At 48.7% G+C, this 142,117-nt stretch overlaps 4 protein-coding genes across 6 annotated transcripts; 1 reads left to right on the forward strand and 3 right to left on the reverse strand.

The window, feature by feature from the left end:
• The first annotated feature begins 19,690 nt into the window (after nucleotides 1-19,690).
• On the forward strand, nucleotides 19,691-87,099 carry RIMS4 (regulating synaptic membrane exocytosis 4). Of its 2 annotated transcripts, none has more exons than XM_059037861.2 (6): nucleotides 19,691-19,952; nucleotides 60,989-61,130; nucleotides 75,686-75,798; nucleotides 76,092-76,193; nucleotides 76,813-76,952; nucleotides 82,503-87,099. In XM_059037861.2, the coding sequence occupies exons 1-6, from the start codon at nucleotides 19,856-19,858 to the stop codon at nucleotides 82,719-82,721; spliced, it is 813 nt and encodes a 270-aa protein (XP_058893844.1). In that variant the 5' UTR covers nucleotides 19,691-19,855; the 3' UTR covers nucleotides 82,722-87,099. The 2 variants fall into 2 exon arrangements, with proteins under 2 accessions (XP_058893844.1, XP_058893845.1); XM_059037862.2 differs by having other exon boundaries at nucleotides 19,781-19,952; nucleotides 60,992-61,130.
• LOC131741222 (small integral membrane protein 30) lies at nucleotides 80,263-81,213 on the reverse strand. The gene has a single exon (XM_059037901.2). The coding sequence runs from the start codon at nucleotides 81,073-81,075 to the stop codon at nucleotides 80,899-80,901; it is 177 nt and encodes a 58-aa protein (XP_058893884.1). The 5' UTR covers nucleotides 81,076-81,213; the 3' UTR covers nucleotides 80,263-80,898.
• A 947-nt stretch (nucleotides 87,100-88,046) lies between the features above and the next one.
• KCNK15 (potassium two pore domain channel subfamily K member 15) lies at nucleotides 88,047-93,563 on the reverse strand. Its single transcript, XM_059037841.1, has 2 exons — nucleotides 93,281-93,563; nucleotides 88,047-88,759 (listed from the first exon to the last, which is right to left on the reverse strand). Exons 1-2 carry the CDS (start codon nucleotides 93,561-93,563, stop codon nucleotides 88,047-88,049), a joined length of 996 nt encoding a protein of 331 aa, XP_058893824.1.
• Nucleotides 93,564-113,256: 19,693 nt separating this feature from the next.
• Nucleotides 113,257-126,179, reverse strand: CCN5 (cellular communication network factor 5). Of its 2 annotated transcripts, none has more exons than XM_059037858.2 (5): nucleotides 125,805-126,179; nucleotides 125,547-125,638; nucleotides 121,336-121,552; nucleotides 116,012-116,266; nucleotides 113,257-114,223 (listed from the first exon to the last, which is right to left on the reverse strand). In XM_059037858.2, the coding sequence occupies exons 2-5, from the start codon at nucleotides 125,604-125,606 to the stop codon at nucleotides 114,003-114,005; spliced, it is 753 nt and encodes a 250-aa protein (XP_058893841.1). In that variant the 5' UTR covers nucleotides 125,607-125,638; nucleotides 125,805-126,179; the 3' UTR covers nucleotides 113,257-114,002. The 2 variants fall into 2 exon arrangements, with proteins under 2 accessions (XP_058893841.1, XP_066868128.1); XM_067012027.1 differs by lacking the exon at nucleotides 113,257-114,223 and adding an exon at nucleotides 115,275-115,382.
• Nucleotides 126,180-142,117: the final 15,938 nt, after the last annotated feature.

Raw genomic sequence — 142,117 nt, forward strand, 5'->3', positions numbered from 1 at the left:
TGTTTTGCTTTCTAGTGAAGTCGAACATTTTCTTTTTTTATATTAGCCATTTGTTTTTCTTCATTTGGAAATTTGCCTGGTTGGGTCTTTTGCCATTTTTTTCTCTCGGGGAATATGCTGGTGTTTCAACAACAGGGCCACTATTCAATTCAAGAGGTCTCTGTTCCATCCTGCACGGGCTGCAGTCCCTGTAAGAGGGCTTTGGCCTTGGTCCCTGTTCCTAAGTTTCCATCTGGGTGGTCTACCTAATCTCCTGGTTCTTCTCTGCTTAGGCTTCTGTTTCGTGCTTGCTAGGATCCTGGGATATCGACTATTCTTTTTCCCCACCCCTTGCCAGCCTGCAATGTGTAGGTGCCCAGAGCAACTAATAATTCAGTGTCTGTTTTTTCCTTTAAAATGTTCGCTCAATGTTTGTTTAGAACAGAGGCTGGGTGATGCATGAAGGAAGAGCTGAGAAGGAAGACTCCTTGTGGCAACAAGCAAGTCCGCTCTGTCTCGGAACTTGCACATCTGCTTAATGAAACTAGCTCCCTGCAGTTAAGCAGACCCATCTTCCTTAGAAGGCAGTTTAATAGTCCAAAGCATCTCCTCTCTCCCCCAACACCCCAAGTAGTTTTTGAAAGTATCACCTTCAAATAGGTACAGCGATACCCCTGAGAGGAATTCAGGTCATTATAATTCTCGCCGTCTCATTTCATATCTAGAGTTGTTTTAGAGCCCCAAGGATGCTCAGCGCCTTCTGTAGATTGATACTCTTGGCAACTTCCCATTTCACTAGCGTGTTACTGGTTTTGCTTGGTTCTCGCAGGGCCCTGGGTTTCTGAGATCTTTCACCTTGCCAACGAGGTGATCCAGGAAACACGGTCATAAAGGGAAGTATGTAGAAAAACTTGGCTGTCCTGAAAGAAGATACCATTCCCATCTATTAAACTGGAGAATTTTTTTTGGAAAAAGAAAAAGAGAAAAAAAGAAAATGAATTATCTAGAAATTAACTTGGCCAAGCATGCCAGAGAGAATGTACTAAAGGAGATTTTTACCTCCTGGATAAATGGAGAAATATGCTATGTTTGTGGAAGGAAAGGCATAGCATTGTAATGGTGTCAATTCATGTAATTCTCACTAATATTTGGGGGAGAGGAATTGGATAAGCCAATTCGAAAATTTGTGTGGAAGGATAGGTTTCCACAAGTAGCTAAGACAAGTCGTCTCCAAAATAAAAGCAAAGGTGGGAAACTTACCCTACCAGACATTAAAACATAAAGTTTAATTTTTCAAAGTGTGCTATTAATGCTAGACCAATGGAACAGAAGAAAAGAATCCAGAAACAGACTCATGTATGTGGATATTTGGTATGTGATGGAGGTGGCAACAGAAATCAGTGGGAAAGGGTCGATTATTTTAATGGTGTTGGGGAAGTGAATCCACTGTATGGAATAAATAAAATTATGTACTAATCTATCTCACATCACATAAGGACAAACCTTAGATGCAGCTATAAAAAATTGAAAGGTAAATCATTATGATATGGAGTGAAGAAAGCATTTCTTAAAACACCATCAAGAAAATGACTGATGGATTTCTGTTCAATAAATGACATCACAGACAAAGTTAACAAATGATTAACATATTGGGAAAAGGTATTTGCAGCATATTTGCAACAAAATCAATAAAGAATTAAAATCTAAGTTGTACAAGAAACTCAGTAGTAAGTCAGCAAGAAAAAAAAAATCTAGCAACCCAGAGACTTTCCTGGTGGTGCAGTGGTTAAGAATCCACCTGCCAATGCAGGGGACATGGGTTCGATCCCTGGTCTGGGAAGATCCCACATGCTCCAGGGCAACTAAGCCTGTGTGCCACAACTATTGAGCCTGCACTCTAGAGCCTGCAAGCCACAACTACTGAGCCCACATGCCACAACTACTGAAGCCTGTGTGCCTAGAGCCCGTGCTCTGCAACAAGAGTGGCCCCTGCTCGCCCCAACTAGAGGAAGCCTGCTTGCAGCAACGAAGACCCAACGCAGCCAAAAAAAAAAAAAAAAAAATTCTAGCAACCCAAGAGAAAAATAGGCAAACTCACTTCTGAGGAAGTTACGTAGTAAATAAACATATGAAGAGAAACTCAATTTATTAGTAACCGGAGAAAGAAAAATTAAAACAATAATGACATACTACTTTACATTCATCAGACTGGCCCCCCAAAAAAGATAATTTCAAGTGTTGAGTAGGATGTAGAGAAAAAAGAACCTAATGCTTTGTAAATTAGCATAGCCATTCTGAAGAGTAATTTCGAAGTATGTAGTGAAACCAAATACATTTTAATCTATTATTTTTCAAATTGTGAGTCATGGCCCATTAATATGTTAAATACTCTGTTTAGTAGGTTGTGATCAACATTAAAAAAAGAAAGTTGACTTAAATAGAATAAAACACATCAGAATGCTTTTGTCATGATATGGATAAGTATTATTTTATGAAACTTTTGTTTTACTTGTATGTGTGTGGGGAATCTTACCAGATTATGATATAAAATGTTTTTCTTATCATGGCTCACAGTCAAGTAAATTTGTTTTTTGTTTTTTGGTTTTTTTGCGGTTCACGGGCCTCTCACTGTTGTGGCCTCTCTCGTTGCGCGGAGCACACGCTCCGGACGCGCAGGCGCAGCGGCCACGGCTCACGGGCCCAGCCGCTCCGCGGCATGTGGGATCTTCCCGGACCGGGGCACGGACCCGCGTCCCCTGCATCGGCAGGCGGATTCTCAACCACTGCGCCACCAGGGAAGCCCAGTCAGGTAAATTTGAAAGACACTGCCAGCCCTACCACCCAGCAATCCCTCCTCTGCTTAGGCACTCTAGCAAAGACAAAGAGATAGGTATAAAGATAACCACCACAGCACTGCTTATAATAGCAAAGTGATGGCAGCCACATCAGTCTGAAAATGAGTTTATAAAAAATGAAGACAAAAATTAAACAGTAGTGGGGGCTTCCCTGGTGGCGCAGTGGTTGAGAGTCCGCCTGCCAATGCAGGGGACGCGGGTTCGTGCCCTGGTCCGGGAAGATCCCACATGCCGCGGAGCGGCTGGGCCCATGAGCCGTGGCCGCTGAGCCTGCGCGTCCGGAGCCTGTGCTCCGCAATGGGAGAGGCCACAACAGTGAGAGGCCCGCGTACCGCAAAAAAAAAAAAAAAAAAAATTAAACAGAAGTTACATAACATAGAGCTAACAGTAATCTCAAAAACAGTATTGGTTGAACAAAAAGGGACAATAGAATAAAATACATAACACAATAGAATTTACATGAAGTTTTAAAAATGCCCTCCCAAGGCAATATTATATATTGTTTGTGGATACACATACATGTAAATAAATGTTTTGAGGGTGGATTGTCTAAGTTTATACATGTGACACATCCGAGTGAGTGGGTGTCTGGTGGTGGTGGGAGCTGTGAAATCATGGCATTGTGATGGCAAACAACAAAAAAATCACAGGAGCTAGTTTCAGAGAATGGGGAATAGTGTATCAGCTCCTGGAGAGAGTAAAGAGTGTTCCAAAATTGTTAGGGGAGATTTGTCAATAGTTATTAAAGGCCTTGAAAACATGCATCCTTTTGACCCAGTGGTTTCACTTCCAGTGAACCCACTATGGATGTGTCAGCAATTTAACTGGGAGAATATTTCTTTCTTTCTTTCTTTGGCCACGCTGCGCAGCTTGTGGGATCGAACCCAAACCCGGGCCCCTGGCAGTGAGGGCACAGAGTCCTAACTCCTGGACCATCAGGGAATTCCTGGGAGAGTATTTCTTTAAATATTAACATGAGCGTAAAAAACAGTAAGGATGAGTTAAATTATATGGAATGTTATTCAGTAATTTAAAATAGTGACATAGAGGTATTTATTGCTGTGGGAAAATGTTTATGATAGAAAGCTAAGTGGGAAAAAAACAAAACACAGACCATGAAACTACTTAGGGTGTGAGACCTTTGAAATGCACTTACATGAAAAAAAAAAATGGAAGAAAACATGTCAGGTTTAAAAATAGCAATCTCTGGGTGGTTTGATTAAGAGGATTTTCCACTTTTCCTTTGTGCTTAGTTTTTCCCTAAATTTCCTAAAGTGTGCCAAAATTATTTCATAAGAAAATTTACTTATTTTGATTTGAAAAGTGAGCAGGCTATCCAGGTGATTTGTTAAATGGAAGGAACTAGTCCGAGAAGAGAACCAGGCACAAAACTATCAGGATGGGACACCAGGAGATGGGCAAGAAGGTCAGAAGCAGGGAGGGTGAGAAGAAAGGTCTAGAGAACAGAGGGCCTTGCGGTGGTGACTTATCCAGACTCTGCAGTTTGGGGGCTTGGCTGGAAGGGAGGTGTTCAAGATGCAGAGTCTTGTCCCCGACTCCAGCCCAGCGGCTGGAACGCTACCTCCTGCAGGCTCCAGACTCCCAGTGGCTAGACAACAACTCGAGGCCTTGATTTCCCATCACTCTCCTGTTTGCCAGGCTGGAAGCAATGATTCCCCCAAGTGTGGATATTGAACTCTGTCCACCAAGTGGACCCTGAACCACTGTCAGCCTCAGCTGGGTGAAGCCAGAGGGAAGTAGGGCAGGGTTCCTTGAGGGTCAGATGCCATAGCCTCAGGTCTGCAGGGTGCGTACATGAACCAAGAAAATGGTCAGCACTGGGATGGAAAGAATGTCTTAGTATGTACAGTTGTTCCCCCTTATCCGTGGGGGATACATTCCAAGACCCCCAACGGATGCCTAAAATTGTGCAAGTACCAAACCCTGTATATAATTTTTCCTATACGTACATACATACGATAAAGTTTCATTTATAAATTAGGCACAGTAAGAGATTAACAACGATAGCTAATCATAAAATAGAACAATTACAACCGTATACTGTAATAAAAGTTATGTGAATGTGGTCTCTCTCTCTCTCAAAATATTGTACAAATTTCATGTCTTTTCCATCATAATGAAGCACTTATCATGCACTGTGGCCACAAATTGCAGTTTGAAATGTGACAGCAAAACTAGCACACATTTCTTCCCTGTGGCATGTGGGAACTTAGTTCCCCGACCGGGAATCGAACCTGTTCCCCCGGCAGTGGAAGTACAGAGTCTTAGCCACTGGACTGCCAGGGAAGTCCCTAGCATACATTTCTTTTTCCTTCTTCACAATTTCATGGATAGAAGATTCATTCTTACTGTAGATCTTAGCAACTTCAGTATATGTTTTTTTCCTTTCCTTATAAAGTCAAGACCTTTCACCTTTCCATTAAAGGAAGCACTTTATGGCATCTCTTTGGTATATCTGAATTGCCTGCGTCACTACTCTTGCGCTTTGGGGCCATTATTAAGTAAAATAAGGGTCACTTGCACACAAGTACTACAACATCGTGACAGTCCATCTGATAAACTGGACAAAGGGGTGAGATGATTCATGTCCAGAGTGGGACAGCATGAGATTTCATCACACTACTCAGAATGGCATGCAATTAAAAATTTATGAATAGTTTATTTCTGGAATTTTCCATTTAATATTCTTGGACCTACAGTTGACTACAGGTAACTGAGATTGCAGATAAGGGAGGAACTTCTGTATTGTTAAATATCAAATTACCACAAACAGTCTTGAAAATGCACATGCATACATTTCTTGTCTCACAGTTTCTGTGGGTCAAGAGTCAGGACAGGGCTCACTGCATCCTCTGCTTCAGGGTCTCTCACGAGGCTGCAATCAAGCTGTCAGCCAGGGCTGGGGTCTCATCTGAAGGCTCGAAAGGGGAAGAATCTGCCTCTGAGCTCACATGGTTTTTGGCAACATTAGGTTCCTCTGAGCTTTTGGACTGAGGGTCTTATTTCCTAGCTGGCTGTCGGCCAGAGCTTCCCTTGGGCCTCCCCAGCATGGCCACTTGCTTCAAGCATGAAAGCTGAGAAGGCAAGAGAGAGCGTATGTCAGGGATGTGGAAGTCACCATCTTACATAATCTAATTACAGGAGCGATGGACCATCACTTTGGCCAGTTTTTACTGGTTAGAAGCAAGTCACAGGTTGCACCCTCTCCCAAGGGTATTCGTGGGTGCCTTGTGTCTGGGTACGAATCCAGGAGGCAATGGTCACCTTAGAGTCAGCCCACTACAAAGGACAGCCTAGAGAAACCAAGCCTAAGCAAGATGGTCTGAGGCTAAAGAGTGGGATGGGGACCCCCAGTGGTAGGATGACCAATCATCCTGGTTTATCCAGAACTGTCCCAATTATGGAAGTACATCCTGGGAAACCCCTTAGTCCTAGGGAAACCAGAACGGTTGGTCGCCCTACCTAGAGGAACAGATGATTTTAGATCATCTCCATTTCACTGAAAAAGTCTTCATTCAGTGCTACTGTGTCTTATCACTTCTCTAGAGCGTCAATCAGCCTTTTATCAGAGAGACTGCTGACTTCAGACTCAAGCCTTCTGCAAGCCGCAGTATCTCCCTATAATTTAATATTGTTTCAGTTTTGTCCTATTTATTTATTCGGTCACCTTCTATTTATGGTAAGTGATACTGGTTCTTCATCTATAGTAGTACTATAAAATTTTCATCTCAGATAAATGTATCTAAACAAGAAGTCAATTTAAGGAATAGTAACAAAATAGTAATATTTGTGGCTTATGACTACTGCACAAATCAACAAGGCCTATACCATCTTCCCATTCCTTTCCATTATTGCCTGTCTGATTGCATGTTGTACCACCTTCCCCCTTCATTCATCCACACCAGCCACACTGGCCTCCTTTCCTTTCTCCCAACACACCAGGCATACTCCCACCTCAGGGCCTTTGCACTTGCTGTTTCCTCTGCCTCTAACACTCTCTGGTTATCTGCATGAGTTACCCCTTCAGATCTATGCTCAAATGTCACCTTCTCATGAAGCTTCCCTGGCCATCCTACATAACGTTATAAATCCTTCTCCAGACACTCTCAATTCTCCTTCTCTACTTTATATACATTTTTTTCAACATCACTTCTGACCATCTAAACACTACACAAAGTTTTTTTAACTTATTTCTCTTCTTCATTTTCTGTTTCTCATTACCAGAATATCATCTTCATGAGGACAGAAATTTTTGTCTGTTTGGGCATGGTTTTCTGCTCTTCCTGGGACCTAGAGCAGTGCCTGACTCAAAGGAAGTGTGCAGTAAATATTTATTGTCCAAGGGCTCTGTGATGTGTGAGTGAGTCTTCCCGGTTCAGAGGTACAGGGCTGGGGAGATGGCTACCATTACCTTCCTCGTCCCCCACATGTTTCTCCCACGGTCCAGGAGAAACCTGCATCCACTTTCCTCCCTCCTTCCTGCACCTTTCTTCCCTGAATCAGAAACAAAGACACCTGCCATTAAAATCCACATTTAGAGGTGTCCTGGAGAAGCTCTGGCTGAGTCTGGGGTTACTTGGTTTCAAGAAATAAGACAAGGGATTGAAGGGATGCTGGGCAATGTCAAAGACTCATTGACACAAAATATAGGCAGGTGAGTGTATCCACTGGGATGTGCTTTTTGGTGACTGAAAACAAATCAGAAAGCTCAAAGCAGTATGTATTAAACAGTAATGAAATGTACATGCTAACAATTACACTAAGCCACCTAAGTAGGGCAGCTCCAAGGTTGATTAATTCAGTGGCTCAATGCCATCATTAAGGATCTGGGTTCTTTCTTTTACCTGCTCTGCCATCCAATTTTTCAGGTTTGTCCTAATTTAGCTTCCCTCCTGGTTTCAGTAAGTATATGCCCAGCAATGGAAAAGGCAGTGTTTCTCTCTAATGTGTTTATTTTTTAACAGTGAGGGAAGCCTTCCAAGGAGCTGCTTGTCCCCAAAGTTTCACTCACATCACGTTGGTCGGAATTGAGTCATATGCATAAACTAAACGCTGGCAGGAGGAATGGCTGTGTAGTGGAGGGTGAATTACCCAGATAAAAACAGAGGAAGGGGGCTTCCCTGGTGGTGCAGTGGTTGAGAATCCGCCTGCCGATGCAGGGGACACGGGTTTGTGCCCCGGTCCGGGAAGATCCCACATGCCGCGGAGCAACTAAGCCCGTGAGCCATGGCCGCTAGGCCTGCGCGTCCGGAGCCTGTGCTCCGCAACGGGAGAGGCCACAACAGTGAGAGGCCCGCATACCGCAAAAAAAAAAAAAAAACAGAGGAAGGGGCAGGAAGATGGATTTGGGTAGGCAACCCAACATGTATGTTTCAGACAATCTCATCAAGAAATGAAATTGAGAACTGAAAAAATCACGGCACCAAGTTTGTCCTTTCCCTATTTCCACAGCTTGATTTTCTCTGTTCATCTCTACAGAGCTTTTTTTCACCCTCTTGCTTCTCTGGGAAATCTGGCTTTCCTCGCCCCACATGGCCCACGGCCCCAACAAGTTGCGGCCCATGGCCCCGCAACTCAAGTACAAGACTCAGAAGTGAATATATTAGCCAGGATAGACTAATGGCTGCAACAAAGAAGTCTAAAATCTCAGTGACTTCAGACAATAAAGTTTTATTTCTTGCTGATATTGCAGTCTAATTTACATCTGGTGTGTGCATGCTCTGCTCTATGTAGTCGTTTACTCACCCAGTTAACTTCTGTTGGCTCTGCCCTCCGCTAAGTTTTGGAACCCTCTCCATTCAGCTGGGAGATGGGGAAAGTTCCAGGGTTTTATGGGACAGGCTTGTAAGTGACATCTATCACTTCTTTCTATATTCCATTATTCAGATCTGTCACATGGGCTCCTTCTAATTACAAAGGAGGCTGTGAAGCACAGTCTAGCAGTGCCTATAAGAAAAAGTTACAGAAATCCTATGGACTCTATGAACTCTGAGAAGACTTTGCCTCAGTTAATTACTCTGTTTTATCAAGATGGTAACCTGAGCTAAGACCGGGGAAAACGTAGTCTTGGGAAGGTCAGGGTCTGGGGGATGAGATACTTTTTAATTCTGCTGTGAAATCTTTTTTTTTTTTAATTGAAGTATAGTTGATTTACAGTGTTGTTTCTCATGTACAGCAAAGTGATTCAGATAGGTAAATAGATAGATAGATTCTTTTTCATATTCTTTTCCATTATGGTTTATTACAGGATATCGAATATAGTTCCCTGTGCTATACAGTAGGACCTTGTTGTTTATCTATTTTATATATAGTAATTTATACCTGCTAATTCCAAACTCCTAATTTATCCCTCCCCTCCTTCCCCTTTGGTAACCATAAATTTGTTTTCTGTGTCTATGAGTCTGTTTCTTCTTTGTAAATAAGTTTATTTGTATCATATTTTAGAGTCCACGTATAAGTGATATCATATGATATTTGTCTTTCTATTTCTGATTTACTTCACTTAGTATGATAGTCTTTAGGTCCATCCATGTTACTGCAACTTCTACCATGAAATCTTTTTTTAAAAAATATTTATTTATTTGGCTGCACGGAGTCTTAGTTGCGGCACACAGGATCTTCGTTGTGGCGTGTGGGATCTTTTAATTGCAGCATGTGAATGCTTAGTTGCGGCATGTGGGATCTACTTCCCTGACCAGGGATTGAACCCGGACCCCCTGCACTGGTGGAGAGTCTTAGCCACTGGACCCCCAGGGAAGTCCCTGCCATGATATCTTACACACTAGTGGAGGATACAACATTTCAGATAGGCAGTTTTAGTAAGTGTCAATATGTAACACGCATATACTCCTTGAATTTACTTTGCCACTTGTAGAAATAGATTCTAAGGAATTAATAGGCCAACAGCGCAATGAGATATATGTGGGGATGCACTTCACATAATTGTTTATAATATTCTAAGTTAGATACAGCCTAATTGTCATTAACAAAGGAATGATTAAATTATAGGGACATAGAGACATCCCCATGATGGAGCACTATGCATATTTGTTGACTCTAAAATATATCCATGTAATAATGAATAATTTCTAAAAGGTGACAAAACCTGATCTTGTTTATTTAAAAGCGAATGAGTTTTTCTGCATGATGAGAGGTCTGGAAAGAAGTTCATCAAAATGTTAGTCATTTATACCCAAAAAACACACCCATATAATCCATGATTGAAGACAAAGGGGCCACAGTGGGGAAAAGATGGTATTTTCAATAAATGCTATTAGGTCAGTTGGATCTTTATGTGGAAAAAAAATAAACCTTGACTCTTTACCTTGCATTATACATTAAAACAATTTAAAATGCATCATAGATGTAAACATGAAAACTAAAACTCACTACAAAGCCACAAGAATAAGTAAAATTTAAAAAGATGAATAATACAAAGTGTTGGTAAGGATATAGAGCAACTGGAACTCATCTGTTGCTGATAAGAGTGTAAATTGGTATAACTACTTTGGAAACGGTTTAGAAGTACCCATTAAAAATAAACACATGACCACACTACATCTCAGTAATTTGATTTGTAGGTATATATCCAAGAGAGATGGGTGCATATATTATTCACCAAAAAATGTTCATCATAGTAGTTCAATTAGTAGTTCATTTATAATACAGTCATTTCTTGGTATTCAAGGGGGATTGGTTCCTGGACCCCTGTGGATACCAAAATCCATGGATGCTCAAGTCCCTTATTTAAACAATGTAGTACAGTCATTCCTCCATATCTGCGGGTTCCACACAATGTAGGAATATGCTGTATCTAACTTAGAATATTATAAACAACTCTGTGAAGAAGAGCCACAAACGATGCAGAAACTGTGGAAACAGAGGGTCGACTGTAGTCATAAACTGGAATCAACCCAAATATCCATCAATTAGTAGAATAAACAAATAAATTGTGGTGTAGTCATATAATGGAGTACTATATAGCAATAAAAGGGAATGAATTAGAATTATGTGCAACAATATGGATGAATCTCATATCCACGATGATGAGAAAAATAAATTAGAAACAAAATTAAATAATATATGATTCCATTAACATGAATGTCCAAGAACATGGGAAATGTTGCAAACAGAGGAGGAGAGAACACTTTCCAACTCATGCTGTGGAGCCAATGTTACTCTGATCCCAAGTGAATGGACTCTCACTCCTGCTATGCCTCATGTACTTTTTTTTTTTTTAATAAAATGTGTTTTTATTTTATTTTTTGACTGTGTTGGGTCTTCTTTGCTGTGCATGGGCTTTCTCTAGTTGCCGTGAGCAGGGGCTACTCTTCACTGTAGTGCACAGGCTTCTAATTGCAGTGGCTTCTCTTGCTGCAGAGCACAGGCTCTAGGCACACAGGCTTCAGTAGTTGTGGTGCATGAGCTCAGTAGTTGTGGCACACGGGCTTAGCTGCTCTGTGGCATGTGGTCTCTTCCCGGACCAGGGATCGAACCTGTGTCCCCAGCATCGGCAGGCAGATTCTTAACCACTGTGCCACCAGGGAAGTCCCCCTTATGTACTTATTTATTCAGTAATAACTGCTACAAGGATGAAGTAAAATCATGGATGGGAAAGCAGTTTGGAAACTGCCCCTTTTTTGAAGATGGGGAAGTAGAGGACTAAGAGGACATGAATGCCATGGTTAAGGAAGGGCACATGGCACAACAGTGGGAGAGGGCCCACTCTCCTGGCATCAGGATAGGATGGGTATGGGAGGATGGAGGAATATCCAGCTACTTCTCAGTAGGGACCATTGGACATGGAGGTGAAATCAGAGCTGACCCACGTAGCATAATTTGTTTGGCACCAAAAGTTTTCTTTATGCCCACTTTCCCTTAATCTTAAGAGCTTGTTACAGCATCTTGAAGGAAGAGATCACTCTTGGAAAATATATTGCAAATGAAGCTCAGATGAATTCCAAGAGGCCCCATCCCCAAATCTTTTCTGTCCACCTGCCTTTGCTGACCATCTTGGATGCTCAGCCTTTGTTAGTTAATAATAATACTCATGGGTGATTTGGACAGGGACCACGCATTAACCCTTGATTTCACATGGATTCAGCAGCAAGTGCTAGGTTTTATGCTAACTGATTCCTTTCTAGCTCAGGAGAGCTGTTAGGTGCAGAGTGGGAGGCAAGGTGGGAAAGGCCCTTAACTGGGGCTACTTCTGAGAGGGACAGGTCTAAGTGAGACTGGTGAAGAAGAAGGAGAAGAAGGGGAAGAAGGAGAAGAAAATTGATGATGGCTAATTTTTTTAATTAAAGTAAAGTGGATTTACAATGTTGGGTTAATTTCTGCTGTACAGCAAAGTGATTCAGTTATATATATACATACATTCTTTTTTATATTCTTTTCCATTATGGCTTATCACAGGATATTGAATATAGTTCCCTGTGCTATACAGTAGGACTTTGTTGTTTATCCATTCTATGTATAGTAGCTTGCATCTGCTAATCCCAAATTCCCAGTCCATCCCTCCTGCACCCCTCCTCCCCCTATGGCAACCACAAGTCTGTTCTCTATGTCTCTGTGTGAGTCTGTTTCATAGATAAGTTCATTTGTGTCATATTTTAGATTCCACATATAAGTGATATCATATGGTATTTGTCTTTCTCCTTCTGACTTACTTCACTTAGTATGATAATCTCTAGGTCCATCCACGTTGCTGCAAATGTCATTATCTCATTCTTTTTTATGGCTGAGTAATATTCCATTGTATATATGTACCGCATCTTCTTTAGATGATGGCTAATATTTATTGAGCTACTACTATTTGCCAGCTATCCTATGAGGTATATTATTAGTTTCCCTGATTTACAGATGAGCAAACTAAAGCTCAGAGAGGTGAAACAACTTGCTCAATATTACACAGCTAGTGACTTTCAGAGGCTAGTTACTTCCAGAGCTCAGTTTCAAACTCCTGACTATCCAACCCGAGGGAGTTACTCACAGAAGTGGAAAGAACATCCAAACCAACTTGGACTCTCATGTCAGAGCTGGGAGGGCATTTAGTGGTCATCGTATGCCACACCCCTTTTGACACTTGAGGCCCGGAGAGAGAGAGTGGCTTCCCCAGGGCCACACCAAGAACTTTTGACGGAGCAAATCTTAACCTTACTCTAGGCTGCTAGATCCCAGATGGCTCCTCCTTTTGATCTGGGTGCCATCAAAGGAGAGCTTCAGATGTCAAGGTTGCCTGGTGAGAGAAGGGGTACAGTCGGAAAAGGTTCTGGGTCCTGGAAAGAAGAGTCCACTGTTTACACCCAGATAGGGTCACCTTTGGCTTGGGAGAGCAGATGATGGCTTGTGAAATGGCAAGTGGTTGTTTTGGGCAGTTTAGGCTACTTGCTCACTCCCAGGAGACTGGATATTGACACATGCTCCCACTTAATCCATGTTGCTGGACTCAAGAGTTAACAGGGAGTTAGTGTGTAACCCTGGCCCAAGTAACACACTGACACTTCAACAATTTACGAATTGTTGATACTCACACCTTATTAGGTGAAAAATGTATTTAAATTTTTTTATTCAGAAAAATACATGCTTATGGTAAAAAAAAATCTATACCACAGAGAAGGGCGTAAAGCAAAATATACTGACTCCCACCTGAAAGTTTTCTTATTTCCCAGAGGAAACCATAGTTAATAGCTTCTTGTATATTGCTCCTGAAATTTGCATGTCTATTCAAAGATAAATATTTAAATATGAATATATATGTATACACATATATGCATATATATACATATGTATATAAATACATACACACAGATGGGATCATATTATATATGCTATTCAGATTTTGCTTTTTTATTTAATTGTATATCTAGGATATCAGTGCATATGGAGACCTACATTGTTCTTTAAAATGACTGTAGAATTCCCTGTATGGATGTATCATAATTTATTTAATGGGCCTATAGCTTGTTTCCAGTCTCTTGCTGTTATAACAATGCTGCAACAAACATTCTTATACATATTATACATGTGCATATATGCAGGTAAATCTGTAGAATAAATTCATAGAAGTGGAATTGCTGAGTAAAATGGTGAATTTCTAAATTAAGTGATTTGTAGATGTGAATATTTGATAGATACCAACAAATTAATCTCCAAAGAGTTTCCATCAATTAATATATACTCCCACTGACAGTGTGTGTCTGTGTCTATTTCCCTGCTCCCACTTCCATACAGTTTATTGTCAAACAATTTCTTCTTTGTTAGACTGATAAGTCAAAAACGATGTTTCACTTTTATTTTAATTGACATTCCCTTAATTGTGAGAGATACTGAATAACATTTTGCTACTTATGTCATTTACAGATTATATTTATATGTCTGTGAACTGTCTGTTCAAGTCCTTTCTCCATTTCCTATTGGAGCAATGGCCTTTCCATATTGTTTTGTAAGAGCTCTTTATATACTGAGGAAATTCATTTTTTTTTTAGCCTTTAAAAAACTTACTGTAGTTTTATAATGTTTTACTATACGATAGAGCTTATTGTCTCTCATTATTCTTCCCTACTCTCCCCAGCTCCACATTTCCTGACAATTTTTACATGTTTGGTTTTCCTTATGAACTGTAAAAATCAGCTTGTCTAGTTCCAAAGTTTCTTTTCCATTTTTTTCTCCATTATTTCTAAAACTCCTTTACAGGATTATCCCATTTAGGCTTGAAGCCACTGAATGAGGTTTGTGGGCTCATTTTCCAAATGAGAAAACTGAGACCCAAATTGTGTCTTAGCCTTGCCTAAGGTCACACAGGAGGTTTCTTATGGCAAGAATCTGCCCCTGCCTCAAGACTCCTGCCTTCTCCTCCACTCCCTGCTTGTGTGTGTGTGTGTGTGTGTGTGTGTGTGTGTGTGTGTGTGTGTGTGTGTGTGTTTGTATGTTGGTTGAGGATGACTCAGGAAGTATAGCAGCTCTTGAAACAGAGGCGGCCCAAACCAGGTGTGCAATAAAGCCTGACATAAAAAAAAATAAAAATAAAAATAAAGCCTGACTTAATTCCTTCTGTCTTCCTATGTCTAACGATCTCTCTCCCTCTCTTTTGTTCTCTGCCTCTTGTGTCTCTCTGTTATTATGTCCCTCTTTTCTAGTCTCTGACTCTTTCTACCCCTTGTTTCCTTCTTTCTCTGTCTCTTGTCCAAAGGGGTGGTTTATTGGGGCAGAAATCACCTCCCTTACCCAGTTCCTTTATTTCTTTTTCTTTTTCTTTTAAGCATAAGGTCCCTCACCAAATAGTAAGAGAAGATGCTCTTGCTGGACAAGAGGAAGGTATGTTCCCGCCCCACTTCACTCCCTGTTCCCTCACATGCTTGTTTCCTGCCATGATAACACATCAGGTTCTTCCCCAGCGGGAAAACAGAGGCTGGTAGTGATAGGAAGGAAGTGACAGGAAGCAGTGGACTAAGCCCTGCAGTGACAGTGGGTCCTGGCTTTGTGTCAAGCTCTGCTTGACCCTCCAGATGACCCAGGACCGGGCCCTGCCATTCTGAGGCTTTAGGGGATCCCCTGGCATGCTCCATAACTGTGCATAGCTCTTTGCAGTTTTTAAAGGGCAGGTACACTCAGAATCTCCATAAGGGAGGTGGGGCAAGGGTGCTTTATCCATTCTATGGGTCCAGAGCAGGCATAGGCTTTATCCAAGGTTACACAAGAAAGTGGTGGCAGAGGCACTTAATGGCCTCTGCTATACTAGGACCCTCCCACCCAGCTTCTAGCTGAGGCCTGGCCCTTAGTAAAGTGCTGATGAGAATTTGCTGAAATATAATGTCTGCCACAATGATGACGGTAATGGTTAATATAGAAAGCACTTACTATGCACTATGCAATGTGCTAAGTGTTTTATATGCAGTATCTCACTTAACTCCCCCACTTCCCCACTCCCAGCCCCATCAGGTATCATCTGCATTTTATAGATGAGAGAACAGAGACACAGAGAAATTAAGTAATTTGTCTAAGAGAGATAACTATATAGCTAGGAAATGTTAGTACAATTGAGATGAATGGGTGGGTGGGTAGATAGTTGGATGGATGGATGGAGGGAAGCATAAAGTAAGGGTTAGGATGGTTAGGTAGTAGGCTAGGGGACTTGGAGTTACTAAAAGATCTTTATGTCAATCCCCATCAGCTCAGTCATGTATTAGCTACTTAAAGGCAAAGATTAACCCAAGAAAATATGAGTCCTCTCTCAAGCTGTCAGTCCACATAGAGAAGTCCACACACAGCAGCATTCACACACAGTCAAAGATAAATTCACACTGACCAGGATGTAGGGAGCCAGATACACACACATGTGGACAAGAATATAAATCTGACATTGATACCTAAATGTAACCAACACAGCCCAGTTACATACACACACATGTAGACACTGATACACTAAGAGGAAAGGCAGACACTGAGAAGGACACACTATTAATAGGAGACACCAGCACATACCCACTCAAGCAGATACAGACCCACACAAAGATTGGGACACATGGCTCATGCACACAGAGAATGGATAAGTGCTCTCTTGTGTTTCTGTCTCCGTCTGTCTCTGTCTCTCTGTCTCTCTGTCTCTCTCTCTCACACACACACACACACACACACACACACACACACACACACACCAGTGCATACAAAGACCAGGAGGCATGTTGTATTTAAAGCCAGTCTGGATTCACTTAACACAAGGACATGCATCTTGCAAGGACATGTTTAGAGACAAGGTCATTCACAGACAAGGACACAGATATGCAGAAGTGCCCATCTGTTCAGAGACATACACACAGAGATGTTTTACACACATACACACACACACACACACACACACACATTCACACACCCCTACCCCAACAGGCAGAACACGAAGAGGATCAGTCTTTTTCTCACTGACAAAGCAGCAACCAGGGCCCTCTTGGGTTTAGCTACATTCCAGCCACCTTTTACTTCTAGAAAGGCACTCACCTGGGTCTTGCTACCCATGCAAAGTTTCGGGGCCACTTCCCTCCGTGCTTCATCTTAGAGGAGAGATGCTGAAGAGGAGGAGTTCCATCCATATGTGCTGTTTTCTCTTGATGCGGCAAACCTTGGCAGTGCCTCTGTTCCCCTTTTCCTTCCTGATCCCCACCCATCCAGCCTGTCTCTTAATTCTGCCTAAGTTATCTTAGGAACTTTCTCAGGCTCAGCCCTTCCTGCCCTCTCCTCAGCCTTGGCCCTTGTTGCCTTCCCCCCAAGGCCCACAGCCTTCCATCTGGCCTTGGTTCCCCCTCCTCCTCCACTTCACCTTCCCACGGGACATTCTTTCTCAGCCTCCCCTGCCATTCACATTTTAAAAACAATCAGTGTCTTTTTGGTTCAAATCAGGATTTATCTGAAGAGAAGGAGGGAAGCAACCCTCTAAATCACTCCTATCCATTCCTCGCAGAGCAGTCCCAGAGATGATTTAAAAATGCAAATGTGAGGGCAGTGACTTTATTTCATTTGCTGGTATATATATATCCCCAGGGCCAAGAACAGTACCAGGCACATAGCAGGTGCCATTTTCAGCTAAAATGTCACCTCTCCAAAGAAGTCTTCCTAGATCCCCTCGAGCTGGGTAAGATACACACACACACACACACACACACACACACACACACACTTGCAGGTGCACACACATGAACACACATGCACTATAAAGTACATATACATATATATCTTGTAAATGATATATATGATACATATATGATCTGTCATATATGTATCGTATATATCTCTTTAAGTGTCAAGCTATATATATATGTGTGTGTGTGTGTGTGTGTGTGTATGTATATTTTCATGTAGACTTAATCTAATCACACGAGCACTTTAAAAGCAGAGTCTTCTCAGTCCAGTAAGCAGAAGGGAAGTTAGAGGGATTCTAAGGATGACAAGTGTCTGACATCCTAATAATGACCTCGAAGATGGAGAAGGCCATATGCAAGGACCAGGGAGCCACTTCCAGGAACTGAGAGTGACTTCCGGCCAGTGGCCAGAAAGGAAATAGGGGCCTCAATCCTACAGCCACAAGGAACTGAATACTGCCAACAACCTGAATGAGCTTGGAATCCGGCCAATATCTCGTGAGGCCCTAAGCAAAGAACCCAGTTGAGCCCGTTCAGACTTCTGACCTAGAGAATGGTAAACTAATAAATTTTTTTTAAAGCCTCTTTGTTACACAACAACTGAAAGCTAACACACGTGTTATCCTGCTTAATCCTCACAACGATCCAAAAGGGAGGGTTTGCATCCCCCTTGTACAGATGAGGAAACTGGCAGGTGAGGTAAAGGACTTTGCCTTAGGCCACATGCAAGGATATCGCCACAGTCTGGATCAAAACTCTGTGCTCTTGCCATCTCAGCAGGCTGCTTCAGGAAGCAGATGTGGAAGCAGCTGGGAGAAATTAGACATCTGGGCCTAACTAGGTGGGGACAGAGGTCTTGGGTCAAGGCCAGGGAATGGAGTGCGGGTTTCCGATTGTGATTGTGTACACCTACGGGGCTCTGCATGTCTGAGCGTGTGTGTGTGTGTGTGTGTGTGTGTGTGTGTGTGTGTGTGTGTGTGTGAGAGAGAGTCCCTGGGGGTTTATATGTGGGAGTGTCTGGGTGAATGTGTGAGTCTGGTGCGGTGTGTCTGTGTCCCTGTATGAGTCTGAGGGTGTCCGTGCCTCAGAATGTATCCATCACCAGTTATGACTAAGTCTGTGCGGCTGTGTCTGGGTGTGAACCTGTGTGTGCCCACTGAGGTGTGACTGAGTGTCTCTCTTTGAGGGTCTGGGTCTGAGGGTGACTGTGTGTGAGTCTGACAGGATTTGTCAGAGTATTTCTGGGTGTATGTGAATGAGTGCTGAGGGGGTCGACGTTAGGAGGGGCACTGGTGTCTCTGTGTGCAGGTCTGAGAGTGTATCACTGAGAATGAGTGTCTGTGTGTGAATTCTGTGAGGAGTGTGGGTTCATGAGGGTGTGTGTGCCGACCTGAACTTCTCCGTGGGTTCATGTGGGATCTGAGGGTCTCCCTGTGTGGTTAAGGGTGTCCCTGTTTGTCGCTCTGAGCGTGTCTGCAGGTCTCTGGTTGTGAGTCTGGGTGCGTCCGTGAGTCTGTGTGTGTCCTGTCCACAGGACCCACCTGTGTGGGTCTCGGATGTCTGGAGTCTAAGGGGGTCTGTGGATTGGTTACTCCAAGGGTCTCTATGAGTGAGTGAGTCTGGGTGAATCTCTCTGGGTGTGTAAGAGTCTGAGGGTGTCCGTGGTGTACATTGCAGAGTGAATGCACTCCTGTGGGTGCCTGTTTGTGCTCCTCTGCGGGTTCATGTGTGAATCTGAGGATCTCGAGTGCCGGTCACTGTAACTGTGTCGCTTTCCAGCGCGTCTCTGTCCCGGGGGGAGGCCGGTCTCAGTTGAGGACTGGACGCCTGGATTCGGGGCGCGTATGGGGGCTGAGTGTGGGGGAGGGGACAACGTGGGGGGCACGGCCCCTGGACTGGGAGCGCAGCCGCCCTGCGCGCTCCTCTCTTGGGGCGCGCACACCTGGCGGCCTGGGCGGCGAGCAGGGGCCCCGCCCGCGCCCTCCGGCTCCCACGCCCGGCGCGCGGCGCCCCCTCCCTCGGGCGGTGCCGATTGGCTGCGGCGGCGGCTCGAGCCCGCCCCTCGCGTCCGGCGATGGGCGCCGCGGGCCAGAGCGAGCTGCGCCGCCACAGCTGCAGCCGCCGCCGCCGCCGCCAGCGCCGTTACCGCTGCCGCCGGGAGCACAGCGCGCCTCAGGTCCGCGGGCCGCCAGCTCCCGGCCCGTCCTCCGGCCCAGCCGCGCCCGCCAGCCTTGCCGCGGAGCCCCGGCCCGACCTCGGGCCGCCGCCACCACGCCGCGCGCCGTACTCCGCGTCAAGAATGGGGCGGCCAAGCTGCCCAAGCCGGCCGCCGCCGCCGCCGCGGCCGAGGCGCCTGGCGCCGGTGCGGGCATGGAGCGCTCGCAGAGCCGCCTCAGCCTATCTGCCTCCTTCGAGGCGCTCGCCATCTACTTCCCGTGCATGAACTCCTTCGACGACGAGGACGCGGGTAAGCGCGTGGCCCGCCCCCGATCCCCGGGGGGCGTCCCAGGAGCCAGATCCCGAGGCCCCCTCCCCGACCCGGTGCGCCCTAAGAGGTGGCCACTCTTTCCTCCCCACCCCCAATCCCAAGCACGCTCGGGGATGCGCCCCCAGGGTCTTCCTTCCCACCCACGGGACCTCAGATCTCTAGGATGTGGGGTCTCCTCGCCTCCCGCCGCCCCCAGGGACCCCTAGATCATCTGCATTCACCCCTTTTCCGCAAGTGGGCCCTTTGGGTCGCCTGGACTTAGCTTTCCCTACTCGCCTGCGCCGACAGAATGCTCCCGGTCTTGTCCCTGGATCCGAACCGCCACCCTCCCCGAGCCTCTTGTATGTGCCCACTCCTCAAACCCCGGGGCTTTGGCCGCCTCAGCCCCGGGGCTCTGACGCTCCCCCCGTCATTGGAGGTGGCGCGCAACCTTACCGCTCCATCTTTGTCTTGGCTGCATCCAGAGACTCCCTGCCCAAGACCCCCGCCCTGCGCCCAAGGCCTTGAGCGCCCCTGTTTGTCTCTCCTCCTCTTCCCCCAGTCCTTTAAGGACTGGGGCGGACCGCGAGGGGACCGGTTGGGTGACGGCCTTTCCTCTCGGTTCTTCCCGGCGGTTCCCCGAGGGAGGCGTAGGGCGGCACCGACTCTACACCTGCGCGCCCTCCGGAGTGTGCCCCTGACCCCGGCTGCTCTTGTGACGGGAGTAGCCCTTCTAGGTGGGCTGAACCGGGCCACCATACAGCGGCCCGAACCTCAGGCTCCCAGGCCTGCGCGCAACCCCAGCCAGAGCCCAAGGGGCGGGGAAATGTAGGGAAAACAGCTCTTGGGGGCCCTGGGACCAGGCAGAGGAAGCAGAAGGGCTTCAGATCTGGTTCTGCGGTGAAGAAGCAAAGCCACCAACAGGTGGGGTACCTAGAGGGCTTTGGTGAGAGTTCCCCAAAGAGTGCCAGATTGGGAGTTGGAATGAGGTTCCAGTCTTGCTTCTCTCCGTATTAGCCATGACCTTGAGCAAGTCATGCCACCCCTAGCTTCCATATCCTGATCTGTAAAATGGGATGACAGTACCTCAGACATAAAGGTAAAGTGAAAAGTGTTTTGTAAGCTGAAAATCTGAGAGTATTTTAATTCAATGAGGGGATGAAAGAGAGAGGTGGCTGTGTGGTGGGGAGGAGCAAAATGGTTTCATGGACGCTTTTGAGAACTTGATGAAAATATGGACAAGTTCTCCAAAAAATACACATAGGCACCATCCAACAATTTTTGTCCACAGTTTTAGGGAGTTCATGGGCCCTGCTTAAGACTCTCTGCCTTCAGGGACCCTTATCTGGTCAGCCCGTTATCTGCTAAGCCTTGGATGGAACGGTGGGTGATGGGTGCTTATGTCTTTCTGCTGGAGCAGGAGGCAGGTGGGGAGAAAGGGAGAAGGTTCTCCAGAAGGTGTTGGCTGAGTGAATGAATGGGGCTATGTGAGGCTGACCCCTGACAGACCAGTCTTGCTGTTGACCTGGAGATGGAGGTGGAGTAAAGATGGTTACTGCAGAGCCATTTTACAGAATCACCATTTTACAGAAAAAATAACTGAGGTTCAGAGGCTTAACTTCCCCCGTGACGCAGCTGAGGGAGGTTGTATTATTATTCTGGACAAGGCAAGGTGAGGAGGCGTGGAGGGGCTCTCCTAAACCAGTGACCTCCTCTGGAACAAAATCCGGGAGAGGAAGTCCGGCTAGCATGGGGGCTTGGGGAGGGAGCCCCACCTGCCTCGGTGAGCTGGCTCCCCCACGCCTCACTTGACGTTCAAGGACGCTCCTGAAGTTCCAACAGGCCACTTGGGTCTCAAGAGGCAAGGTGCATCAGTGGCAGGGACAGTTGGGTTTTTCTTCAAAGTCATGCTCCATGTCATGGTTCATATGCCTTGGTTATTATTGTTGGTTGCTGATGACTTGCTCTGGTTTCACGTGAGTCAGAATAGATAACTTCATGGAATATTAGAGATTTTTAAAGGTCCCTATTTTTTTTTTTTCCAGCGGGTTTCTTCAAATTCTTAAGTTTTTCACTTGGAGCACCTAGAAATCATCTTGTCCAACCCTTTTTTGCCCCCAAATAGGTGTGTGTGTGTATTTGTGTGAAGGTATGCATGTGTGTGAGATTGAAGCCCCTGTGTGTGTGTGTGTGTGTGTAACCCAAGGTCACCCAGTGAGGCAGGCACAGAGCCAAGACAAAAATGAGGTTTCTGGTTCTCTTTCCAGTAAAACACTAGCCCTCTCTCTGAAAGAGGATTTTTTAAAAAGTCAAATCTCACTGTGTAGAAAATGGTTCCCAGGTGAAGAGGTCCCAGGGAGCGGCTCACAGCCAAGAGTTTGGTTTGGGCATCTCATGCTCTCTGTCTGCTCATCTTAAGGGATGCTTCGAGTTTGGGAGGGGGAGGGAGAAAGTGAAGTTTCCTTTTGGGGAGGCTAATGAGTGTCTGGTGAAAATTGGAAGTAGGGAACGTTGTCTTCGTGCTTAATTTCTCTTGTTCTTCTCAAAGTCATTAATTTTCTCTTAAAAAAAAAAAGCCCCTTGGATTTATTCTTTTAGAACGGCACCACCCTGAACTAATTTCGAAAAGCAGTTTGAATATCTCTCAGATACTGGACATAGACTGCTCCAGTTGCAGGGCTGTCAGAACTGGCTTTGCTTTACCTTTCTCTTCTTTGCTCCCTCCCCTCACCAGTTTTGTGCCCCTCTGTCCCCATGACTCAGAAGTGTCCCTGATGGGCCTCTGGCTCATCTGGGCGCCTCCCCTTTGTTGCTGCTTCTGACTCCTGTCCAATGCACCTTTTTCATCAACCGGATTGACTCAGAGCCATCTTCAGGGCTTACATGCCACCCTTCAGCTGGTTTCCTGAGAAACTGTATGAGGAGGAGACTTTCATTAGCCTTAACTGGGCCAGAGCACTTTCCTGCCTTCGGCTTGGGAGACTTGGACATTTTGTCAGCAAAGGAAGCTGCCCCTTCCACCCCTTTCTAGCCACCCTGCGGTTCAGGATGCTGGTCATTGCAGATTCCTAGAATTCCTCCCAAGGAGCATTGTGCACTCTGAACCCATTACTTACACTGCTTTTGCCCCCTTTCACAAAGATGCGGAGGCTTTAGAGAGGCATGCTCTTGGGAGGCATTTTTTGTATCTGTGTCTTCATGGCTCAGCCTTGCTGGTACTGGCTTTATAATTGAGGAGGGGTGGGGCAGGGAGGAGTTAGACACGTGACCTCTGCTTTTTCACATCTATATTGTTGGTTGCTGGTGACTTGGAGGAAGAAAATAATAGCATGGACCACAGAGGGTCAACATTTTTTAAATGATTACCTTTCTCTAAGTATCCTCCTAGGTACTTTCAGTATTGTTTTCTTTCCTCACAGCAATTCTCTAAAATTAACATTTAACATTCCCCATTTTCAGATGAGAAAACTGAGGCACAGAGAGAATATTCTTCAAGGTCACTGAGCCGGGAAATGAGGGTGGTAGGATTTGAACTTGAGCAGTCTGACTCAGGCATCTATGCTGTTATTATGCTGTTTGTGCTACGAAAAGGGCTTAGTACAGTACCTGGCACTAGATAGTCTCTCAATACCTGTTAGCTCTTATCTTTCTTATTACCAAGCAAGACTTATTTCTGAGCATGACTGTAAAAAAGAATCTGTGGGTTTGAGGAGGGGGGGTAGCCTGGTTCTCAAAGTGTTAGCTTTTATAATTTTAATAAGCTAATTTTATTGCACTGTTATAGCTATTAAGGCAGAGTTGGGCCCTTCTTCTTGGAGGGGGTTTAAAGATGGGATTTGGGGGACTTGCATGTGGAACAAGAGGGTGGGGACCACCCAGCTCCCCATTTTCCTGTTCTCTTTAACAGTTAATTTTCATTACATCTACAGTCCCAGCCCTGCCACTGTGCCTTGGGGCACAGCTGGGGAGCAAGAGTGTCTTCAGTATCCAGCAAATGCCAAAGGGCGTTGCTATATCAGGGTCTGGAATTGAGGATGGTGTCCCCGAGTCTGACCAAGTGGTTTTGGTGTCCAGTTCTCCCCCACCCGCCTGGGAGAGGGGCGGAGAAGCTGGAGCAGCCAGCTCCGATTTGCCCATAGGATGCTTCGATCCAGCGCAAGGAGGAAGTTGCCATGGCAACACGGGCCGGCTACCGGTCCCTCTCCTAGCAGTTCGGGCCACATTTCTGGGCTGGAAAGCCCTTCGTGGTACTGCCTTCTTCCGCTCAGACCAAATCTGGTGGGTGGGGTGGCGTGGTGGATGGGTCCCACAAACTAGTGCTAAAGCCCGCTCCCCTTGTTTTTGGACGGAGGGGAAATGGAGGGGGCTGTCTGAGTTACTTCTCCTCGTGGGGTGGAGATACTCCTGTCTTGCCAGACAGATCTCAGCAGGGGTAACGAGAGCTCCAAATCCCGCCCCACCCCAGGCACCTGGAATGACCCCGCTGGAATCCCCCCTCCCTTCCCCAATTTACTCCTTTTGGCAAGGTTTTCTTTCCCAGACCAAGTGCTAACTTTTGTCCTTGAAATTTGACCTGAGCTTTTTCTGGGAAACAAAATGTCCTGCTGTCCCATCCCTTCCCCCTGAGATGGTGGGAACAGAGTACTTCAGCCCTAAAGGGGGGCTGGGTGAATAAGGGGGAGTGGTGAGTGGGGAGGCCTTAAAATACCCTTCAGGATCAGGGCCACTTGAGGGCATGAGGTGGAGGCTCTGAAGCCTCCATTCCCACCCTCATCCCCGGGGCAGGCCACTTCCTGTCCCCCCTCTGCCCCTTTCCCTCATTTACCACCAACACTGTAGTCTCCTTTATGGGCTGGGAATTGGGCAGAACTCTTCTAGTTTTAGGTAACTGAGGCATAGTAAAGAATCAAACCAGTTGTTCCCATCATTCAAGTTGTGGTGTGTGAGAGCGTGGACCCAAACTACTTTATCTTAAATTACTCTGAAAGAGGTATTTCAGAAAAAGTGGGTGATGGGGAGTCATCCCTTCCCCCATTACACAGATCACTGGCCTATGGATCTGCTCTGATGCAGTTCGAGCTCTTTCCTAAAATTCTCTCTTTCTCTGGCACCCTCTCTTACTTGTCCCCAAGCTGCCAGACTCATGGCTTCAGCTTCCTTGGCTTTTGCAGTTGCCAGAGGCCCGCCTGGTTCTGTTTGGTGGGAAGGGGAAAGGAGGGGCCCATTCCCCTTGTCTCCCTTTGAGAACTAGGCTCTGCCTTCCTCCCCACCCACCTCCATCCCGGAGGCCGAGCCTGTTCTAACTAACTGAAGGCGGAGTGAGGGCAGGGCGGAGGTGCGGAGGAGAGCAGACCGCAAGCCAGCTGACCCTCTCTCCCATCTCAGGGCCTTTCTTTTCCTCTGCCTCTTCTGACACCGCTTCATTGTGGCCTTAACAACCATCGCTTCAGCATTTCTTTCAAGAATTGTTGGAAAGGCACCAGTTTTGGAGGATGTGCTCAGAAGGGTACAGACATCTCCCCCACTGTAATCTGTGTACCGCCCCCCCCCCCACGATGTTTTCCAGTCAAGCGCACTGTCTTACTGTCAGAGCTCCAGTTCCAAACCCCACACCCAGTCCCCTGGAATGACCGACTGGAATTCTCTCCTTCTCCCACCCAGTTTACTCCATGGGGCTCGGATTTGACTCCACTTTGGTGCTAGAGCCTCAGGCAAGTCCTGGGCCTCAGTTTCCCCATCTTGAATAAGGGGTTAATTCTCCTTGTCTGAGCATCTCTTGGGGTTGTAAAAATAAAATGATCAAGAGGCTTGCTTGGCTGTGCTCAGTGCTTTCCATAATCTTACTGAATCTTATAGCAGCCAAAAGAGGTAGCAGCTGTTGCCGATGTACCCATTTTGCAGATGAGGAAAAGCCAGGCAGCTTGGTGTAGTTTAGTGACTTTTTTGGGTTTCATGGTGGTGATTCAAACCCAGGCGTGTTTGACTCCAGAGACCACCCTCTGCCTCTTGGCCTGAAATGAGATTCCTGGTGGGAACAGGCAGTGTAAGCCCCAGGGGCTGTGCTTGGGCTGTCAAAACAGCCACTGACAAAGGCCAGGGTGTGAGGGCCTGTTCACATCCAGATGCATCCCTCCAGGATCTGCCATCCCTCTGCATTCCACCCCAGCCCACTGGAGTGCCTTCCTGGCCATCAGTTCCTGGATGATCCCCATCTGAGGGCTGCCTGGCCTCCTTGAAGAATCCAGTTGTCTGCCCTGGCCCTGGGGGCTGAGCCATCACCTGCCTCTCCAGACCGATGTAGGCCAATGCTGGATTATATTTAACGCCGTGCTATTTCCACTTGACAGCTCCAGAGAGCCATCCCCCCTCCCCTTTTCTCCTTCCTCCCCCCTCCCCTTCTGATTCACTCAGAAACTGACAAGGCTGATGTCAGCGCCTTATTCTTAGCCCCCATAATTGTAACTGCATTTAGCAGTGCGCACTTCATTAACAGTTTCTGCCAGGGGGGAGTGAGATGACTGCGTGGCTGGGCAGGGACACGGGTGGGGGTGGGGAGGGGGCAGCTGCTGCAGGGACCTTGGCCAGCTGCCTCTTCTGAACGGACCAGCTGGGCAGGTTGTAGGCCTGGCTTTCCAAGACTAGCAGTCTTGGAAGGCCCCTTGGAGAACATCTAGTCCGCTCTCCTCATTGGGCAGGGAGAGAAACTGAGGCTCAGTGAGGCAAAGCAGCTTGCCAAGGTCACGTGTTAAGGATCCAGGGCTCTGGCCTTTGTGTCTAGGTTTTCTTCTTTGGTATTATTCATTCAGCTAATATTTAATTAGCTGCTCAGTGCCAAACAGCATTCTAGGTGCTGGGGCTATAGCGGGGGAACAAGGCAGACACAGTTTCTGCACTCACAGAGTTATGTTCTGAGGTGGAGGAGACAGACAATAAGCAGGAAAGCAATTAAACAATAAATAATTTCAGATTGTGTTAAGTGAAGTGAAAATAAGACAGGTTGATGGGATAGGAGATAACATTAAGTAAGGTAGTCAGGAAAGGCTCACTTGAGGAGGTGACATTTGAGTTGTGACCTAAATGACAGAGCCAGTAATGGGAATATGAGGGGATAGAGGGATCTAGGCAGAGGCAACAGCTGGTGCAAAGGCCCTGAGGTCAGCGTGAGTTTGGGTGTTTAGGGAAGAGAAAGCAGACCAGCATGGTTAGACTGCACGAGGGGAAACGAGGTCAGAGAAGTAAGCTGGGGGCAGATCACTCAGCCTGGTAGACAATGATAAGGAGTATCAGGTGAGGAAACTGAAGGTCAGATTGGGAATGGAAAAGACCCCCAGCTGGGTAAAGACAGAGAGAGGCTGAGAACTCCGGAATCCCTGTCTCTTTAGTCCCTTAGACACAGGTGGCTGTGCCTTTAAGTGCATCACGTGGCTTCCTTTCACATTGTAGCTGGTAGTGTGGAGTCTGGGAAGGGCTTTTTCTGCCCTCCCTGCCTGCCCCTCTCTCCTCCTCGACTCTCACCCGACCCAGCTGTATAGCTTCTCAGGGTGACATAGCTGTGAAACTCTGGGGAGCTTTCATGGTGGGACAGAAAGAACATGGCTTTGGAATCCAACACACCTGAATTTTTATCCTGCCTCTGCTGCTTCTAAATTGTGTGACCTTGGGCAAGTGGCTTCAACTCTCTGGGGCTCAATTTCCTCATCTGTAAAAGGGGGGCATAATAATAGCAAGTTCTTCAAAGGGTTATTGTGAGTAATAAATTGATATAATGCACAAAACACACCTACCCCAGAGCCGGGCATGTGGAACTAAGATTTCCTCAGTTATAAGGACTAATGACATCGTGGGTTTAATGCTGGGCACGTAGTAGTTGCTCAGTTAGAGGTTACTGCTGCAATTGTGGTTGTTACTGTTGGTTTTAACGGGTCAGAATCATCGAGGGGGCTTGTTAAAACATAAATTGCTGGGCCTCACCCCAGAGTTTCTCATTCAATCTGGGGCAGGGCCTGAAAATCTCATTTCTTTTTTTTCCCCCCAAATATTTATTTATTTATTTGGTGACACCAAGTCTTAGTTGTGGCTCACTGGCTCCTTAGTTGCAAGCATATGGCCTCCTTAGTTGTGGCATGTGAACTCTTAGTTGCAGCATGCGTGTGGGATCTAGTTCCCTGACCAGGGATTGAACCCGGGCCCCCTGCGTTGGGAGCACGGAGTACTATCCACTGTACCACCAGGGAGGTCCCCTGAAAATCTCATTTCTAACAAGTTCCCAGGTGATGCTGATACTGGTCCAGGGAGCCTACTTTGAGAATCACTGGGTTAGAGAAAAAGCTGGAGAGAAATGAAGCGTTCTTCTCAACTTGGGATGTCTCCTGGCTACCTGTGTCTTAGATGCTGGGGACATTGGGTACCAAATTCAGGACCCGGGTTTAGTCTTCAGGCACTCATGTTTCCATCACATGGTCTCGGATCAAATGAGCCTCAGCTGCTGCCCCGCTTTGCACTGGGTTTAATGTGAAGGACCCCATCAATCCTTTTGGAAGTCATCTGTATAAATGATAAATGAGTCGACATGAATAACACATCAGGCCATAATATCCTTTTGTGGAATATTGAGGGGCTCAGGTCTAGCTCTTTTTACCGAAGGGAACAGGACGTGGTCCCTTTCCTGCATTGGGGAAAGGCAGGACTATGTGTTAAAACCAGGAGGTTCATTTGAGGACAGGTCTCCGCTGGGAAGAAGTAAATCAAAGGGACCATCAATGTTAAGGGGCAAAATGCTGGGAAATGCTACCAAGAGACTTTACTGAGTCATTTTATTTAGATGTTTCTAAGAAAGGGGTCGCTGGTAATTTTCTAGGGAAGGTTGAGATTTTGCTTAGATTGGAGGCGTGGGGGACAAACCATATGATGTGATAAGATTCCCATCCAGTCCCTTAAAACTCAGAGTCTGAAGATACAGGCATTTACAAATACATTCCCGGTGAGACTTGTCCTCAACTGATGGGAAACACTTCTCCAAGAGGGTTGGCTCAGGATAGCACAGAGCACAGACTTCGGAGGGCCCCAAACCTGGGTTGAATCTCTGCCACCTACTAGCTGTGTCTCTTGATTATGATACGTAACTATTCTGGGCCTCAGCCTCGTGCTTTGTAAAAATGGAGTGAATAACTGTACCCTGTGAGAATTAGAGATAATGCATGTGTGAGGCATAGAAGGCATCCAGGACATGGCAGCACTGCCTTCCTGCTATTGTAGACTTCCTGGGTGCAGGAAGTGTGGGATGGTGGGAGCACATTGCCTGCGTTTGGGACTCCTGGCTCGGGTCTGGACAGCTGGTGCTTACTCTGTGCCCAGTAGGGCCTGAGAGGCTGCATTAGGAGTCAGGAGAAGAGGTCTCCGTTCAGCCGCCAAATCTCAGCATCTTCTCTGGCCGCTTCCCTTTGTCTTTTGGGCCTCAGGATCCCCATTTACACAGTGAGGTGTCTAGTGGGCTTGGTTTAGATACAACCAGAGTCTCCCAGAAAACGGGACACTTGTCCAGGCCCCCATCTCCTCCTTTGGATTTCTCCCCTGCTCCTCTGCCTCTATGGTCGTTTTCATCCCCAGAGCATCCCCTCCTGCCAAAGTTTCTAGCTGATCCTTGGCTGATTGGTCATTGAATACTTTTTAAAAGAATAAGTATTATTTGGATAAAGTAATATATGCAGTTGGTACAACATTTTAGAAGCACGAAAAGTATCCAGTTAAAAGGGCCCCAGGCACCTCTGTCTTCTGGGTCTCCTGTCCCCTCCCCAGGACAAACACTGTTTCTAGCTCTCACAACCCTTTATGCTGCTGTTACTGATAGTAACATGTTATGTGGTGAAAAGCCAAATAGCACAAAGGACACCCAAGAAAACATCAGTCTCCCTCACACCTCAGCCACCTAGTCCCACTCCCACAAACCACCAGTACGGTCTTTTAGGCTATCAGTTTTTTCTTGATTTTCCAGTTAGCAAATTCTTATTAAGCACTTGTGGTGGTGCCCAGTCCTGTGAGGATTCAAGAGTAGTCAGATTATACCAGGCAGTATAGCACAGTGGTGGTTATGATACACACTCCACAGCTAGATGGCCTGGGTTTGAATCCTGGGTTTGCCACTCATTGGCTATGTGACCTTGAGCACGTGACTTAACTTCTCTGAGCCTCAGTCTCCTCAACTGCAGAATGGGCCCAAAATAGCCCCTCCCTGCCTTGAAGGTGTCAGGAGGATTAAATGAGTAAGTATTTGTGACATGCTTTGTAGAGAGCCCGAATACAGTAGAAGTGTGTTAAGAGTATTAGCTATTACTGTCTCAGAGCCCTTAAGCCAGAAGTCTCTCTGAAGTCCTCTAGCATCTTTAGTGGAGGCCCAGAGAGGGATCTCATGGTTTGCTCAAAGCCTCACAGCAGGTCTCTGGTAAAACCAGGAGTAGAACTGATGTTTCTGGACCCCCAGTCAGGGCCTCTTTCTCTCCCAGGTGACCCAAGTGGCTACTTTGCACCCTGTTGGCACCTGAGGCTTCAAGTCCATACCCTGCATTTCCAGTACTTGGTGTCCCTGAGAAATGCCGCTTGGAGTCGCCTTGGGAGTGGGTGGGAGGATATGTCACTAATTGGGGCCTGTAATGGAAGTTAATTAGTTCCTCAGCAAATGTCGAGAAACATCTCTCATCTGCCTGGGCCCAACACAAGACTGGACCAGGTGCCTTGGGGGCCCACCCAGACCCAGGCCAACCCACCCCTGAACCATCTGGTCCCTGGAAGCTGCAGCCACTTCTGTCTAGCTTCTGCTGGGTATGCTGGGTCCTGGGAGAGGGACCCCCAAACTGGGAAGCCTGGCCCTGATGGGAATCGGGTGGGTGCTAAGAGGGAGGGAGAAATTAACATGTGTAGCATTCTTAGACGCCTCCCAGCGGTCTTCAACTTGAAAAGCATATAGAAGATGGGAGAATTCTCTCCTGTTCCCACTGTCTTAGTTTGAGACGTGGATTCTTGTGCAGGTGGTATGCTATGCAGTGCTGTCAGGTGAGACCGGGATGCAGGATGGGCAAGAAAAGAAGCAGCTAACAATGGGCACTCAGCCACGGGCTAGCCTCAGCCTGACCCAGTGGAAGGTCTAGAGGGCGGATGGCGTCACAGAGTTGGCTGGCCTTCTGGACTCCCATATCAGTCAGTCATGGGCTGTGGACAGTCCCCCCGGGGCGGCGGGAGAGCGGAGACATAACTTTTGGGACAAGGCAGCTCCCATCAGCTAAGAGCAGCTCTCCAAAGAAGGGGCAGCTGTGAGCTGGAATTGCAGAAACTCGCAGCAGCTGTGGGATGGGTGTCCTGCTTGGTAAAGGAGCTCTGGCTGGGCTGGGTCTATCCACCTGCTGTCTGGGAACTTCTGGCGACAGCGTGAGGAGAGCAGGTGTGGCCGGCTCTATGCTGGGTAGGGCCCACCCCTATTACAGATCGCCCTCTCCATGGTCCCACAAGGCGTGCGTGGTCATTACGTTAGGTGGGGCTGGAGGAATCGAGTGTCCAGACAGACTCCTGGCTTGGCCAAGGTCAAGTTGGTGAAAGGTAGGACAGGGCTGCAAACCTGGGCCTGCCTCCAACACTTGTGGTCTTTCCAGCATTCTGTGCTGCATTTAATTCTTTTCATGAATATATGTGTGTATTTTGTGCTTCCTGGTGGGTTTCTTTCCAGGTACCTCTTTTTTAAAAAAATTTATTTATTTTTGGCTGCCTTGGGTCTTCGTTGCTGCACGTGGGCGTTCTCTAGTTGCGGCAAGCGGGGTCTACTCTTCGTTGCAGGAGGCTACTTCTCGTTGCGGTGGCTTCTCGTTGCGGAGCACGGGCTCTAGAGCGCAGGCTCAGTAGTTGTGGCACACAGGCTTAGTTGCTCCGCGGCATGTGGGATCTTCCCGGACCAGGGCTCGAACCTGTGTCCCCTGCATTGGCAGGTGGATTCTTAACCACTGCGCCACAAGTCCCCTAGGTACCTTTGAAAGGTGTCTATCTTGGTTTTCTGTTTTGTACCTTGCAAACATAAAGACTTTTGGGCCTGATAGGTGTTTGCCTATTTGAGCTCACCTGATCCTCATGGATGGAAAATCGGCTTTGTTTCCAGAGAGGTGGGTAGGGGCCCTGACTGACGGACTCCTTGAGGTGAAAAGTTAAGGGGTAGCTGCTTTGTCATGGAATGAGCCCTGAATTTGTCATAAGAAAACCTGGATTTGAGACCCCATTTCTGCCCATTTGTCAGCTGAGTGACCCTGGGCATGTCTCTTCGAGCCTTGCTTTCTTCTTTAGGTGAACGAGTCCACAGCTGTAAGCCTCGGGTAGCCTGGCAGGTGTGCTAATGATACTGCATATAGCAAGGACCTGGCAAGGCTTTGACTGGATTGGGGTGGGGAGTCCAAAACCAGACCTGAGGGACTTCCCTGGCAGTCCAGTGGTCAGGACTCTGTGCTTCCACTGCCGGGGGCCCGGGTTCCATACCTGGTCGGGGAACTAAGATCCTGCAAGCCGCGTGGCGTGGCAAACAACAACAACAACAAAACAAAAAAAAACCCAGAGCTGACCTCTGTAGCGTGTGCGCGGGAACCGTGTCAGATCGGGGCCCATCTGTGAAATGGGCACAGTGACGCTTGTCTTCCTGTTCTAGCTTGGGCTCCCCACGAAACAAGGATTTGGGTACAAGTATTAGGTTGAACCACAGGAGACTGCCATTTTTAGGAGTCAGAGCAGTCAAATAGCAGTTGTACGTGGTTCATATGGTTTCCAAAGGTGATGGATGAAACTCCAGGAGGGGAATGAGAAAGTCACTTGGGGAAACAGTGGGTTATCAGCCAAGTTACCCCGGACCGAGGGCAACCGCGTTGAGTCTTCCTGGAGGCTCTGGGAAACTGTAGAACAGGGCTTGGCAAACTTCTGCAAAGGGCCAGACCCTGGATGTTTTAGTCTTTACGGGTCATAAAGTCACTTTCCCAACTGCTGGATTACACAGTTGGAGGGCAGCCACCGACAATATATAAATGGATGGGTGGTGCTGTGTTCTAACAAAACTTTATTTACAAAAATAGGCAGTGAGCTGGATTTAGCCCACGGGCCCTAGTTTGCAGACCCCCGGAGTAGAACATGTACCTCCGTTATCCCACCCAGGAGTGAGGGAGCTGGGGTGCTTATACACCAACTCCCGTCAGTCACTGGTTGAAGGCCAAGGGTGGGGATGGGGATGGAGTGGGGGCAGGGAGTTGTCTGTTGCCCTTGGCCAAGAGAAACAGTCGCTGGGCCGCAGGAGGTCAGGCGGGCAGTCAGGCAGTCACTGAAATGCTAAAGGGCGTGGGACAGGGGATGGCTTCTGCCAGCTCAGAGGCCTGACTGTGTGTGGAGAGTGTACCTGAGAGAAAGTGACAGGATGAACAGGAAAATGAGTTTGGGGTAGGGCCAGATGATCTAACTTCGCATTTCTAGCCTTTTCAGCCAGTTATTACTTCCAGGCAAAAACCGGCTCCTCCATTCTTGGCAGGCTTGTTCGAATTTTCTGCCTCCCGTACCTCTGCTTGGGCAATTTCGTCTTCTGGGATGCCCCCACCTTCCCCCTCAGGGCTCGGATGCCACTTCCTCCAGGAAGCACACCTCTCTTCTCTTGGGCGGAGTTGATTGTTCCTCCTGGACATTCACATGGCACTCTGAGCTCCTCTTCTCTCTCTCCAGCAGTTGCAAAGTCTGGCTGACATCACTTTTCACTGCCACACTGAGAGCCCCTCCAGGTCAGGGACTGTGTGATTCTCTGCTGCATCCCACCCAGGGGAGCCCTGATTTGAGAAAGGCGGAGCTGAACCCCAGACCTTCCCAGCCTCTCTCCCTCCCCCTTCTCCCCTTCCTCTCTCCCTTTCTTCTCCAGTAGCTGCTGATGACCCGAGACAAGCCCAGTCTTTGCCCTCATGGAGTTTGCAGTCTGGTGGGAGGGGGTTAGACATTCGACAACCCAAAGGAACAACTAATAATTGGATCATTACTCTGCTTAGCGCCACACAAGTCAAGTGCAGGGTGCCGGGGGAGGCTGGAGCTGGAAGAACTGACCTGGGGGAGAGGAGGGGAGGAGGAGACAGCGAAACTGAGACTTAAGGGATGAGTGGAGTTGGCCAAATGAAGGCGGGGGAGTGGCGGAGTGAGACAGGATGCCGTGACTCTGCGAGCACGGACTTGGGGTCAGTTATGGGAGTTGGGGGGTGCAAATCTTGGATTCTCTCAGTCTTTGTGGCTGTCTCCCCCTCCCCTCATCTGTCTCTCTTCTTCCTCTCTCTCTGTCTCTCATTCTCTCTCTCGCACACACACACATACATGCATGCCCACAGATGGAAATATTGACCATAATTACTTCTGCAGGGCAGAATTATGGGTAGTCTTTGTTTTCTAGTTTGCACTTCTTTGGTGTTTTCCAAACTTTCTACAGTGGACGAGTCATGGCAAAAATTGAAGTCTTCAGCATCTGGAGACCATACTCCCACTGGTAGTTGTTTGACCTTGACCACGTTGTTTAATCACTCCTGCTTCTCTCTCTGTAAGATGAGGACAGGGATGGTTAACACATGGTACCCATCACATTCTGACACTTCACCTCCCTTAACTCATCAGAGCTTCACAACTACTCCGTGGGGCAGGTGCTGTCACTATCCCTGTTTTATAGATGGGGAAACAGGCATGGAGAGGTTAAGTACATTGCTCAAGATCACACAGTAAGAGACAGAAGTAGGATTGAAACTCAGATGTCTGACTCCAGAGTCTGAGCTTACCCATTTGGCTTTACCGCCTGCCTCCCAGGGTCAGGAAGACACCTGGATGCAAAAGGGAAGAGATATGGTGGGCACATATGTATATGTATAACTGATTCACTTAGTTATAAAGCAGAAACTGACACACCATTGCAAAGCAATTATACTCTAATAAAGATGCTAAAACAAAAAATTTTTTTTTAATTTTTAAAAAATGAAGTAAGAAACTTCTACTAGTGATGAATTGATAAGCCATGAACTCAGTATCTCAAACTTGCATTATATATAGCTCAGGATATTGATTTCCTTTTTTCCTTCCTTTCCTCTCTTTTTTTTTCTTTTTTTATCTTTGGCTCAGTAAATTTAGCACAAATAAAAGTGTAGAGAAAACTTAGCTGCTTACCTATGACTGAGCAGTCAATAAAATATTAAATTTTTTGATGCACTCAAAAAAAAAAAGAGACACCTGTCAAGCCCTTAGCACAGTTCCTGGCACACAGTGCTCTATAGATATTAGTTCTTTTTATTATTAGCAGCTGTGCAAAGGCCCTGGGGTAGGAAAGGCACATGGTGTTTTGAAGGCACATGTGGTTAGTAAACCAGCAGGACTGGGTCATACTAGGTCTTTAAAGTCAAGAATCTTGGATCTGAGCTTAAGGACAGTTGAGTTGAACCCTGTTGGGTTTTTAGCAGGGAAGTGACAGACTCAGATCTGGGGTTTACAAAGACCTCTCTGGTTGTGGATGAGAAGAATGGGGCCAGGAGGCCCAGGGATGGCTCCCGTCGTTATAGTGACTCTTCCCAAATGGGTCGGACCATCCCAGCGTTGACTCCTCAGACCCTGGCAGTGATGGTGTTTTGCTGTCTAGGCTGGCTGTGTGGGCTAGAGCACAAGACACGGAAGTCAGGAGTGTGGCCCCAGGCTGGTCTGGTGGTGCGGCGAGGCTGGCAAGTGCCAGTTTGAAGGCAGGAACAAATTACTCTCCTGGAGATGAAGCCGGGCCAGTTCCTGTCATGTTACATTATTAAATTTGTAATCTTCATTCTAATACTTCCCAGCAGTGAATAAGAACCAAATTTAAAATGGTGGCTTTACATTTCTGGAATGAAACACTTTGTCAGGAACTCTTGAAACCCATAATTTCTCTCCAGAGGTGAATGTCTACATCCTTTAAAAAAAAATTAAAGTAAAAAAATAATAAAACCACTCTTTAGTTAAAGGTTGGGTTTGAAGGTTTGTCTGCAGCCTAACCCTGGCAAGAATTGAGAGTGGGGTCTGTATGTCTCCAGCCCCAGAAAAGGCTCAAAGTAGGACTGGGCCTGCAGATGCCCTGCGCCTCCCAAGATATTTAAACCCCTGAATCTGGGCCTTGCTAGGGAAGAAAGGTGGGAGAAGCCACATGCCCACCTCACCCGCAAGTCTGTTGACTTGCAGTGTTTTTCTTTTTTATTGTTTTTGGCCGCGCCAGACAGCATGCGGGATTTCAGTTCCCCGAACAGGGATCGAACCTGTGCCCCCTGCAGTGGAAGCACGAAGTCTTAACCACTGGACTGCCAGAGAAGTCCAGAATCTGTTGATTTGTGAAAGGGTTTGGTAAAAAATTAGACCGCAGTCTTTAGGAGAATTGCCCCGTGTCAGGCTGTGATGAGGTGGTCAGTAGACCCGGCTGCTGGTGGAACCATGGGCTGCGTCATTCCTGCCTTTCCACTTGGTAAGAAGGGCCCTGGTCTGGGGTCACCAGCACCACTGAGCTGGTCTCCAGCCCTCCTCACTGGGTGAAGAGTCTATGGGGCAATGGGGACATGCCCACCTGGACCCCCCTTTCTAGGCCATGTTCTGGGTACGTGGGACCCTGGAATTCCCTGTCCAAACGGCCCTGAGTCAGCATCTGGGGTCTGTCCAGACCCCTTCTCTAGGCCCCTCCTCCATCACGGGTGTCCTGATACATGGCCCCGAAGTAGCTGTTTGTGGAGGTGAGAACCGAACACACATGTACAGAGTGGGCCCCTGGATATGCCGGGGTGGGGAGGAAGGGAAAGGATGGGCCGCAGCGGAGGGCCTGTATTCAGTCCTATCTCCGTATTCAGCCATGGAACTCAGAGGATTCTAAATTTGAATCTGTCCTGGCCTCCAAGGTCATTATGAAGGCATATTTGTCAGAATGGAAGGATAGAACATGTTTTATGTAAGAGCCTGATTCATAACTTTTAAACATTTAGAATAAGTATGACGGCCTCCATTGTACTTTTGCCCCGGGCCCTCCACTGTTGGGTGGGGACTTTGCATCATCCTTTGAACTGAGAGTGAGAGCCGCCCAGGGATGGCTCTTCCCCTCCTGATCCCACATGTGGGCTCCGGTGCACACACATGGCTCGTATGGCATGTTTGTGCTAGCCTCACCCCCACCCCAGGTGATTGAATTTAAATGGTACCCCCTGTAAAAGGATGAATTAGAAAAAGGCCCGTGGGGTGTACCACCTGGCCAGTGAAAACAGGCTATGTTTCCACCCACCTCAATTGGGCACCTTTGTGCAGGTAGCAACCTCTCCAATAGTTCACAGGATCCCATGGACCTGAACCAGAGAGGGGCCCTGAGCAAGACCGCCAGGAAAAGTGCTGACACTCTGGTGTCCCAAGATAATCGTTAAAGTCATTTTACATTTTCAATAATCATCCTTATCATGACAGCAAATGTTTATTTTGTGTTTCTCACATGCCGGGTACTCTGAGCACTTTATCTGGATTATCCTATCAAAACATCAGAATACGAAGCGGGTACAACTGTCATGCCCATTGCACACATTAGGAAACTGAGGCTCAGAGAAGAGACGCTCGTCTTTGGCTCAGCGTCATTCAACAGTAAGGTCAAATGCAGGTCTGCCTGAGCCCATGAATCTATGGGCCTAACCACTGCTCCGCACTGCCCTTTCTCATTTTAAAGTGTTATTTATGCAGTCAGCGTATTTAGTGACCCCCCTACTCCAATGTACTGGATGCTGAGGTAGGTGCGGAGTAAGACGGGGGCCTCCCGCAGCCAAGGACGAGAGACAAGCAGAGCAGATAACTGGGTGACCCCATTGAGCTGGGGGTGCTGAGTACAGCCTTGAAGGGTGAGAAGCTGTTTATGAGGCTGGAGTGGAAGGAGAGAGGGAGGTGCTTCAGACCCCTGGGGGTTCTGTGTGGTCAAGGAAGAGTGTCCTGAGGTTTATTGATGCCTTGTGGGTAGGTGCATTAAGAGATGGGTGTGGGTCTACAAAACAGAAATAAGAGCTACAGATGTAGAAAACAAATTTATGGTTACCAGGGGGGATGGGGGGGAGGGATAAATTGGAAGATTGGGATTGACATATACATACTACTACATATAAAATAGGTAACTAATAAGGACCTACTGTGTAGCATAGGGAACTCTACTCAATACTCTGTAGTAATGGCCTGTATGGGAAAAGAATCTAAAAAAGAGTCCGTATATGTGTATGTATAACTGATTCACTTTGCTGTACACCTGAAGCTAACACAACACTGTAAATCAACTATCCTCCAATAAAAATTAAAAAACAACAACAACAGATGGGTGTGGGGAGGAGGTGGGGTCAGGAAAGGGGGATGGCAGGTTGGGAAAGGCTCTGGAGCTGTGTCCAGGACCTGGCTCTTCCTGAAGACCAGAGCTGTGTCAACCTCTTCAGGCATCTGCTGAGACGAGTGGTACTTACCAGTCTACCCACCAGTACCATCCTTTTCAGAGTCGGAAAGGGGAGATTGCAAGGGGAGTGAAGGGTCCTTTGGTGCATTTCCGGCCGGATTGGGTTTGGAACCCAGGCCTCTGAGCCCTCCCAGGCTGTAGTCTAGTCCCTTCACAAGCCGGGAGTGTGGGAGAGTGGGAGAGTCACTCCTTATCATTTTAGTTTCTTAAAACAATCTTGTGCTTTCACAAGTTTCAAACGCTTGTACAGTTATTCTAGCTTGCATTTTCTGAGCATCCGCCACGTTGCTGGTGCTGTGCTCAGATTCCATGTGTGTTACCTTGGATAGTCCTCAGAGTGAGCCTCGGAGGGGGGCTCCTGTTGTTGCTCTTCCCATTTTACAGATGAAGAAATGAAGGACCTCTCCCAAGGTCGCCCACACAGCAAATGGCAGAGCCAGTTTCCTTGAGCCTAACTAACCTCCTCAGGCTATGCTCTGTGTACCCAAACTTTGGGAAAATGCAGAGAAAGCACACAGAAAGAAAATTAAAATGACTCCAATTTTATATAAGCTAAGAGCAGGATGTTTAACCATTGGGGCTGTTTCTCTCCAGTTGTGTGTGTCTATATGTGTGTGTGTACAATGCATGTGTGCAGGAATGTGTGTTTAAGCCAAGGCGGGGGTCACGCTGTGATACTGTTTTGTAAACCAAAGCCACTATTTAAGAATCACCTTAAAAGGACCTTCACGGCCTGGTCTCTACAGGGGCACTGATTTCTAGGATCAGGTCTAGAACTGCATCAGACTTGCCAAGGCAGGACCAGGGACAGCACCAGGCAGCTCACTCGAATAGCCAAGGTTCATTTTTTTCCCCCTGCTTTCCGCTCCTGTTCTTGTAAAAAAAAAATAATAAAATAAATTTAAAAACTGACAGACCTACCCAGGATTTTATTCCATGCCTGGCCCAGCATTTAAATGCAAGAAGCAGAAGGCTTGCAAACTATAAATAGACCCGGCTGCTTCTGAACAGTGGCAGGGAGACTTTGTAGGTCCCGTTTCCTCCGAACCTGGTGACCTGGATTGCTTCCTTCCTGCAGCGGTTGCTTTCCTCTCTCTCTCCTCTGCCCCTCCTTTGTGGAGCAGAGCAAGTCCCTCTGTGCAAATGCTTGGTGACCGTCTACACTGGGCGTAGGTCCTGAGTGAGCCACCACCAGCCCCATTCACAGCCTGGGGTAGCTGGGGTGGACATGGACACACTTGTCCACAAGTGAAAATCTCGTCATTGGGGAAGCCCAGAGAGGGGTCCCTAGTTCTGGGAGTCAGGAGAGGCTTCCTGGAGGAGGGGACGCTGAAAGCTGGAAAAGGGAAAGAGGACACAGGGAACCCGGGGAAGGGGTGGCCTGGGAGAAGGAGTCTGTGGGGCCGTGGGTGTGTAATGCTTGGCACAGAGCAAGTTTTTGTGGTTAGTAAGTGATCACACGCTTCTTGAGGGCACATCCTGGGTTCCTTTGGCGGCTCCCATGGCTTCTAGGATCCCGCAATGCTGAGTACAGAGGCTGCTCAGCATTTCACTAGCCCAGTGATTCTTCACCTGCTCTGCCCATCTGCAACCAGGATCCTGAGCGACTCAATTAAAAACCTCAGCTGGAACCTGGAAATCTACTTCTTCACTAGCTCCCCAGCTGATTCTGATGTTCCAGCTCATTTGGGATTCGCGGTGCTGACCCAGGCTGCCACCTGGGGACCATGCCTCAGACCCCCATTCCAGTGGGGCTCCACCCTCAGATGACAGTGAAGGGAGCTCATACCCTCTCAGGGCAGTTCCTCCCATTGACAGCGAGCTCGACCGCAGAAAGGCCTTCTCCCCTTGTGCCGAGTCACCCTCACCATTAATCCTAACACAGCAATGATATGGAAAATCTAATTTGTACAGTCCTTTGTTGTCTACAGAGTACTTACATAATTCGAGAGGTGATAGATTTTAAATTCAGACAGACCTGCATTTAAACCCTGCCCTCCCCCATTTTTTGCCCTACCCTGTTGGCTGTGTCCTCAAACGAATGACTTCTCCATGTCTCAGGGCTTATGTCTTAAATGGAGATAATAATAGTACTTACCTCTCAGGTCACTGGGAGCATTGAGTGACATGCATGCTACAGGCTCAGTACAGTAGTAAAGCACTTACTCCGTAACAGTTTATTATTATCATTATTACTGCTACTACTGTTATGTAAAATATTTACATGGTAAATTCAACATCCAAGTGGTTTTTATTGAGCGCTGAATGTGTACCCTACTATAGGTGATGAGCTAGTTCGTCAAAAAGGTCTCACTAAATGACAGTCATCATTGTCAGTATTATTAGGATGATTTGAGCCTTACAGAGTTGGAGTAGGTGGTAAAATCACCCACCTTCTACGGATAGGAAGATGAAGCTCAGAGGATTAAGGGGTTTCTAAAGCCTCCTCAGCTGATAAGAGATAGGATGGGAATTTAATCCATGTCTTCCGTCTAACCCTCTTCTTTTCTCCCACCTTCAGTAGGCTTTTGGAACAGTCAATTGGGAAGGAAGGAAGGAAGGGAAGGAGGGAGACCATTATATTACAGGGTTAAGGGGCTCCTCCAGCCTTAGCCCTCGTGGTTTTCTCCATGGCAGGCAGGTCCGCAAGGTCCTTTCTCTTCTCTCCCTCCGCAATGTTCCACCAGGGAAATCCAGCTTTGTTGCGTTTGAGCATCTTGCAGGCCTAAAAGAGTCCTCGGGGAGCATTGTGTGGCTCGGCAGCTCAGCACGCTTCCCCCAGGCTGGTTTTGCAGCCGGAGTGCGGTTTAGGTCTTCTGATCTGCTCTGGCAGCTGCGGGTGCCATGGACACCTTGTGCACTGTCTGCAGCCCCCACTCCAACCTGAGTCACTGCCCGGTACCCACACCAACAGATTTGTTGGGTCCAGGGCTTGCCCTGGCTGGCTGCAGAGTGCCTCCTGCTTTCAGTCTCCTTCCTGTCCCAGGAAAGCAAGCAGGAGCTTCAGCCACTGAGTTCTCTCTCCCAGGGAACTGGCCGTTCAGCTGGATCTCTCTCCACTGGATAGAAGGCCCCGCCCCCGTTAGAGAAAGTACAGACTTCAACTAGGCAATGGGAATTGTTGTAGCTAGCAGAGGGTCCCTGTAACCAGACATACGGGCGGGCTCCTTGCCGGCGAGGTGGGTCCCAAGCCAATGGCTCTCTCGTGTCTTTTATTCTGTACAAGATGTCGACTTAAGCTTCCCTCTCACAAGCCTTTCTGAGCTTGCTCTCTCCCTTGCACAACTTCAGCTGCCCTATTTCCGTCTCCCTTTCCATTCACTTCAGTAGTCAGGCAAATCTAATTTCTAATAGCCTCTGACGGTAGGTTGAGGGTCAAGAGACCAAATTCAAGACCAGTGCTGTCCGATAGAAATTTCTGCGATGGAATGTTCTGTTTCTGCGCTGTCCAGAATGGCAGGCACTAGCCACATGTGGCTGTTCAGCACTTTCACTGTAGTTAGTGCAACAGTGGAACCAAATGCTTAATTTTTAAAAATTGTAATTAAAGTGGTCGCGTGTGGCTCGTGGCTACTCTATTGGGCAATACAGCTCTAGACCCAGCTCTAAACATATTGAGCTCTGAGACCTTGAGCACGTTTCTTGCCCTCTCTGGGAAGATGAGGGGTGCAATTCGGGAATCCAGAAGGAGGCTATCTGGAATAGAGACTGAGGTCAGGGGTCAGCTGCAACTGCAGTAGGTTCCAGTTCTGCCAGATACCAACATGTGATCTTGGGCAAGTCACTTAACCTCTCTGTGCTGCAGCGTCCCCATTTGTCAATGGGGCATAGTAACAATCACCTCACAGTGTTAAATGAAATACCACGAATCTCTTAAGTGCCTCACTCCCAGTAGGCTCTTGACAAATGGTAGAAGTAGGAACACCTGTTCTCCTCCTGCCTCTTTGGACAACTCTGACAATTCTTGCTTTAGCTACAAATGTGTATATAACGTGCTTCCTTTTGGGACCAGAAGTCATCACCTCGACCTCTTGAAATTATGTACAAGTTGTGTCATTGTGCATCTATGTTTGTTTTTTTTTTCCTGGAGAAAACCAGAATTTTTTAAAAAGAGAGATAAAACAGCTTTCAAAAGATTTGTAAAAGAGTCCAAAAGGTTTAAAAACTCAGGGAAGGAAGGAAACTGGTACTCACTCACTCACAGGGCCTGGGCAACAGGGCTGGTAAGATCAGCAGACATCAGACTCTGGCCCCAGACTGCCAGCATTCCGGTTCGAGCCCTGCCACCTCCAAGATGCATAAACCTTGTTGAACTTCAGCTGCCCCATCTGTAAAATGGGGGTCATATAGGAGCTATTGCATGGGTTGTTGTGGGGATCAAATAAATGAGTCCACGTTTACTTGTGTAGCACACAGCACACAGCCAGTGCCCGGTGCGTGCCCGCCGCTTTATCAGCAGCATCGTCGTCGTCATCGCCGTCATTTCCACCCACCGTGTGCCGGGCTTGACGCGCAGCGTGTGTCTGTCTCCCCAGGTCTGTGCTGCGTCGCCTGCCGCGTCATCTCAGACCACTCCCCTTGCTCGTTCTGCGCCGGCCGCTCTGGCCTCCTTGTTTGTCGGATGTACCAGATGTAAAGCCACTTGGGGTCTGTATGTTTGTGTCCTCTGTGTTGGGAGCACTTACCCCGCAGATACCCGGGTGGCCCATTTCCTTACCTCCTTCACGTAGCATGGTGACGCCTCCCTGACCTCTGTCTAAAACCAAAACACCCACCCCTGCGCCCATCACCTTCTAACACCCGCTGTGTCTTCACGTATTTGTGGACTTTGGTGTTTGCTTGCCTCCCCTGGATCGGAGCTTCAGGAGGACAGATGGTTTCCCTTATTTTTGTTCCCTGCTTTAGCTCCAGTGCCTAGAGCAGTACTTGACATATAGAAGGTGCTCAGAAAAATGCTTGGCGAATGAGTGAATGAGCGAATGGATCTCATTCTGCCTGACATAGGCTCCCGTGGGATCCTCAAACCCCAGGCGATGTCTCCCGTGTAATATGTCCAATCAATAAGTATTCCCTGTGTGAACCCTCCTCCGTGCCAGCTTAATCTCTGTGCCAGGGATAGAAGGATGAAGAGCACCGCAGCTCTTGAAGAAGAACTCATAGGCCTGGGGGTGGGGGTGGGGTGACCACAGCCATGTCCTCTTCCAGGCGCTTACTGCAGTTGTAACTACCAAATTGTCCTGCCATCCTGTCTGTGGTCTGTCTTCCCCCCTAGACTGGAATGGCCCAGGGGACAAGGACCCCCATCTGCCTTGCTCGATGCTGTGTCCTCAGCACTAGTACAAGGCCTGGCACGTGTATGTGGACTGGATGCATGACTGAACAGGATACAGGGTGTGGTGGGATAGGAACTGGCAGAGGGTCTGTGGTTGTACCAAGGAAGGGTGGAGCCGTGGAAGGATTCACATGAGAGGTGAGGAACTTTCCCCGGTCCCTTGGCAGCTTGCCTTGACCTTCACTTGGCCAACGACGGAGCATCTTGGGAGGATGGGAGGGTGGTGGCTTCCTCTCCCTCAGGAGGCTGGGTGGCCCGCCGCAGCCCTTCTATATTTCAGCTTCTGCCTGTGCCTCTGTCCTTGGAGTTAAAAATAACCAAAGATGAGAGTGGAAGGACACACTGTCCTTCTTTGCTGTGGAGCAGGGATTCTGCTACCTCGTCTCTAAGGGGGCTGCAGGGTGGCAGGTTTGAGAAGCCAGCAGCTTAAAGAATTATCCCTTCCTGCTCCCTGAGGACAAGCACAGACCTCACTTTCCCCAATCTGCGATGACTCTAAATGAGTTATGGAATTTCACAGCTAGAAGGGCTCTCCAGCCTCCAGGTAGGCTGGTTCCCTGGCAGGAAGCCCATAGCCCTCCAGGCCTGGGACCTTGTCAGACATTATCAATCAGTTAAGGCCCCCCCTTTCCTGGGACCATGGCAGGCATCACCAGTCAATCACAGCACCCTTTTCTGCCAAATCCAGACATAGTCTAAGAATTCTTAACACGGGATATTTTAGGCAACAGCTACCAGAGTTGGCATAAAAAGAGAAAACCTGTTTATCATCGTAATCTAGTCCAGTCCCCTCATGGTGGGGAAACGGAAGCTCAGAGAGGTGCGGAAACTTGTCTGATTTTACACTGCAGGTCCATAGTGGAGCTAGGACCAGACCCAGGAGTCCTAACTCCACTGGGACGTTTTTCCCTCTGTCCTCTACTGCATCCTCTTTTCCATGAGAACTAAGGTTTGTCCAAAGGAAGGGTTTTTTAACCCATGGACTGCAGGCCTCAACATTTTATACAACGTACTGTGTGTATGTGCTGACAGGTACTTTTCTAAGGTGAGTGAGAATAGCTTCCATCAGCTTCCCAAGAGTATCCTTGCACAACCAAGAAAGGCAAAGAAATCAGAAAAGAGAGTGAGTGGAATGGGTTAGCGTCTTGCTACTCAGAGTGTGGGCTGCAGACCGGCAGCATCAACCTCACCCAGGAGTTGTTAGAAATACAGACTCTCAGGCCCCACCCAGACCTACTGAATCAGAATCTGCATTTTAACCAGATCGCCAGGTGATTCTTTTGCATATTAAAGTTTGAGGAGCACGGGGTTGGAATTGGGAAGTGTAGCCTTTGGTTTCCTGAAAATGTATGGAGTACTTGCTGAGTGCCAGGCACCCTTGCCAGTCTACAAGAGGACCATGGTCCTTGCTCTCATTTGAGGGAGCAGAAAGAAACCTAGGCTTCTTAGCCAAGATGGGGCCCAGCTGCCCTGCAGCTCAGCTGAGGCCAGATCAAAGGAGGGATTTGTTTAAACTGTTCGAAGGGAAAGGAAGGAACTTCCATCCAGCGAATATGAGACCCCAGCGTGCATTAAGCGAGTGTGTGGGGGAGGTTCTTGCCTGGAAAGTGTTAGGTGGGTGCTGGGGTAGCTAGTCTCCTGTGCTGCGGTGCTGAGAGGGACTGGTTTTTGAGCAGTCATGGGATTTGGATGAGTTGAGAGGCAACCGAGAAGGTACGCTGCTTGAGGCCAGCTTCACCAGCAGCCTCTGGTGCCGAGAGCCACTCATCTAGGTTTGCTCTCATGAGGAATGGTGCCAGGTGGTTCCAGCTGGTACCAGTGGGTCTCAGGGGATCCTGGCTAGTTCTTCGGGGTCTGATAGGCTCTGAAGGAAGCTGACCACGTGTAGACCGGGGAAGGTGGTATTGCTGGCAGGGGGGTTGGGGGGGTTGCCCAGGGGCACAGAGGAAAGTTTGCCCTGGTGGGACTATCATTAAGGAATTCGACCCCTGTGCTCCATGTAACCACCGCGTATTTCATCCATGTGCCATTGTGGGGATCCGAGCGCATGTGGGTGCTTTGAAGATGGCACACCTGGGGCCCAAACCGCCGTGCCCAGGCCTCGTCTGACCTTTGCAACAGGCTTTGTGCGCTGGCCTCTTGCTCAGCTGGAGCCCTTTGCTGCCCCTGGCAGAGGCCAGTGCCGACCTGAAAAACCTACTCACCCGACACTACTGGGTCCTTGATTCTGTGAGGGTCAGTGTAGAATAAGGGTTAACAGCAGGGCCTGGGAAATGATACACACGCACACACGCACACACGCAGTTTTACTGAGATAATTCACACACCGTACAATTCACCTATTTAAAGTGTACAATTCAGTAGGTTTTACTATATTCTCAGAGTTATGCAGTCATCACCACAATCAATTGTAGAACATTCCCCCCTCCAGACTCCCAAAAGAAACCTGTACCCATTCGTCGTCACACTCCAGTCCCCCCTCACCCCAGCCCCTAGCAACTACTACTCTGGTTTTTCTACCTCTGTGGATTTGCCTCTTCTGGATATTTCATATAAATAGTCACATAAATAGAATATGTGGTGTTTCATGACTGGCTTCTTTCAGTTTGCATATTTTCAAGGTTCATCTCTGTTGAAGTATTTATCAGTAGTTCATTCTTTTTTTTTTTGTTTTTGCGGTATGCGGGCCTCTCACTGTTGTGGCCTCTCCCGTTGCGGAGCACAGGCTCCGGATGCGCAGGCTCAGTGGCCATGGTTCACGGGCCCAGCCGCTCCGCGGCATGTGGGATCCTCCCGGACTGGGGCACGAACCCGTATCCCCTGCATCGGCAGGCGGGCTCTCAACCACTGCGCCACCGGGGAAGCCCCAGTAGTTCATTCCTTTTTATGGCTGAATCATATTCCAATAGATGGATATACTACTACATTTTGCTTATGGAGTCATCAGTTGATGGGCATTGGGTTGTTTCCAGTTTTTGACTGTTATGAATAATGCTGCTGTGAACATATGTGTTCAACTCTTTGTGTGGATAGGATGGGTTTGTTTTGCATTGTCTCTCCACCACTCACTTGCTGTGGGACCTTGGGCAAACTGCTTCAGTTCTCAAAGGCTCAGTTTTCTGAGAATTTCTGGGAGTTAGGGATGTTGCTGTCTATCTCAGAGTATTATTGATAATAGTGGCTATAATTTACTGAGTGCCTTTCTCTTTTTAAAAAATTTTTTTCTTTTTTTTGGCCATGCCACATCGTAGTTTCCCAACCAGGGATCGAACCTGGGCTCCTGGCAGTGAGAGCGCCGAGTCCTAACCCCTGGAGTGCCTTTATCTTATCATGGCAGTCACTGTCCATATGCTGTGTTCTTGAGTTCAGCCCCACAAGGGGCATGAGAAGATTTATTTCACATTAATGTGGACTTGTGCTAGAATAGGCTAACATGCTGCCTTGTTACAGCAAATCATTTTGGTAGCTTGATGAGTTCCCTTTCCAATGTATGTGCCTAGGGAGAGAACTTCCTTACCTCCCCTACACCTTTGGCCTTTTTACATTAGGGGCATATTTTTATCTTTGCTTTTGTATATTAAAAAAATTAAAAAATATATATACATAGAGAAAAGTGCAGTAATTAGAAGAGCTAACTCATGGTTCCGTCATTTCTATTTTCTCTCTGCCGTGAGACTAGCATGTCCTAGATAGGGCTTGCTCCTCATCCTGGATTCCAGAAGAATCCATGGAGTAGAGCTATAGCTAACTCACAAGGGACATTTAATATGAGCAAGAACTAAACCGTGGTTCTATAAGCCACTGAGATTTGGGGGTCACTTGTTTGTGCAGCACAACCTAGTGAGCGCTAACCAATACATTTAATCCTTATAACAAAGTAAGGTGGGTTTTATTACTATTTCTGTTTTTTGAGGGAACCGAGGCTCAGAGAAGTTCAGTAACTTTCTTTAGTTTGCTCAGATAGTCTCAGAGGGCTGCCTCTAGTCCCAAACCCAGTTATTCAGACTCCAGAGCCTGTGCTCTTAAGAAAATGGAAGTGCATGGGCTGTTTGGTGAATGATGAGTAATCCAGTGTGGATGGAACACCTGGTATGTGCATGTTGTCAGACTTGTAGTATAGGTTTGGGGCAGATCCTGGAAGCCTTGAAAGCTGTGTGGATTATGAAGCTTCCTAGTGCCAGATGGGACCATAGACTGTACCTTTTGCTCACAACCCAGCTTCTCCCAACGCTTGTTCAGCTTGTCCCAAGAGCTGGTGGGAATGGCTTCCTGGGGAAACTGGTGGGAATTGTAAATTGTCTTCCTTCCAGTGATTGCTGAGATGCCCCTTCTCCAGAAAGTCTTCCCACTCCAGAGTCTTCCCATGCTCTCGATAGACCAGGAGCTGGAATAGAGTGAATGACGTTCCCCTGGCCATCCCTGCTAAGTGTAGGACCTCCCCCTGCCCCAAATGCATTTACTCTGCATTCAGAACTCTTTGTCCTCAGTTTATATTTTGGTTCCACATTTTTGCCCTCTCTCTACATGTTTTCCATTTGTCAATATAGCCTTTGGTTGTGGTCACCCAAAATGTAGCACTTCCATCTACAATAAAATCTTACGATTTTATTTGTAGTCAAGTATAACTCAGCATTGAAATAATTCTCCCTACAACCCAGACCCTGCCTCTACTTCCAGTGCTGTATTAATTATCTTCTTCTCAGCTCTCATAATATTGTGTATGTCTTTGCCCTTGAACTATACTATCTTGTAATTATAACACCTTGTGTTAATATTGCCCCTTTACTTGGCTGACTCCTGGTAGATTGGGAGTTTCAGCCAGGTCTGGGTTTAATTCATTTGTGTTAGGAGTCTCCAGCACAGGCCCTGGCTCTGGATAGGCACTTAGTAAGAGTTTTTTGAATAAATGATAATTATTTATCCGTTTCATCTCCTCTCCCCATCTATTAACTGTAAGTTCCTTAAGGACAAGGACTGTGTCTTATTAGAATCTGCAAGATCAAGAAAAGCATGGTATAGGAAATGAGCTCAATAAATATATACTTCACTGGATAAGTGAGAATAACATTTCCTTCCAGGAGCAGAACCCTTTAGAGTCGCAAAGCACATTTATATACCTTACCCAGTTGATCCTCTCAAATCTTCAAATTCTCCCTGTCTGGTGTTCTCAAATCCCTATCATGTGCTCTTTGCCTCCCTTGCGCCTACCTATTTCATCTGTGCGTCTTCATGATTTCTCCCTCTTCCCCCTTCAGATCCTCTTGGATAAAGGTCTTCAGGACCCTGTCCCCCACCACCCCCAGAGAAAAGTGGCCTAAAGGGCAAAAATTACACTCTGGTCTGCACTGAACCAAGATCATGCTCCCATTTAAAGCTTTACCATCTTGGGCAGGTTCACTAACCTCCCCGAGTCAGCTTTCTCTTCTGAAAATGGAGACACTAGTGGTTGTGAGGCTTGGATGAAGTAATGTCTCCTGAGCACCTATCATAGGTTCTGGCTGAGCCCAGTAAGTGGAAGTTCCTGTTTTTACATGGAAGGGTGGAATTTGAGACATCAGCAAGCCCACGGGAAAGAACTGTGGTTTTAAAACAAACAGGGGATAGGGTTGCTTTGTTCTGAGATCTCTGCTCCCTGTGAGGTGTTACCTCTGTTTCAGGCAAGCCCAGACCCCGGATCTGGTCAGCACCACGGACAGTTCCTGATGCATCTGGAGTCCAGCTAATTGCAAGTCGCAATGTTATTTTATATGCCACCAAGAGAGATAAAAACATGTCAGGATTTAACTATGACATGCTATCAGTTGTCATTCACATCTTGATTTCAGAGATGTTGAAAAGTGTGTCTTAGAATCAATGAAATAATGACAATTTTGTGAGAGATGGTATCAGTGAGCTGTTGACCCCTGACCCTTGAAGAGGTTAATTATAATCGCCAGCACTTTTTGAATGTCTCCTGTGCTCCAGGCCTTTTTCACTCCTCCCTCTCCTGTCCTGGGTGCTGTCTGCCCTCTATACATTGACTTAACAAATACTACATTTGGGGAATATAAATGTAAGCCCAATAGACAGTTAATCAACCGTTTTCTCAGTCTCCTGCCCAAAATATTCTAGTCCCGAGCCTCATTGTTTCCAAGCGTTGCTTCCTGCTGAAGGATAATCTAAGTCTTACTTTCCAGTCCACATCTTGCGTAACCCATTTAAAGAGCATGTCAAATACATATCCTGTGACCCAGTAATTTCATTCCTAGGTATGTGCCCAGAAGAGATGTACATAGATGGTCACCGAGAGACGTGCACAAGATTGTATCTGGCAGAGCTATGTGTAATATCTCCAAACTGGAAACTACCCAAATGCTCATCAACAGTAGAAAGAATAAAAATAATTTTGATATATTCACAAAATGTAAGACAGTAAAACCGCAAGAATGAATGAACTGCAATGAAACAATCAACATGGGTAAATCTCACAAACATAATGTTGAGTGAAAGAAGTCAGACACTAAAGAGTATATGCTAGATGATTCTAAGTATATAGAAGTACAAAATAGGCAAAACCAATTTGGCCTGTTAGAAGCCAGGATAATGCTACTCTTGGAGGGGGAGTAACTGCTACTCATGAGGGGCTGACTTCTGGGGACATTGGTAATGCTCGTTCGTAATATTCATCAAGCTATATACTTAAGAGTTGTATACTACGTAATTGTGCGCTTTGTATATTATGCTTCAACAAACAGTTGTTTTTAAAAGCATCTTTCTCCAGAGAAGAGAATGCTGAGAATTTCCTATGCAGGATGATAGGTAAGACATTTGGAGTGGCCAGTCACGTGGAATATTTGGAATTACCTGAATTATTCAGTGTGAATGGAATGTAGAGCACATTGGGGGTAGGGGGAAAAAAACAGGACTGGAAATGTAACTTGGGACCGGGTCAGAAAGGCAGTGTGTGTTAAGGCCATTGGAATTTATTCTGCAAGCAACGGGGTACTGCAGTGGAGGTTTTATGCAGGCCACAGAGTGGAGAACTGATAGAAGAGGACACCAGTTAGAGGCTGACCACCTGACCGAGTACTTGAGTTACCAGGGGATTTTCTAAAACTACAGATTCATGAGCCCTACCCTAGGCCTACTGAACCAGAATCCCCAGGAGAGAAGACCAAGGAATCTGTATTTTAACTAAGTTCCCAGCATATGCCAAACTGTCAGACTCGCACCGGCCTCTGAGCAGGTGCTTGGGAGCCTCTGAGTTAATTGACTCTTACACTCATCCAGGCAAGAGTAGGTGGGGATGTGAGCTGTGAACTTGGTGATACAGAGCGGGCTCAAATTTGTGTCCCCAAAGGAGGCATGGAGACGGTTTCCTTAATTAATTAACAAATTTTTGTATGTCATGTACTAAATAGTGCTTGCTATGTGCCAGGCCCTATTCTAAGTACTTTTTAAAAAGTATCAACTAATTTAATCCTCACAGACATCCTATGAGGCACATAAATTACATTCTCCATTTTTTTTTTTTTTTTTAAGAAGAAGAAGAGGAAAGTGACACACACAGAGGTTAAGTAACTTGCCCAAGATAGCACTACTAATAATGTGACTGGGGCCAGCTTTACAACCCAGGCCATCAGACTCCATCAACCACGCTTTTAACCACTAGGCCTTGCTGCTTCCTGAATATGCTGTGAGTGGCTGTTTACTGTGAAATGGAGCTGAGAGGTTGGCAGTGAGGAGACCTGAATCCTAATGCCAACATGGTCATTACCTCATGTCCCTCTTGGGTCTCAGTTGCCATTCTATACAAGGAAGGCCTTGGTCTAGATGACTCCTAAATTCCCTCCAAAAGGAATTTTCTCTGATTTTAAGGGAAGGCAGATATTGACAGCTCTGGAGAGAAGAGGGGGAAGGTAAAGGGTTCTCACTCAGGGTTTGTGCTTCCTTGGCCTGTCCTTGGAGATACAGCCAAAGGCAGCATCAGGGCTATGGAGGCCTGAGTGTCTGCATGTCAGCTCAGCCCTTGGTTTTCAGATGAGTTTTAAGACCCGGGCAGGGGAGACATGTGACGCTTGAAGTCATTGGGAATAGCTAGGCCAGGAAGAGGCAGTAGTAGCCTCCAGGGTATTTATCTTGGAGGGACAAGAAGGGCAGTGGCCGTGGGAAGGGAAAGCAGTGAGCCCCAGGGGATCACCCTGGTTTGAAGAAGCCCGCTGATCCAGAGCTCTTGTGCCTGGAGGGCTTCACGGGCTGTGATATGGACCTGGAGGAGGCCACTCACAGAAACGAGATTATATTCCGGTCAGTGACGTGGTTAGGGATTTTAGAGCCTGGGAACCTGCAGCAAGTCGTATAACCTCTCTCAGCTTTGGGCTCCTCATCTAGAAAACAAAGCTGTAAAGACCCATTTTGGATGAAATGTCGACGTGGAGAATGGTAGTGTTCCTTCCCTCCTCTCCCTTCCACCACCACGTTACTGCGATCTCTAGTGGTTAAGAGTGTAAGTAACATCTGTTTTTACGAAGATCTGGATTTAAAACCTAGCACTCTCTTGTCTGGTGTAACCTTGGGCAAGTTGCTGAACTGCGTTGAGCCTGGTTCCTTTTTGTAAAATTAGGGTGATGATACTTGACTCTCAGAGTTATGGCTAAATTTTATGTATGCATACACATATATATAAACATGTAAACAAATATACATTTATAAAGTTATAATTTACATATTATCATTTACATAAATTTAATACATCATGTATATGACACACTATATGTAAAAATATTAGTGTCTGGTAAAGGGTAAGTGCTAAAAGTAATGTCATCTTATAATTTATTATCATTTTATTATCCTTTTCCTTTATGAATACTTGCTTTTGGGAGAAGGTACATTAAGCACATTCGTATTCAGTTATGGACAACTGAATGAGACTTACTCGTTTTCTTCACTGGAGAATTTGCACTTTTCTTGAAGACACATCCTAAAAATAAAAGCAATTCAATTAAACACTGTTAGTGGGATGGGCAGTGCTGGGTGCTGTCCGCGGCGCGGAAGGGAAATGACGGCTGAATGAGCTTATGCGGTAGACAGGGAAATCAGTAGGTTGACCAAGGGCTGTGTTTCAAGGTGCAGTGGAATAGATACCCTAATGAAGGTGAAGACAAAGTGCCCCTGGGCCTCAAGGAGTCTGATCAGAGAAGGGTTTGTGGAAGAGATGGCATTTAAATTCTGTGATAGAGTGCAGTGAGTTTAGTTTAGTGGTTCATTAAAAACATGGTTATTGGAGTCAGAAAGACATGGGCTTGAATTCTAGTTCTGCCATTTGTAGCTTTGTGTGTCCTTGGGAAAGTTACTTAACCTTCTTTATCCTCATTTTCTTTTTTCTTTTTTTTCTTTTTTCTTTTTATTTATTTATTTATTAAAAAAATTGTTTTCTAACCCAAAAGTAAATTCAAAATTAGGATGTGGGCGCAGGCTCACTTTTTCTAGCCCAGCCTTTCAGCCAGTGCAACCCTCATCAAAACTCAGCACCTCCAACAAATGACCCATCATCGATTATTTTACCTTTGTTCCAGAGGAAACATGGCAACCCTTCTCAGACAAATGCCTCTAAGTCACTTTTGGAAGTTACTTTGACCCAGGGCCCTTAAAACTGTGCCACAGAACGCAGCAGAGTAGGGGCCACATGGACAAAGAGAACACCTCCAGTCTATCCTCATTTTATTACCTTATAAAATGGGGTAGTAACTATCTCACAACTTATTGTGAGAATTACAATGAGGAGATGCCTATGTAAAACACTTGGCATAGCATCTGACACAATGGTAATAATATTAATAACAGCCACTTATTGAGTGCTTACTGTGTGCCACAGCCCACCTAGGCTGTCCTGAGGACTAAATGTCATTATAGTATTACATTACCTTATTATATTTAATCCTCATAACAGCCCTAAAAGTTTGGCGAGTTTCTGAGAAACTGTTATTTAAAACTTAACTCTGGAGTATGGTCAGAATTTTGATAGGGAAGGTTAGGAAGGCAGGAAAGTTAAGGAGAGAAAATGGGGATGAGGCAGTTACTGAGGATGTACATGGAGCAAAGAGGTGCCTGGCCGGGCTGGAGTGCGGAGACTGGGAGGGCAACCAGGAGCAGACGGGGAGGGAATCAGATAATGGAGAGTCGTGAATGCCTGAGTGTGAAGGGGGTAGCTCATCTGATGGGCAGTGGAGAGCTAGTCTAAGGTTTTAAATGGGATCATGGCATGAAGTCATGATTTATTTATAAATTCATATTTTACCTTCATTTATGTTCTAGAATTAATACATTTAAACTATAAAACATTCAGAAGACACAGCAGCCTACAAAAGAGAAATAAAATCTCCCCAGTGGGCTGATTGGAGTGTAAATTGGTACAACTACTTTGGAAAATCATTTGGCAGCGTCTGCTAAAGCTGAACAGATGCCTGCCCTATGACCCAGCCGTTAGGTATATTTCCGCCCTTAGGTATATCTCCGAGAGACACAGGTACAAATGTTCACCAAAGGCCGTGCACTAAAGCAGCATTATTCCTATTAGCCCCAACCTGGAAAAAAATGAAATACCCGTCAACAGTACAGTGGATAAGTAGATTGTGGAACAGTGTATTCATACAGTGGAATACTTTATAGCAGTGATAATAAGCAGTCTACAGCTACACACACAATATGGATGGATCTCATACAGTCAACATAATACTGAGCAGAAAAAGCCAGCACCCCGCCCCCGCCAAAGGCCATGCTCTGTATATAAAGTTTAAAAACAGGCAAAATATTTGATGTCTGAGATCAGGATAGTGGCTACCCTTGTGGAGCGAGATAGAGCCTGGAAGACTGGGCACAAGTGGGCTTTGGGGATCCTGGTAATGCTGTTTCTTCATTTGGCTGCTGGTTACATGGGTGTGTTTACTTTGTGAAAATCCATCAAGCTGTACGCTAAAGGTTTGTGCACATTTCCGTATATATCTTATACTTAGATTAAAGTTACAAAAATAATCTTCCACACACGCCCTCTGGCAATCTTTCTCCCTACAGTTATTCCCCATTAATGGTTTGGGTCATATCCTCCCAGAGTTTTCTGTGTCTATGCATGAAGCGAAAGATAAAGCTACGTTATCTATAGCTTTACAGAAATGGTCTTATGCTTTTACATGGTGTCCTGCAACATGCTTTTTTAACTTCACAGTATGTTGAAGCCATCTTTTATATCACTGTAGTTGTAGGTCTAGATGATTCTTTTTAACACTTGCACGGTATTTTATTATGGGGATGTGTCACTTAGTAAACCCATATCCTATTGACAGACAGTTAATTTCAGCATTTCATTGGTGTAAATGATGCTGTGGGAACCTCTTCGTGCATAGCTTGGTGTACTTTTCTGACTATTTGTGAATTTATAAATTACTAGGAAGGGAATGTCTTGGTCTGAAGTGGTATTTTAAGATAGTTAATCTGTTACTGACTTGCTGAGTGGGTGGGTTGGAAGCAGGGAGACCAGTTAGGAGGCTATTAAAATAGTTTAGACTTGGGGTAATTAGGGTAGTTGGCTGTGAAAATGGACGGAAAGGGAGAGAGATAAGAGATGTTAAGGGCAAAGACTTTATACGACCTGGCATCTAATGAGAAAGCGGGAAAAGTCAGAGAGGTCCTCGGGGGTTCTGAGTCTGTGGCTGGGAAAAATGGGAACCTAAGTCAAGAGGATTTGACTGGGGGGAGCGGGATGGGTTTCGTTTTGGCCATAGAGACGTCCAGAGTGCAGTTGGAAGTATTGGTCTTGACAGAATTAAGGGCTATAGACTGAGGTCTAGGATTCCTTTGCTTAGGGTGGTCCTCATGTTGTGGGAGGGGAATGAAATCAGCGAGGGGAAGGCTGTAGAGAGAGAGGAAGAACCGAAGGACTGGAGAGAGAGGGCTTAACGTGTAGGGATGGTGGCAGTGGTCAGAGATGGGAGGGGATCTACTAGAATTCACTATCACAGAGGCCAAGGCAGGGATCTGAAGTGACTGTTACTCAAAGGAGGGAGTAGTCAATAGCCTACATTAGTCTCCCTCCCACTGGGACCCCAATGGGTGCTGTCATTACCTCTTTTACTTACTCCTCAAAGCCCTTAACACACTTGTGATTAATCAGTGTGATCGTCTGTTGAATGTCTGCCTCTGCGTCTGAACTCTGAGCTCCATGGAGGCAGGGATCGCCCCAGTCTTGCTCCTTCTTCTGTACTCTCCATCAGCTGTGTTCTTGGCACGCACCGGTGTTGGCATCTCAAGTTGTTGCTGTGTTTTGGTGGGACTCCAGTTGTCCACACACCTTTTGCCTGATGCCTACCCACCCCCTGCCCCCCCTCTACACGCTCTGAGCACAGGTTGAGAGAGGAGGGACTTAGAACCCACAGGGTACAGCAAGTGGGAGTGGGTAGCCAAAAGTAGGTCATCCACACTCCATTTACTTGTACGTCTCAGTGGCCAGCCTTGAGGGCAGTCTCACAATTGGTACCCAAAGTTTACAGGACTCAAACTCCAGGCCTCTCCAGTGGAGGCTTAGGATAACCACGGACAAAGGAGCCTCTGGTTTGATCCTTAACTATCCCTTCAGAAAGGGTGCCCCCTTCCATGCCTGCATTGTTGTGCAGCTGATCTTCTTATCACCACACTTCTTGGAGGGAATGGTATTTTCGCTGTGTTGCTGGAACCCACCTGTGCAACTTTTTTTGAACCTTGACTTCCTTAGGATGCCAGGTAAGCCAGGTGTCTTAGGTCAAGTTTCCCCAAAAGGGCCCAGAGATGAGATTCGTGTGCAGGTGATGTACAAAGGAAGCGCTCCCCGAGGAGGGCTGGGCACCCAGGAAACAAGCAGGGATGTGATGTTGTGCAGATCCCACAGAGGGCGGCTTCAGCCCCTCCTGCAGGCTTCCTCGTGAGCCTGGGTTATGCCCCAGTTCTGACCCGAGGCAGAGGACCCGAGGGTTCATTCTCTTGTTCCATTTAGGCTTTGGTTAAGGGGCTTGGGGGCCACAAATTCCCAGGCACTTCTGCCTCTGCCTGTGTGGGGACAAAGTGGGCTCAGTAGCCCAAAGGAAGATCTAAAAACAGACCCCCAAAAAGTTGGCTTGTAGTGGCTTTCAGAAGCCAGTGTGGTGGGACCTCATGAACGTGGGAAGAAGGGAGATGTGGGGGGGGATGTGGGCGGAGCATCAACATGGTCCAGTGCAGCGGGTCACACCAGGACCTATTTCTGGGCTCCTATGGACCGGAAGCAGGGTCTCCCATCCATGTGTGTATTGTCAGTGGAGACCAGCACTTGGGAGTGTGTTTAACATCTTCAGGAGGGCGCCCCACCAGACGTGAAGGCCCTCAGTAAGTGCTTGTTGAGTAAGCAGAAGGGCCATACTCTGGGGTTGGAAGCTGAGATAAGGCCCTTGTGCATCGTCATGAGCCGCCATTGGAGGCTGGTGTAGTCAGTCCTGCGGTTGGGCGTATGGCGGCCAGAGGCTGTTCTCTGAAGGAGTGTGTTTATTGAAGGGAGTGGGGAAGGAAGTGAAGCCTTGCACGGGCTTGCGGGGGGGGGGGGTGGGAGGAGCCAGAAGATGGAGAGGTGGTAGATTCAAGGCCCAGCGAGGACAGATGGTGGGAGGAGGTCCCAGTGAGGGTGGGAGAAGGTGGGATGGGGAGGACAGAGGGCAGATCAGGCTGGGCCAGGTCAAGGATCGCTCCTTCCTCTCCGAGAGGGAGGGAGGGTCAAGGGGCAGGTGGAAAGGTGTGAGGATGGTGACATTTGGAAGCAAGAAAGAGGAAGTCCAAGAGACACATCTTTTCAGCCAAGTGGGAAAAAGGTCATTTGTTAGGATGGCTGGGATTATGAGATGGGGAGTGGGAAAGCATTGGGACAGTCACTCTGGGGGCATCACTGAGTCAACAAGAGATGACAGAATGAAGAATTGGACCATGACCGAGTCAGCAGGAGATGACAGAAGGAAGGGTTGGATGGGCAAGGTTAGGTGGTGGCACTGGGTGGTATGGTTGGGTGCAGCGGTAGTCCCCAGACTGGGGACTCTTGAGGTGGGGAAGGTGGCACGTCACGGTGCCACCTGACTTGCCCGAGGTCCCACAGCTACTGGCTGCAGAGCTGGGACTCTGCCTGGGCCACCCGATTGCAAAGCCAGGCTCACCTGCGTGCTGAGCTAGGGCTGTTCTGAGGCCCACGGCGGGTACTGGATGTGAAATGCTTTGGGGCTGTCGAGTGCTACACAGACGTGAACCATACTTCTCCAAACCTCCCCCAACCCAGTCCCCTTAGGGTCTGAGTTGTTTGTCATGCTTTGGTCCTCCCTCTTCCTGGAGAAATGTGTCAGACCTTGCTGAGTGAGGATGAGCCAGCGTGGGGCTCCCGAACAGGGCTCAGTGGGGAAGTGAAGGTCCCAGGCAAGGTATCTGCAGCCTGCCTACAGGGTAACCGGGTTGTGGGTCTGTATCCCCACTGTAAGGAGGGGGTTGTCCTTGGAGGTGACTGCGCTTGTGTGTGTGTGTGTGTGTGTGTGTGTGTGTGTGTGTGTGTGTGTGTGGTGTGTGTGTTGGAGGGATGTCTCTCTGTGCCTGTGAGTCTGTGTTTCTGAGTGAGCATGTGTATGTTTCTGAGTCTTTCTGTGCCTCTGACCCTGCTATACATAGAGAAACAGAAATGTTGGGAGGGGGACTTCAGATACCAATTAGGGAAAGAACAAAGTGTGGAATGACGGGAAACAGACACAGGGATACACACATTCCCCCACATCTTCAGAAATACCCAGGGTGACACACACACATACACACACACGTACACACATAGACGTGCGCTGTGTCGGTTTCTCTGTGTGCTTTCCTGAGTGGGTTGGTGTACGCTTCTTGTGGCCACGTCTCTGCATGTGACTGGCACATGCCCAGACGCACATGCCCATTTAGCCTCAGAAACACAGAATGACAGATGTGTGGAGACCCATGGCAACACACAAATATAGACACTTAGACATACATTAACATACTGTGTCTTTTCACATTTTCCTGTGTATGTGTGATTTTCTGAGTATGTGGACATCTGTGTCTGAATTACGCAGCTATACGTAGGAGAGAAACATGTGGGTACACACTCTGAGAAGCACACACAGAGCATCTGTATCTCTGCGTGTGTGTGCACGTGTCTGTCTGCCTGCCTGCAAGTCAGGGAGGAAGGGGACACCATCGTTGAGTTGGGAGGAGGGAAGTCAGGAGAAGACCAGTAGGAGGCGCCCTGGCCTCGCCCTGTTTCCTGGCACACAGACCCAGCTCTCCATCCTCTTGCTGAGCAGGGTCGTGGGGTTTGGGTGGCACTGCTCTCCGCTGCTGGGTCAGTCAGTGAGCGCTGGTGAAGGCCCTGGGGTCTGTCAGCTCATCCTGGATTCTGTGGGGAGATGGGAAAGGTCCCATTAAAGATCCGCCTCCACCTCTAGCAAACCCACAGTCCCTCCAGGGTGGCGGGAGACGTAAAGCTTGCCATGATCACAAGGATGTGGAGCACAGAGCCGAGAGACCATCCCAGGGTCAAACGCCACCCCACGTCCCCACCCCCGCCTTCTGACTCTATGGCACAGACCAGTCCCTTACTCTCTTGCCTTAATCCCACGTTCTCGGTGCGAAGGCTGGGAGAGCGGGAGCAGCCACTTCCTGGGCGGCTGAGCATTAAGACCAGTCTCAGGGCAGACACCCATTCATCCAGCAATTATTAATTAAGCACCTACAGTGGCTGGACTGTATTCTCAGCCCTGGGGCTTCAACATGCTACACGATGAAATGCATTGTCCTCGCGGAGTTTACGTTCTGCGTGGAGGAAGCTTGTCAATAAACCAGTAGTGCAGAACGTGTCGGGTGGTAAGCGTCAGGAAGAAAGCCAAAGCAGGGCGCTGGGTGGAGAGGGGCCAGGAGATGATCAAGGAGAGCTTGGATAAGATAACGTTTGATCACCCAGTGGAAGCGAGGGTGTGAGCTACTGACGGGAGAGGATGTTCAGAGGGAGGGAATAGAAGGGCAGAGGGCCATCGTCCTCATAATAACCCTGCTCTCCCATTTTACAGTCGAGGAAATGGAGGCACAGGGAGACTAGTAATTTGCCCAAGGTCTCACAGCCAGTAGAAAGAGATCCAGGATTTAAACCTGGGCAGGGTGCCAGTGGTCTAAATCGGCGGTCCTCAATCAGGGGTGATTTCCTCCCCTCCCCCCCCCGCCCAGAGAATGTTTGGTAGTGTCTGGATTTTTGACTGCCATGACTGAACTGGAGGGAGGGTGCTACTAGCATCTAGTGGGTAGAGGCCAGGGATACTGTTGGACCCTCTACAATGCACAGGACAGTGCCTGACAGCTAAGCAATAATGCATCCACATTGCCAGTTGTGTTGAGGTGGAGAAACCCTGGTCTAAATCCATGAAAAGCACTTGACAGAGAATATGACACATAGTAGGTACTTGGTAAATAGTAGCTGAAGGCGAGGAGGGAAATGATTTGGAGAAGATTGCAAGGAATAAGTGAATTCAAGAAACAGTACATGTTAGATGGACCTAGAGAATGTTATACTTGAGTGAAGTAAGTCAGACAGAAAGACAAATACTATATGATATCACTTATATGTGGAATCTAGAAATATTACAAATGAATCTATATACAAAACAGAAACAGATTCATAGATATAGACTTATGGTTACCAAATTGGAGAGGGAGGGAAAAATTAGGAGGATAGGATTAACAGATAGATATAAGCTACAATACATAAAATAGATAAGCAACAAAGGTTTACTGTAGAGCACAGGGAATTATATTCAGTATCTTGTAACAACCTATAGTGGAATATAATCTGAAAAAAATAATAACTGAATCACTTTGCTGTACACCTGAAACTAACACAGTATTTTAAATCAATACACTTCAATTAAAAGAAAAAGAACATGTAAATGAATCTGCCAGCTAAGAGAACTCATGTGATTTCTGTTTGTTGGGTTGGGTGTAAAGGGCAGGGTTGCCCCAGGGAGGGTGGGTGCAGGTGAGGCCGGTGGTGGGAGGAGGTTGATGGACTGGGGATGGGGGTGGTAGAGGCTGAAGCTGGGCTGCCACCAGCCTTTGAAACACTAACCAGAGGACTGGTCTCTCTGTCCCCTTCCGCCCCATGTCTCTCCCCCCATCTCTCTTGGCCACTCTGCCCAGAAGGGGACAGCCGGAGGTTGAAGGGGGCCATCCAGAGGAGCACGGAGACGGGCCTGGCGGTGGAGATGCCCAGCAGGACGCTGCGCCAGGCCAGCCACGAGTCCATCGAGGACAGCATGAACAGCTATGGCTCTGAGGGCAAGTGAGTGTGGGGCCCACAGTTGTCTTGGGCGTGGTATGGGGTGGGAGGGACAGAACAGCGCCCTCCAGGATCCCTGGGTCAGCCTCAGGCTGGGAAGGGTGCTAACTCAGGGTCATCCTGGGTCAGCCTCATCCTCAGAAGGAAGTGATGAAGCAAGGATGCTCTGAGAGAGTGTGATGGAGCATGGACTCTGGTACCCAACTGTCTAGATCTCAATCCTGGCTCCACCGCTCACTGGCTGTGTGATCCTGGGCAAGTCACCTGTCTGTGCCTCAGTTTCCTCATCTGTAAAATGGGGACAATACTACCAACCTCATGGGGGTGTTATGAGGATTAAATGGGTTAATATTTATAAAGCCCATGGCACAGTGGCTGGCAAAGCAGTGTCAGTAAATGAAGAAGGGGGTTGACAGGGGTTTTGTTAGGATCGTTGTTATTTCCTCTTTACTCTCTTAGTTCCTTAAATCCCAATTGGTTTTTAAAAATATGTACTACTGCTTGATGAGGAGTTTCACACACATCAAGTTATAAAACATTAGGTCCAGCTGGCTCCTTGCCTGTGTTTCTCTCCCCCAGCTGTACATCAGAATTGCTGGGAACTTGCTACAAATACAGATCTCAGGGCCCCAAGTCCAAGCTGCTGAATCACACTCCTTGAGAGTGGAGCCTGGGAATTCCATTTTTAAAAGGCTCCCTGGGAGAAGACCAATCTAGACTGGGGCTCTCATTGTTGGAACAATCATGGACCCCTCTGAGAATTTTGGTAAAGCTTTGAGCCTCCTTTCCCCCTGATAAATACACACATACGCACCCGAACACAAACAAACACTCATTTTTTTTTAAAATTTTTAAAATTTCATTTACTTATTTTTTGGGCTGCATCAGGTCTTAGTTGTGGCACGTGGATCTTTGTTGCGGCATGCGGGACCTTTTGCTGCTTCACGTGAGCTCTGTAGTTTGCGGCACGTGGGCTCTCTGGTTGAGGTGCTCGGGCTCAGTAGTTGTGGTGCACGGGTTTAGTTGCCCTGTGGCATGTGGGATCTTAGTTCCCCGACCAGTGATCAAACCTGCGTCTCCTGCGTAGGAAGGCGGATTCTCAACCACTGGACCACGAGAGAAGCACCCACAGACACTCATCCTTACACGCACAGTCATACAAACACACTTCGTGTAACTGTAGCGGGTTCCTACATTCTCCTAAACCCCATCCCTGGCAAAGAAACTTTGAGCCAAAGTGACTTCCTCATTGTACAGATGACCAGGGCACTCAGAGAGGTTGTGGGGCTTGGCCTGGATCACACAGCACATTAATAGGTCTGGAACCCAGGCGTCCCGACCCTCAGCCGGGGCTTGTACCACAGCAGCCCATCGCTTCATTGTCTCAGCCGTCCTCGGCCAAGGAGGACAGGGATATCACCATCCTTGTCAAGCACAAGAGGAGACCGGGGCTTGGAAAAGTTAAGTGCCCTGCTGTCCAGTGTGATAGACCCTGGACGAAGGTGGCTATTTAAACGTAAATGAGTTAAGATTAAATATTCTTTTCCTCTGTTGCATTCGCCATATTTCAAGTGCTCAGTAGCAGCATGTGTCCAGCACCAACTGTATCGGACTGTGCAGACGTCGACCATTTCCGTCATCATAGGAAGTTCCATTGGACAGTCCTGGCTGAGTGGCTTGTCCAAGGCCAGACACCCAGCCAGCCCGCTGCAAGGTGGGGCTGGGGCTCAGCTGCCACCTTCTGCCCCCCTCCTGTTTCTGGCCCTGCCTCGCAGCTAGGGGCTCTGCCGCCTGAAAGCCTTCTCCCCCTCAGCCCCTCCTAAACTGGGCGTCTCCGGTCTCTGAATGGCCTTGCCTTGGCAGATGCTGCCGGTCCGCCCACCTCCTAGGGAGACTTTCTGGAGGGTGAGAAGAGAAGGAGGACAGGCGGGAGGGAGAGGGAGAGGAGGAGGACGAAGAAGGGAACAAATGTTTTCTTTAACCTAAGAAACTTGGCAAGGCAGCAAAACTTGGAGGAGGATATTCTAGGCATCTGGGTAGCAGTGCGTCCCTGCTGAGTTTCAGGGGGTCAGGAGATCTGGATACTAGTCCTGGCTTGGCCACTGACCCCCTGAATGGCCTTGGGCATGTCTCTAGTCCTCTAAGCTTTAGGGAGGCGGATAAACATCTCGTCTGTTGGCCTTGCAGACAGGTCAGAAGACCAGGTCACGGGGGCGGCAACATGGTGCAATGAACAACAGCAGGGGGGGTCAAACCCTTATTCCCATTTTACAGAAGAGGAGCTGAAGGCTCGGAGAGACCACATGACCTGTCCGAGGGGAGCAGCATAGGAGGGTGTCGTGAAGAAGAAATGAGATGATGCCTGCACATGACAGGTGCTTAGGAGCTGCCTCTTGTCATTTGCTGTCATGTGATTTAAGGGACCAGAGAGTACGCTATATTACAGATGTGTTCAAAGCCATGACTCTCGAGTCAGACAACCCTGGTTTTAGCCTCATTTCTGCTTCTTAAGAGCTGTGTAGCTTTAGGGAAGTTACTTTACCTCTCTGGTCCCAGTTTCTTCATCTATAGAAAGGGGTCCATAATAGTACAAACCAGTAATAGAGTTGTTGTGAGGATTCAATGAGTTCAATATATGTAAAACGCTTAGAACAGTGGCTGGCACATAGCAAGCATTATTATTATTATCTATTGTTATTGTTGTTTGTTGATTCAGCCACTGTAAGTTGAGTATTTTGCTCCTTGTGGCCAGTTGCATCCTAGTAGATAAGAGTGAGCCACCCCCATTATAACTGTGTCTAGAATGTGCTTAGCCCAGGATAAGCACGGGATAAAAGTTGGCTGTGATGATTATGGTTTTATTAAAAGGTTTGCGGTGGGTGTCTTGAGACAGTTGAGGAAGGATCAGGTGGTTTGGAGGGTGATTTGTCCAGGAGAGGGGAGAGCCTTGCCCTCCCAAGAGGGGCTGAGTCTTGGTGGAGCCCAACCCGGTGCTACCCCCTTCCTCCAGCACCTGGGTGAGGAAGGGAAGTCGAAGGGACAGGTAGGGGCATTGAGCTGTGGTCAGCCTCCTCTCTGTTCTAGAGGTATTTGGGGCACTGGCAGGACCCAGATGCCAGGCTCTGAAACAGGAGGGGGTGTGACCGTCCTCCCCCTGGGCTCCTGCCAGGCCAGCTGAGGCTTATAGGGAGCCGGCATGTTTGAGGAGCTCCCGCCAGCCTGCAGCCCCCGGTGCTGCTGGGTGTGTTCATTCCTGCAAGTGGGCACGGGGTTTTCATTTAGCACCTACAGTGGATTTTCATTTAATACCTACAGCATGCCAGACAATTGGGCCGGGCATCTCAGAGACCCTGCCTTCCGCTGACCACGCAACTAGCAGTGTGGTGAGAGATGCAAAGGGCAGGCACAGAGAACTTTGGAAATGCTTCATGCAGCCAGGTCTCAGGGCTGGGGAACAAGGGCTCCCCACAAGGGTTGGGCCATTCTGCCGTTGACAATGCTTGGGCTCCAGGCTACACAATACCAGTTACAGTGGCTTTAGCCCTTGCTATTCAAAGTGTGGTCCACGGCCCAGTAGCAGCCCCTGGGAGCTTGTTAGAAATGCAGCATCTCTTGGGACTTCCCTGATGGTCCAGTGGTTAAGAATCCACCCTTCCACTGCAGGGGGCACAGGTTTGATCCCTGGTCGGGGAACTAAGATCCTCATTCCACGTGGTATGGCCAAAAAAAAGAATAAAAAGAAATGCATCATCTCAGGCTTCTTTTTCTTTCTTTTGCTATTTAGCAAGGTAGTATTTTTATTTATTTATTTTTAAACAAGTTTCAAAAGATTTTTTTTTTTAATTGGGGTATAGTTGTTTTACAGTGTTGTGTTAGTTTCTACTGTACAGCGAAGCAGAGTTCCCTGTGCTGAACAGCAGGTTCTTACTAGTTATCTATTTTATACATATTAGTGTATATATATCAATCCCAATCTCCCAATTCATCCCCCGCCCCACTTTCCCCTCTTGGTGTCCATACGTTTGTTCTCTACATCTGTGTCTCTATTTCTGCCTTACAAACCAGTTCATCTGTACTATTTTTCTAGATTCCACATATATGCCTTAATATACGATATTTATTTTTCTCTTTCTGACTTACTTCACTCTGTATGACAGTCTCTAGGTCCATCCATGTCACTACAAATGACCCAATTTCGGTCCTTTCTATGGCTGAGTAATATTGCATTGTATACGTGTACCACATCGTCTTTATCCATTTGTCTTTCGACGGGCATTTAGGTTGCTTCCATGACCTTGCTATTGTAAATAGTGCTGCAATGAACATTGGGGTGCATGTGTCTTTTTGAATTACGGGTTTCTCTGGGTATATGCCCAGTAGTGGGATTGCTGGGTCATATGGTAATTCTGTTTTTAGTTTTTTAAGGAACCTCCATCCTGTTCTCCATAGTGGCTGTATCAATTTACATTCCCACCAATAGTGCAAGAGGGTTCCCTTTTCTCCACACCCTCTCCAGCATTTATTGTTTGTAGATTTTCTGATGATGCCCATTCTAACGGGTGTGATATGATACCTCACTGTAGCTTTGATTTGCATTTCTCTAATAATTAGTGACGTTGAGCATCTTTTCATGTGCCTCTTGGCCATCTGTATGTCTTCTTTGGAGAAATGTCTATTTAGGTCTTCCGCCCATTTATTTATTGGGTTGTTTGTTTTTTTGATATTGAGCTGCATGAGCTGTTTATATATTGTGGAGATTAATCCTTTGTCCGTTGATTCATTGGCAAATGTTTTCTCCCATTCTGAGGGTTGTCTTTTTGTCTTGTTTATAGTTTCCTTTGCTGTGCAAAAGCTTTTAAGTTTCATTAGGTCCCATTTGTTTATTTTTGGTTTTATTTCCATTACTCTAGGAGGTGGGTCATAAAAGATCTTGCTGTGATTTATGTGGAAGAGTGTTCTTCCTATGTTTTCCTCTAAGAGTGTTATAGTGTCCAGTCTTACATTTAGGTCTCTAATCCATTTTTAGTTTATTTTTGTGTATGGTGTTAGGGAGTGTTCTAATTTCATTCTTTTACATGTAGCTGTCCAGTTTTCCCAGCATCACTTATTGAAGAGACTGTCTTTTCTCCATTGTATATCCATGTCTCTTTTGTCCTAGATTAGTTGACCACAGGTGCGTGGGTTTACCTCTGGGCTTTCTATCCTGTTCCATTGATCTATATTTCTGTTTTTGTGCCAGTACCATATAGTCTTGATTATTGTAGCTTTGTAGTATAGTCTGAGGTCAGGGAGTCTGATTCCTCCAACTCTGTTTTTTTTTTTTTTTTCAGGATTGCTTTGGCTTCATCTCAGACTTCTAACAAGATCCCCAGGTGGTTTGTGGGTTAAGGTTGAGAAGCTCTGGCTTAACGGTAGTAATGTTCCAGAGCTAACACTATACAGAGCACTTGCTACATGCGGGCACTGTGCTAAGTGTTTTTACACATATTGACTCATTTAATTCTCCCAGTAACCTGATAACCTTGGAACTGTTAATATCCTCATGTTTCAGACGAGGAAATGAAAGCCAAAAGAGGTTAATTAATTTGCCCAAGGTTACACAGCCAGTAAGTGACTTCAATTTTGGGGATTCAAATCTAGCATTTGGAGTCTGCCCTTACCCATTCTACTTGACTCTTTCCCTCCTTTAATGGCTGCGTCTGTCAAGATTTCTGGAGGTGGATGCTTCCAGGATGGTTTGGTGGCTCAACGAGTCTGTCTTTTACCTCCGCAGGCTTCAGCATGGTGGACCGATCCTGGTTTATCCCCTGGGACTGGGGAAGGGTTTTCTCTTCCAGTGCCCCTTTCTGCCTGATTGAAAATTTGGTTCTGTATGTTAAGGATGGAAGGGAACAGTTATGGGTTGGGCAACTATCCAAGCTTCCACTCCCACCCCCGCCCCAAGCAGGCCTGTCTCCCCTAGATAAAGTGCAAGGATTCTAACCCCCTGAGAAAGGACCATGAGAACAGTACCTCCCCAGACCCCTCATCAATCCTGAGATACTCCCTGGTGACCATCTGCTTCAGTTTGGGTTCCCCAGAACCAGACCCAAGACATGGATTTGAGTGCAAGCAGTTTACTTGGAAGGTGATTCTGGAAAACCATGGTGGAGGGGCCCATAAGAGAGAGGGCACGGGAGGCATCCAATAACATGTGTGTTGAGAAGCCAGCTGCCACTGTGGGCATCCGGAGCTTAATCCTGATGGGGACTCTAGGAGTCAGTGTGGAACAGGTGCCTGAGAGTCATTTCCTGGGAGGGAGCTGGAGTATTTATACTCACTTTCATCGGTTACTGGTTGAGGGCTGTTCCTGCCCTTCCTGTGGCAACGAGGGCTCTGGAGACCAGAGAAATTTTTTAGGGGCCAGAGAAACCTAGCCAGAGGAATGAGGGTGCCAACAGTTAGAAGTCACTGAGCACTGACATGGTGAGGGTCAGGGCATGTGGGGCACAGCAGCAGTGTCTGCTGTGCTTTCTGAGTGCACAGCGCCACCATCTCCCAGCTGCCCGAACCAGACGACTCGCCCAGACACCTCCTGCTCTCTCGCACTCCATATCCAGTCCATGATTGGGCTCTACCATTTCACTCCTAATTGTCTTTGCCTCCATCCACTCCCCTCCCCTCCCCCAGCCGTTAGGCCAATCATCACTCTTGCCTAGATACCTGCAAGTCTCCTTTTTGGTCTAAACTGCACAGTCTGTCACTCAGCACTTATTTCCTCTGGATTCTGCCAGCTTCCCCCAGTCTGCAGCCGTGTGCCCCCTGTTCCACCACTGAACCTCTTACACTTCCCTCCGTCTCACCTCCAGATCTTCGTATACATTGCTCCCTCTACCTGGCACTCCCTTTCCTACCCATGCTCCCTCTTTGCCCTCTGACTGATTCTTCCTCCGGGTCTCAGCTAAGAACATAAGCTATATCTCATGTGCCAACTTCAGCTAATCGATAGTGGCTCCCTGAAATGCTGTGTTGAGAAGGATTCCGAAGTGCAGTCCGGGCTTGGCAGGAGTGTTGAGGTTGACTGGCAATGTCTGTCCTGGGAGTGGGCAGGGGAAGTGGAAGGGCACAGGTCTGCCATTCCTCTGGCTGCATCAGCAGCTTCCACAGCCTGTTCTTCCCCCACCACAGCACCCAGCAGTCTGCCTTACTTGTCACATGTGTGTCTTGTCTGTCCTACTAGACACTGAGTTTGGTGCCTGCTCAGCACAGGGCCTGGCCCACAGGAGGTGCCCCACAAATTTGGATGAGTAATAGGTGGAGACTACGTGCAGAAGTACATACACACACTTGCCTCTCCTTCCCGCCCCTCCCCAGCCTCCTTCATCACAGACCCAGGGTCTCAGCATGCTCCCCATAAACCCGAAGCTCTCCAGGCTGGCTGCTGGTGCCCCTCCTTCTCCTTGCCTCTGCCCCTTGTTGTCCTGTGGTGTCTGGGTCATCGGCATCCTGCTCCCCGGGTGTCTGGGTCACGGTGCCCCCAGCTCCGGAGAGCAGAGTGTGAGCCGGTGGCAGGGCCACTGCACCCGGCCTCAGGGTGGCTTCCTGTCAAGGCTGTTTCAGTCATCGCCGAAGGCCCAGGAGGATGGGTGGGTGGTCAGAACCCCCTTTCCCGTTCCCACCTCTGCTACTTAGCAGTCGTCGTGCCTGAAGGACAAGCAGGACAGATGTGGCCGTGGGCTAGGAGATGGGGATTTGTTTGCTTCTGTTTGATAAGCACCAGTATTGGTTGAGCGCTTGACTATACCAAATTCTGTTCTAAGGCGTTCATCTCTTTTAATACTTTCGGCAGCACCAAGGGTGGCCTACCATTGTTCATTCCTACTTCACCGAAAAGGAAACCCAGGCTCTGAGTGGTGAAGAATGTGTCTCTACAACCAGTGAGTGGGGGGAATCAGGATTAAATCCAGGCCTGCCTGACCCCAGAGCGTAGACTGCAAATCCCTGTGCTCTGCCCCGGGCAAGGCTAAGGTCCCCTCGGGACACAGAGACAGTGTAGCAGAGAGGTAGAGTAGGTGGACCCCGGAACCACACTCCCAGGTTCAAAGCCCAGGTCTGCCGCTTACCAGCAGCGTGATCCTGGTCGGGTTACTTAACTTTTCTGTGCCTTGGTTTCCCCTTCTGGAAAGTGGGTATTAATGATAAGTACCTAGCTTGCACAGCATTGTTAAATGAGGTTTAAATGAGTTAATATGGATAACTTAGTACTATCAGTGCTTGGCTCATGGCAAGCTTTTGATCAATAAACGATAAATCAAATCCCTGGCTTCACACCTAGGAGCTACGGTCTCGTGGCCCGGGGTGGGGGGAGGGGTAGGTTTGGGAATGTCTTGAATACTTGAGAAGCTGGAGTCAGGATTGTGTGATGCTGTGTATCCTGGCATACAGTCAATTCTGCTGCAGTGCTTGTTTTGAAAACGCAAATTTGTTCCCACACGATTGAAGTATTCTGGAATAATTTGAGCACAATATAAATTTTGCCTTTGCTCAGGTGTGATTTCATCCACGAGAAACACGAGGTGAACTCGGGAAACTGCACCCGTATAGGAATGCACAAAACATACTCCTCACTTCCTCCTGCTCCCTCAGTCCCCACCCCCCAACACACACCTGGTGGTACAGCTTCCCACCCGTCCGTTTCAGACAGCCCTCTGTCACCACATTGCAGTCACTCACACTGCAGACCTGCTGACACTCATTTCCAAAAGCAAGCGTCAGGCTGTCTTCAAGATAAAGCACCATATTTATTGTAGTATCTATGCGTTTCTTAACCATTTTACAGGTATAAGACTGTGCTACCATTTTTTATTATGTCACTGTCCTTTTTGTTTTCTTTTTTTGATGCACTTTTTGGGTGTTGTGCCCCTAACCATATTTTTCCCATAAGCTCTGTGTTTGACTGCAGGACTTTGCACTGCACTGTGGTTTTTAGGAATGTATGTTTTGCGTTACAGCAGAACCGACTGTATTGCAGGCTCAGCGAGGCTGTGGGAAGGTGGATGGATGGACGAGGGACATGTAGGGGCAGGTGGTGAATGGATGGACAGAGAGCCCATGAACCTTTCAGAACCACATAACCCATACTCACCACGAGGGCTGGGCTGCCTTTTAATTTCTGATGAGTTGAGACAGGCGATCCATCTGGAAAAGAGAGTAGAAGTCAAAACCCCCCAAATAACCCAATTATTTCTTTAACCATTGAGAACACGGGAAAACCAGAGGCCAAACTGAGCTCAAAGGTTAATAATAAAAGACAAGTGGGTTTCAGCTTCACAAACAAAACTAACAGGACTTGAAAGGCAGGAAATCTCATTTCACCAATAACACAAAATAAAAGGCCAGCAGAACAGAGGTTTTAATCCTCTTTCAGGTCTCTGCCTCCGCCTGGTGGCATGTGTCCCTTGGAAGAATCAGCTGCTGCAGCCACCCCGCCCCAGATGACCTGGGCTTTTTGTCTCAGACATCCAGATGCTGCACTTCCTAATAGGTCTGGAATCGGAAGTGCCATGAAAACACCACAGAGAGGGAGAGGAGGCTCTCCCAAGCCAGGCAGCAGGGACCCGCTAGCCACAACATCTCAATCCTTTATTCATTCAGCGGATGCTGTGTGCTCGGCCCTTTGCTAAGCACCTTGCCTGCGTCATCCTGTTGACTCTCCCCAACAGCTCAGCCAGGTGACTCTAATTTATTTCCATTTTATACATGCAGCTCAGAGAGATCACCAAACTTACCTCAGGTTGCACAGCCCTGGAACCCAAGGTCTGTATTATGCCGAGTTCAGTCTCAACCAGTATATTTTCCCAGTTTGGGGACAGCCCAAGGGTTTGGCAGTAAACATCTATTGAGTTCCTACTGAATAAGGCATGGTCTAAGTAGCAGCAAGTATGTGGCATTTCCTCATTCAGCACACTCTTTCCTACCCCTTTGGGAATGGATCCCATAAGCAGAGATTTTTCAAAACATTTAAAACAGCACAGGCACCCAACAGTGGAAGGGCTACACTCTGTCTCTAGGGTAGGTGTGGGCTCATTTGCAGGTAAGACGATTCAAGTGCAGAGGCACCAGCAGCTGGCCAGGGGTCACACAGCAGGCACTTGAGCAGCGAGGAGCAGGCTCAGCTCTGCCTTTGTATCCTCCGCGTTCCGTCCTTCTCCAGGGAAGTCCCCGAGGTGGAGCGGGGTCTCTGATGCAGTTGGTCCCCTGGCCAGCAGGGACCTACCTCCATTTTATGCTTCCTCCCTCCAGCCCCTTGGAGGGTGGGACAACCTGTTCAGGGTTTCTGGGGAGTCAGCCTGGTTCCTTGGCAGCCAGCGAGGCACCCTGGGATGGGAAATCAGGCCGCCACCCAGATATTATAAACAATTACCGCTGGTCACCAGGCCTGCCGGTTCCCCACTGTCTGCTCACAATCCCACCAGGAACTGGGGAGCAGACAATGACGATGTTGGAGGAAACTTTCAGTTTCAGGCTGCAGAAGGCCTTGCTCTGCCTTAGGGGGCTGGACCCCTTCAGTGCCTTACATCCCACAAGGTACCGCTATTTCTCGAGCTTTTAGAGTCCAGACCCTCCTAAGAGAATGGATTCCGGACCCTCAGGAGGCTGGGGTGGAAAAGAAATGGGCATGGAGGAAAGGCTGGGTCACCAGCTGTGAGCGAGTCCAGGTCTTAGCTTTCGTGCTGTCAATTCAGGTTCTTTGGGTTTGCAAGCATAGCAGGTATCCATTTCTGTCCCCAGGTAATTAAGTTATTTTTTCCATACTTTCTCTATAACACCGTTGCATAATTGTAGAGATAATAGATTCGGAAGCTTGACTGCCTGGGTTCCAGTACTACTCTGCCATATCTTAGTTTGGCCCTCTCTCAGGTGCAGTGGGAACATGTGTTCCTCTCCAGGGCGTGGGGGGGACACACAGAGCCTCAGAGATGCTCCAGAGTCATTTGACAAGACACTAGACAACATTTCTGCAAAGCATCGCGCCCTTTTCTCAGCTGCATCCAACAAGAAGCAGGGGCACGAGCCCCCTCTGCTTTCAAAGTCCCCAGACCTCTGTGGAGTTTCCCGTCATGCCTTAGCACTGCCAGCCCAGCCCGGGGACCCAGACCGTCCTCAGTTCTCTTCCCTCCCTGCCTGACCCCCTCTGCTCGCCCAGGCTGGGGATTTGGGATTGGTTTGTTTACTCACGGGCAGGGCAGCCAGGTTTTGCACCTCTCCTTCCAAGACTGCTGCTTCTTAGATTTGAAACTCAAAAGCTAAGAATCTGACTGCCTTGTTCTCTGCATCCTATGGGGTCATCCCTTCTCTGAGGCAGTAGACCTATGGTACCGTGGCTCCTGCCTGAATGGGGAAGGGGTGGCAGCAGGTAGTAGGAAATCATGAAAATGAAAAAGTACTCTCAATTTATTATCCTTCCATTGACTCTGCCAATAACTTAAGTCAAAACAGAATTTGTTGGAATGATTCTGGGACATCTCACGTGCTTGAGGAAAGAACTCTGTGGACAGGACTGGGTGGCTAGTAGTTTGGGGCTCTTTTCGAGGACAGGCCATTCACACGGCTGAGTTCTCATGACTGTTGGTCTCCGGGCTTCTCTTTTATTTCCCAGAGAGAGTCTTTGCTTGACTGAGCTTGGGTCAGCTGTCTGACCCTGGGTCCATCAGCTCTGGCCAGGGGACAGGGTCACTGCATTCATTAGTCAAACCAGTTGCTGTAACTAGCCTCTTCAATCAATGACTTATGGCTTAATGACAATGACTTAATACAGACATTTGTATTTTGCTCATGCAGACTTCAGCGCAGGTGTTTCTGGTCATTGCACCCAGCCAGGCTCCTTTATTCTTGTCTGTTTTTTTTTTTTTTGTAATCCAATACGTGTTTATAATTCCTCTACCGTCAGATATTTAGATTGTTTCCATTTTTACTATTATAAGTCATCCGTGGCTAAATACAGTCCTTTTCTCCTCAATATCCAAAAGCCTAAAACAGTTGATTTCCCTCTTTTCTTCCTGGGTCTCTGTCCTTTCCTGTCTTCTGTGACATTATATATACCTGCAACATAGAGCTTCTCCAAGGTCCTGAACTATACTCTTGCCCCTGCCTTGTCTCAGTCACCCTCCTGAGCGGGAGAGAAGTACTTAACTCTCTCCTGCTCCTCACTAGGCTCCTTTACTCTTGTGGTTTCACCATCCTGAGGACCTCGGGACCCTCTGCTGGTGACTCTGGTCAGGATAGAGAGAAGATAGTATGTGGGAGGTGACCTTCCTTCCTCTCCTCTTGTTGCTGGACCCTGTGTATCCTTCGGCCCCCAGTTCAAATTCTCCTCTCCTGGTCCATTCTGGGCCACTGCAGCCAGCAGTGATTCCTCTCTTCTGATGACCCCTGGGCTCCCACAACCCAAGGTGGGTGGGTAGAGGACTGGTTGTGCCTCATAAGAAGACAGTAGTCTTTTTTAGTTGTTTCTTTGGGGGGCAATATGGTTGTTTGCTCAGCAGAATGGTAGGTTGTTTGTGCACGGAGTCTTCTCTTGTTTCTTCCCCCAGCTTGCTTGGAATTTTATACGTAAAGGTCAAATAGTCTTGGGTGACATGAATTGGGCAGTGGCCTCATATAGTAGCAGGCACTGCCATCATATAGCCCTCGGACAGGTGTCTTTCTCACTCCTGGCCTCAGTCTTCCAATCTATGAAATAGGGAGTCGTCTGGGTTGGAGGACACCTTCCTGTAACTGTTTGCAGAGCCAGCAGGTATATCCTTTGCCAACTGCGAGGCTTTGTGAATTAGCAATGAGGTGTAAAGGCAGGCAGCTGTGGTTCAAGCACCAAGGAGTATGTCTAGGGTGTGAAGAGCTGAGTACAGGCAGAGAAGACCATGAGTGAATTGTTCTCTCTGAAGAACTGGGGAAAAGGTAGACTAGCAGAGTGGTTTGGAAGCGGAAGGGGGCGCCCTCGGAGTGGAACCAGGGACCCCCCCACCTCCCTTGGATACTCCTCCTGCTCCTTCAAGGCCGAGAGCCCAGCAGGTTCCCTGAGAAAGGAGCTTGGGGCAGGGTGGCAGCTGCTCTCAGGCTGGGGAACAAAGTGTTCACTGCCCTTGGGGCCCAAGGCAGGCTCCCCTTCCTGTTCAAAAAGCCCCTGGCTGTTGCTGTGAAACCCAGCTCACAGTACGTGCTTATTAAAAGTTAGCTGTTACTCTTGGAGCATGCCTAGGTGGAAAGTCACCTGAGGTTGGCCTTAGAAGCGTTGTATCTAAGTGCTGAGTCTGCCCTGTGAGTTCTGGCTTTAGGTTGGCCTGAACCTGCTTCCTCATCTCAATAATGCTGATAAAGTCAAAACAAAACAAAACAAAACCAACCTCCTTTGTTTGTGGCAAGGTTCCTATGAGAATGCTTTGCTACTAAAGGTAATAGGGGCACATCAGGCATGGTACTTAGTGCCTGATCTCATTAAATATAACAGATCTAGGAGATGGGAAAGAAAAAACTAAAATTGGTTTCAGCAAAGTAATATAATAATAATTGTTGTTGTTGTTGAATTATGTAACCAAAAAAAATGTATCTCTTGCTTCAGGCAGAGTTTGATCCAGGAGGTCACGCAGTGCGTGCTGTGTGATGTCTTCCTTCATGGGCTCCAGACGGCAGCAAGAGAGCTGCCAGAGGCTCCAGTTTTCTGTCTTAAGTTCAAATCTGATGGGAAGAGAGAGCTTCTCACTTCCTACAGTTCGAAGAAATCTCCCCGGGCAGATTCTTGTGAGCTGCATTGGGCCACACGCCCAACTCTGAGCCAGTCACTGGCTAAGGAAGGAACGGCTTGATTGGCTAGGCTGAGCCTACGCCAGCCTCTGGAACCAGGTCTGCTCTGCTGCTCCATGGGAATCAATGCCTTGGGGGAAGGGCCTCCCCAAAGGAGATTTGAGGTCTTGTTCCCAAAGGAAGGCGTGTGGACATTGGGCAGCTCTATGGCAAGAACAAGTGCGAACCTCAGAGGCTGAGCCACCGGCGCCGTGCATCTCAAACTGTCCAGTGCAAACAAGTTTTCTGGCGCTTGTGTTAAAAACCAGTTGCTGATTCAGCAGCTGGGGCGTGGGGTGGGCCTCAATTCCCTTTCTAATCAGCTCCCGGGTGATGCTGCTGGTGTCTGGACCACACTTTGAGTATCGCAGCTCTCACCCATAGAGCCAGGCATTGACAAACATCATCTCCCGTGAGTCCTACAGCCACCCCGAGAGGCGGGTGTCACCATACCCATTTCATGGAGGGGGAACCTGAGGCTTGGCGAGGAGAGGTAGGACAGGGAAAGGTATAGGACACAGAAGCTAAGCCCTGGAATTTTGGAGTCAGAGCTAAGATTTTAGGGCCATTAACGTAGAAAGGAGGCAGAGATAGGACAGCGGTCTGCCTGAGGCTGGATGATGGATGTGGACAGCATTGCTGTGGAATGAGGGCCATTCTGGAGCTGATTGCCTGAGTCATCAGAGTCCTCAGTCGGCCCCTGGGAACGTCTGCTTTTGTCTCATTCTTTCTTCTTACAGCCTTAACTATGGAGGAGTTTGCCTGGCATCGGACGCCCAGTTCAGTGACTTCCTGGGCAGCATGGGGCCAGCACAGTTTGTGGGCCGCCAGACCCTGGCCACCACGCCGATGGGTGAGTGTCCCAAGACCTGATCCAAATGTTGGGGGGGTCCCCACCAGAAGCCCCGTGTCCCTCCCTCCTTCCCATCTGTCTTGGCTTCATCTGCTGAGCACCCAACCTGGAGCCCAGTTCATACCTGCCAGGCGCTCCACAGAGCCCGGGCTCTTGGCGCGGGAGTTGTTCTGGTCTTGTTCGCGGTTGGGAGCAGGGGGAAGGGATCTCATCCCTCAGCGGAGAGGAGGAGCTGAGTCCTTGATGGCGCTCCCAAGCCACTTCCCAGTCTCAGCTCTTGGGGCCTGCTGCAGGGGATGTGGAGATCGGCTTGCAGGAGCGGAACGGTCAGCTCGAAGTGGACATCATCCAGGCTCGGGGACTGACGGCCAAGCCAGGCTCCAAGACGCTGCCAGGTGTGGAGGCTGCCCTCCCGTCTGCAAGGTGGGGGGGCGGGGGGTGGAGGTCAGGGGGATGTCCTGAGGGCTGTCTGGGTCTAGAAGAGAGAAAACTGGGTCCAGCTCTGGGGGATCCCTCAGTCCCAAAGCGAGTGACTCTTGTGTAACTGGTGATTTAGGATTTTTTTCTGGAGGCCCAGTTGAAATTGTCCATTGACCTTGTCAGCCTTCCCGACTGGACTGAGCTCCCGGGGAGCAGGGACTGACTGTCTTTCCTGTTTCTGGTTCTACCCTAGCGGCTGGTAGGGCTCATGGAATACCGTGGGTGCTCAGCAAACATCTGAATGAATGGGTCAACCATGAATATATAAGCCCGGGAAGGGTGGGCAAGCCAGGGACTGAGAGAGGGAAAGCGTGAGCAAAGGAAGGGGGAGGCAGGCAGGACCACCCGAGGGGGCCGCGTAGGCCCCAGCTAACCCTGGCTGCACCCCACCACCTACCCCCCCCCGCCCCTGTTGCCTCTTCTGCAGACCCCCTGGGGGGACTCTGATCCCCAGCAGCGGGTCCCTCTGCTGCGCCCTTTCGCCCACCATTTGGGGCTCAGGCTAGAACTCATCCTGCTGGCCTCTGTCCCCAGCGGCCTACATCAAAGCCTACCTGCTAGAGAACGGCATCTGCATTGCCAAGAAGAAGACCAAAGTCGCTCGCAAGTCGCTGGACCCGCTGTATAACCAGGTGCTGCTGTTTCCCGAGAGTCCCCAGGGCAAAGTCCTGCAGGTGAGGGGCTTGGGGGTGGGGCGGGGTGCAGTATCAGAGGGAGAAGGAGGCGCTTCTTGGGGGTGGGGGGGGGCCCCCTGTAGGGCCTCATCTGGAGGAAGTAGAGCACTGTGGTTAATCTGAGCGCCACAACTTGCTGCACGACTTTGAGCAAGTTCTTTCCGAGCCTCAGCTTCTTCATCTGTAAAATGCGGATACAAATAGTCCCCGCTGATAACGTTACTGTGAGAGTGGAATGTGTGCTTTGTGCAAGAAGAGTATTTGCAAGTTTGGCTCTACAAGTGGCTGCCGTTAACATCATCACCACCACCACCACCACCACCACCACCACCACCACCACCACCACCACCACCACCACCCTCTGGAGGCCAGGGGCTTGGCATGAAGCACAATGGCAATAGATAGACTGAAAGCCTTTGGAGGATCCAGAGAGGTCTTTGGCTCCGTGGATTTGGGGAGGATCCTGGAGCTAGAAATAGCTGCCCGTCATGGAGTCGGCAAGGCCCGGGTTGGATGCCTGCAGGAGCCCTATGCCTGCTCTCTCAGAGCTGCTATTTGGACACCTCTAGCTTATACCTCAATTTCTTGCTCCCAACCTGGGCAGGCAGAGCAAACAAGGGTAGGGCCAAGGTGTTACAAGTCGCCAAGACAGTGGGACTTTTGCCAGACTGGGAAGCCCAGGTCATGTCTAGGGCATAGTCTTTCAACTTGTGGGTTGAGACCCATCAGTGAGCTGTGAAATCAGTTTAGTGGGTCTCAACAAGTATTTTTTTTTGATGGAATGGAATAGGAAATAGGAAAGAAATAGGAAATAGGACTAGGAAAGGTAAGTCTTAGTAAGATAAGTCTTAACTTGGTAGAGCATTTGCCTCAATTATGAATCCCATGTGTTTACTGGGTGATGATACAAATGTCTGTCTTGCTGTATATAGTGGTCCAAAAAGTTTGGAAAAACCCTTCTGGTCTAAAGACATTCAGAGACAATTTAAAACAACCAGAAGACCACCTGGGGCCCACATCTGGTCCACTGGACAAAGGTTTGTGCATTTTGGCCTGAGCATCTTTGGAGAAGCTCCAGAGCACATCCCTATCTGGGATGCGGAGGGAGTGGGGAAACAGAAATCTGATGTGGGGTCCTTCCTACTGAGGCTTCTGACTAATGTCAGAGCAGGACAGACCCACTGCAATTGAGGAATGCCGGTTGTATTAGTCTGCTAAGGCTGCCATAACAAAGTACCACGGACTGGGGGGCTTAAACAACAGAAATGTATTTCTTACAGCTCTGGAGGCCAGAAGTCCAAGATCAAGGTGTCACAGGTTATGTTTCCTGAGGCCTCCTTGGGCTGCAGACGGCCACCTTCTTGCTGCATGCTCACACGGTCTTTTTTCTTTCTACATACAGACATTCCTGGTGTCTAGCTGTGTGTCCTAATCTCCTGTTCTTATACCAACACCAGTTAAAACCACAACCACCCTAACGGCCTCATTTTAATGTAATCACCTTCTTAAAGGACCAGTCTCCAAATACAGTCACATTATGGGGTTAGGGCTTCAACATGAATTTGAGGGAACACAGTTCAGCCCATAACACCAGTGAAAACAGACCCATCCACACACCAGACATGAGCTTCTCATCAGCTGCCTAAGGGGTGTTGAAGACTTGTTAGTTGAGTGACCTCGGACAAATGATTTAACCTCCCTGAGCCCCAGTTTAAATGGCTGTGAGACTGGAATCCTTTTTTGTAGGGTTGTTGGGAAGGTTGAATCTAAGGCTGGTTTAGCCTTAGAACAGTTCCTGACATGCAGTAACCAATAGCAGTGGCCCATGTTGTTTGCATATTACCCTGCATGCTTGAAGAACGTCTTACAGCTTACAGCGAGCTTTCACATCCATTATCTCCTGTGATCCTCGCTTGCCAGGTAAGCTGAGTGCAGGTGATTCCATTTACAAACAAGAACTCTGAGACCCTGTGAGGCTAAACGACTTTTCCCAAAACCACCCAGCCAGCACTGGGATTAGGACCTGCGCGTGTCTGACCCTAAAGCATGTGCATTAAGACAACAGGCTCTATGAGTGATAAGCCAGCCCACCTTTGGAGAGGGGCAGACTTAGAACCTGAGGCGCCGGAGAGCAAATGACGGTCCTGTAGCCACAGACCATCCATCTGGCCACTCTAAGAGAGGAGGTTGACCAAGAAATGAGGAAGGCACTGCAAAAAAGAGTCTGTTGGAAAAAAGGAAGGAGGCTACCATGTACACTATACACGTAGCAGCCACTTTTTTAAAAATTGAAGTAGAGTTGACTTACAATATTGTGTTAATATCAAGTGTATAGCAAAGTGATTCAGTTATTTTTTTCAGATTATATTCTACTATAGGTTATTATATGATATTGAGTATTCTTATTGCTATCTATTTTATATATAGTAGTTTGTATCTATTAATCCCATACTCCTAATTTATCCCTCCCTCCCTCCCTCTCCCCTTTGGTAACCATAAATTTGTTTTCTATGTCTGTGAGTCTATTTCTGTTTGTGGTTTTTTTTGTTTTTTTTTTTTTTTTTTGGTGGTACCTGGGCCCCTCACTGTTGTGGCCTCTCCCATTGCGGAGCACAGGCTCTGGACGCACAGGCTCAGGGGCCATGGCTCACGGGCCCAGCCGCTCCGCGGCACGTGGGATCTTCCCGGACCGGGGCACGAACCCATGTCCCCTGCATTGGCAGGCGGACTCTCAACCACTGCGCCACCAGGGAAGCCCTATTTCTGTTTTGTAGATAAGTTCATTTGTGTCATATTTTAGATTCCCCATATAAGTGATATCATATAGTATTCGTCTTTGATTCACTTCACTAAATACAATATTCTCTAGGTCCATCCATGTTGCTGCAAATGGCAATATTTCATTCTTTTTTATGGCTGAGTAACATTCCATTGTGTGTGTGTGTGCACCACATCTTCTTAAGCCAGTTGTCTGTTGATGGGCACTTGGGTTGTTTCCATGTCTTGACCATAGTAAATAGAGCTTCTATGAACATTGGAGGTGCATGTGTCTTTTCAAATGAGAGTTTTCATCTTTTCTGGATATATACACCCAGGAGTGGGATTGCTAGATCGTATGGTAGCTCTATTTTTAGTTTTTTAAGGAACCTCTGTACTGTTCTCCATAGTGGCTGCACCAATTTACATTCCCACCAACAGTATAGGAGGGTTCCCTTTTCTCCACACCCTCTCCAGCATTTATTTATTTATTTATTTATTTTTACATAATGGGTTTATATTTAATATAGTACTTCTCACCATGGAGATGTTAGCAGTTTATAAAGTTTTTTTGTTTTTGTTAAACATTAAATCTTTTCTCCATTTCAATGTCAATATAAAGTATTTTTTTACATTAAATCTTTTCTCCATTTCAACGTTAGATACATCGAATACATTTTCTAAACTTTTTCCCCCACAAAGAGATGTTTTAATTTTTGACCAACTGTATTTAATATCTAGGTACAATATTAATTTGGGAGATAACAAAACAAAAATGCATTAAAAATATGGAGAAAAGACTCCTCAGTGATGAAGGAGGCAGTGATTATTACTAAACAGTGGCAATTTCCTAGGATTCTGGGCAAGAGTTTTCTTCTAATTGAGAATTCTGAAACTATGAAATATTACTTGTGCAAAGTTCAGCCATCTCACTTCTTTGACCTTCTTTCTAACTAGCAAATGCAAATTACAGACAGCATTTTTCAGTGTATTATTTGTTGTGAAGAAAACGTTCTGTTTTCCATTTAACATAAATATCAATTTGTTCCTATTTATAGGGAAATAACCAAGACTATGAAGCTACCCTATTTACTGTTTCTTGAGAACTTTCAGACACCAAAACTCAGTTCTGAACCTCAATAGCACAGAGGTTTTCAGGGCAAGGTTTGATTCAGGAGGCCCTTCAAAGTCACATCTGTCCATTTCTCTTTCGTGCATATACCCCCAAACAGGCACAAATGCCTGTAATGCTGAGAACCACACCTAACAAGAGAGCGATTGCATCTCCGGCTTCTACTGCTTCAACAACAGGCAGCACCAGAAGCAATGAAAAGACTAGGAACAATTGTGTTGAAACTGAGGTCATGATGTTGAGATCTTGAGGTGACTGGTTCTTAAAGGCTGAAGGTTCCAAAGAAAGCGGTTTTTGTTTAATTCTATCAGTTCAGGATGCTGGCTAAGAGGTTCCACGTGACAGAGCCTTCCAGGAAGCAGCCATTACAGGAATCTCCAGCATTTATTATTATTATTTTATATATATATATAATTTATTTTATTTATTTATCTTTGGCTGCACTGGGTCTTCGTTGCTGCGCACGGACTTTTCTCTAGTTGCGGCGAGTGGGGGCTACTCTTCGTTGCTTTGCACAGGCTCCTCATTGCAGTGGCTTCTCTTGTTGTAGAACACGGGCTCTAGGTGCGCGGGCTTCAGTAGTTGTGGCTCACAGGCTCTAAAGCACAGGCTCAGTAGTTGTGGTGCACGGGCTTAGTTTGCTCCACAGCATGTGGGATCTTCCCAGACCAGAGCTCGAACCCGTGTCCCCTGCATTGGCAGGTGGATTCTTAACCACTGCGCCACCAGGCAAGCCCGTATTTATTATTGGTAGACTTTTTGATGATAGCCATTCTGACCAGTGTTAGGTAATAGCTCATTGTAGTTTTGAATTTTTCTAGTAATTAGGGATGAGCATCTTTTCATGTGCCTATTGGCCATCTGTATGTCTTCTTTGGGAAAAAAAAAATAGTCTGTTTGGGTCTTCTGCCCATTTTTTGATTGGGTTGTTTTTTTCAATATTGAGTTGTATGAGCTGTTTATGTATTTTGGATATTAACCCCTTGTCAGTCATATCATTTGCAAGTATTTTCTACCATTTCTGTAGATTGCCTTTTTGTTTGTTTGATGGTTTCCTTTGCTGTACAAAAGCTTTTAAGTTTGATTAGGTCCCATTTGTTTATTTTTGCTTTTATTTCTTTTGCCTTGAGAGACTGATCTAAGAAAATATCGCTACGATTTATGTCAGAGAATGTTTTACCTAAGTTCTTTTCTAGGAGTTTTGTGGTGTCATGTCTTACACTTAGGTCTTTAAACCATTTTGAGTTTATTTTTGTTTGTGGTGTGAGAGAGTGTTCTAATTTCATAGATTTACATGCAGCTGTCCTACTAGCCACTTTTTAAAACTTTGTTTCCAAGGATCTGGCAGCAGAGGGCCTTTTGGCGGGTAGGGTGGCAGGTAGGACACTCATAATGTAGGGTCAGCCCTCAAGGCTTAGGCTCAGAGATGGGGCGTTTGGAGGATGGAAAGAAACGGCAAGACCAGAGGCAGGAAGCCAGTCATCCAGGGACCAATAATGGTGGCCCCGGAGCCAGGAGAATGGGGTGGGACTCAAGCCATTTTAGGCGGTAGAATTCCCTGGACTCGGAGACGAATGGGGCGTGGGGTGACCCCAGGTTCTGGTTCTGGGCCCGTGAGTAGCACTGGCAGGATTTGAACCACTGTGTCTCTTGCCCCGCAGGTGATCGTGTGGGGGAACTACGGGCGGATGGAGCGGAAGCAGTTTATGGGTGTGGCCCGCGTACTGCTGGAGGAGCTGGACTTGACCACCCTGGCCGTGGGCTGGTACAAGCTCTTCCCCACCTCCTCCATGGTGGACCCAGCTACGGGCCCCCTGCTCCGGCAGGCATCCCAGCTGTCCCTTGAGAGCACCGTGGGGCCCTGTGGCGAGCGATCTTAGTGCCAGGGAGGGGGAGGGGCTCCCCAAGATGGTCTGGAGACCGCCCAGCCCCGACCTGGGACCCCAGGCCCAGGGGCACATTGAACAGAGGAGGATGGGGTTCTCCCCCCACAGCGGGGAAGCAGAACGGGGAGACCTGCCCCCTCAGGGCCCCTCCTCACCCCTTCTTTGCCTCCTATCCCCTGAGACCTTCCCTCTCCCGATGGGATTGGCTGCACTTTTGACTTGGCTGGTTCTTGACCTGGTGGATGTGGCTGCAATCCGGAGAAAGGAAAGACCGAGGTGGCAGAGCAAACCATCCTCCTGCCCCAGACACTGTCCGACCGCTCCCCCTTTTTGCCTCCTTGGAAGCTCGCTGCCCGGAGCCAAGTCCAGAACCCAGCGGCCATCTCCATGGTGCCAATTACCAGCAAGTGTCTTTCCTGCGGCACCGGGTTCAGGCAGCTACTCCTGCCCCAAAGCCTACGGGGCAGCTTTGCAAGGATCCGGAGCCAGCTCCGGGGGGCCCCAAGCCCCCGACTTGAAGAGGAGCTCAGGCCTCCCTCCACCTGCCCGTGGAAGGAGCTTTGCCGCAGCCTGTTCGAGTCCATCTGTCCGTCCCCTGCCTGCCCCTCTTATGGTGGCTCTAGGACTTGGGGTCCTTCAGGGACCAGAGGACAGGAGGGGTGCCCTGGGCCTGGCACAGACCCCCAGGGGTACCTGCCTCTGTGAGATTGCAACAACCTAGTTTGCAAACCATTAGTGGACTGGACAGAACTCTGTCGCCTGTGTTTTAGCAGAGGAGCTGTGGGGCCCTGATTTTTGAGAACCCCAGCTCCAGAGAGCTCACCGTCTCTGAATTTTGGGGATGCGGGATTGGAGAGGGAGTCTGAGGAAAGCTGGGCTTGGGACTGGTGGTGCCCAGGCGAGGGTTTCCCAAGTAGGAGAATCCCTCCTTGCTGGATGAGGTCAAAGGTTATCTTGTCTGGCCCTCTGCCTCCAGGCTAAGGGTCTGGGGAGGCAACAGAGCTCCCCAATTTTAGTCTTTTTAAACAAACTATCCTGTACTAAGGGCAAAACCCACTGCCCCAGCCTCAGTGACCATGGCTCAAGGAGAGAGAGAGAGAGTGAGGAGAGGCCTGAAGGTGAGAAGTGCGAGATTCCTTCTCTAGCAGGCCTGGGGCCCTCCCCAGGGCCTTCACAAGCCCTTTTGCATGCTGGGGAGGACGCAGGCTGGCCCCCCTCTCTAGAAGCACATTTCTGCCACCTCCCCTGGGAGGCGCCCAGCCACCCACTCCCGATACCCACATTACCCAGTCCTGCTGTGTAGGGCATAGTCCTGGTTAGCCGGGTAGGGTTAGCGTGCCAGGCCCTGTACCTGGTCTTAGCTCACACAGAGTCCTTACAGAGTCCCCAGATGGGGCGAGAGGAGATGGAGTGCATTCCAGGAGATGGCCTTTCCCTCCTCGATGGCCTGGCCTGGGCCTGGATCTGGAGCCTGGTTCACACGGGAGGCCGCCCGCCCCCCGCCCCCCCCACCCCCCTCTCCTCCCCTCTTCTCCCTCCTCCTCCCCTCCCCCTTCTCCCCCTCCTTCCTCCCCCTCCCCATGTAGAGTTGTAGCCAGAGCTGCCCATGATACTCAGATGTTCTGATTTATTACCCTTGGTACTGATTTTATTTAGGAAGCACTCCTGAGGATGTGAGCCTTGGCAGAGGGTCCTGGGCTCCATCAGGGGAGGTGGTTTTCCACTGGGGATGCCCGGCTGTGTTGAGTCCCACCTTGCTCCCAGTCCCCCTCTAGGCTATTGACCAGGTGATTCCTTCCACCTGGAGTGCCCCCCCCCTGCCCCCGCAACCTCAGCCTGTTTGAGCCCTGGGCACCCTTTAGAGTTCTGGATGAGGTATAGCGCCCCCATGCTCTGGGAAGGGGAGATGGAGGTGCCCCTTTGATCCAGGAGGCCTTCAGACCTTCCTGGGATTGTGGTGGCTGGAATCCCAAGGCTGGGGCAGGAGGCAGCGGGGCTCTGGAGGCCCAGAATCAGCGCCTCCCCCGTGTGTTTTTTTTAAACCAGTGTGATTTTTCTGCCGTTCGTTTATTACTCACCATTCGTAATATTTTGAGCCAGGAGAGCGCCTTCTCTCTCCAGCTGTCACTGCTCTGGTAGTTCAGGGGTAGCTTTTCAAAGACAGGGCGGAGCCTGGCTGTTTCAACCAGAGAGTGGGGGGTGTGTGGTCTGTGCGCCCCAGTGTGAGCCTGCCCTCGGGTGTCTGCACAGCCTTTATAAAGAGAGAGAGCGTGCTCCAAAGCAATAACATCCAGAGGGTGGTCACCGAGGGCCCCCCTCAATGACTTTCTTGTTTGTTCTGTGAATTCTCAGCTCACCTCCTGGAGGGGTGGGCTGGGGTGAGGGCTGGAGCCCTCTTTCTTTGTATCATCGTTGTGAGCACATGGCCACCTTCCAAGGGGCCCCGACCATTTGGCGTGGGAACCACCGTCTGTCCTCACCAAGGGATGGGGGTTTGGGGAGGGGTGACTATTCTCATCATTAGCTTTGGGGAACCTTCAAGCCTGCTCCTGTCTGATCCGTTGCCAGCTCAAACTCCCCCATTTGGAGAAGAGCAGAGAGGGTGGAGTTGGGGGGATTAGGAGTCGGCGGGCTGGGGTCTCTAGGGGACAATTTTTTTTTTTTTTTCAATCCCTGGGCCAAAGGTCACATGCAGGGGTACGGTGGGAGGGAGTCATCTCCACTTTCCTTCTCCAGAATCTGCCTGTCGCACTAAAGGGAAAGGGGCTTTGGGACCATTAGTGAAATCATTTCCATTTTACAAAGAGATCACAGGTCTCTGGGGTCACCTGTGAGTTTATGGCACCCCCAGCCTGGACCTCCTCCTCCCACCAGAGGCTGAGCTGGAGCCAGGGCAGGACCAGCTGGGGCCACCATTTCCCACAATATTTCCTCCATCCCTTTCTCTGTGTCCGTCTCCCAGGGGCCTTGAAAAGATGGGCAGTGCCAACTGTAGCCCATCTGAGAGGGGAGGAAACAGGCTCAGAATCAGTAAGTGACTTGCCCAAGATGAGACCCCTCAGCATGTGAGCCAAAACGAGGGCTCCACTGTCCCTCCTTTGTGGGACAGAAGACCATCACTCCAGGGCACATCTGCCATGATAAATATTTGTGACCTTTAAGCCCTGGGCCACCCAGCCCTGCTTGGTTCCATCTTGATGGGCCAATAACTTTTCTGGCCCTGGGTTTGGAGGAAAGGGTTGCCATAGAGACCTCGCTCTCCTGGGGGTCTGGCCTGACTAACTGAGGCTGTGCAGGATTTGGTCCAGGCCTTGATGTCTAAGTGGAGACTCCCGCCAAGGGGCCACAACCCCTCCAAGACCAACCTGAGGGAGGCAAGACACTGGTTCCTCCCTGGGGCTGTGCGGGAGTGAGCTGGCTTTGGTACACCTCATCTTAAGGAAGTCCTCACCAGACCTTCAGATATAAAACAGCTGATCTGCCTGTAGTGCTTTTCAAACTTTTTTTGTTTTCAAAGTGCTTTTACCTTGAGTGTAACCTCACAAGAGCCCCTGGGCAGTCGGTGGGCACCTGTATTATCAGCCCCATTTTACAGAAGAGGAAGCTGGGGCCCTGAGAGGGGGAGGCACCTGCTAAGGTCCCACTGTGAGCTGGTGGCTGAGCCTGGATGAGAACTCAGTTCTCCAACAGTTCAGAGCTCTTTCTTCAACGTGGGGTGAAGCAGAGAGTTGAGGTCATGCACTTTACAAGCTGATCCGCCATCGGGCTCCTTATATCAGGAGCTCACGGGCACACCTCCGTGTTCAGAGGCACCCCTGAGCCCCGCCGCCCTTGGAGCACGGCTGTTGCGTCAGGCAAGGCCACCTGCATTTATTTATTGAGCAGCAGCCCTGTGCCAGGCCCAGGGGACTCGGGGGCCCCACCTCCATCCCCCGTTGCCCCGTAATGACTCCTTTGGGCTCGGAGAGGCCCTGTGTCTGTATAGCAGCATCTCCGAGTGGACGGGAAACGTTCATGTCCATGAGCTCATCTGACTCTCAAACCCTGACGGGGAGGCACTGACTGTGCCCATTTGACACATAGCTTCTGTGAGGGCAAAGTGGAGACTTGAACACGGGGCCTCAGGCATCACCTCTGGAGCCCTTTCACTCTACCACTGCCTCCTGAGGGGTGGCAGGAAGGCAGGACCCCTGGTCCTCAGGCCCACTTTCCACTCACTCACCTTTTCCCCCCTTCCCTCTTTGGGAGCAGGAGCCCCTCAGGCTTTTGGGGAGGGAGGGTGTCCTGGGTCCCTGGGTTGGAGCGGGTCACGTTGCATTGTGTTCATGACCATGTAGCTCATGTTGAAAATTAAAGTTTTTGGCTTTTCTAACGTGGCTTGCTCTGCCGTGTGTTGACGCACTTCTCTCTGGGACACTAAAGGCCCTTGGTTTTAAGGATCTGCGTGCTCCGGGATGTCAGCTTTGTTAACGTCTCCTTATGGGGCTTGGGCCTGGCCCAGGAACCCTCCCAGAGATGCACAGGAGGGAACAGGGTATGGGTGAACCCAGTCATTTTACAGGTGTGGAAACTGAGGCCCAGGGAGGGGATGAGACTCCCCGAGGTCACATCGTGGGTGATTGGCAGTACCCAGATCTCACAGTTCCCAGAAGAGACTGTGGTCCCGGTGTCCCCGTGACACGGGTGTCAGCAAGCCTCCCCCCCCTTATCCCCAAGTGGGGCTGGCCAAGGACAAAGAGCATCAGCTTTGGGGGTGGGACCAATTCCACTCTGCGCGCCGAGTAAGAATGAGTAGTCATTTAAGTAGTGCAGAGATTTGCCCACTGGTCCACGCTGGACCGCGAGTGTTTCCCTTCAGTCCGTCCTATCCCTGTGATTCTCGTAATGGGAGCAGCTGGCCTCACGGGTAGGATTCCAGTGTTGGAAGTTATGCATTTCCCCACAACACGGAAAGCCCACCTCTTCACACAGCAGAAAGATGGGCACCTGCTTCCGTTCCACAGGGCTAGCTAGGGACATGGGCCCGCGGCGAGCCTCTCCTCAGTGGCGGTGTGGCCACGCCTTCTAAAACAATTTGGACCACAAGTGGTTTGCACCTACAGGGCGAGTTTAGTCATGCTTGTGCTTGTGATGTGACTTTAATACATTTTTGGAGAGGAGGGAGGGGCTTGCCACAGAAGGAAATGAGAAACTACTCGTGGCAGAGGACGGCATTGAGGCCACGGCCCCTCAGCCCTCTCCGAGGTCTGGGGAGGGTGTACTGACAGGTGAATCCAGACCCTCCGGCTCTAGGATCGACCCCCAGCCAGGGTAGGGCTGTCAGATGGACTTCCGCCGGGCCAGGGGCCTGCCTGCCCTGCCGCCGCCGCTGCCGCCGCCTCCAGCCCCAGGGCTCGCGGGGGGCGAGAAGCCCAGATTGTCGCGGGCCCACAACTCCAGCTGGTGGATCCGGTAGGAGATGGATGTGGAGCCTGCCGGGTGGGCGGGGCGGCGGGGCGGGGCGGGGCCGCGGCTTTCGGGCGCCCCCCGGCGGAGCGGGCGGGCAGCACGCTCGGGCGTGTCTGCGCTGGCCGCCAGGAAGCGCAGGACCACCAGGTTGAGGAAACCGCCGATGACCGTGAGCCCCAGGAGGATGTAGAGGAAGCTGAAGGCCACGTAGGGCGGCTTCCTCTGCAGCGCCTCGTCGTTCTGCAGCGCCACGAAGTCGCCGAAGCCGATGGTGGTGAGGGTGATGAAGCAGTAGTAGTAGGCGTGGAAGAAGGTCCAGCCCTCGAAATGCGCGAAGGCGGCGGCCCCGAGGGCCAGGGTGGCGGCGCACACCAGCAGCCCGGCCACCACCATGTTCTCGGTGGACACGTGCGGCCGCCGCAGGCCCAGGCAGCGCTTGGCCGCCAGCAGGAGGCGCCGCACCAGCGCGTTCAGCCGCTCACCCAGGCTCTGGAAGGTGACCAGCGTCAGGGGGATGCCCAGGAGCGCGTAGAACATGCAGAAGACCTTGCCCGAGTCCGTGCCCGGCGCGGCGTGACCGTACCCTGGAGGCAGAGAGGACGGGAGGGTTGATGAGGGTCCAGCTCCATCTCACACTCTCGCCAGCCTCCTTCCTGCCGGGTCTCTCTCCCCATCCCCCATAGCCGGCAGAGAGTCTTGAAATGCTGGTTCGAACTATGTCGTTCCCCGGCTTTAAAACCTTGCATGGTTACTCATAATCGACCCAAATTGTGAACAATCCAAACGTCCCTCAACTGGGGAATGCATAAACAACTGTGGTACATCCATACAGTGGAATTCTTTTCAGCAATACGAAGGAATGAACTACTGTTTCCTCAGCAACAAAGGATGGGTTTCAAATGTATTATGCTGAATCAAAGGAGCCAAGCTCAGAAGGCCTACCTATTGCATGGTTCCATTTAAATGACATTCTGGTAAAACTATAGGGACAGAGAAGAGATCTGTGGTTGCCAGTCCTCGGAGTTGAAGGTGGGGTTAACTAACTACAAAAGGGCATGACAGGGGACTTCCCTGGCGGTCCAGTGGTAAAGACTCCGCCCTTCCAATGCAGGAGGTGCAGGTTTGATCCCTGGTCAGGGAACTAAGATCCCACATGCTGCGCAGCCAAAAAAAAAAAAAGGCATGACAGAATTTTGGGGAACGATGGAAATGTTCTATGTCTTCATCGTGGCTGCAGTTACAAGACAGGTTTTCATTTGGCAAACCCCTCAGAAGTGTACACTGAAAAATAGTGAATTTTAACGTCTGTAAGCTGTGCCTTGAAAGAAAAAAAAAAGCAAAATCTTTTGTGTCTCCCCAGTCCCCACAGGGTAAAATCCCAGTTCTCAGGTGATATCCAAGCTCCTTCGTGATCAGGACCCCCCTCACCTCTCCAGCCTCGCCCCATTTTGTTTCCCCAACCAGTATGTCCTTTTCTCATGGTTGCCCTCCCCACCATGATCTTCTCCCCCTGTCCCGGTCCACGTTTCCCTTCCCAGATCCTGCTCCAAGCCAGCTCTCACAAAACACCTCTTCAGTCGGGTGGAGTTCCTCACTGAGTCCCCTCAGCTGTTGTAGGGGACATAAACGTGAGTGGGCTTCCCTGAGTCTTGGCACACCGTGCCATCACCGTGGAATTAGTGGATATGTGTGTCTTCCAGGATTGAGAAGCGAAAGCTTTCATGGTATTCTCAAAGGGTCCCATAGCCCAGGAAAAGTCAGGTGGCCCTTCCCCAACAGAATATGCCTCCTGTAGCAAAGTAGCTCCATCTGCCAAAATGCAAATACGCCTCTGGCCTGTGCAGTTCCACACTGAGGAAGGTAGCCCTGCAAAATACATACACGCGCAAAGTGATGTACGCATGTGAGTTGTCGTTGCAGCACTGTTGGTCGTAGTGAAAACTGAGAAACAGCCTAAGTATCCATCAAAAGCAGCCTGGTTAAATAAGCCACAGCGCCATTCAAACGATGGCTGTGGTTCCCACTGGGGGCAATTTTGCCCCCGAGGGCACAATTGGCAATTTCTGGAGACATTTTTGGTGGTCACAGCTGGGAGGTGGTGGCTGTGTGCTACTGGCATCTAGTGGGTACAGGCCAGGGTCCTGCTTAACATCCTTTGATGCACAGGACAGTCCCCACAACAAGAATAGCCAGACCAAAATGTCACCGGTGCTGAGGCTGAGGAGCCCTGCTAGTCCGCCATGAAAAAGAGGACACAATTCTTCAGGGACTGATGTAAAAACATCACCAAAACATATGAAGTGAAAAAAGCAAGAGGCAAAACAGCATGTATAATATAATGTATTATAACATGTTTGTGTGTGTGTTAAAGGAATATACAGAGAAGATATTTGGAAGGATACTCAAAAAACTGATAACTGCATTTGATCCAGGGAAGAGATCCAAGGGTTGAGGGACGGGGAGAGAGGGAGACTTCCTTTTCATCCTATACTTTTTGTACCGTGTGCATATATAACATTTGAGATATCAACTATATATATATATGTGTGTGTGTGTGTGTATATATATATATATATATATAAAATAAATATTATATATATATATATTTAAAGATCTATGGCTCCACTTCCATGTTTTTACTTTATAGCCCTATCAGTCTTCCTCTTATCTATTTGGGGAGGGGGGGGACTCTGCTGCCACTAGACGACCGTGAGGTCCGTGAGGCCAGAGACCATGCTTGCTGGTCATTTCTCTGTGTCCCTGGTCACCAGTGAATGCCCTGCACAGAGCCTGACACAGACTAAGGGCTCAATGAAAGTTTAATAATCAATGATAGGGACTTCCCTGGTGGTGCAGTGGTTAAGAATCTGCCTGCCAATGCAGGGGACACGGGTTCGATCCCTGGTCCGGGAAGATCCCACATGCCGCAGAGCAACTAAGCCCGTTGAACTACTGAGCCCGCGCACCACAACTACTGAAGCCCACGCACTCTGGGGCCCTCGTGCCGCAACTACAGAGCCCGCGTGCTGCAACTACTGAAGCCCATGCGCCTAGGGCCCGTGCGCCTAGAGCCCATGCTCTGCAACAAGAGAAGCCACCGCAATGAGAAGCCCGCGCACCGCAACGAAGAGTAGCCCCTGCTCACTGCAACTAGAGAAAGCCCACACGCAGCAACGAAGGCCCAACGCAGCCAAAAATGAATAAAATTATTTTAAAAAAGAAATGAAAGAAATAATCAATGATAATAATAATAATCAAACCAGATTGAAGGAGGTGCTAAGTGTGAGACAGAGGAGCCACTTTAGGAATAAGAGGCCAGGCGGTACTGTTTCTAGCTGTTTGGGGGTATGTCCGGTTTTGACAGAAAGAAAAATGTAGGTACTACATGTAGGTACTATACGTGGATTATTTTATTTAATCGTCCAATGACTGTATGAGATGATATTATTATCCCCATTTTACAGATAAGGAAACTAGGCTCAGAAGGAGGAAGCTGCCCAAAGCTCACAGGGCTGAGCTATTAACCACAATCCTCCATAGCTTCTCGGTGCCTCTCTTCTGTCCTTACAGAGCTCAACTCCTAGATTCTGGCGCCTGGCTCTCTGCGAGCCTGGCTTCTGCAGCCTGGACCACACAGCCAGTGCTGGCGCCCCCAGGTGGCCAAAAGAGGCAAAACTGCTGTTTCCACAGTCCCTTCCCCCCACCCCCCTACCCCCTCCCAGATGCAGGTCAGAGGGGAGCAGTCAGAAGAGGAGGCCAAATCCACCTGGGAGGGCTCCAGAAAAATGTGGGGGAAGGCAGAGGAGGTGGATAGGGTCCCATACCACTGGGCACAGTAACAGGGAGGGTCTTAGGCTAGGCCAAGATAGGCAAGCAGGGGTGCCCACTTTGACAGGAGGCGTCAAAAGGGCTGAACGGGAGCTGGGCCCACAGTTGGCAAAAATTGAATTGTTATTATTGCTAATTAATAGCCCTTATCTAGCCTCAGGCCTGTGCTATGCATTTTACACACTTGACCTCACTTAAACCTGGTAATCATTCAGTGAGGTAGCAACAATTGCACTTTGTAGTTGAGGAAACCAGGGCTCAGAAAGGTACAATCAATTGTCAGAGAAGGCAGGAGGCAATAGAGATGAGAACAGAACTCTGGTCGATGTAATTGCAGAACTCAGGCTTCTAACTCCACTGCTAAACCCACAAACTCACATTGGCTTGCAAGAGCATTACGGAGGAACTTTCTCCACGGCACTTCAGGGTGGTGGTCTAAGCCCAAAGGGACACCTGGACATCCACAGCTGGGGCCTGGGGGGTGGCTGGCACCCAGCGTGGAGCCCTGCAGAGCCTGCTTCTCTCCTTTTCTGCTTCCCCAGGCTTAGGCTCAGCAGGTACCAGCCAGACAGTAGCCATGGCAACGGCTGGCGGTCCAGGTACTGCAGAGAAAGTGCTCTGGATCCCCGAGGGTGAGGTCCAAAGCTGGTGGTAATCAGTCATTCCTTCAACAAATATTTATTGAGTGTCTACTACCGGATAGGCACTGGCCGTACTGCAGGGACTAAGATAGAGTAGGTGTCCATTCTCTTTTGTGTCATAATACAAAAATCAATCTTTTTTTTAGCGCTATGTGTCTGGTCCTGTGCTAAAACTTTCTGCATATATTATCTCCTTAATGATAACTGTCTCACTACAGCCTTGAGATAGGGCCTATTAGCACCCCTATTTTATAGAGGAGAAAACTGAGGCTCAGAGAGGTTAAGCAACTGGTCTGAGGTCACACAGCCAGCGTGATGCTGCCAGGCAAGGAAGCAACTCCAGCCATTTGGGCTTCCGGCCCCATTCCATCCGTCTGCCAGCCCCTGGGGCGTTTTCTGACACTCCTGCGGGCCAAGCCTCTTGGCACACGGGACCTACTGGCTCCTCCCAGCTTTGCCTGCGTGGAACGACAGACAGCCCATTCGACAGAGGGAGGCGAGTGAGGCTCGGAGAGCTTAAATGACTGGTCCAAAGTCACCCAGCTGGACAGGGGCAGAAGTGGGATTCAAACCCAGGGACGCCGAGGGCAGCTGGGGATGGAGCGGGCGCTGAGGGGAGGCGCCGGGGCCGCTCACCGATGGTGGTGATGACGGTGATGGCGAAGTAGAAGGAGCCGGCGAACTTCCACTGGCGGCCGGCGCGGTGCGGCTCGGCTTGCAGCGCCAGGCGCTCCAGCTCGCGGTAATCCTCAGTCGAGAAGCCGTACTTCCTCCGCAACTCGCTCCGCTTCTGGGCCAGCAGCCGCTTGCGGCCGCTCTCCGCCTCGGACTCGAGCGCGTCGAAGACGGCGGCCCCCACCAGCAGGTAGGACAGGATGCACAGGATGAGCGCGGCGGTGCGCACGCTCTGCTTCCTCATTGCTGAGCCCTGGGCCCCGCTCGCCGGCCCGGCACCGTGCCCGCCGCCGCCCCGTCCATGCGCCCCGACGGCCGGCCCGCGCCCCACGCGGCAGGAGCCAGGGCTGCTTGCGGCTGGGGTGCTGTACCCAGGGGCGGGGCCTCGGCGGGGCGGGGCGAGGGGGCGAGGAGGGCCGAGAGGGCTCCTGCAGCTGCCCCTTCCTGCCGCCTCCCGCACACCTGCCTTTGTTTACCCGGTGGGGCCCCGGGGCTAAGGTGTCTGCAGATAGCGACAGTGGGAGCAAAGCGCCCAAAGCCCAGGTCTTGCAGGAGCCCTGTCTCCACCACAATCTCGTCCTGTGACCTTGGGCAAGTCATTCATTTCTTCGTTTGGTCAGTCATCCAACAAATATTTACCAAAGCACCTACTGGTGCAAACAAGATTCCTGGTGTAAATAGAGCTGATATCCTAGGATGGAGGGTTGGCTGAAAAGCAAACACACGAAGAGATAATTTAAGAAGAGGGTGAGAAAGAAGGAAAACTTCTTTTCTTGCGGGGGTGGGGGGCATCTCCAGCTAAGGTTGGGGGGAGAAAGCCTCCCTGGGGAGGGACCGGGGCGGAAGTGTCCAGGCAGCAAGTGCGGGTCCTTTAAGCAGAGAAGCCAGTGTGTCTGGAGCCACAATAACTGGGGTGCTGGGGGAGTAAGCGTGGGAAGACAGAGAGTCCACTTCACACAGGGTTTTACAGGCCCTCCCGAAGGTTTATTCTTCAGTACAATGGAAAACCCTAGAGGGACTTCCCGGGAGGTCCAGTGGTTAAGTCTCCGCGCTTCCACTGCCGGGGAACAAAGAAAACCCTAGAAAGGTTGTAAGCAGGAAAACAAACACCAACAATCTGATTGACATTTTTTAAAAAAGCATTCTGGCTGTCATGTGGGAAAGGGATGGTGGCCCAGAGTGAAGGTCAGTTAGGAGACTTTTTTTTTTTTTTTTTTTGGCCGTGCTGCCAGGCATATGAGACCTCAGTTCCCGAACCAGAGATCTGAACCAGGGCCCACTGCAGTGGAAGCGCGGAGTCTTAACTGCTGGACCGCCCGGGAAGTTCCCAGTTTGGACACTCTTGTCGTCCAAATGCGTGCTTAGGGTGGCCTGGAATCAGGGGCATCGCCCTAGAGCTGGAGGCAAGCGGGTGGATCTGAGATGCTGGGGCCGGGGGGTGGAGCCGGGCACACACAGCCAGCCACATTTCCCAGCCTCCCTCGCGCTTAGGGGTGTCCCTGTGACAATGGAATGAGGGCAGAAGTGACCTGTGCCACCTCCAGGCCTGGCCAATAAAGCCCTCCCACACGCCATGGCCCCCACCTGTCTTCCCCAACTGCAGACTGAATGTGGACACCTAGTCTTTAGGAGAGGACAGAGCCATGGGGTGGGAGGAGCTGGGGTGCAATGACACATTGCAAACGGTCTCCCAAAGGAACACCTAATTTGAACTTCTGTGGCATTAAGTCCCTGACGTCTGGGGTCCATCTGTTACCACAGCTAGCGTTACCCAGATGCGCACAGCAACAGGACTTGCTGAGGGGTTGGGTGTGGCGGACGAAGGGGAGGATGACTCAAGGATGATCCCGGGGTCCTTGACCTGAACAGCTGGGCGCTTGGGACGCCTTCCACTGACCTCACTCCCTGAGGAATCTACCCCTGCCCCCCCAACCCAGCACCAAGGCAACACTCAATTCAGAGTCGTGGGTGAGCCTTCATGGAGATTCTGAGCAGAGCACAGACAGCCTCTCCTGCAGCTCTCTGGGGCACCCACCTTCCCAGGTCTCTTCTGCAGCCTTGACATGCATCACTTGTCCCCCTGTGACCATTCCAGCCCCTCTTCCTGCAGCCCCTTTGCATTTTTTTGCTCCAGCTCCACGAAACTTTCAGCTCCTTGTGAAAACTCTTGCTTTGCTTGGAACAGTCCTCTCCCCAGCCCATTCAACAGCCAACATTTATTGAATGCCTGCTAGAGGCAAGGCACTGGTTGAAGTGCTTTACATGTATTCATGCATTTAATCCTCACAACCTCCTAATGTGATAGGGGCTGCTGGCTAACGCCCTATTCATCCTTCACCTCTCCCTTAGTTGGACATCTTTCCTGACTCCTAAGGTGTCCCTCCTCTGTGCTCCTCGAAGACTTCCCGTGCTCCTGCCATCTCTCATTCCTCCCACTGCTTTGTAATTCTCGCGTTCCATATATGTGTCCCGCTGAGGACAAGGATCCCATCTTGATCCCCAGCCTGTCCCCAGCAACCGGATCTAGCACAGAGCACACGTCCAGTGATTGTCTGTGGATGAACAAGCAGCAGCAGCAGCGTGTAGAGCACGGACTCTGCACCTCCCCCGCCTGGGGTCGCATCCTACTTTCACTTACCAGTCGTGTGAACGTGGGCTGCCTCAGTTTCCCCAGTTTAAAATGGGGTTAGGAAAGTCCCTATCTCATGAGGTGCTGTGGTCAGCAGAATAATGGCCTCCCTGAAGATGCCCACATCCTATCCCTGAGACCTATGAATATGTTAGGTTATGTGGCAAAGGGGAATTAAGGTTGCAGATGGAATTAAGTTTGCTAATCAACTGACCTTGAGATGGGAGATTATCCTGATGATCTGGGTGGGCCCAGCGTGATCCCAAGCGTTCTTATAATTGGAAGAGGGAAGCAGAAGAGGGGGAACCAGGGAGATGCGAGGTGAGAAGGACTTGGCCTGACGTTGCTGGCTTTGAAGATGGAGAAAGGGAGCCACGTGCCAAGGACCACAGGCGACTTCTAGAATCTGGAAAAGGCAAGGAAACAAATTCCTCCCTAGGGCCTCCGGAAAGGAACGCAGTTCTCCCAATGCCTTGATTTTAGCCCAGCGTGAGCCGTGTAGGCCTCCATCCCACAGACCTGGAAGGTGATACGTTTGTGTTGCTCAAGCCACTAGGTTTGTGATAACTTGTTACAGCGGCAACGGGGCTCTACTACGGTGGTTGTGAGGATTGTGAGGATTAAATAAGCTGGTAGCCGTGCAGCCCTGAGAGCATCGACTGGCCCTGACGACTGATCATCTAGAAGTGTTAGCCAGCGTTGCAACTATCACAAGAGAGCCAAGGCCCAGGTCCGCAGGGATGTTAGACTCAGTTCCTGCCCTGACTCAGTTCTTGAGCAGAATTGGGGCCCCGTGCCTGGCAGAGGGGGCCTTGGACCCCTTCTTCCCCTGAGAAGCTAGAGGGGGGCAGCTCAGCAGCTCAGAAGCAAGCGTGCTGGTGCTACTACCTCAGCTTTATTTTTGGCGATGGTGTCAGCAAGTTTGATTTTCTGATTCCTGCTCAGACTTCAGAGGAACAGAAATCTGGGCTACAGTCTCAGAGTGGGCCCGGGTGGGGCACCAAGGACCTATAGCCCGAGAAGGGCCTGAGAAGAGATTATGGGGCCGGGCCAGTAGAGATGGAGGGAGCTTGCTCTTAGGGGAAGGGCTGGGTCCACCCTGGGGACAGTTAATGAGTCCTGGTCCTGAACACAGCTGGGTCAATGAGGCCTGGGTTTAAATTCCAGCTCATCCACTTTCTGCCTGGGTATCTGTGGATAGAAGCCTTCCGCTTCTCTGCACCTTAGTTCTCCCATGTGAGAAATGGGGGTGATGGTCAGGCCCACCTCCTGCATTATTAAAGACACCGTATGTCGCTTTCCAGGTGCCCAGGAGCCACTTTTCCTCCCTTTTTACAACTGACTGCCTGCTGATGTCAGGAATTCTTTTTCCAGAAGCAAGAGCAAGACTGAGACTGTGGAGCACTGTCTGCATTAGGCACATTCACAGACATTGCTAAGGGAGCCCTCACTCCCCAGCGCAGGAAGCCGGGGTGCAGAGGAGAAGAGACCCCGCTTGCCAAGTCCTCACAGCCAGGCAGCGGCTGAGTCAGAACTTGAACTCAGGGCTGTCTGGCCCACCAGGGTCACGATCCTTCGGATACATGGTGCCGCCTCATCAGGCAAGACGCTGGGGGCTTTATCAGCCTCCAGTGGCCTCTCGGATCTCACTTTCCTAATCTCTAAGGTGGGTTTGAGGAGCGCTGGCTTCCCGCCCCCACTGTCGTGAGCATCTCATGAGACGAAGCTGAGAGGTGCTTTGTCCAATGGGTCCGCTGGCAGGGGAGGTATTACTGGGGCCACGGGGAGCTGTCTGGCCCTGCCAGGCGGGTGACTCTGCCCTGTGCTTGGCATTTTTGGTGCCGCAGCTCTATTTTAAGCCAGAGGAGGTTAGAGTTTGTTATGTGTATTTCTCAGCTTGGAGAACCGTCAGCTGAGCAGTCACCCAAAACAGCAACACCCCAAGGCGCTCCCTGAAGCTCTCCCCGCTCCGCCTCCCCCTCCCTTCTTTTTCCTTCGGGAACCTGAGGGGACCTAGTGATTTTCCTCTGTCCCTTCATGCCAGAGTTGCACCCGGGACCCATCAGTGAGGCTTGGATCTTCTTCTTCCAGAGCTACAAGGTTGCCAGCCTTGAGGACATCGAGATAGGTGATTCCAGGCCCTAACTGGGTCCTCTGCACTTTTCAAAGTGCTTCTCGTCCCTGAGAAGGTCAAGATCCTTCTGAAAGCTGTAGGAGCCAGCAGGCCTTGTCATTCCCACATCAGGGAGAGAAACAGACTCAGACGGAGAATAAAGGCTGCCATCTAAGGTGCCACATGGTAGGTAGGACGGCGGTTAGGAAAGAACGTGAGTTTCTGAGTGAGCCAGACCTCAGTTCTACCTTGAGCAAATGGCTTCACCTTTCTGAGGCTCAGTTTCCTCATCTGTGACATGGGGGTAAAAGTATCTGCCTACCAGTGTTCCTGTGAGGATTAAATGAAAGCATGAAGGGGCACTCAGCACAGATTAGGTGCCTAGCAAATGTTAGTGCCCTCTCCACCCAGTTAATTCCTTCTTTTCCTTTTCTACATAGCTTATTCACCAGACCTACTGAGATCTTAAGGGATTGATATTTATAGTTAGAGTATAGTTCAGTAATTTTCCAGAAGATCAGAAGTCCTGGGCATTTTCCCTGATAAGATCTCTCCTCTCTCTCTTAAAAGAATGGATTATTTTGACCTCAGGGGATGATAGGTACCAGCTCCTTCGAGATGGCAGCTGTGGCTTTTCTGTAGCTTGAGCATCATTTAGGGATCTGGGTTGCAAGAAATTAAAAGCTGCCTCTTGCTAATTTAAAGAACATAATAGGTAGGATTTGGCGGGGGGAGGGGCTCTTCCAGAATCTTCCAGGCACTGGAAGACAAGCTACATGGCTTGGGGGAACCAGAGAGATGAAACCTATTGCCCGGAAAACACCATAGCCACATGGTGCCCATGTGTGGGCACCATGGTTCCCAGACTGGTGAAGATATTACTTGGGGGTGTGGGGGGCGACAAATGACAGCTGTCTGAGCATGACCCTGTCTCTGGCTTTTGGGACCCTCCAGGGCTGCTCAGAGGATTCCTAACACGTGTTTGTGGCCATTTGGTTGGAGCCATTGGGAGTTTGTTCTTCGTCTTCCTAAGGATGGCTATCTTTTTTTTTTTTTTTTTTTTTTTTTTTTTTTTTTTTTTTTTGGTACGCGGGCCTCTCACTGTTGTGGCCTCTCCCGTTGCGGAGCACAGGCTCCGGACGCGCAGGCTCAGCGGCCATGGCTCACGGGCCCAGCCGCTCCGCGGCATGTGGGATCTTCCCGGACCGGGGCACGAACCCGCGTCCCCTGCATCGGCATGCGGACTCAACCACTGCGCCACCAGGGAAGCCCAGGACGGATATCTTTAAGTTATTGAAGATACTAAAACCTTTATTCTGTTTAATAATTTTAAAAACTGATAGAAGTATGGGGGGGTTATTAAACCATTCTCTCTACTTTGATGTACAATTGAGAATTTCCTCACTGAAAGGTTGAAAGAGCCTTTTCTCTCTCACCATCCCCACCCCCATTTTTTCCCTGCTGTTCCTTTGGTCTGAGGATTGGATTGGATTAGAAGGACATTTACTGAGCAGTTACTAGACCCAAGCAGGGAGCTAGGCACTTAGCAGGCATCACCTCATGAAATCCCCACAACAGCAAACACTTTTTTCTGGCTGTGCCTTGCAGCATGCGGGATCTTAGTTCCCCGATCAGGGATCAAACCCATGCCCCCTGCAGTGGAAGCTCAGGGTCCTAACCACTGGACCGCCAGGGAATTCCCAACACCAGGCACTTTTAATCCCACCTCCAGAGGACGAAGCCAAGGTGCAAAGGGGTGCGGTGTTTTGCCTCAAGTCACGCTGTTAAGTAAGGAGGGGAGCCGTCCCATCCTGCTGTCAAGCTCTTGCACCTAAAGGCAATGCTTCTCCCACCCTGAGGAGCTTCAAGGGGTTCGGGCACAAGATGGCAGCTGCTGCCACGTGGCCATTCCAGCTCAGCTGTTACCCCTTCTCCTCCTGCCAATGCCCATCCCTCTCGTTCTCCAGTCAACATAAAGAATTGGAATCAAGAGACATCTGAGGGCTTCCCTGGTGGCGCAGTGGTTGAGAGTCCGCCTGCCGATGCAGGGGACACGGGTTCGAGCCCCGGTCCGGGAAGATCCCACATGCCGCGGAGCGGCTGGGCCCGTGAGCCATGGCCGCTGAGCCTGCGCGTCCGGAGCCTGTGCTCCGCAATGGGAGAGGTCACAACAGTGAAAGGCCCGCGTACCGCAAAAAAAAAAAAAAAAGAGAGAGACATCTGAATCACAGGGGGCAGTGCTTGCATTTCAGAAGATATCATTGACTGGAAAGAGTCAAGGCAATGAAATTAAAGAGCCTGAGATGCTAAGAAAGGCACATGTTAAAGTAAGGACAGCACAGAACTGTGCTGTCGCATAGGGTGGCCACTGGCCATAGGTGGCCATTTATACTTAAGATTTAATTTAATTAAAAATTCAGTTCTTCAGTTGCACGAGACACATTTCAAGTGTCCATTAAACACATGCTACATTGGACAGAGCAGATAAAGAACATCTCCATCACCACAGAAAGTTCCATTGGACGTTGCTGGTACAGAGAGTGAGATTGTAGACTTTCAACCTGACTGGCTGGTTTTGAATCCTGCCTTCACCACTTACCTGCTGGTATCCTGGGCCTCAGTTTCATCACCTATAAAATGGGGTTAATAATCCCACAGAATTATTATTACATATCCAGCTCATTTGGGACCAGTGGTTAGTCAACTAATCAAAGAAGCAGGGAATTATTTTAAATGATACACACCTTGAACATCTGCCACTCTGTTCTTTGAACGTGGGGCTGTTCGTTGGCTTTTTGTGCTGTCCTCCTTATATGAACTACAGCAGAATCTATCTTCTGCTTTCTAGTTTTAGTTTATTAAGTGAGGCAAGGATCTGAAGACAGTTGTGTAGCAACTTGAGCGCAGAATCCCTCTAGATTCTCATGGTAATTTTTTCCAGATCTTTTATAGTTGTTTCTTCCATGCAACTCATTTTTATTGTTTTCGTAAAAACAAATCTCTTCCTTTTTGCACTCATATTTCATCAGCTTATGGAATATCTAATTAAATTACACCATGACAATAACAAATGTGCTGGCACAAACTGGCTTGAGAACAAACCCAGCAGATTTTTGGCAAACACATCATTTGTCTTAGCTTGGGCTTCTCTAACAGAAGACCGTGGGCTGGGGGTCTTAAACAGCAAACATTTATTTCTCACAGTTCTGGAGGCTGGAAGCCTGAGATCAGGGTGCCAGTATGGTTGGATTCTTGGTGAAAGCCTATTTCCTGGTTTACAGACTGCCATCTTCTCACTGTATTCTCACATGGTAGAGAGAAGAAGCAAGCTCTCTCCTATCTCTTCCTGTGAGGGCACTAATCGCATCCATAAGGACTCCACCCTCATTACCTAATTACCTCCCCAAAGCTCCACCTCCTAACACCATCACATTGAGGGTTAGGATTTCAACGTATACATTTTGGGGGAGACACAAACTTTCAGCCCATAACAACATTCTGTTGGAGAGAGTAGAAGGGAGCAAAGGCACCAGAGAGTGACCTTCTAACTGTGAGTGTTCGTTATGCCTGGGGCAGGAGTGTTGTACTCAGGCGGAATGGAGAACGCTGGTTAGCCTGGTGAACTGATTAAACAGACATTATTAAAGAGAACTTCTTTGCCTCACTTAACTCTGTCAGACTGTAGGGTGGATTTGGCTCTGGAAGATACCTGCCCAGCCAGAGACTACATTTCCCAGCCTCCTTTGCTTCCAAGTATGACCATGGGACTAGACTCCACCAATGGAGTGTGAGTGGGGGTGATGTCACTTCCAGGTGGGCGTCTTTAGGAAGCAGGTGAGCTTCTCCATTCCTGCCTGCAATTTAGAAGTAGAAGGCCCGGAGGCCCAGGAGCTGGTGGAGCTGTAACATGTAAGTCACCTGGCTCATCACATGAAGGAAAGCTGCCCTCCAACCAGGAACTCCTGCCTTGGAATATTATGTGAGTAGGAAATAAATCTCTATTGTGTTTAGCCACTGAATTTTGGGGTTCGCTTGTTATAGCAGCTACAATTGAACCCTGATTAATAAACTTACTTTATAGGGCAGTTGTGAAAATTAAATTAGATGATATGCATGTAACAGACTCTTAAATGGGACTTTCCCATTGTCTTGTAATTCCAGTTAAAGCCTCAACACAGGGATGCAAGGTGCTGAATACCCCCATATTTCAGAAAGCCATGAGACACACACCAGCAGGACTGTTTTAGGGGCATACCGGCTTTTCTCCCACTCCATCCCCACCCCCTCAGCCTCCGTGAGCAGAAAACTAGAATTTGAGAATAATTTTCTAGAATAGGGAGAAATGTTATACCTTTTCTGCTCTCCTGGGAGAAGAAAGGATCCCACCCCCAACCCCATCCTGAGACATCCCACTTGTAGAGATTTGGGGTTCCTGCCAGAAGTGGTGAGTGGTAGCTGATTCTCCGACCGCTCGTGAGGCAGGCTTGCAGATCCGCCCTCAGTGTGTGTTTGAGCAGAGAGAAAGTGATTAGAGAGATGGCAGGAAGGGGGGCATCCTGTACACCCATCACTTGGCTGAGCAAGAATGGGTGAGCTTCCCATGAGCTGAGTGGGTGCCGGGCCATCTGACCTGGGCCCTGCCCCAAAGGGATGATCCTTGTGTTTCCCAGGAAAGAGGACCCTGGCAGAAAGAGGCTGTGAAGTGCACTTCTGGGGACAGGGTCTAAGAGAGGTCAAGGGGTCCAGATATCCCCCAACAGTCAGGAGACCACTACAGGGACCCCTGAACAAGCTAGTCATGTGGTCCAGGAACACTAGCCTTTAAACACTTTCCACACAAAAGGAATCCACCTGTGTCTCTTACTAGCTGTGTGACCTTGGGCAAGTTACCTCATCTCTCTGGGCCTTAGTATCTGTAAGATGCCATTAATAATAGTGCGTACCTCATATCCTCATAGCACTGTAAGGTGCACGTAGTTAGGCTATTTAATAGTTTGTTAAATTAAATAACAATGCATTATTGAGGTGAAGGGTCAAGCTTGATTTAGAGGAAGTGTTAAATAGTATATAATTAGATGTTCAATCCAGACTGAAAGTCATGGGGCAATGAGAGATTTGACTGGATATGTTCAAAGGCAATGGGTGAAGAAAAACTAGATCCATTTATGTGTGTCCCTCACCAAATTCAGATTATTCAATAAGCCAGTTACACGTGTGACGTATTTAGATCAGTTTGGGAGACATTGAAACCCTCAATACATGTTAACTATAATTATTCAAACTTGTGCCAGGTCAGAAATCGAATCCTTTCTAAGTTTTATTAGTTTTGAGGGATAATAAGAATGACTATTTTTGTGGTGGCATAAAGCAGTGATTCTCATACTTTTTGGTCTTCATAAAACCACTCAACGGCATAAAATATTTGTGAATCCAAATCACACTGCCAACTCCATTTGCAAAGTAAAAACAATGGGGAAAAATGAGCAAGTACTATGTTTATAATCCTCCTCATTTTATAAAAGAATGAATTTCATAACCCTCAAATGAGGAAGGTCGTAAGTTCAGAGTAAAAGACAGTCTTACAGATGGAATCCATTTCACTTGATGAGATTTCACTGTGTTGTCCTTATGTTTAGTACCAGTTCACTGGCTGGAGTTTGAAGACCTCAGATATAAATTCTCATAGAGTTTGCAAGCATCCAGAGCTGTTATCCCCTTTAATTCTCATGACTACCCTGTAAGACTGGGACCATGGTCTACATTTTCTTTTGAGTATGGAGGTTCAGAGGGCTTAGATGCCTTGTTCAGGGTCACCCAGCTGGAACAAGAAATCAAGCCTGGCTTCAGAATCTCAATATTCCTGGTAAAATACGGTCTTTTCCTCTGGTTTGAATACATGTTGGAGGGGCCTTTCCTGTACGTAGTCAACCAAGCATGAAGTTCCTTTTCTTTTGTGACTCCGTCCTGTCCTAAAGCAGAGATTCTTTTCCCAGAGACAATACCCAAGGATCTGGGGATGAAATTCAGGGATTCCAGAACTTGAAAGGGAAAATAATTGCATCTTTCCACTGACCTTTAAATAACATCTAACACTTCAATTATTAATGGAGAAAACAAAGTAGTAGTAGCAGTACCTATCTGTCACCAAAAGAAATCACAAGTATTTCCATATCACAAAGTAATTATTGTGGATATCTTGAAATACTGTTTATACTCTCGCCACATTGAAATTATGGTAATTAAATCTCGTTGTTTAATATAGTCCTTAAAAAGCACATGTAACAAACTCACATACTTTTTATGTTTTGGTTATCGTATTTCAATAATTTGTGTCCTTTGTAACCCCGTGTATTTGATTTTATGTGTTTAATATGACTTGTCTGAGAAGGAGATCATAGAATTTACCAGTTGCCCAAGGAGTCCTAGGTTCGTAAAGAAAGGTGAAGAACAATGTTCTAGAGGCTTGAAGTCCTCCTTTGTGTCCTCTGCAGGTGATCAGCAGATGAGGGCAGAGAACGAGTGTGGAGGATGGTGAGGGGGGTTTATGGTCTGGGTCTGGAGTCAAACTCATGGCCAGACCTCGGTTTCTGTGGCTGGGAGATGTGGTCTCTCTCTGGGTGCCCAGGAGGAGAACAACCAGCCAGCTGCTGCTCCATTATCATGTCATTTGCAATGGCTCAGACTCAAGGAGACACTGGGACCCCTTGTCTTGGCGATTTCTAGGGGGATGGTGGGGCGGCAAGTGCTGGGCACCAGGCACCATCTTGCTTATCTCATCTGCAGGTGCAACGAGCCTACTGTTGCATGGAGGGGGCACTGGGGGCAGCTAAAGCTGCTCCTCTCAGATCTTACTTCTGCTGCAACGTGCTGTCTGCTTTGTGCCCCAAGAACCCATAGTCTACATGGGGCTGATGAAGTTAGGACAAAATGTACCTTCTTGCAAATATAACTGTGGCTCTTGTGTGTGCAGAGAGATAGAGTTTGCTAAGCACTTTCATAAGCTGGGCTTATCTCATCCTCACTGCCGCCCTCCAGCAGGGCAGGGCAAAGATGATCATCTCCACTGTGCAGGGGAGAATTAGATGCTCAAGGTCACAGACAAGAGGCACAATCAGGGCTCGAACCCAGGCCTCAGTCACCATTCAGCAGGTGCGTATTAAATACCTACCGTGTACCAGGTCCTGTGCTGGGTTTCAGGGACACAGGGATGAATCAGAAATCTACCTGACTTCTAGGGAGCAAAGCCCAGCAGAACAGCCAAGAAAAGATAGGTAATTACACTACCGTATACAATTATATTTGTCAAGACTCTTAGTTCAAGTGATAGGAACCCAATTCAAACTAGTTTCAGTAATAAAGGGAGTTTATTGGTTCACATAACTGAAAAGTTTAGGGAAGGATAGCTTCAGGCACGGCTGGATCTAGCAGCTTGAACCTAGTTGCCTGCCATCTGTTTCTCTTAATTTCTTGGTTCTGTGTGACTAAATTTTTCAGCACTTCTCATGGTGGCAAATATAGCCTCCAGCAATTGAAGACTTACCTTCTAATAGTTTGCCCACTTGGGTCAAAGGATGGTACCTCTTTCCCAGTTGTTCCAGAAACAGTCTTGAGGCTTTGCATGGAATGGCTGAGCCTCCTGCCTCATGTCATACTGGATGCAGATGAGGTGGGGGTGAGGTGAAGCCGTAAGAGCGAAGGAGTCTGAGTCCCTTAATCATTTGTGGAGGAGCCCACCTACCAGAAACACCTGTTAGGAATGTTACATAACTGAGAAACAGACTCTGTGCTTTAGACAGTGAGCACTGGGGTGCCGGGGGGGTGCTGGTGGCGAGAGCGGTCTGCCCCCAGAGGCAGGTGAAAAAGGTGTACCCTGTCTTTAAAAACTTTTGAAACAATAATAAACGGGCTAAATTCAGTCTGCTTTTTATTATCACCAGGGGCCAGCAATTCTAAATATTGTCTGTATTAAAATATTCCTTCCCCAGGAACACCACTCCCACCGTCAACCCTGACCTTTTAGTGTGCCACTGGATTTGGGGCCTACTGACTGCTGGGATATGGTTTGCCAAGACATACATAAGGGTTTATTTATTTGTTTATTTATTTTATTTTTGGCTGCCTTGGGTCTTCATTGCTGCACGCGGGCTTTCTCTAGTTGCGGCGAGCGGGGGCTACTCTGTTGCAGTGCGTGGGCTTCTCATTGTGGTGGCTTCTCTTGTAACAGAGCACAGGCTCTAGGCGCATGGGCTCCAGACGTGCAGGCTTCCGTAGTTGTGGCACGTGGGCTTCCGTAGTTGTGGCTCGCAGGCTCTAGAGCGCAGGCTCAGTAGTTGTGGCGCACAGGCTTAGTTGCTCTGCAGCATGTGAGATCTTCCCGGGCCAGGGATCAAACCCGTGTCCCCTACACTGGCAGGCAGATTCTTAGCCACTGTGCCATCAGGGAAGTCCCCCATAAGGGTTTAAATAGCAATCTGATGGACACCCTTATGTACGTACACCACAATGGTTAAGGAAACATTACAAATATGATGGTTGCCACAAAATTTGGAAATAAGTTTAGATTTCTTTTGGAGATGAAATTCAGACACCTGAGAAATCTGGCTGAGTTGGTGAAAGGACCCAGTGGGACTTCACTTTGTACGGGGGCCACATTGGGACCCTGGACTGTCCGTCTGTCGTAAGCGGTGAGGCAGTGTGGATGCTACCAGGTTCTAAAACCTTGGGCTTTAAGGGGGTGAGAGTGGGCACAGAGAAGGAATTGAGAGAGGAAGGGAGGGGAATGGGACATGAGTGGGATGGCTCATAGATGAAGAGATGCAGGAGGGTCATCGGGACACGGGCGTCCATCCCTTGAGGTGAGAAGGGGAGTAAAATCAAAGTCAACCCCCGTGTTGACTGCCTGCTGGCTTCAGGGCTGGGAGGAAGCTACAGAAGAAGCCCATGTTAAGTACTGCCCATCTGACAGGAGCAGATGAAGAGACTCAGCCCAGAGATGAGATTGTAAACATTTCCATGAAAGCCAGTGGTGAAGGGCCAGGGGGCAGCAAATGGAACATGGATAAGAACCAGACCAGTGTGATGGGGCCACTTATAAGTAGGCTTGTTGACTAACCTCGAGATGTCCAAAAGACCTAGGCTCCTGCCCTGGGGCTCGCCCTAGTGTTGTAATTAATTGCAGTGGAAGAGGAAAAAGATGAAGTTCTTGAGAATTGGCTAAACCATGACCCTGTTGCTAAGAATGTGCGTCAGACCCTAGACCACATTTTAGCCCTGGAGAGGCAGGTGGACTTTTTGAGAGCACATGAAATGTGGTGGCCATACGAGGCTTCCCTTTCCCAGGCACCCCCTCCCCTGTCAGGCTGCTCGAGTTGCCCCTTGAAGAGGGTGCCCCACCTTTTGTTACCGCAGTAGCCAGGATGGCCATGGGCTGGTGGGCTGCATCCTTGGCAGCGCTGGACAAAGGACCAACGTGTGTGTATATTGATGGGGATAATCTGGAAGAGAGGGGGAAATGGAAGATGTGGAGATAAGATGGGGGAGGGGCAGGAGTCAGCACCTGAGCAGGTGAGAGGGTGTGGGAGCCAGGGCCCAGGGAAGGGTTGACCTCGGTTAGATGTAGAGACTGCAGCTAATGAAGAATAATCAGGGGCATCCGTGAAGACATGGGGAAAGGAGTGTCCCAGGCAGAGGGGACAGCTTGGGGAGAGGCCTGGGCCAGAGTGGGGGAGCCCAAGCCATCCCGTGTAGCTGGAGCACAGAAGAGGCTGGAAGACATAGCAGCGTGGCGTGGACGTAGCCTGGACCCCACCCGGAGGGCACCTCTGAGCCCCGGAGGGGTTTAAGCAGAGTGACATAACCATAACTGCTCAAGAAAGATCCATGTGGCTGTGTCGTGTGGTCGATCTGTCCAGAGCTGCACTGTGGGCAGAGGGGCCGGGGGGACAGACACAGGTGTCCTGGCTCAGGGACCAGCAGGGGATCTTACAGGCGTCTGTCTAAATGTTTTAAGAAAGCTGCTGCATTCGACACAAATAGGAAAGAATCCTAGGCCAGCTCTATCACTGCCTCACCCTGAGGCCTTAGATGAGTCCCTTCCCTGCCCGGAGACTCCCTTTCCTCACTCCTGAAACAGGAAGGGAATGGGCCCCAGGCTCCTCCCTGCTGGTGGCCTCTTGGCGGCTCATTCACCAAAATGCCACGAGGGGGCAGCAGCACATCACCGTTTTCTTCGTAGTCTCCTAGGAAGTCGCGCTATTAATCTTACACAGATGTTAAAGAAGTGGAGGGCTTGTTAAAACACAGATTTCCCGACCCCACTTCCAGAGTTTTTGTGGGTTTTGAATGGGACACAAGATATTTGCAATTCTAACCAGTTCCCAGGCGATGATGTTGCTTCCAGTCTGGGGACCCCACTTTGAGAACTACTAAGGTTGAAGATTGGGAGTGAGGGTCGGGGTGAGCTCTGACCCACGCAGACAGGGCCACTGGGAAATCATTGTGAACTGGGTAGCCACTCCCATTTGTCAACTACATATTGACTTTTCTAAGCCCCGTTAAATCCCCCCTCCCCGTTTTTGTTTTTGTTTTTCTTGGGCCATAGCTGGAGGATCTCAGTTCCCCGACCAGGGATCAAATCAGTGCGCCCTGCAGTGGGAGGGAAAAGTCTTAACCCCTGTGCCACCAGGGAAGCCCCCTTAATCACTTTTTAAAAGGCAAGACGGGGCTTCCCTGGTGGCGCAGTAATTTGAGAGTCTGTCCGCCGATGCAGGGGACACGGGTTCGTGCCCTGATCCGGGAAGATCCCACGGAGCGGCTGGGCCCGTGAGCCATGGCCGCTGAGCCTGCGCGTCCAGAGCCTGTGCTCCGCAACGGGAGAGGCCACAACAGGGGTTAAGACTCCGCGCTCCCAATGTAGGGGGCCTGGGCTCGGTCCCTAGTCGAGGAACTAGGTACTGCGAGCCACAAAAGATCCCCCAGTCAGCAACGAAGATCCTGCAACTGAGACCTGGCACAGCTGAATGAATAAATAAACATTTTTTAATGAAAAGCAAGATTATTTCACTCATTCAATAATGACTGGGCTTGGTCTGTCCTGGGCACTGTTCTAGGTCCTGGGAATCCATCAGTGAACAAAGGAGGCAAATTAATTCCCACCGCTCGTGGAGTTTGGCAACAAATAGTAACTGTTATAAGTTATGTTAAAAGGTGCTAAGTCCATCAAGGGTGTTGGAAGAGCTCGGGTGGGTTCTCAGTGAAATGGTGACTTGTGAGTCAAACTTGAAAGAGATCAAGGGGATTTGCCACGTGGGGGAAGATGATGTCAGGCAGAGGGAACAGCCTGTGCAAAGGTCCTGAGGTAGGAGCAAGTCTGGTGTGTTTGAGGAGCATCAAGGGGGCCAGTGAGGTCAGAGCAGGGAGAGGGTAATTGAGGACAAGTGCAGAGAGGTGACAGGGGCAAGAGCGGGGGGCTTGTAGGTCACGCAAAGGCCTTTAGCTTTCCTCGGAGTGAAAAGGAGCGGCGTGGTCCGATGCAGTTTTTAGCAGAATCCCTCTGGCACCCCCTGTGATGAACAAGAGTGGAAGCTGGGTGAGCAGGAGGAGACTCCCACAGGTATACGGGCAGAGATGGCAGTGGCCCCAGCCAGGGGGGAGCAGTGGAGCTGGAGAGGGTGGTAAGAGGGTATACACAAACACACACATGCGTGCTACTTCCATAACTAAACCGACTGGGTCAATGTGATTATCCACTCCTCTCCTCTGTCCAGGTGACCCACATCCTCGACCTGAACCCTTTTCTCTGTGTCCACACCTGTGCTATCTATGATCTCCAACTGCCTCTAGCCACACTGCCCTGCATCACTACCGTCTCCTTGAACTCAGGATGTCTAGGACACCCCCCTCCTATCTGCCACTCATGAGGGCTCACCTCTGCTCTTCCCGGTTGCCGGCGATGGCCCCGCCATCCCCCAGCAGGAAGCCCAGGGATGTGTTTGGCCTCTTTTTCCCCCTGCGGCTCACATTCATCCTTCCAACGAGATGTACACAGGCACGGTCAGGCCCTGCTGACTCTCCCATCTGCTGCTTTTTAAAAAATATATTTAATTAAATTATTTATTTATTTATTTGGTTGTGCCGGGTCTTAGCTGTGGCAGGCGGGCTCCTTAGTTGTGGTTCACTGGCTTCTTAGTTGTGACATGTGAACTCTTAGTTGCGGTGTGCCTGTGGGATCTAATTCCCTGACCGGGGATGAACTGAGGCCCCCTGCATTGGGAGCACGGAGTCTTAACCACCGCACCACCAGGGAAATCCCCTCCCATCTGCTTCTGTTCCTTCTTTTCTACTCCCACGAGCCTTACCTCTGAACATGGCAGTGACTGCATTCGGTATAGCCTGGTGGCCAAGAGCAGGGACCCTGGAGCAAGACCCTCTGGGTTTGAATCCTGGTTTTGCCAGCGTTAAACTGTGTACACTTGGGCTGTTTCCTTAATTTCTCTATACATCAGTTTCTCCATCTGTGAAATGGGCATAATTATACTTCCTTCAAAGGGTTATTGTGAGGGTCAAGTGAGTCGTTACATAGAAGATGCTTGGAACAGAGCCTAATATATTGTTAGCACTCAATAAATGTTAGCTCTCATTTTTATTAGTTTTGCAATAAGTCTTTACTGAGCACCTATTATGTGTAGAGACCTCCATCACACTCAGAGATAATCTGACCCAAGAGAAAGAGCACAGGCCTTGACTCAGCAATTCCACTCCTAGATGCATATCCAACAGAAATGTTTACCAATATCCAGCAGAAGACATGCACTAGAATATTCACCATGCCTTATTCATAATAGCCTCAAACTGGCAACTAGCCAAATGCCCATTGAAAGTAGAATAGATAAATAAAATGTGCTCTATTTACACAATGGAATATTATACAGTGACAAGAAAGAATGCATTATTGTTACTTGAATATCATGGATGCAACTATCAAATATAACGGGGCATGGCTGGGCCGGGTGGCTCTGGCTCTGGCTTCAGTGGGGGTAGCCTGAGTTTCACCTGGTGACCTTTGTCCCCAACACCATCCCCTGTTCAAAAACAAGAAGATTCCCAGCCTTTGCCTTCACATTAGTCTCTGACTTGCAAAGAACTGTCAAGACAGGATGATAATAATAGCTTATTTTCAAGTGAACATAGAGGAGTCACTCACCTAACATTCACAATACCCCTACGTGGTGGGTACTCACTCAACACAATGACCCTACAGGGTGGACATTATTATTTATGCCCATTTTACAGATGAAAAAGCTAAAGCACTAGGAGGTCAAGTCGAGGTAATGATAGCTAAAATGTTTATTTAAACCACATAATACTTTCAACAGCCCTCTGTGTTGAGTACTGCCATTATCCCCATTTTAGAGAAAAGGAAACCGAGACACAAAGAAGTTAAGTACCCTGCCTGAGATCTCAGCAGGAAACCAGCCAGGACCGGGCAGGCTGGCTGGGCCCACTCTTCATGGCTCTGCTCACAGCTTCTCAGGAGTGAGGTCATGGGCCTTACAGCAAACCTGGCCCAGAGCCCAGCAGCACAACCCTAGGACAACTCATTAGTCACTCTGAGTCTCAGTTTACCCACCTCTAAAATGGGAATATCAGTAGCACTTTGTTTTAGGGATGTCTCAAGGGCAACATGTGATTATGTGGGTAGGGCTCTTTGCAGAGAGAGCCCCCCACATAGGAATAGTTCAAAGCAAGTTCATTGTTCTCATCCTGGCTCTCAGGATGTTTTCAGAATTGTTCCGGGCAGCATGTTCAGAGTTTACACTTGCAGAACCAAACCCACCAAAACTCAGCCTGCGAGAGACCAGAGACCCAGCCTGGAGAGTCAGATAAACCTGGCTTGGACTAAAATCCCGCCCCAACTGCACACCAGCTTTTGGACAGATTACATTTCCAGATATAGGCTTCCTCGTCTGTGAACTAGAGTTAGTTCTATTTTGTGAAGATTAAATGGCTCCAGTGCTGCCTGATTCTCAAATTGGGGTACTCGGAGGAGGTGGTACCTGACCGAAGTACTGGAGGCCACCGTACTGAAGAGCAGGTCATTTACCACCTGTGTGCTGGGGATCGCCCTTCCTGACTCTGTTTTGTACCTTAGAGCACTGCATTCCGGCCTCCCAGGTCTTCCCAGTAGGTTTGACCAATGGGAGGCCCTTCTGGGAACTGGGGGGTGGGAGGGAGCAGAAGCCAGGATCTGTCTCCCCATCTCCATGTGCCTTTTGTCAGGCACAAGGCTGCATCTCCGTGGTGGCTCCTGCTCGAGCAAACAGCCCCGCTGTGATGCCATCTTTCACCTCTGGTCCCAGCTTCTGGGCTCTGCCCCTCCACCCCGAGGGCTGGTACTGAGGGAAAGAAGTCATTCATTAAAGAATACTTACTGTATGACTCTATATACGTGAAGTTCAAGAATAAGCTACAACGCCTTTGAGGGCAGAGGGGATGATCCGGCCCGAGAAAACTTCCTTTGTTGATGGAAATGTTTTACACCTTGACTGAGGTGTTGGTTACATAGGTGTGTGCGTTTGTAAAGACTCGTGAAACCATGCACTTAAGACCTGTGCCCTGGTGGCGCAGTGGTTAAGAATCCGCCTGCCAATGCAGGGGACATGGGTTCAATCCCTGGTCCTGGAAGATCCCACTTGCCGCGGAGCAACTAAGCCCATGCCACAACTACTGAGCCTGTGCTCTGGAGCCCGTGAGCCACAACTACTGAGCCCGTGAGCCACAACTACTGAGCCCGCGAGCCACAACTACTGAAGCCTGCACGCCTAGAGCCCGTGCTCCGCAACAAGAGAAGCCACCGCAATGAGAAGCCCGTGCACCACGACAAAGAGTAGCCCCCGCTCGCCGCTACTAGAGAAAGCCCACACACAGCAACAAAGACCCAACGCAGCCAAAGATAAAAAAAAAAAAAAAAAAGACCTGTGCATTAACTGGGTGTGCTTCATCCCTCAATCAAATTAGTTTAATAAGAAGAAATCCTGGTAAATACCAAGAGTGTTTTCTAATTTCCTGGTTGGATCCTGATGAAAACACAGTTTTTATTTTTAAACAAACACAGGGAGACCGCAAGAGAGGATATAAAATTTGTATGTAAGATTTTTTGGTCTTTAAATAATAAAACATGAGACGTCAGACAGAATTTCACACGTGGGCTGGTTTATTTCAGGCCATGTTCGCCAGTCTCTGGAAGGCACTCTTCATCCTCCCCTGCTTCTCTCTAGTCAAAAATGTTCCCAAGCACCGACCCGTATGAAATGTCTGGCTTGGCCTGGTGCATTGCAGAGTCTCAAAAAAGGCTAATTCTTACTCATACAAGTTGGGTTTAATGGGTTAAGTTAAGGCCTGTTTTCTGACTTTCTTCAAGACAGAGCGATTTCACCTTGTGATTTTTACAAAGAATTCAGCCCCTGAATTCTGCCCATGGTGGGGAGGGAGGGCTTTCTCAGACAGCACAAGCTTGACACATAGGCACATATTCAGGGATATTCTTACATCGCTCCAGGAAAGGAAGCAGGAAATTCAGAACATCTGTGCCCCCTCTTCATCATACCCCCAGAAAAATAGCCCATCCAGCCCAGCACCTGCCTCAGTCTACTGATTAAGGGAGAGATGGTGGCCCCATCTCTGGAAAGCTAGCCCGTGCGCATCATTGATAAAGGCTGTGAATGGACCAGAAGAAACCTGGCCATTCTCCCAGGCTGTGAGTTAGAGAAAGGAGGACTAGGGCATGCATCCCGCTGCATCCCAGGGTCCAGGTGGACCAGCTGGCTTGGGAACACTCTCGTCCTCCAGGGCCCGGATGGTGGACCCAAGCTGGACTGTTGCCTGCAGCCCAGATTGCTTGCTGGGCGGGCGGGTGACACCGAGTCTCCATTCTCAGTCTGGCTCTAAAAGGCACTGTTCCATGGGCTGCGGCTCCTGGTGGGTGGACAGGGCCCAAGTAGGCATAGGCGGCGCTGGGTCTCCAGGCGGCAGAAGCGATTCTGGTTGGACACCCGGGTGGCCACGCCCAGCCCACAGGTGGTTGAGCAGGGGCCCCAGGCCGTGCTCCATTCTGGGCAGGAGACGGCAGGGGCTGGGGGAGCGACAAGACCAGAAAACTGGGGTCCTAGGGGAGAGAAAGAGGGGTCAGCAAGGCAAGGTTAGGCAGACAGATCTACCCACTGGCTTGCGGTGCAATCTTGGTCACGTTGCTTAACCTCTCTGGACCTCAGTTTCTTCCTACGTAAATTTCCTAATAGCTGATGGGTAGGATTGGATAAAATAGTGCAGGTGACGTGTTTAAACACAGTGTCTGGTATTTGTAAGCCCTTCATAAATATTGCTAATTAGGCAACTATGATGGCATTGGCCATGATGCCTCCCAGTAAATGGTGAGTTTCTCACTGCTGTATCCTCCACAAGTTCTGTGATAAGGAACATCTTACAGGAAGGAGGTTGGGGCTTGTGTGTGTGGTGGTACCATGACCTGGAGGTAAGGATGCTGGTGATGGCGAGGCCGTGTCTGGATCAAGGTGGTGGGCTCCCATGGTCTAGCTTTTCTCCTCCTCCAGTCTTATTCTGTGCTGTTAATACTTTAGTATCCTTCCTTCTGGTCCTTTACAATAGTGGCTCTTAAATGGGGAGAGTTTTGCCCCCTGGAAGATATTTGGCAACCTTTGGAGACATTTTTGTCACCAGTAGGGGTGGGGACTACTGAAATCCAGCAGAGATGCTGCTAAACATCCTACACCACACAGAACATCCTCTCACAACAAAAATTACCTGGCCCAAATGTCACTAGTGCCCGGGTTGAAAAACTCTCTGTTATATACACATGTGCGGTATTGTATGACGTATATGTGTTTGTATAGCTACAGACACACACACGTGCATATACGCAGCGGAGATCAAATTGTGTATCCAGTGTCATATCCTGCTTTTTATACATAAGGCTAACTCACTGGCATTCTCCTATGTATTTAAACAAGGTGTATCATTGTAGGGATAATAACAGCATACACTGAATGCTGTGTGCCAGGCACGTCATAACTGCTTTGCTTATATTTACTCATCTAGGCCTCACAACAGCTCTGTGAGGTGGATGCTCTCATTTTCATTTTACAATTGGAGGAACTGAGACACAGAAGTTAAGCAACTTCTCACACAGCTAGGAAGTAATGGAACTGGGCTTAGAACACAGGCAGACTCCATGCTTCACCCACCATGCTCTATCGCCTCTTGTGTGGCGCCATCTTCTATGGAACCAATGCCCTCTTTTCGGTTGCCTTCAAAAATTAAATTCATATAATAATAATAATTTTTTAAAAACCCAGTCACATAGCAGTAACGTAATCCTAAAACTGAAGAGTTTATAGCATGAGGTCACTGTCTTTCCTGCCTACCCCGAGGCCCACATCCCAGAGGCAACCACCTTGCTTTGCTCGGTTTTGAGTTCCTCTTTTGATAAACCCCAATAATAATATATTAGTAATATTATATAACATTTAAATTGTATTATATAAATGTTATTAATATGTATCAATATATTATAATAATATAGGTCTATATTATACCTCTGCTATGAAATGTGAGAATTTGTTTCAAGTGTTCTAACCCTCCTTTCCCCTCCCCACCCTGCCACCAATTTTTATTTTTAATTGTGTATGATTTAAACTTATATATTTGCACCACCGCCTCCTGTTTTGTCAGTTTTAAAGAGGTCTTGTGACCCTCCACTCCGCTTTCCTACATGTCCCCGTAGCCACTGTCCCCTCCCAGATTTTGTCAGTATAACCTCGGCTTTGATGTGTCCAGGTGTCCTGGCACCTAAGAGGCCCCTCCCATTCCCCCCCCCAGCCCTCCCCGCCCTTCCCCCCACCACCTCCAGGTGGCCCTGGACCAGCCCTGTACTCACCATGGGCTGGGAGGGGCTGGACCCCCAGCCCCCTTCCCTGGTCGCACACCCACTCAGGGCAGCATTTTCCTGGGACCTCCACCTTCTTGGGGTAGGGACAGTCCCAGCTGGGCAGCCGCACGTCCTCGCTGCACAGGGGCACACAGGTGAAGCCGCCATCCTCACAGCGGCAGCGGATCCTGCAGTGGGGCTGGAAGGTCTCCCCATCCCGGTAGAGGCGGCCGTTCACCTCACAGCTGCCCTCATCCTCTCCCCCTGCAGAGGAGAAACCGAATCTCCATCAGGGACCTCCCAGCTTTTCCCCGGGAGGGCTGCACTGGCCACATCCTCCACAGGGTCCTCTCTGCAGAGCTGGTCTGGATCCCGCTGGGGACGCGGTGCCCTTATAGAATCTGAGCCCCGCAGGGGGCTCCAGCCCCGAGATATGCACCCCCGCCGCATTGCCATACTGCCCTGTCGCCTGCAGGAAGACAGCATGCTGCATCCCGGAACAGGCTTTGTGGGAAGACTGGCCTGGTTTCAGCTCTTTTATTAGCTACGGACCTTGCCCAAGTGATGCCACTTCTTTTAGTTTCCTCACCTGCAAAATGGGTTATAATGGTCCTTATTTCACGGGGTCTGGTATAGACTAAATGAAATGATATTTGGAATGAATACAGCATGAAGGAGACCTTCAGTAGATCCTCGTGGCTCTGTTGTTATTATTAGAATAATTATTATATATTAATAATAATATGTTGTTTAAATATATAAAATATTACCACTGTTATATACACACTGAGATTTCATGCCACAAACTTTCCTTGTCCATCTGCTGTATTATAATCATCACTGTCAGGTCAGGCAGGGCTCAACTTGCTGGCTGTGTGACTTTGCGTTAAGTGACTTAACTTCTCTGAGTCGCCTTAATTGCACTGATGAGAACAGTAATTCATACTTGCAGTGAGATGAGATAATGTGTACACAGCATCTAGCACACGGCTAGGCATCGAGTAGGTATTTAAGAAACACTCTTTGGATGAAGCCCTCAAATATGGGTATTATGGCCTCTTCCTCCATTGGACGTGAACCCCTTAAGGGCTGGGGCCGAGAGAGTTCATTCTGGCGTCACAGAACCGCAGGAAATGCCCTTCGAATGAATGCCTGGCACAAGACTCAGCTCATGAGAGGCAATGATAAAATAGTTCTGACTCCTCATCATTTCAGAGATATATATCGTGCCCCTCCTGTGTGCCAACCTCTGTGTTCCTGGACAGGCCTAAGACCCAGTCCTTACTAAGAGGGAGTCAAGGACCAGTGTGGGGCACAGGTGCGAATGTTGCCATCTCCGAGACAGAATAAAGAGCCCTGGAGGGGTGTATGTGAGCCGCTCAGGAAGCGCAGAGAAAGGGACAATTAGGAGGGTTTCCTGGAGATGTGGGTGGCACTTCACCTGGGTGTGGGGGAAAGGGCTCATGGGAAGCTGGTTTTCCCAGGTCTTCTGAGAAAACCCTCGAATAGATCCATACACATGCAGGAATTTGGGGACCGCACAGACCTGGGTGCAAATCCCAGTTCCCTGCTTGCTAGCTGTGGGGCCTGGGACAAGTTACTTCACCTCTTCGAGCCTCAGTACCCTGCTCACAAAGCCACTGGAGGATCAGATGAGCTAGTGCACTTAAGGCATTTTGCCCCAAGCCTGGCACCTAGTAGGTGCTCACTGAATGGGAATAGGTGATGCTATTCCTCTGGGCAGGACAGAGCCAGTGTCACCCCCCTCTCCTTGCTCCTTCCAGGCCACAGCCCTTTGGTTCCAAATCCCTGACCTTTTGGCCTGGACCATGTGGCCACTGGTTTCCAAGAAACCAGAGGGGTAGCTGCACCTTAATCCATACCCCCCAGCCAGACTCCTGGGGCTACAGCCCTGGGGCCTCCTGGTGGCTGGGACGACCTGGTAAACTGAGGGATTATTTAGGAAAGTCAGCTGGAGGGAGCGATAATTTTAGTAAGATTTCCTGGCACCTCTCCTGGGTCCTTCAGCTCAGAGCTGATTGGGAGGTAGGTAATGACCCCCAGGCAGCCACTCCCCACCCCGGGATCTGTGTGAATCCATGTGCGTGGTCCCTGACACCAGGAGGCACCTTCAAATGTACTGGATTTGGGATCCCCCCACCCATACACACATACTGCTGCCAAACCCCTACTTCTCCTTCTGGGCCCTCTCCAACGGCCCCCTTGTCCAGAAACTTCCCCCAAATAACTTCAGGGCACAACCTTGTCATCTGGTAATTTCTGCATCCTTCTTTCCCTCTGAGAGTCCCTTGCAGGAGAAGGAACAACAGGGTCTTTTTGTTTTTTTGTTTGTTTGTTTGTTTTACATGCAGCCACCTGCACACTGTGTGACCTTAGGCAGGTGACTTAACCTCTCTGAGCCCCAGTTCCCTCATCTGCAAAATAGGGATAATAATAGGACCTCCTTCATTATTAAGGTTAAAATGAAATCATGTATATAAAAGATTTGTTCACAGTACATACTCCATAAACAGTGCCTGTTACTGCTAGCCCCACCAGAACTGTTGTTATTATTCATGCATTCAACAATTATTTATTGAGTGCCTACTATGTGCCAGACATTGTTCTTGGTATCTTGTGATACAGCAATGACTGAGACCAGCCAAAATCCTGCCCTCACTGGAGCTTTCGCTCCAGTGGAAATAAACATAAGAAACAAGGTGGTGTTGTGATGTCAGATGGCGATTAGTGCTAGAAAAATAAAGGAGGGCAGGGTTAATGAGTAGGGCAGGGTTGTAGTTTTTAAATGTGGTGATCAGGAAAGGCCTCACTGAAAAGGCAATATTTGGGTAAAGATGTGAAGGAGGTGAGGGAACTTGCCATGCAGATATCTGGGGGAAAAAGTGCTGGTAGCAGGAAAAGCCAGTGCAAAGGCCCTGATGTGGGAGCATGCCTGGGGTATTTAAGGAGCAGCGGGGAGGCCATTGTGGCTGGAGCAGAGAGCAGGAGGGAGACAGGGAGTTAGATGTGGTCGTAGAGAAAACAGGAGTAGGATCCTACAGGGTCTTGTCGCCCACTGAGAGGGCTTTGGCTCTTACTCTGAGAAGATGAGAAGCTATTGGAGGCTTTTACGCAGAGGAGGGAAGTGATCTGTGACCTGATTTATGTATTTAAAGGAGCCCTCAGGCTGCTGTGTTGAGAACAGACTAGGGGCCAAGGACAGAAGCAGGGAGACAGTTATGGGGCTTCTGCAAAATCCAGATGAGTAATGATGGGTCTCAGACCTAGTTGCAGCAGTTGAGGGACTGAGAAATGTTGGATTCTGGAAATATTGTAAAGAATTTGCTGGTGGGTAGTGAGTGGGATGTGAAAAAAAGAAGTCAAGAATGACTTCAAAGTTTGAGGCCGAGCCACGGGAAGGATGGAGACGCACTTGGCTGAGCTGGGGACGCTGCGCGTTTAATGCCAGGGAGATCGGGAGCTCATGCTGGACACACACGCAGCTCAGAGTTGGTCCTCAGTGAAGAGCTGTCCAACTAGTTAGTGAGAGGAGAGATTTGGGGAAGCATGTTCCCTCCAGAGCCAAGACCTAGACTCAGCCTCTGTGAGGTCTTAGCTGGCTCTGGCTCATCCGTGGCTTCACTAGCTCCCAGACTCCAAATTTGGTTCCAGTTGTTAAACGTTCATGAACACCACTGTGTTGGCTGACCAGGGCTGGAAGTGGCAGGAAGGAGCAAGGACCAGGTAAATTCTTGGCCTCCAAGTATTTGAAATTTGAATCAAGGTGGAATACGAAAAGCTCCTTAATAAAGTTAGTGACAGTAACAGCCACTAGGTACTAAGCGTCTACTGAGCGTCAGGCAGTAGAGTGATAGAAACAAAGATTGTGGAGCCAGCTTCCTGAATTCAAATCCCACTTCAGCCACTTATGAGCTGTGTGACCTTGGGCAAGTTGCTTAACCTCTCTGTGCCTCTTTTTTTCCATTTACAAAATGGGGATGACATTAGGACCTACCTCATATGGTTGTTGAAAGATTAAATGAGGTGATATTTGTGAAACTCTTAGTGCCTGACACATGGTAAATGCTAGGCAGGTGCTCAATAAATAAATTCTGCCAAGTGCTTTACATGTGTCATGGCTTAGCTAGATAACAGCCTTGTAAGCTAAGTGTTACTTGTCTAATTTTTTCTTTAGATACATTTTTATTAGCAATCATCTGTAAGTTTATAAAACACATCGCCCCTTTCTCATTAGTATACTCCCCTTATCAAAAAAAGTATGTTACAGGGATTTACTGTTGATAACTTTATGTCTATAAGTTTTGGTTTTTAACAAGGCTTTTCCTGTAGATAGACTTATTGTCAATGATTCATGGGCCTTTCTTCCTCTTTCTCTATCTCTCACTCTTTTTTCTTTTTTAAGTGTTACAGCCATGTAGATGAGAGTGGTAAATTGCTCGACAAGTCTTATTATTTAAAAAGAAAAAAAGGGAACAGAACAGTCCTCACCTCTTTATAGTTCTCTAAAGCAGTGGTTCTCGACTGGGTATGACTTTGCTCCCCGGCATCTCGTGGGTAGAGACCAGGGATGCTGCTAAAAGTCCTGCACAGAACAGCAGCCCCACACAGAGAATTATCCAGTCCCAAATGTTCCTAGAGCAAAGTTGAGAACCCCTGATTTAAATCCCCAGAAGGCATAAGGCCTAGGGTAGTAGAAGATGTAACATGCCCAAGGTCGCTAGCAAATAGCAAACTCGGGATTCAGACAGTCCAAGGGCTCCCAATCCCAGAAGAGGACAGAACAGAATGTTGCTTTAGAGCCTGCTTGACTCAGTCCCCAACTGTGTAACATTAAGCATGTCCATTAGTATCGCTGAGCCTCAGTTTCCTCATCTATAAAATGGGTCTGAAAGTACTTACCTCATAGGATTATGTGATTTAGGAGGTAAATGCTTAGCACAGTGCCTGACACAGGTTATGCCCTAAATAGGGAGTTGCCCTTTGATTTTTCCCAAGAGTGTTATGAGGGTCCTGGGAAGGGATAATGACTTCTGGTTTGAAAAATCTGGGAGGGCTGCTCAGGGGAGGAGGTGTTTGAGCTTGGCTTTGAAAGTCGGCTATGATCTGGACAGACGGGAAGAGGGAGGGTAGGTTGTTTGGGTGGTGGCCATGATCTGAGCAAAGACAAAAGAAAAGAAGAGGGGAGTGAGCTTAGGGAACCCTGTGTCACCAGGTTTGGCTGGGAGAGAGAAGGGCTTCTCTTGGACTCAGGACCTCAAGGCCTTGACTTCCCCCCCAAACACCCCCTCCATCAGTCCCGCAAACCTGCTTACAGAGGCACATGGACCCCCGGCCGCCAGGGCCCGCCCCGAGCTGGCAGACCAGCCCCTGGCTGGGGTCGCAGACGTGGAGATGGTCGCAGGGCTCCCCCAGCCGCCGTGCACATACCCGGCAGCAGTTGCAACCGTCCAACACCAGGGGCACCCCCTGTGGGCATCGGGGTGGTGGCCAGGGACAGGTACATGGTGTTGGGCACAGCTGGGCACATACCTGCAGAGACAGAGACCTCACTCAGCCATGGTCATTCAAGGTAGACAGTGAGCCCCTCACAGCTGACTCCTTCTCTGCCAGTGTAGGGTTCACACCTTGGCCCTGGAGTCACATAGACCTGGCCTTGGACCCCGGGAGCCCCCCGGCACTCCCTAAGAGACAGCATGGCATTGTGGTCATGAGCAAGGGCTCTGGACTAGAGTTCCGGAACTAACTCTGCCCCTTATTAGCTGAGCAATCTTGGGGAAGTTACTTATGCTCTCTGAGCTTCAATTTCCTCATCTGTGAAAAGGGGGCAATAATGTTTAACTTGGAGGATTGTTTTGAGGAGTACGTGAAATGATGCATATTAAACCTTTAGCACATGGCCTGGAGTGCAGTAGATACTCCATACATCTGGCTATAATGATCTTTATTGTGAATTACAATAAAGGGCTTAGGGTCTGCCTTCTAGGAACTTACAGGAGGGCAAAATCAACAAAAGGAAGGGTTAAAATGACAGGGTACTATTCATTTTTTAGCAGGTGGACAGTGGATATTTATCTTGAGGGCTGAATAAATCAAACAGTATCATGGATGTTTTTTGATCTTTGGAACAATCTAGAATATGTTTCTGGATGAGCATCCAATCAGCCAGGAAACCTGGTAAAATACCAACCCCTAGGCCTCCTCTGGGACTTACCAGATCAGAACTTCCAGAGGCTGAGGCCTCAAATCTATGTTCTTAACAGGGGCTTCTGATGCCCAGCTAGGTTACTGGCACCTCTGCTCCAGTCTAAATCCCTCCCCCTGCCATGTAAAAATGGGGGAACTGAGCTCCAGATAGAGGAAGGAACAAAGTCGCAGTGGGTTAGCTGCAGGGCTTGGGAGCCTGCTTCCTCATTGAGGATCCAGGAACCCAGATTTGGGATAGACATTTCCTGTAATGGGAAAAGCCTTAGGAACCCACCCCCAGGGGCAGGCTCCAGGTATCCATCCAGGTGTCCTGACTGCACCTCCTCACTCAGGACAGTGAAACAACCAAACCAGAAACCAGATGCCCTGGGCTCCCCATATGTCCATTGGAAGGTAGGGACCAAGGACCATGCATAATTCAAGCTGTTACCAGTGGCCCCGTCTATGGATCCTTGGAGGACTGGAGGGTTTTATGCAGAAGGTGGAAGACTTGAAGTTTAGGAAGATGAAATGAATGACCTCCTATGTCCTGTGTGGCCCCAAAGCAGGCAATGACCCCTTTGCCCTAATCCTCACCTTTCCCACCCCTAGGACTCCCTCTCCTGCAAACCCCCCTATCCTGCAAACGTCTGCGGTTCCCATGCTGGCCACTAGGGGCTGCCCCGAATTGGCAGAGCAGCCTCCGGTGGGGGTTGCAGACCAGGGGGCACTCACAGGGCACTGGCAATAACAGATGCAAGTGTACAGCTCTGTGCCTGGAACCTCACGAAGAGTGAGTTTCCACTTCCACAGGCATTTCAAGCAGGAGACTAGGTGATACCCAGATTCTAGAGAAGATGCTCTAGCCTCACCCCTCAAAGTGTGGTCTGGACCAGCAGCAGCCCCATCACCTGGAAGCTTGTTAGAAATGCAGCATCCAGGGCCCTTCTTTATGAATCTAAATCTGCATTTTAATACATTCAGAGGTGATTCACATGGAATTGAGCAGAGGAAAAATCGGCTGGACTCTGGGGGTCCTTTCCAAACCAGAGGTTGAGCTCTCTTGTTTGGTGGGACGTGGGGGGCCTTTGACCAGAACTGACTCTTGGGTCCCTCCCTCCTGAAAGCGGGGATGCCAGGAGATAAGCCTTCTGCTTTGCACCTGGGTTCTCACTTTGGGCTCTCTCTGCGGGGCGAGCTTGACAGGGGCCGGATCTGCAGGTTCTGACGTGCCCAGGAGGGGCCACTGCTAACACCGATGATTATGGCTGACATTTACCATGGGCGCACCGAGTCCCAAGCACGTTAATGTACTAATTTAACCCTCCAGTGTGAGGTACCAGCATTATGCCCATTTTAATTCTTTTTTTTTTGGCTGCACTGTGAGGCGTGCAGCATCTTATTCCCCCGACCACAGATCGAACCTGCTCCCCCTGCAGTGGAAGCATGGAGTCTTGACCACTGGACCGCCAGCGAAGTTAAGTGTTATGCCCATTTTCAAGACGAGGAAACTGAAGCTTAAAGCAGTGTAGTGGTATTACCAGTAAGTGGTAGAGCCAGGATCAGAATCCAGGCTCACGTGAATCCAAGGCCCAGTCTCTTAATTGCCACACCTACCTCTTGTCCCCTAGTGGCTCGGATGCCACTCAGCCTCTGCCTCAATTTACCCATCTGGTCAAGAGGGATATCAGGGAGGGTGTTTCAGCATAGCCAAGAAGAGATAGGTCCTCTCCGGTATCCCTCTATCTCCATGCCCTTTCTAACCACCCCATCGCGATGTTCAAGTTGCCCCATCACACACTTGGTTTCCCCAGACCCTTGCTGTGGTCCCCAGGAGGCGAGAGCCCTGGACAGGGAATCATCCGGGCAAGACTTGAACTCCAAGTTCTACCACTGACTTGCTGTGTGACCTTGGACACCACTGAACTGTTCCGTGGGGAGGGAGCTGTTTCCTCCTCAGTAAAATGGGGTGGAGACCACCTGTCCTGGAGTCGTGACAAGCATTTAATGAGGTCACCGCCAGCTCTAGGTCAATGTGACTTGGCTTGTTTCCAGGACTCTACTGCCTGCCCCTGTCCACAGGCCTGAGCCCTGCCTGCAAGACTTCGAATTCTCTCTCTGCATATTGGTGCGGCTTTCGTGTATGTGATGTCTAAGTCCCTGTGTTCTGTGGGGGACGCTGCCTGGCTCCCTGGAGCCTGGGAAGAATGGAGGGCTGGGGGAGATGAACAGTGAGTCTAGGACAGCTTCATTTTGGCCCTTCCTTTCATCCTAAGCCCAGAACCCCAAGTCCCCTGCTCCAGCTACCCACTCTACCCTCCCTGGCATCATGTCCTGCTCGCTCCCTTTGGAAGAACAAACAGGATTAGGATGCCAGCACGGTTCTCAGACTTCCCCCAACCGCTGCTTGGACCCAGGATAGAGAAAAGTTCCTGCCTGTGCTCCTCAAAGGAGCATGAAAAGACAGGGAGATCATGGCTTGTGGGGGGCCAATACCCATGACACCAGGAACCTGACATTTGCTAAGGTGACAGCAGGCTCAGCAACTGTGGCCTTGGTCCAGGTTGGGGGTGGAGAGTCACAGACAGCAGTGCCCCTGCCTCACACCCAGGCCTATCCTGGGTTCTACCTCCTCTGTTGCTCTGATGCTGTGCGGTTTTGAGCAAGTTGCCTACCCTCTCGGAGACTCGCTTGACTGAAAACAGGGGATAAAAATTCCTTATGGGGTTATTGGTCATGGTAGGCAAGGTGGATGTTCCACAAGCCCTTTGAAAATATCCCAGAAGAGAAGGTCATTATTCCATGGAGCTGTCTCCTTATCCCCCTCCAGCTAGGGTCAGCAGCAGCATTAATGCCCCTGTGGTGTGAACATTCCAATCAGCTATGCACCAACATCCATTCAAATCCTGGCTCACAGGCAAAGCAGGCCATGTCTTGAGTCTCCCCATTAATAATGAGGAGACCCACTTCTGTCTGTAGAGGAGCTATGGGGATTGGTAATAATCATAAAAGTCCTCTCTTAACCATTTGCCATATTCCAGGTCCTGTGCTAAGCAAGGTACATGAACTATGATAAGTGATCTTCACAAAGGCCCCATGAACATTATACCCATTCAACTGAGGAAGCAGCGGAGGATCAGAGAGGGAAAGAGATTTGCCTGGGGTCACACAGCAGAGCTGGCCAGAGGCAGCTGTCTGGACATCAGGGAGGGAAGCTGAGCTGAGCCCCACACAGGAGCCCTGCAGGAATTCTCCCAGGGGGTCCCTGGCTGTGATTTAACACCTTCCCCACTACACCAAGGAAGCCAGCAGTACATTTTGGGGCCTGGGGCCCCCTTACCTTGGAGAAGAGGCAGAGGAGGGAGAAGGCCAGGAGGTGGGTCTGTGGTGTGCCTCTCATGTCACTGTGTCCCCACAGAGCCAGCTTTGAGCCTGGGAGGCAGGACCTGTAAGTCTTTATGTTCCAGCAGCTGTGAGGTCACTCCCAGGCACGCACGCACACACACACACACACACGCACACACTTGCACACACATGCTGGCCTTTGTAGCCCTTGTTTCTCTCCCATTCTCATCTTCCCACTGATGAGCCCATTTACCTGAAGGTGAGACTGTGGAGGCCACCTGGGGGGGTGCTTGCCAGTATGTGTGTGTGTGTGTGTGTGTGTGTGTGTGTGTGTGTGTGTGTGTGTGTGTGTGTGTGTGTGTGAAAGCCAGAGCCAGTGCCAGTGCCAAGAGCCTGTGACAGGCTGGCAGGGGCCTCTCTAGCTCCTCCCAGCCCAAGAGGGGCCTCACTAGCTGCAACCCAGCCCCAGCCCCACTGTCCGACCCCAGGGATGGGGGGCTGTTGATCTAGGAAGTGCTCAGCATATACCCCCTTTGCAAAGCTGACCCGAGTCCTTCCAAGCCCCGTGGCCTGGACTCCGGGCGGCTTCGGCGGGCCTGTGGTTTCTGGCAGGAAGATTGGCAGCCATCCAGAGGTGGGTGTGACCCAGAGCAAAACTTCCCTGGGAGGCCTGTTTGCTTTTGGCGACAAGGGGCCTCCCCATGGCCTGCTTGTCGGGCTCTGGAAGGTGGCCCGTGGTGGATGAGCCCTTGCAGGCTGGACCTAGTGTGTGCCCGTTCTTGCTGGGCCCTGCTAGGCGATCTGAAAGAACCAGATCCATTTTGCTGAATTCAACCAACTCTGAGGCCCCCTCTGTTGCGTCTCCAGCCCCTGCAGAGGGGGCAAACCCAGAGGGGCAAAGGACAGTGGGAGAGCATGTGGACTTTCTGGGAATATCGAGGAGGGGTCCTGTTCAGACCGAGGGTAAGGGACAGATCTCTGGAGGAGCAACCAAGGAGAAAAGGAGTTAGAGAGGGCAGAACATTCCAGACAGAAGGAACAGCATGTACAGATGCCTAGAGGTGGGGGAGAGTGTGATAGCAGTGCCTATTCTGGGAGACAAAGATGCCTGGTGTGTCTGGAGCTGACAGTGAGGTGGGGCACAGTGCTACACATGGGGAAGTAACACACATGATATTCACACCACCAGCATTTGAGGGGCATCTACCATGTCCCAGCCACTGGGATGGGGGAGGTATAAAGACATGAGCTTTGACTGTAGAATTTGGCAAAGATAATACTAGAGGTGGTTTCACGTGGTGGCTGGAGAAGGTTTTGGCCCCCATCATCTCCCACAGTATGCCAAATCTCAAAGCGATGGAGCTGGACAGCAGAAAGGTCCAGAATGGGCACTTGGCAAGGAAGAAGAGTGATTTGGTATTGGGTGCAATTCCAGGAGAAGGAGTTGATGCAGATGGAGGTTGAAGATGAAAATGTGGGATTTGATCATTTATGGCTGGAGGAAGTGACTGAGGGTGAGGGTTGCACGTCCACAGACTTGGTGAGAAGGAGATACAGTGTTCTTTATTAATGCTTTTGTTTGAGTCAGAGACATGCCTAGGGTATTTTACAGCCACAGTGGATCATTTTGGAACACCCATCTCCTTCATACAACAAAGTATGATCCGTAATCATTGAGATGAAACACATATGTTTCATGTATGAACTAGAGTTTGCACTTACCAGGCAAAAACATTACCTTTTGCAGTTCACACTGTTTCACTTTGCTAAATTTTAGACACAAATCAAAATTCCAAGGAGTCACCTAGAATGACAGACTTGAACTACGTATATCTTTGTCTTCACCATCACTCTACAGTCATTGTTTCTTTGAATCTACTAGTGAGATGCAGAAATATGTAATACCACAGGGCTGGAGACAGGAACTGTACTTGGAGCAAGCAGGAAAGATTTCGAACTGTTAGGAACTGACTCTGTGAACATGTGTTCCTGACTCCACCTGTGCTCACGGTAACTGTATTCCTAGAAATTCTCCAGATTAACTTCCATGTAGAAGAGGTTTATTAAAGGATAAGAAATTAAAATGTGCTCATTTGAAGCTTACCTACATAGTATTAAAATTCAGCAGTCACCACAACAATTGTTTAGAAGGTACACCAATAAGATATTTTCAGGATGTAGCATTTTCCAACTGACATTATTTAGATTTGCCAGTGCATGGTGATAACAAAAAGCAGCCTTTTTAAATCATCAATTTTATCTTTAAATTCTCTATGGACAATGTACCTCTTTTAGTGTCTGTACCCAGGGAAAACCACTCCCCCATCCTATCCTTGCTAGGATCACTGATTTTAATAACAATGAAAGTGATTGTGTATTGAGCATCCAGTGGAAGCTAGCCCTGTGCTAAGTATATTTTATAAAAAGTGGTGTTTCTAATCTTCACAGTCCATACCTTTAAAAAAAAAAAAGAAAGGAAGGAAGGAAGGAAGAAAGAAAGGAAGAAAGGAAGGAAGAAAGGAAGGAAGAAAGGAAGTTCAGGGAGGTTAAATAACTTGCCTAAGGTCACACAGCTAGAAAACGGGCAGATTTTCAGTGAAGGTTCATATGACTCCAAAACCTATGTTGTGGTTATTTGTTTTTGCTACTGCTCAGAGAGGTCTCTGTGGCATATATTTTTTTTAATTGAGGGGTAACGTAAACAGAAATGCTTACAGTGCAGTAGTCTTAAGTGTACATCTCAACAACTCTTCACATATGTACACACCCATGTAACCACCACCCAGGTCAAGATACATTTCCAGAAAGTTCCTCATGCCTCTTCCAAGACTATACTCTCTGCCTCCCAAGGTACTCACTATTCTGACCTCTGTGACCACTGATTAGTTTTCCCGGGAGGAACAGTTTTGAACCACTTCTTCCTCTAAGACAAGAAAGAAGACCAGAGAAACTAGGAGGCGAGGAGGAGGTGGAGAGAGGCACATTGCTCACAGCGATATCGTATCAGAGGAGGAGTCCCTCCCCCACCAGTGAGGGGGTGAGGCCGGGCGTGCTTTCCAAGGGGAGAGAAGGAAACTCGGACAGTGCTGCCCAGAGAGGCAACAAGATGCCAGTGGAAGTGTCACCTCCTGCCGGGAGGGGCCCCTCGGATTCAGAGCATGTGTTTTTGCTTGGAACTTGTTCTCTCTAAATAACTGAGGATGGGTGAGTGTGGACAGTGGGCGGCCCTGGGAGCTGGCCAGTTCAGGAAGCCCGTGGGTTGGCAGCAGGGCGTCGGGTGATGAGAGTGTGAGTGATGAACCGTCCATACGTGTTCAAAGGATTGAAAGTTCGCGGCAGGAGCTGCCACTGTGCTGACTGATTACTGTGGTTCAGGCCCTCAAACTGCCAGGTTTGGCACTAGAGGGATGAGATAGTCCAGGGAACTCATGAGTCTTTTGGCTGCTGCTATAGCGTGGCCCCCACCCCCGTTAGACCCTAGAATGAGCACTGTTGCTCTTTGCACTACTGGAAGCAAATTTCAAGCTCGTAAGCCAACAAGTTCCCACTTCAAATCCTGGCTCCCTCAGTGACTTACAGCCCTGGGACTAGGATGCAGAAACAAAGGTGCTAAGGGAACAAACTTTTAAGAGTCTCACTGTCAGGTGCTGACCTTGCCCTTGTAGGACTGGAGAGTGAGCGCCTCCTTAAGAGTAAGGCGTCCAGGGCACAAAACGAGATTATGGTAGGAACTCAATAAATATGGGTTGACTAGCTAAATGACAATGTCCTATCCCAGTGTATTAATTGGGGGACATTAAGCTATGCTGAGGTCACGAAAAAACTCCCAAATCTCAGTGACTGAACCCAACAAAGGTTTATTTTTAGTTGCAAATGGACCAGTGAAGCTGGGCAGGTCTTCTCCATCTTTGAGCTGCATAGTCTCAAATCATCCTTCCCTACTCAAATGTGTGCCCTGATGCATCAGCATAATTCAGTTGCTTGTTTGAAGAATTTCAGACCCCCCACCCAGAATCAGGATCTGCATTTTAATGAGACCCCCAGGTGATGTGTATGCACATAACCGTTGGTGAATCACCGTTCTAGACCAGTGGTCTCCAAGGTCATAGTCACATGACCCCCAAACTTGACTGCAAGGGAGGCTGGGAAACCGATCTTTCTCTGTGTGTCCGTGAAGAGGAATCTGAGTGAGAGACATATGACATGTCATATGACATTGCTTCTCTGGCCTTTGGTTTCTCCATTTAAAAAAATTTTTTATTTATTTTTTTGCGATGTGCGGGCCTCTCACTGTTGTGGCCTCTCCCGTTGCGGAGCACAGGCTCCGGACGCGCAGGCTCAGCGGCCATGGCTCACGGGCCCAGCAGCTCCGCGGCATGTGGGATCTTCCCGGACCGGGGCACGAACCCGTGTTCCCCGCATCGGCAGGCGGACTCTCAACCACTGCGCCACCAGGGAAGCCCGGTTTCTCCATTTTTTGTTCATTTGTTTGTTTCAAGGCAGCCTTCTTGCTCTTTCATACCTGGGCCAGGCCTAATGTTTTAGGGTCTAGGAAATGCATCTGAAAAGTGAAACTCGGGAAACACATCTAGATCAGGGCAGAGCATATGGGTGGGAGGCAGGAAAAAATGTCTGCAGTTGCAAGGATGAAGCCAGTTTCAGCCATTCACAGCTTGTCAGCTCCCTCCATGCCTTCCTCCTTCGCGTTCATTGCACATCTATATTCCAAGTCCTGTGCAAGAAGCTGTAGAGGTTGGGGAGAGGGATGTGAATGAACACCCAACACTGGGACCTCACTGTTGTTACACTAGGTAGTGGGGACGGAGGAACCCAAAACAGACCCTGACCCAAACAGGACTGGGATCGAGCAGGCTCAGTGCTCCTGTGGCTGGACATACCCGTGTGAGAGGGGACCCCTGTACTCTGATCAAGAATCAGTCACTTGAAAATCCCAGCTCTGGCACTTGCTTCGTGGCTGTGTTAGTGCCCTCATCTCTCTGGGCCTCTGTTTCCCCTTTTTGGAAACTGAGATCTATGGTAGAGCCTGAGGGATGCCCATTTCAATATGCTTTCTCCCCTCCTTCCTTCATAATTGAACCCTGATTTTATTTGGGGTGGCACTGCACTCAGCTTTGAGGCTAGGCATGGCCGTGTGACCAGGTCCCAGCAATAAGATACAAGCAGAAGTGCTGTGTGCAAATTCTGGGAAGGCTCCTGAAAGGGAAAGGCATCCCTTTTGTCCCAACACCACCACTCCTCACTTCCTCCTGCTCCAATCAGTCATCAGATGTGATGGTGAAGCTTGACAACCATCTTGGATGGACCATGAGGGTATCTTGAAGATGGTGGACCTTATGTGCAGAGAAAAGAAGAGGAGAAATAAAGAAAGCCTGGATTCTGATGACATCAGAGCTGTGCCACACGTACCCTGGACTCCACCTACAGATTCCTTTCACATGATTAAAAAATAGCATACATATTATATATAAGAATACTATTAGAATATTAACATAACAATAATATTATATATGTTATTCTGTATGCGTACATTGGGTTGGCCAAAAAGTTCGTTCGGAATCTTCCGTAACATCTTCTGTAATTTTTGGCCAACTCAATAATATATGCATGTTTATGGCCCCTTGTTTAAGCCACCATTGTTTTGAGTATTGCTGGTATAAAAGTGTTATTGATTTTTGTTATTGATCATGCATCTAGCAAACTTACCAAACTCTCTTATTTGTTCTGATACATTGTCAGTTTATTAGTTTTTCAAGGTAAAGGATCACACCCTCTACAATGAACAGTTTTAACTCTTCTCTTATTTTCTCTCCTTTTAGCTGTAGCCTGACTTTGGCACTTTGTGTTAAGCAGTAACGGTGATAATGCGTATTCTTGGCTTGTTCCTGATCCTGACATGCACATGAAGTTTCTCCACTAGGAATCATATTTTCTGGAGGTTTTTGATATTAATATCTCTACCAAAGTAAGGAACTTCTCTTATATGTTCCTAGTCTGCTAAGATTTTTGAAAAATCATAAATACCTAAGGATCTTATCAAAAGCTTTTTCTGCATCAATTGACATAATCATGGAATTTTTTTTTTCCTTGATCAAATGATGCAGTGAATCACACTGGTGGATTTTCTGATGTTGATTCATTTCTGGGATAAATCCTTCCTGATGGTGAGGTATTATCATTATTTTAACACATTGCTGAATTGAGTCCACTAATATTTTAGTTCATATTTTCCATCCTGTATTCATAAGGGAAATGGGCTTACAATTTTCTTTTATTGTATTGTCTTACCTGGTTTTGGCAACCAAGATGACACTTGTCTCATGAAGTAAGCTCGGTTGGCTTTTGGGGGCTTGTGGAGGAGCTACTTGTATAAGCTAGGCATTAACTGTTTCTTAAAAATTCAGCAGAACTCACCTGTAAAAATGTCTGGGTCTGATTTGGGGGAGTATGAGGGCTCTGACTGCCAATTCGGTTTCTATAATACTGATTGACTTCTTTAAATTCTCTCTTTCTTCTTGGGCCAATCTTTTGGCATCTTATAACTCTCTAGAAGTGTATCCATTTTCCCTAAGCTTTCAAATTCATGACTATTTAACTGCTATATAGCAATAGTTTTAAAGTTACTTTTAATCTTTAAGTCAATATTATTCTCCTTTTTCACTCTATATTTTTACTTTATTTATTTGCATCTTATCTCTTTTGTCATGATCAATCTTATCAGGACTCTGTCTCGTATTAATTTTATCCCAGAAGCAGCTTTGGGTCCTTTTGTTCTTCCATATTCTTCTTTTGTTCTCTAGTTCATTGATTCGCTCCCGGAAGGTGTTCTGTTATATGCAGCTGAACCTTATTTTTGTCCTTGCAGTACTGAGTCATCTCCACATCTTCAGCGAGGTCGCCTCCATCAGGAAGGTCCAGAGACCTTCCAGAGTCCAGCCAATGGCCATGACTTGCCCAAGTCTGGTTCCCGCCCCAGAATGCGAGGCTCCATCTCTTCCAGGCTGGCAGCCCTCACACTGCCCCTGCCTCTGGGCAGGTTGGGAGGGGTAATGGGAGAATTGCTGCTGCCGCCTGCTCCTCTGTCCTATAAATAGCCAGCCCCCAGGCCCCCCTCTATGGCCTCTTCTTCCACACATTCCTCAGTCTGGACAGGAGTTCAGAGGTCTGCTCCTGGCCCTGAGATCCCAGGTGTCACGATGAGCTTCCCCTCCCGCACCCCCAGGACACCTGAGGGGCTTGAACTGTTTGACACTTGGCTTCAGTCTGAGCTGGCGGGGTTCTGCGTGCAGGGACTGATGTGGTCCCCCCAAGGAGGGGTAGGACGCGTGCTCTCAGCACACGCATGTGACTGTCTCTGCATACACCGCTGTGAGCTGGGGTTCCTGGCAAGGAAGCGGTCCTCATTTGCTGGGTGAAGGTGCTGGGGCAGGATCTACGCCGAGGATGCAGCTGGTGAGGCAAAGATAAGCCAGCTGGGGAGTCGGAGGAGGTCACGATGGGACATAGGCTTTCCAAATTGGCATGAGGGTTTATTTACAGACATCGAATGCCAGGGAAAAGGCACTGAACCTGGCACATGTTAGATGCTAGATATATATATTTGTTGCATAAATGAATACATGAATGAGTGAACTGGGGGACCCAAGCTTTAATCCCAGCTCCGTTACTGTACATTCTTGGGGAAGTTCCTCGGCCTTTCTTGGCCTCAATTTCCTCATCTGTAAAATGGGAGCGGGATGAATTCCATATTTTATAGTGCCTCTTTCTCTAGGGATTTCTGTTTCTCTGCCTGGGAACATTTCTGGAGTGGCAGCTCTGACCTGGATGGGAGTATGCAGGCTGGGCCCTCCGGAATGCAGAGTTCTGAAATGTCAGAAGCAGAGGTGGGTCCTATAGATTCTCTGATGTCTGAATAATTACCAAAGTTCAGGCGATCCCATCGAGTTGGAACTAGTTGGTCAGGAGGGACCAGGCACCAGGACAGAAGTGGCTTTGCTTTTGGCCAGACATCCCTTGGAGGAGGCAGATAACAGTTTAGGTTACTGCTTCCCCATCCAAGAGCCCCTTCATCATTCAGGATATCCAGTCTCCAAGAACTTACTTCTCACTGTCTGAGCCCCTACAGGTGCCATTATCTGTCTAATCCATCCATCCATCCATTTGTCTATCAATCCATCAGCCCAGCCACTGATTCATTTGTTTGCCTGTCCATTCATCTGTTTTCCACCTATCCATCCATCTGTCCATCCATCCATCCATCCATCCATCTGTACATTCATACATTCATTCAACAAACACTGAATGTAGTGGTCCATGCCCTAATATGAAGTAAATAATAAAAAGCAAGGTCTCTGGCCACAATGAATTCACAGACTAGAGGGGAAGATAGAGACAAGCAAAGAGACGCTGACAGCAGAGTAAGTGGGGAGTACCAGGTACTGAGGGCAATGAGAAGAGGACCCAGCCTGGGAGGTGGGAGAGGAGGCTTTGGAAGTCTTACTGGAGGAGGTGACATCCGAGATGAATCTTGAAGCAAGAGTAGGAGTCTAGGCAAAAAGGCAACGCAGGGGGACAGAGAGAACAGAGGCCTGAAAGCAACGTGAGAGCAGGGGTGTCTGGGGCACTGTGAGTAGCTGAGTCTGGGTGAAGCCTGGAGGCCTGGTGGGAGGTGAGGGAGATGAGGCTGGAGAGGCCTGGCCTGTGTTGGTTGGGGAGGACACTTGTGACTGGGGTGGGAATAGGCGCTGAGAACTTGGGGGTATCCAGGGACCATCTGGAGGTGTAGAAGAGCTCTGGGTCAGGCATCAGAATGCCAGCTTCCTTCCTCCCTCTCCGCTGAGTGACCTTAGGCAAGTTGCCTCACCTCTCTGGGCCTCAGTTCCCCTGCTGTGGCCACCCTGTGACAGGGTTGCCCTTTGTGGCCTCTTGGGACCCTTCCAGCTCTGAGGACATCCTTGAGTTACATGTGGTCAGCAAAACCGATAACCACATGAACATCTGGCCTGGCCTGAGGAGCAAGTTAATTGTTCTCAGTCCCTGTGCATGTCGAGGGGGGAGTGCCTTGGTTAGGGGGCCCTGGTTAGGGGTGGCCCCCGTGGGGCTCCCAGTCCTGGGATGATGACAGGATGTGCTGAGCAGGGAGTGAGGCACCACCCGATCATCAGCTTGGGCCCCAGCGTTCCCAGGTGCAGGAAGGGGGCCCCATCCCCTGCTCCTTGCCGCCCAGAGCCCCCTTCTCAAGCCAGCAGACCCTGGTTCAGAAGAAAATCCCATATGAACCCTAATAATTAAAACAGGCCCAAAGAAAGTTGTTTGGGATAAATCAGAGGGTGGGAGCCCTTGTCTGGGGCTCTGGACCCTCTCCCACTCCTTGGCAGCCCCTGAGGCCCTAACCAAGGAGCCCCTTTGAGTTCAAGGGTCCAAACATCCTCAGGAGGGGAGATTGGGACCCAGAGGGGGAAGGGGCTGACGCTGGGGTCACCCGTCATGTTGCCTCGATCCTCTCCTCCCTGGGCTCTGACAGCCCTTCCCCAGCCCTGGAGGAGGGGGAATAGAACAATCACCTCAGCTCAAACATCACAACTTCTCAGTGGCACCATAGGGAACGTGGGCTAAAGGTGTTCTCTGCCCCAGACAAGACCCCAGCAGGTTTTGCCTTCATCTCTGGGCCTGTGTCTCCCCAGCCCTACAGTGGGAAGGCCGGTGAGAGATTAGAAATAACTAGCATTGATGGAAGGCTTACTGTGTACCAGGCATGAATTTAATCCTCACAGCAACCCTCTAAAGGATGCATCATTATTATCCTCGTTGCACAGATGGGGAAACTGAGGCACCAAGAAGTTAAATAGCTTGCCCACGTTCACGTAACAGGTAGGAGTCAGAGCTGGGATCTGAACCCAGGTAGCTGGCGCCTGGGTCCTTGCTCTTATCCACTGTGCTATACTGCCTCTTGAAAATGGCATGAAAGCACCTTCCAGTCTCTACTGTCTGGGATTCAGGCGGTGAGCTAGAAGTGGTTCAGAGGGAAGGGAGAAACTCAGTCACATCCTGGCTCTGTGGCTTGCTGTGTGGCTTTGGGTGAGTCACTTCACCTCTCTGGGCCTCTTTTTCCAAGCAGGGATGCTGTGAGAATTGAAGGGCTGGGGTGGCATTGCCTTCAGGGATGGCACACTCACTGGGACGGAGGGCCCTTCAGTCTTCACCCACGGCCCCTTCCTTGTAGCCACTGTCTCGGTGGGGAGAGGCAGTGGCCACAGTTGAGACTTTCCCTCCCATCTCCAAGCTGCCTGGCTGTGTCTCCAGGAGAAGTTGTTTCCCTAACCTCCCAACCCCTCAGAAAGGACCAACAGGGTTGGTTCCAGCCACACCCTCCCTCTTGGCTCAGAGCCCAAGACCTGTCCCCTTAGAGGCCAATTCCTCCTCCGACACCCAGGTGGGCATATGAGCTGCCCAGGCTGTGGTGAGGGGCATCTAACCAGCTTCCAAGAAACTAAGTGGGTACAAGTGGGACAGGGAGGCCCTGATACTCCATCCCATCAGCGCCACCAGCCCCGAACAAAACACTTCATTACTGGAATCCCAGCCAGGCAGAGGGGGTGGAAATGGCCGTGTGGCAGGAAACCGCGCAGGGCCAGCCAGGCCTCAGCCCTCGAAGCCAGCAGCCCGTGGACTGACCACATGGGGTTGGCTAACTGGGGTGTTTACGGAAACGCTGGCCCTGAGGCCGGCCTAGCTGCTGGCCTGGGATCCCCTGAGTCACCCCCAGGCCTCAGAGCGCCAGCTTGGCAGGGGACATCAAAGGTTGCAGCTGAGGCCTTGTTTTCCTCCACAGCCCACCTGGGAGTGGAAAGTTGAGGAGCCCGGCAGTCAGTAAGTAATGGAGATGGGCAAGGTCTTCAGATCACGCCCTTTCTGGACCCTGCTGGAAAGCGACATCAACTCGGGAGAGGTGTGGAGCAAGTGGCCTCTGGAGCCGGGCTACCTGGGTTCAAATCCTGGCTGCACCCCTCTCTGGCTATATAACTCAGGGTAGTGTGCTTCACTTTTCTGAGCCTCAGTTTGCCTGTCTGTAAAATGGGGATGTGATAATAGTACATACTTTCCAGGGATAATGACATGATTTCATATTTGTAAAGTGCTTAGAGCAGTGGCTATCACACACTCAGTGCCATTAAGTGTTTGCTACAGAAATCGTTTCAATTTAAATATCATTTGTTGAGCCTCCAGGCCATGATTGAGGAACTAAAGTTATGGAGGTACATCAGATTTAGATCCTGCCTGGGGTGCTTCAAGGTCAAGGTGAGGGATGGAGGTTGGAGGATTAGGAGGTTGGGAGGGGGGTGATTTCCCTAATTACAGTCACAGTGGTAACTAATGGGTAAATATCTGCCTCTCCAGCCTCTGTTTTTAAGAACTGGGGCCACATGAGTCCATTCACGGCTCTATCCCAGTGACCAGTACAGAGACTGGCACCAGGTGGGTACTTAAACTTGATGTGGAATGCGTGGGTGAACACCTGATGCTTTTTGAGCCCTGACCATGGTACTGGCACTGAGCCCAGAGCATTACGTGTATGGCCCCCTTCCTGTCCCCCAGTGCCCCAGTGGAGAAAGTCGGACCATTCTTTCTGTGTTCAGAGAAGCAAACTGAAGCCCAGCTGGTAGGTGGCAGAGCTGGGACTGAACTCATGTCTAAGTTCAAAACCTGCCTTTTAATTTTTTAAAAAATTATTTTATTTTATTTTACTTATTTTTGGCTGCATTGGGTCTTCGTTGCGGTGAGCGGGGGCTACTCTTCATTGCGGTGCACGAGCCTATCACTGTGGTGGCTTCTCTTGTTGCGGAGCACAGGCTCTAGGCGTGCAGGCTTCAGTAGTTGTGGCATGTGGGCTCAGCAGTTGTGGCTCGCGAGCTCTAGAGCGCAGGCTCAGTGGTTGTGGTGCACGGGCTTAGTTGCTCCGCTGCATGTGGGATCTTCTGGGACCGGGGCTCGAACCCGTGTCCCCTGCATTGTCAGGTGGGTTCTTAACCACTGTGCCACCAGGGAAGCCCAAAACCTGCCTTTTAAAACGCTAAGCTACCTCTTGTCTTCCCCAGATGCCAGCATGGCATCAAATTGCACAGTCCCCCTCAGGCCTGGGAGTTCAGAGCTGTGCCATTTACACACCTCGTTCCTGCCTGAGAAGATCCAGAAGGATCTTGGGGGAAGGAGGACATTCTAGGCAGAGGGACCCACCTGTGGAAAGGCAAAAAGGCAGCACCAGCCCTCTGCACTCGTCTCTGCAAATAGCCTTGAATGCCAGGAAAATATTTAGATGATCCTGTGGCGGAGGAGTTCCCCAAAAAGTCCTGAGCAAAGCTTGTACGAGGCCAGATGCACAGCACTCTGGTGGCCAGGATGGAAGATGAATTACCAAGGAAGGGGGTCAGAGACAGGGAGATGAATTCGTACAGATAAAACTCAGCATCATTCCTGAGCTGTCTCCCCCACGTTGAAACTTACCTGCCCCGTGTTCCACCTCATCCACAGCAGTGTGTGCGTGCCTTGGGGACCCAGGGCCTGGGCATAGAGCAAGCAGGCTTAGGGTCCTTGGATCCCAGAAGCATGCCTTCCTCCCCACCCATCCAGCCCCTGCAATGACTTCCTTTTGGGTTAATCCCATTTTGGCCACAATGGCTGCTAGCAGAGGGAGGAGGCACAGAAGATAAAGGTGATTGGGGTCAAGTGCCCACAAGACCCTTAGCAGCCAAGCCTCAGCCCCCAGCCCACCTAGGATGCAGACAAATAAGTGTTCAGATCTTGGACCTACCTGACTTCGTGCCTTGAGGTCTTCCTCTGTGGTGAGCATTGCCCTCTGAGGAAGGCGCCATTAAGACCCTCATAAGCCTCAGGGCCCAATTGTACTCTTCTTGGTATGCATCCTGGACTTTATGGTATGAACGTAAAAAAGGAGATGGCCTTTGGCCAAATCACTCCAGGGACCTGCTCAGTTACTGGGAGTCCCTGGTTGTTCCCTAAAGCTAGGAAAAGCAACCCTGGAGGGGAAATTGGTGCCTTTGAGGGAGAAGCCGAGAAGCCAATCAACCAGCTGATGCCGATAAAGTTGACTAAGCCGAGAAGCCAATTAACCAGCTGATGCCAATAAGGCGTGACTAAGCAAATTCCCTGCTTTAGGGGGATATAGACGGCTACGCTTTGTTGTTAAACTTGCCTTGCAACCGTCAGTTGTCTGTGCCCTTCTGATCCCATACCTTGGTGCGTTCAGTTCCCTACCCCCTCTCGTCGATTGTTGCTGCACTTTGAGGACCCGCTGCGGCTGGCGGCAAGTGGCGTCCGAACAGGGACCGGACGAGAGGGACATCTGAATCTCGGTAGGTGAATCCCCGGAGTTAGGAGTGAAAGTGTGGCCACATAGTAAAGTTGATAGTAACTCGGGGCAATAGTCAGAAGTAAAAACATATGGGACAAAAAGTATCCAAGGAGCGACCTGAGATTACTGATCGAGAGAAGGAGTTGTCCACCAGTGTTTTCCAGGCTTTCACAGCTAGAAATTATGATGTCTGTCTGCAACATCTTGCCTGCCTACAAGATATAAACAAAGACGATTATAATATAGTTTTGAATACGGCAGTAGCTGAGTTTTTCAAAAGTAACCAGACAACAACAGATAGTTTAAGACAGACACTTAACCAGTTGAAGAATCAGGAAGAAATGGATGGATTAGATGATGTTGAAAACAGTATGTTGTATTACAATCAAGCAGTCATCCTGTATCATGTCAGACAGTATACAGAAGCCATATCCGTTGGTGAAAAACTTTATCAGTTCATAGAACCTTTTGAGGAAAAATTTGCCCAAGCAGTGTGTTTTTTCTCGTAGACCTGTATATATTAATCTACCAAGCTGAGAAAGCTTTACATCATCTTGATGTTCTAGAAAAAATGATTTCACAGGGCAACAATAACAAAAATGGAAAGAATGAGACTGGTAATTACAGCAACAAAGATGGGTCTAATCATAAAGCTGAAAGTGGAGCTCTAATAGAAGCTGCAAAGTCAAAGATACTATCTTTGTGTTGAAGTATATGTAGGAGGACAAGGGACTTTACTGGCCGGCCATAGTTTAAGGGTAGTTAAAGCTGTTACAAGTTTGAAGTTTCCCTCCTTTTTTCCTTCTGATTTTCCCCAATCTGATTTTGAATTCTCAAATCTGGTGCACCTTAAATTATAATAATGGTACCATTTTAATTTCTTAAGTTTCTGTTACTAATAATAGTTTGGTTTTTATAAGCATTGGGATTTTGGGAAGTTTGCATTGTCTTATTCTTAACAACCGGTTATTACTTGTGTTACACCCTCATATGCCTTGCTAATAGGAGATTTACAGATTGAGTTTACTTCTGGTTCCTTAGGATATAATATAACTTGTCAGCATTGTATTTTCAGTACTTGCATTCTGCCTATGAAAGGAACTTTTTCTGTTATGATGTTAAAACAACCTTCCTATGTAATACTGCCTGTAAATATTTCTGAACCATGGTATCATAGTACTAGCATGCAAGCTAGGCTAGAATTATCTGAAGCTTTAAAAAGACTTAAACGATTCATTGGAATATTAATATGTAGCATATTAGCCTTAGCCGCTTTAACAGCTACAGCCGCTACCACCGGTTTAGCATTAAGTAAAACTGTACAACAAGCACATTATGTTAATCAATTGTCTAAAAATACCAGTATTGCATTAGCATGACAAAGTCATATTGATACTCAACTAAAAACTGAGGTTGATGAGTTAAAAAATGCTCTCATAGGTTTAGGAGACCAAATTATGGCTTTAAAATTGAAAATGCGTTTGATTTGCCATGCTAAATATACTTGGATTTGTGTGACTCAACACGCTTATAATGAAACTGACTGGGATTGGAACAAAGTAAAAATGCACTTTTTAAGTGTATGGACTGATGGACACATTAGTATGGACATACAAAAACTTAATGCGGAAATAACAAGCAATTCAAGAAGCTCATCTACAAGAAGACGGGCCCCAACAATTAATTCAAGGACTCTTGGATCAGCTTCAATGGTTAAACCCAATGCATTGGTTTCAAAATGGACTCACAGGATTGATTACCGTGGGGTCATGTGTATTGTTGATGTTAATTGCATTACCTTGTTTATTACGCTTTGTTGGCCGTCTCCCTGCTCTTCGTCAGGAGGTGTATGGGTTGAAATTGCATTATCAAGCTTTAAAAAATAAAAGAGGGGGGAAATGTGGCGAGCATTGCCCTCTGAGGAAGGCGCCATTAAGACCCTCATAAGCCTCAGGGCCCGATTGTACTCTCCTTGGTATGCATCCCGGACTTTATGGTATGAACGTAAAAAAGGAGATGGCCTTTGGCCAAATCACTCCAGGGACCTGCTCAGTTACTGGGAGTCCCTGGTTGTTCCCTATAGCTAGGAAAAGCAACCCTGGAGGGGAAATTGGTGCCTTTGAGGGAGAAGCCGAGAAGCCAATCAACCAGCTGATGCCGATAAAGTTGACTAAGCCGAGAAGCCAATTAACCAGCTGATGCCGATAAGGCGTGACTAAGCAAATTCCCTGCTTTAAGGGGATATAGACGGCTACGCTTTGTTGTTAAACTTGCCTTGCAACCGTCAGTTGTCTGTGCCCTTCTGATCCCATACCTTGGTGCGTTCAGTTCCCTACCCCCTCTCGTCGATTGTTGCTGCACTTTGAGGACCCGTCGCGGCTGGCGGCAAGTGGCGCCCGAACAGGGACCGGACGAGAGGGACATCTGAATCTCGGTAGGTGAATCCCCGGAGTTACGAGTGAAAGTGTGGCCACATAGTAAAGTTGATAGTAACTCGGGGCAATAGTCAGAAGTAAAAACATATGGGACAAAAAGTATCCAAGGAGCGACCTGAGATTACTGATCAAGAGAAGGAGTTGTCCACCAGTGTTTTCCAGGCTTTCACAGCTAGAAATTATGATGTCTGTCTGCAACATCTTGCCTGCCTACAAGATATAAACAAAGACGATTATAATATAGTTTTGAATACGGCAGTAGCTGAGTTTTTCAAAAGTAACCAGACAACAACAGATAGTTTAAGACAGACACTTAACCAGTTGAAGAATCAGGAAGAAATGGATGGATTAGATGATGTTGAAAACAGTATGTTGTATTACAATCAAGCAGTCATCCTGTATCATGTCAGACAGTATACAGAAGCCATATCCGTTGGTGAAAAACTTTATCAGTTCATAGAACCTTTTGAGGAAAAATTTGCCCAAGCAGTGTGTTTTTTCTCGTAGACCTGTATATATTAATCTACCAAGCTGAGAAAGCTTTACATCATCTTGATGTTCTAGAAAAAATGATTTCACAGGGCAACAATAACAAAAATGGAAAGAATGAGACTGGTAATTACAGCAACAAAGATGGGTCTAATCATAAAGCTGAAAGTGGAGCTCTAATAGAAGCTGCAAAGTCAAAGATACTATCTTTGTGTTGAAGTATATGTAGGAGGACAAGGGACTTTACTGGCCGGC

This window comes from Kogia breviceps, chromosome 14, assembly GCF_026419965.1.
Source record: "Kogia breviceps isolate mKogBre1 chromosome 14, mKogBre1 haplotype 1, whole genome shotgun sequence".
Taxonomy (NCBI): Eukaryota; Metazoa; Chordata; class Mammalia; order Artiodactyla; family Physeteridae; genus Kogia; species Kogia breviceps.

Excerpts from the sequence above, each read along its gene's own strand:
- RIMS4 (XM_059037861.2), top strand. The coding sequence starts at position 19,856 with ATGGAGCGCTCGCAGAGCCGCCTCAGCCTATCTGCCTCCTTCGAGGCG. Across the intron at positions 75,799-76,091 it reads CCTGGCCACCACGCCGATGG|GGGATGTGGAGATCGGCTTG; the intron begins GTGAGTGTCCCA and ends GGCCTGCTGCAG. Across the intron at positions 76,953-82,502 it reads CCCAGGGCAAAGTCCTGCAG|GTGATCGTGTGGGGGAACTA; the intron begins GTGAGGGGCTTG and ends CTTGCCCCGCAG.
- LOC131741222 (XM_059037901.2), bottom strand. The coding sequence starts at position 81,075 with ATGACCTCAGTTTCAACACAATTGTTCCTAGTCTTTTCATTGCTTCTG.
- KCNK15 (XM_059037841.1), bottom strand. The coding sequence starts at position 93,563 with ATGAGGAAGCAGAGCGTGCGCACCGCCGCGCTCATCCTGTGCATCCTG. Across the intron at positions 88,760-93,280 it reads CACCGTCATCACCACCATCG|GGTACGGTCACGCCGCGCCG; the intron begins GTGAGCGGCCCC and ends CTCTGCCTCCAG.
- CCN5 (XM_059037858.2), bottom strand. The coding sequence starts at position 125,606 with ATGAGAGGCACACCACAGACCCACCTCCTGGCCTTCTCCCTCCTCTGC. Across the intron at positions 121,553-125,546 it reads TCCTCTGCCTCTTCTCCAAG|GTATGTGCCCAGCTGTGCCC; the intron begins GTAAGGGGGCCC and ends CTGTCTCTGCAG. Across the intron at positions 114,224-116,011 it reads CCAGCCCCTCCCAGCCCATG|GACCCCAGTTTTCTGGTCTT; the intron begins GTGAGTACAGGG and ends TCTCTCCCCTAG.